General features: G+C 42.7%; 4 protein-coding genes across 6 annotated transcripts in view; 2 read left to right on the top strand and 2 right to left on the bottom strand.

Moving 5' to 3' along the window:
* LOC132566400 (acidic mammalian chitinase-like) overlaps positions 1-20,370 on the top strand; it is a 25,671-nt gene extending 5,301 nt beyond the window's left edge. The window contains exons 4-11 of the mRNA XM_060231406.1: positions 3,312-3,368; positions 7,205-7,370; positions 8,706-8,821; positions 13,028-13,148; positions 13,237-13,422; positions 17,302-17,424; positions 17,628-17,763; positions 19,658-20,370. Coding sequence (XP_060087389.1) covers positions 3,312-3,368; positions 7,205-7,370; positions 8,706-8,821; positions 13,028-13,148; positions 13,237-13,422; positions 17,302-17,424; positions 17,628-17,763; positions 19,658-19,977 — 1,225 coding nt within the window. The 3' untranslated portion in view covers positions 19,978-20,370. The remainder of the gene's footprint in view (positions 1-3,311; positions 3,369-7,204; positions 7,371-8,705; positions 8,822-13,027; positions 13,149-13,236; positions 13,423-17,301; positions 17,425-17,627; positions 17,764-19,657) is intronic.
* A 34,724-nt stretch (positions 20,371-55,094) lies between these two features.
* On the top strand, positions 55,095-68,647 carry LOC132567316 (acidic mammalian chitinase-like). The gene is made up of 11 exons (XM_060232998.1): positions 55,095-55,119; positions 55,681-55,710; positions 56,840-57,041; positions 58,549-58,605; positions 58,847-59,012; positions 60,888-61,012; positions 61,517-61,640; positions 62,163-62,345; positions 63,508-63,624; positions 65,572-65,707; positions 68,592-68,647. The coding sequence occupies exons 1-11, from the start codon at positions 55,095-55,097 to the stop codon at positions 68,600-68,602; spliced, it is 1,176 nt and encodes a 391-aa protein (XP_060088981.1). The 3' UTR covers positions 68,603-68,647.
* An 11,021-nt stretch (positions 68,648-79,668) lies between these two features.
* On the bottom strand, positions 79,669-127,271 carry CIMAP3 (ciliary microtubule associated protein 3). 3 transcript variants are annotated; one of them, XM_060233271.1, is made up of 6 exons: positions 127,236-127,271; positions 89,193-89,335; positions 85,424-85,522; positions 84,807-84,940; positions 81,610-81,727; positions 79,669-80,678 (listed from the first exon to the last, which is right to left on the bottom strand). In XM_060233271.1, exons 1-6 carry the CDS (start codon positions 127,264-127,266, stop codon positions 80,607-80,609), a joined length of 597 nt encoding a protein of 198 aa, XP_060089254.1. In that variant the 5' UTR covers positions 127,267-127,271; the 3' UTR covers positions 79,669-80,606. The 3 variants fall into 3 exon arrangements, with proteins under 3 accessions (XP_060089254.1, XP_060089253.1, XP_060089255.1); XM_060233270.1 differs by lacking the exon at positions 127,236-127,271 and adding an exon at positions 110,692-110,831; XM_060233272.1 differs by lacking the exon at positions 127,236-127,271 and adding an exon at positions 109,823-110,654.
* A 2,064-nt stretch (positions 127,272-129,335) lies between these two features.
* The window catches only part of LOC132566405 (acidic mammalian chitinase-like), a 26,853-nt gene continuing 12,009 nt past the window's right edge, over positions 129,336-144,179 (bottom strand). The window contains exons 4-11 of the mRNA XM_060231414.1: positions 141,637-141,693; positions 140,923-141,088; positions 137,731-137,855; positions 134,961-135,084; positions 134,615-134,800; positions 133,935-134,054; positions 133,677-133,818; positions 129,336-129,676 (exon numbers count right to left, since the gene is read on the bottom strand). Of these exons, the coding sequence (XP_060087397.1) occupies positions 129,414-129,676; positions 133,677-133,818; positions 133,935-134,054; positions 134,615-134,800; positions 134,961-135,084; positions 137,731-137,855; positions 140,923-141,088; positions 141,637-141,693 (1,183 nt within the window). The 3' untranslated portion in view covers positions 129,336-129,413. The remainder of the gene's footprint in view (positions 129,677-133,676; positions 133,819-133,934; positions 134,055-134,614; positions 134,801-134,960; positions 135,085-137,730; positions 137,856-140,922; positions 141,089-141,636; positions 141,694-144,179) is intronic.

Genomic DNA, 144,179 nt, shown 5'->3' with positions numbered 1-144,179 from the left:
TGATGGTTTTGAGGCCATTTTGTGATAATAGTGAAGGCTGCAGAAAGGAGTAGAAGAGAGTCACTTTTAAAACAAAGACCTTTTCCATTCAGGTTATTTGCCCTGATTAGAAAACAAGGGTCCCCCCCAGCCCCGTTTCCCAACAACATTGTAAGCATACAAAAGCTTATGTTCTGAATAAAACTTAGTTGGTCTTAAAGGTGCAGCTTGTCTACTGCTTTGTTCTATTGCTTCAGACCAACACGGCTGCCTACTGGGATCTATCAGCACTGTAGTGCATTCATGTACCTACTGGATTTTCCTTATCTTTCCTGTGATCTTTCCCAAACTTGCTTAGTTGTAGAATTTTGGGAAAGATTGCAGAAAATCTTGGATGGTTGTCATATGGGCAGGAAAGTCTGGGTTCTCCTGGTTCTGATTGTATGGCAGCCATTTACACTCCTCCAGTCCCTGCAGTGGCCTCACCACCATCACCAGGGGAATTCTTGCGGGATTCCTCCACCCCGGTAATTGACCTATTGATATAATGGAATATTGTAATGTCAATTACTGGCAAAAATATCCTCAAAAATGTTCCTGGTGGTGCAGGGAATATTGTAATGTCAATTACTGGCAAAAATATCCTCAAAAATGTTCCTGGTGGTGCAGGGGTGGAGGGGAATGGCTGCCTCAAGGACTGGAGCCAGGAAACAGGCTATTTGCAAGCCCTGTTGCCGCTATAATGCATTGGCAGCCAGAGCAACAATGTGTGGCTGTCATAGGAAAGCACTGCCTTGTGGAAGTCATCAAGGCTGCATCTCCAAATTTCATATGTCCAAAAAGCAAAAAGTCCTTTTAGACTTATGTATAAAGAAACCCTCTAAAAATGCAATGTGCAAGTATACATAAATGACAGGTTTTTGCAACATAAATGCTAGCTGATCAACTCTAGTTTTCCATTATCTTTGGAATATCAGGACTGAAAACAATGGCTACATGGTCTGTAATTCCTCAATCACCTGTAGATTTCAGCATAACCCAAAATACATTTTAGCTAGTACTTTGGTCTTGCTGATTTCTAGTTTTGAAAAAAAATTGCATGGAATAATTACTTTTTGCAGTGGTACTTTGGAGTGAAGCAGGATTATTGCCAACTTGTTATGCCACATATGCCACATATGTCTGCTAGTACTAGTACTTTGCCATCTGCTCCTGGTGGTGCAGGACCTTGTAGTGTGTATGGGAGGTACAAACCGGAAAAAACCATGATGTGTAGAATCAGACTTATAATCAAATTATGCTTCAGCTGATTGTAGAAGAGCAATGACTGTGAAGGACATAACGCCTCTTGTATGGAGGTACCTAATAGTGTTGGTGCAAACCGTAATATTTCTTATCCCCATACCTGTAGAATGGCATAATTTGGTACCTACTGCATCTTATCCGTGACACTCTTAATCAGTTAAATACTGGGTTTGATGCATTGATGTTCAAAACAGGAACATGCTTTATTGATAACTTCAGAACAAGACAAAATTTTGGGGCCACGACCCCGCTTATATGCATGCAAAGGAACACCCCCCCCCCCGGGCCCCAATATCAAATCACAACAGTTCAGCTTTGCACCAAACCCACTGATTGACCCCTGAAGAGTCCAGGTTTCTATTGTATCACGAGTCTCTGCCCCGCTTGCCAGGCACACACGAATGCTAGACCAAACGTGAAGTCCAGTACACAACACCGCCCCCCCCCCCCCAAGTTCCAAAGTACCTACACACATAGTCCTCTAAGTACTTTGGCCAGCGATGTTCCCTCTGTGAGTGTCGAGGCTCTGCTTGGAGAGGAGCTGCATCTGGAACTGGGCTCAGCGCAGCTGGAACTGTGGTTGGCTGTGATGGGAGAACAAGAACAAGAACACATGCCCTTGGAAATGTTACAAAATGAGAGTTTATGAATTTCTCTTGTGGTCACATCTTTGATCTTTAATGTTGCACACCTCACACATTGCTTGTTCCTGTGCATGCCAACCACTGATGTGAACCAATAATCACAAGTGCTGGTGTGCCTCTCACCTTTCCTTTCAAAAAGATGTCAGCTCTTTTATGACAGGTCTCTCACTCAGTGGTAGGAGCAATGCTGTTCTTGTTGAAGGACCCAGTTTCTCCCTGGCAGTTAAAAATTGTTAAATAGGAGATCTAGGAAAGACCTTTCTTAGCCTGTGATCCTAGAGAGAACTACCAGTCAGCATAGAGAATACTATGCTGATCTAACTCTGTATAAGCAATGGTCTAACTCTGTAGGAGCAGTGTCCTGTTATAACAGCCCCATTCACTTCCCTCCCTCAGAGGCAAGATTTTTCTTCCATTTTTCTTCCCTTTTAATGACTGAGCCACCTTAGTAATCTTCTTTGCCTAAGATCTCTGGCCTTTTCCACCCTGTCACAGTATGATATTTTGGCTGTTGTCTCAACCCAGGAACTGGAGAGAAGGACCAGGAGCCCGCTTTAACTTAAATAACTTAAATGGCATTTGAGGTGTTTTGAAATTTAAAACCCCCCAAAATATTTTATATAACATAGAGGAGAAAGGTCAGGTGAAATCAGGGGTTGAAAATTTCTGAGGTAACTCAATATAGATAACTCTAAGGTAAGGTCAGTACATGCAGAGACTTTAGTTCTTATGTTTCAGGCTAATGAGAGTTTCTTAAATATTTTATGTTGAGAGGCTTTTGTTCTAGTGTTTCCCCAAACACTCCAGTATACTTCCCTTGAGTATTCTCTGACTTTTTTTGGTTTCCAGAAGGCTGGTACACTCTTTCCAGTACCCAGATCCCTTCTCTTGAAACACCAGTACTTGTCTTGAGTTTTTAACTGACTCTTAAGGTCTCCAAAGGCAGTTTCAGAGCTAATTCCCTGTTTGACTCTGTCTAGATCTATCCCCTTTCCTTGGCCTGAATGGGAGTCTCTAACTACCTATTTTTCCTTGCCAACATTCACCAATTCTAGTGTCTGTGTTAAACTGCTCTCAATCAGGGCTGAATTCTAAATTAAAATCTCCTTCTCAGCATACAGCACTAGTGACTCTCTCTGCTCAGCTGATGCTAACTGATCAGATCTCTTGGAGCAGCCTGTCACTCAAGGCTCTTTGTTTCTGTGAAGAATTAACCCTTCACAGTCCTTTACCTGTTTGTATAGTACTTCTAAGCTTTCAAAAATGCAGTTCTTCACATCTGTATATTCTTTTCATTTCTATTTAACATTAAGAGACAAGTTCAGGAGGGGGAGGGAAGTGACTGTACTGTTTGTTCTATTAAGCATTTCTTTTTTCTTGCAGCAATCCCCACCTGGTTACCTTGCTGGCTATCGGAGGATGGAACTTTGGCACTGAAATGTGAGATTCTTTCTGTATATTTTATGTAGATGTTACAGATGGTGAGAATACTTTTGTTAACTACATGCAACCCAGTTCCATATGACTGATCATAACACGAGTTTTATTTTTGCTAAGTATCCAAGTGCTGTTGAATTCTAATGAAAGATGGAAACCTCACTACCCTAGATTTAGGAAGTTTCTCAGGTCTCTTTTACACTATGACCTTATCCTGATTTGTATCTGTTTCTGCCCCACTTGTTTTTGAAGCAAGGTGTGTATGCTTATGTTCAGACACCAAGGAAATGCCCTTAAAACACAGCATCTATTTTAGATGGTACTGCATTTTTCTATGGCGTCTGCCCTTTTGTTTGTTTTGTTAAAGTTTTGTACTATGTTTTAAGTGGAATATTTCTGCTGCACATCCTTTTCACCTTGTTGTCCCTGAGTACTGTCACAATGTGGTTAAAACAAAACAACACATGAAAGAGTGATCCAATTTAAAGGAAACTACAAGAGTTAAATAAACAAGCAGTAGTCATTCAATGACAAATTGTTTTATTTAAAACTTTCTATGCTGCTTTTCCACTGTACTTAGGGTCCCCAAGGCAGGGAACATTAAAACAAAATATTAAAACTATTGGAGGAATTACTGGAAGGCAAATCAGGAACTCAAATCAGTGTGTGGAGGATTGTTAAAGTGTAAGACTATTTCATCCTAATATAAACACAAAGATAATTAGTATAACAATGTTCTGAAGAGAAGGTATGGAAAGAAATTACTTCAGTGTTCCAAAAGCCAGGACTGCAGAGTTGCTAGAAAGCACAGGAAAAAACACAAGGCAGTGCATATCTCAAAATAGTAACATATCAGGGGTTTTTTTTTAAGGTGAAAGGAGGAAAGTGAGAAGAAGAAAAGCACCTTCTTGAAAAGCACAGCAGACCTTTCAAATGACAGGAATGAGTCAAAACATAAAAAACACCAACAGCTATGGCATTATTGTCTTCTTTTGTGACTCAGAGGCACATTCACATATCCCTTAGATCAAAACAGGCTTTATAAAATGTGAGTTATGGCTCAATTAACAGTAGGAGGTCAGCCCTTTAGTGTTCAGGTGTGTGAAACAACAAAAAACAAAAACAAAATCCTTTTGGTTTCAGATGCCAAAGCAGGTAAAAGAGCCTGTATGAAGGAGCTCCCAGTGATCATTAGCAGAAGGTTAATCATGAGGCTAAGAGTGAGAGAAGACGCTTCTGTTCAGATAATTAAAGACAAATGTAGTGGGATGCTGAGCTCAGCATTTCAGAAAAAAGGAACAGAACAGTTTTTATTCCATGAGAAATATTTTCATTTTACAGCTGTTTAACGTTATTATGTTAATGTTCAAAATATTTGAAAGCTCAACAATAGCGGCTGCATCAGATGATTGATGAGATACATCATCCACCCATATCTCATTATGAAGGGATACCTTGATGGAGCCAACAAAAGTAGTCAAAGTCTTTTATTAGAATCTAAAGAAATAATACTGGCCTGGGCATTGATAGTTTATGAAAAAAAATCTAAATTTTTAGATTCAGGGGTTGGCTTTACAGTGGCTTTCCTCTTTCCTTGAAGGTCGGGGACAAAGGGTCGCAGTTGGGGGGGAGCTGTCCCGGAGGTGCACACTTGACTGTGGTGTGCCCCAAGGGGCGGTTCTCTCCCCGATGTTATTTAACATCTATATGCGACCTCTTGCCCAGATTGCCCGAAGGTACGGGCTAGGGTGTCATCAGTATGCTGATGACACCCAGCTCTATCTACTGATGGACGGCCAGCCGACCTGCGTCCCGGAAAATCTAGATCGGGCACTATATGCCGTGGCTGAATGGCTCAGACTGAGCGGGCTGAAGCTTAACCCTGCGAAGACAGAGGTCCTTTGCTTGGGTCGCCGCAGTCCGGAAAGGGGAATCCCCCTACCAGCCTTTGACGGTGCGCCGTTGATAGCGGCGGACAGGGTCAGGAGCTTGGGGGTGCTGTTGGAGCCTTCCTTAAAGATGGAGGCTCAGATAGCAGCCGCTGCCAAGTCCGCGTTTTTTCATCTTAGGCGGGCAAGGCAGTTGGCCCCCTTTTTGGAGCGCGACGACCTAGCAACAGTGATCCATGCCACGGTCACCTCGAGGTTAGACTACTGTAATGCCCTCTACATGGGGCTGCCCCTGTCCCGAACTCAGAAATTGCAGCTGGTGCAGAATGCCGCGGCCCGGCTGTTATTGGGTCTCCCAAAGTGGGAACACATTCAGCCGGGTCTTCGGACCCTGCACTGGCTTCCAGTAATATACCGAGTCCGGTACAAGGTGCTGGTTATCACCTTTAAAGCCCTATATGGCTTGGGACCTGTCTACCTGAAGGACCGTCTTTCCCCGCACGTTCCCCAGAGAGTACTGAGGTCGGGAACACAAAATCTCCTTACTATCCCTGGGCCGAAGGAAGCCCGTTTGAAATCCACCAGAGAAAGGGCTTTCTCTGTTATGGCCCCTACATGGTGGAATCAGCTGCCGGAGGAGGTGAGGGCCCTGCGGGACCTTGTACAGTTCCGCAGGGCCTGTAAGACGACCCTCTTCCGGCTAGCCTATACCTAGCTTGAGAATTTTAATGTAACTTGCCGGACTTCTTTTATATATAGTTGAAATATTTATTAATATTTATTGATAACCATGGTTTTATCTGTTTTTATCTGTTTTAAATGCTGATCCCTTTATATGTTTAAATACTGTAATTTTGTTGGATCTATCACTGGAAGCCGCCCTGAGCCACTTGTGGGAAGGGCAGGATATAAATCCCAAATAAATAAATAAATAAATAAATAAATAAATAAATAAATAAATAAATAAATAAATAAAATAAATACTATCTTCCACTAATCTGCATTAAACCAAGCTAATCTGCATGGAAGATTTTGCATGCACTAATGGAAGCAACCTTTGCCAGAATCTATATTCAACAGAGTACAAAGGTGTTGGTGTCTTGTGAGACCCAGAATCACTGTATAGCTGTAATAGCATGAAAAAATAGGTTTTTGATCATGTTCTAAGACAATTATAGCATTTAATGACTGCTCACATCAAGGAGAAAAGTCCTATGACACAAGTCCTTGAAGAAAAAGATGGGAATTTTATAAGGAAAGCAGTGTTAGTAAACAGAAACAAGACAGATATGAGACTGCCAGTACTAGTCTGAAGCAATGGCAGAATTAGGATGGCAAAAGGAAAAAAGGACAGATATGATAGTGTTAATAAATTGAATGCACAGTATTAGTAGAATCTCTACCTTCTGTTTAATATATGTTTAATTATAGTCGGAATATCTATCTGAGTATAACATTTGAATATATAGACATGGAAACCAGATGCTCTACCACTGAGCCATAGCCTCTTCCCAAGGTCACTAAATTTTTGATCTAAGATGTTTGTGGCTGATGATGGAAGATGCAGTAACAGAGTAAGCAGTAATAATAGGATACACAGTTAAGTGGAAAGGGGGCACAGATAGTAACAACTGGCCTCACTTACTTGATATCATGAAACATGATAATATTTAGGAAACAGAAAGTCTCTCCAGACATGATTTAGTGACCAAGAAGCATTTTAAAGTCCCACTTTATTTAAAAAAAACACATTTTATAAAAAAATTTAATGCATGTCTACTTAGACACTGTGTTCATGGCTATTCCTAGGTAAGTATGCATAGAATTGCAACCTACTGAAAAAAGTGAGATTAAAACAAATAAACAAAAAAACTTTCCCCTGGATTGTGTCCTAAAGGCTGTCGTAAGTACTGACTGTAAAATCATATTTAAAGGCGGGGCTTTCCACAGGTTCACTGCTATGGTCTCCACAGAAGCTAATCGCAAGATCTTCATTGATTCAGTGATTGCATACCTCCGTAAATTTGGCTTTGATGGAATTGACCTGGACTTTGAATACCCTGGGTCAAGGGGCAGTCCCCCTGAGGATAAGCACCGATTTACTCTCCTGATTCAGGTAGGAACCTAATAGATGATGCACTAATTTATTTTATTTTAAAGGAATATACTCTGCCTTTCAATCAAATTATCCTCAAAGTAATTTATAAATAACAGATTATATACAACCTTTTAAAAACCAAACAAACAGCAGCCTTTGCAGTTCTGGCTGGTGGTAGAATTGTCTCCATATCTGGGATCCCTGGGAACCTGGTATTTGAAATGAGTGATCTTGTAATCTGCTAAAAGGGAAGCTCAGTTCTTGAAATTTCTTCTTGCTGTAGCTCATAACTGAGGTCCGGCTGATCTTGTGAAGTTGGCATTCTTCCTAAGGAGAGAATGCAACCTTCACAAATGTACTTTATATCAACTAGATAGCCCAATTGCTCCAATTATCTGCAAATATTATTGAAATCTGGGATCACTACACAAGTGCTCTTTCTGCTAGAAGGATGGCTAGGAGTAGAATAAAAGTTTATATCCTTGTATGCTGGCATTTGTTCAGATTTCACAAATACATAATTTGAGTCCAGGAGCACCTTAGATTTTCAGGATATACGCTTTCAAGAGTGAAAACTCTCTTTATCTGATATTGTCAGGGAGCTTTGGTTCTTGAAAGCTTACACCCTGTAGTGTATTGCGTTAGTACACTATCACGTTATTGCGTTATTACGCCATGTGGTATCACAAGCACCGCGCAGCCATGCAGCGGAGGCGATTGGGGGGGGGCAGTCCCCAGGCGACTCTGCGCAGCGCGCGAAAGGCTCTGCCTATGACCATCAGTGGCAGGAAGTTTGACTGGCCAGGATTGGACTGGCCAGCCTGGGAGGTTGTTCCGGGTTATGTATATAAGCGGGACCCGGCCCACGTGTTGGCTCTCTTGTGATGTGCCTCAATTAAAGCATGTTGCCCTATCATCGTCTCCAGTCTCGGTATATTACACACCCCAAAAATCTCCTTGGTCTCAAAGGTGCTACTGGACTTGAACTAGATCTTCCACTACAGACCAACACAGCTATCCTCTGAAATATATTTTGCAATATATCCACAACTGGTAACCTGTATGATTCCTATAATATTTTCTGTTTATATGTACTTGAGGAAAACAAATTAATTAAAAATAGATTAAACTTGCCTTGCCACAGAATATTCTAAGAAAAGAAAGCTGAAAAACAATCCAGTGTTTCTAATGATGGTTTTGAAGTAAAGGATTACAGAGACTATTAACAACAGTTCCACTGAAACCTTTCAATCCACAGTTAATCCATTAATTAGCCTTTCAGCTCTTGCTCATAGTTTAAATATAAATAGTTTCCTTATAAGTATTGCTCATTATTCTTATTTTACACAATAGGAAATGCTCACTGCCTTTGAAAAGGAGTCTGCGGAGTCTAGACTACTGGTTACAGCTGCAGTATCTGCTGGTGTAGAAACTATTAATGCTGGATATGAAATTGCTGAGATAGGGAAGTAAGTAGAATTCTCAAAACACTGCAAGTCTGATATACCCTGGCTTTTCAGCAGCATCACTTACTGGGTGTGTGTCCATTCCAAGCTCAGCAAAACCATGAGAAATTTATAGGCTTTAACAATACAGAAACAACTTTCAGTCATGGCAGTCAGGGTTTACAAAACATACCAAGGGCACCTCTATGCTACAGATTTAGTGCCAAAGTGGATAAGATTCTGGAAGGCTTGTGATCAGGTCTCCCCAATGGTTTTTATTGGGTGATTCAAATTTAGAATTTAGCTGCAGAGTAAGAGAAGGGTGCATTTAATCTTCCTCCTCAGTCTGCTAGTTTCTTGATCTTGAATGATCTTGCAGAGCAGCTATTTCTCCACTGCATAAAACATATAAGTATATATCTGAACATATATTTGCCCTAAGCAAAGACAAAATAATAATAATAATAATAATAATAATAATAATTTTTTATTTCTATCCCGCCCTCCCCGCCGGAGCAGGCTCAGGGCGGCTCACAACAGAAAACACACATTACATCAGTTATAATTATAAAACACGGTTAAAACAATTACAAAGTATTAAAATTCACATAACAGTATGGCGTTATAACAGGTTTCAATAATTTCAGAGTAAAAACATTTCAAGAATAAAAGCATTTCTAGCAGCATATCTAGTTTTGTCACAGTTTTTCCACTAATTTTTTCGCTAGCTGAAGGCCATCTTGAAAAGGTGGGTCTTACAGGCCCTACGGAATCCCTCTAAACATCGTATGGCCCTCACCTCCTCAGGGAGTTGGTTCCACAGTAGTGGAGCAGTAATAGAGAAGGCCCGGTCCCGGGTGGCTTTCAGTCTGGCCTCCCTTGGCCCAGGGATATTCAGCTGGTTTTTCCCAGATGACCTCAGTGCCCTCTGGGGCTCATATGGGGAGAGACGGTCCCTTAGGTAGGTAGGTCCTCGGCCATATAGGGCTTTAAAGGTAATAACCAGCACCTTGTAGCGAACTCGGTATGCCACTGGCAACCAGTGCAGTCCGCGCAGCCCCGGCTGTATGTGCTCCCACCTTGGGAGCCCCAGCAACAGCCTAGCCGCCGCGTTCTGCACCAGCTGCAGCCGCCGAATTCGGCACAAGGGCAGCCCCATGTAGAGGGCGTTGCGGTAGTCCAGTCTCGAGGTGACCGTAGCATGGATCACTGTTGCTAGGTCACGGCGCTCTAGGAAGGGGGCCAACTGCTTCGCCCGACGAAGATGAAAGAACGCGGACTTGGCAGCGGCTGCTATCTGTGCCTCCATTGATAATGAAGGCTCCAGAAGAACCCCCAGGCTCTTGACCCTGTGTGCCGCTTTAAGCTGCACACCGTCAAGGACTGGCAAGGGGATTTCCCCTCCCAAGGCACCGCGACCCAAGCACAGGACCTCTGTCTTCGTTGGATTCAACTTCAGCCCACTCAGTCTGAGCCAGCCTGCCACGGCTTGCAATGCTAGGTCCAGGCTTTCTGGGGCGGAGCCAGGCCGGCCATCCATTAGCAGATAGAGTTGGGTGTCATCAGCATATTGATGGCACCCAAGTCCAAACCTCCGGGCAATCTGGGCAAGGGGGCGCATATAGATGTTAAATAACATCGGGGAGAGAACTGCCCCTTGTGGGACCCCACATACTAGTGGGTGCCTCCGGGACCGTTCCCCCCCAATGGCCACCCTTTGTCCCCGTCCTTCGAGGAAGGAGGAAAGCCACTGTAAGGCCAATCCCCCAATCCCCGTGTCGGCGAGCCGGCGGGCCAGTAGCTGATGATCAACCGTATCAAATGCGGCCGACAGATCTAACAATATCAGCACCGCCACGCCGCCTCGATCCAGATGCCGCTGGAGGTCATCCACCAAGGCGACCAGCACTGTCTCCGTCCCATAACCCGGACGGAAGCCGGACTGGTGAGGGTCTAAGGCGGAAGTGTCATCCAAAAAACTCTGCAGCTGTAACGCCACTGCCCTCTCTATAACCTTACCTAAAAATGGTAGGTTCGAGACCGGCCGGTAATTTGCCAATTCGGCCGGGTCTGCTGTACTCTTTTTTAGGAGAGGGCGGACCATGGCCTCTTTCAAAGATGTTGGAAATTGCCCTTCCAAGAGGGATCTATTTATGATATCCCGTATAGGATATCTAAGCTCCCTCTGGCAGGATTTGATTAGCCAGGAGGGGCATGGGTCAAGGTCGCAAGTTGTAGGGCGTACAGTTGAGAGGACTTCGTCGACTTCCCCAAGACTAAGCGCTTCGAAGTGATCCAAGATAACACCAGAAGACAGGCACGGAGCCCCGGGTTCATCTACTGCATTCAATGTGGCAGGAAAGTCCTGGCGGAGTGACGAGATTTTATCTGCAAAAAATTTCGCAAAAGCCTCACAGCCTATTTCCAATTCTTTCATGTTTGGTCTGCCTTGGGGCAGAGTGGTCAGATTCTCAATTATCTTAAATAATTGTGCCTAATTAAACTAAATTGCTTCTGCCTCAGTCCTTATTACAATTATAAGGCTTTATACTTATGTTACACTCTTTTAAATGCATTTTACTTGTAGTTTGAAGGGTGTAACTCTGTTTAGGACTGCATTTTTAGCTTCCTAGAGATTGCATGTTTATTGTACATACACGTGTTTTATGGGTACACTTACCACATTCAGTAAAAGTATGGAGTGTCCAGTTACTGGGATATTTGGTTAATATAGTAGAGTTTTTGCCTAGTCATCAGGGCCAGATCTACATTTTTTTTGAGTGGGAGCAAGAATAAAAAAATGCACCTCCATGAGTGGTGTGGGGGGGGGGCAGCACCAGCGCTAGAGAGCTGCCTCCCCCAAGGGGGAGGAGGAACCTCGAAGCTGTTTTTTGCCTCTCCCTGTTGTGGATGGGAGGTGAAAGCAGCTGATCTGCCTTCCTCCCCATTTAAAGATCTTGCCGGCCAGCTGTCTGGCAGGGTCTTTAAATGGGGGGAAGGCAGATTAGAGGTGCAGGGCTGCTTTTGCTGCTTCTCCACCTTGCAGAGAGGGGGTGAAAGCAGCTGATCTGTCTCCCTCCCCATTTAAATGGGAGGGGAGGCAGATCGAGGGGTGTGGGGCTGCTTTTGCCACTTCTCAGCAAGAGAGAGAGATGGCAAAAGCCGCCAATCTGCGGGATTGCTGGCTTGCTCCCCCCACCTGCCCCCAAAGAATGCCCAATTTGGTGTCCCCCAGGTGGTACCTGAGGCCAATGCCCCCTCTGCCCCCCTTAGATCTGGCCCTGCTAGTCCTAGAAACATGATACTGGGTGCAGTAAATAAATCTCCCAAGCGATATACTGCAAAAAATGTAAACTTACATTTATTCAAGTAGATTCAGTTCACATTCAGGTTGCAGCCTAATCTGAAGAGTACTTTTCTTATTAGAAATTGCCAGCTTGGCCAGCATTATGTGTATGGGAGTATGAGGGCACTATATCTACAGTAGAGACCTACAGAGACATGTGTCTCCTTGGAAGACCATGTGTGAGAGAGTGAGAGAACAAAGGAAGAGAGGAAGGGTCAGAGGACTACTCCTATGTTAAGACAAAGAGAGGCATCCCATTCAAGGAGATCACCTATATGCAGCATGTCTAGGCTTGCTGGGTCACTCACTCCAACACCAGTGTCCCTAAAATTGTCTTCCTGGAACTGAACAGGCCTGGGTTTAGGGTAAAGCCAATGCTCCACATTTATCCCCAGTTTTGTAGTGGCTGAGGAATACATGTGTTTATTAATTGTGGATTTCAAGGTCTTTCTCCCTCACCCCTCCTTTCTATAGTATGCCAAGACTGAAATCTTTGACTAAGTGTAATTAGCCAAATATTGGCTCCTTACTTAAGGCTAATTTCTTTCTTAACCATAGTTTAATCCCAATTAAATTACTAGAGGGGGGGAAACTTACCTTAATTTATTAAGGGTTCTTATTAAGGTACTCCACAATTGTATGTCATGGTTAATTAAAGACAGTGGTGAGACTTCTTGCTTGAAACTTGGCGTGCAATTGAAAATCGTTAAAGGGGAGGTCAAGGAGTGTTTGAGCATTAAAGTTAATCAGTTTTGTGTCTGTCATGAATGACTTTTGGTTTGTTTATAATGTCTGATTTTAGCCATCAATCATTGACAAAATGGTTGAATTTAGAGTCTGGTACCTTAGTGCTTTCTAATTGATGTTTACTGTATTGTTGTCAGACTACTGGATTACATTAGTGTGATGACATATGACTTCCACGGTGACTGGGATAGTGTCACAGGATGCAACAGCCCTTTAAACTCAGGTTCTCAGTGGTGTGAAGATGAGTGTTTCAACTGTGTGAGTAAGCGCCTCTTTAATTACTATTCTTGTTCTTTCAGGAAGCTAAAAATATGTTGTAGAATTATTTTTCTTTTTGTTTTGGCAGAAATGTGCTATGGAGTATTGGAGGGACCAAGGTGCCCCTGCAGAGAAACTTCTGATGGGATTTCCCACCTATGGACGGTCTTTCAGACTTAGTAGCAGTAGTAGCACAGGCCTCTGTGCATCAGTGTCTGGGGCTGGTACTTCAGGGCCATATACGGAAGAAGCAGGATATTGGGCTTACTTTGAGGTATGAATCCTGAGAACATGGCAATTCATAATGGTACATTTGATAATTACTTATGCTTCCTTAGATTCTAATAATTTTTTTAGATTAATATTAGCTATTACTGATATGAAATAAAGCAATCAAGAGCTAACATATCAAATTTATTTATTTATAGTCTATTTTAAGATTAAAAACTCTTATAAGCCGAATCTCCTGTCATTCAAGAAAAGAGCCAACCACTAAGCAACTATTCAAGGCTTATTAACATTCCAGTGATAGGCTTCAAAGTCTTGTTAACAGAACAGCCACTCACCAAGCCCAGTCAGGTGGATAAGCAAGTAATACATTAAATCATCTAAAAGGGAGTTAAAAACTAGTGAGGGAAGAACCATCAAGCAAAATTGCACAGGCTCCCAAAAGGAGCCAGGGAAAAATAAATTAAAATAGAGACAATAGAGACAAATAAGGAATGATTTCCCGACTCCTCTAAGTACAGATAGCTCAGCTTCCTCAGAAGAAGACAAGAGGTAAAGGCTATCTAGGCTATCTAAATTAGTCAAGGTCAACCTTATACTAACCATAATGTATAATTCAGAAATACCAAAACAAAGAAAAGAAAAGGACCAATAGACTTAACAGCTGATGAGTGAAAACAAATTGACAGAATTAAAACAAATCTCCTCTGAGTGGAGCTACACCACCATCCTGCCACCCCAACCAGCACAAGCTAAAACTGTCAAAAATTTTAAAAGGAAAACAACAAAACAGATAAGACTAAGCTAAAGATTAAACAGTTTCCACAGAGAGCAACTATGCACACTGGAACGCCACCCAGACCAACTGGGAGTCTGATAAAATACATAAAATAAACACTCTAGAACTGTTGAACCAATGGGAAGAAAAGTTTGAAAGATTTGCAAGCCACTAAAAACATAAAAGAGATCACAAGCAATTTAAAACTCAATAAAAGTACACTCTGTGGAGCAGAGCACAATCAGAACACTATTCCCCTGCTTGGCTAGAACCAAAACTGACTGATTCATTTTGTTGTGTTAGCTGTTGCCTTTATGGATCTCAGAGTAGCTTTTGACTCAGTGCCTAGGCAAAGATTATGGGGCAAGCGGAATAAATAATCTATTGAATAAAGTGTCTACATTTTCTGATCTGACAACCATATGAACAACCTATTGCCCAGATGAGATGTGGTCCACCTGGTGAACTGACCAAGCTATTCCATTGAGTAAAGGAGTCAAGCAAGAATGGTTTCTAACTCTGTTGCTTTTCTCAATGATTTAAATTCTCAAATTTCTGGAGATGAATTTCACAAACATTGCCTGGCTTATGTTAAATTACCCTGTCTCTTAACATGTGGACAATACTGCTCTTTTTTCAAAATCTTTTGTTGGCCTACATAAGTTTATAGGTTCTTTTTTGGAGTATTGTTCCAATGAGGGCTTAGGTATTTATGTTACTAAGACAAAGGTTCTTCTTTTCATGAAAAAAAAAAAACTAATGACAAAGAAGTACTAGTGCTCAGTAGCAGGTCAACCCATGGAACAAATGGAACACTTCAAATATCTAGGAGTTATTTTTCAAGCAAGGCTTTCTTGGAAGGAGCACTTGAACTCTGTTATAAGAGTTGCCATGAATAACGGGAGGGCCATCTCAAGATTTTATTTCTTCTCTGGTGGCCGATATGTAGCAGTTGAAACATTTAATGCTAAAGTCATCGGGCAGGTGCTATATGCTGCCAGGATTTGAATGAGAGCAGTAACAGACAACACCAATAGACTACTATTAAGATTCCTATATAATATTTTGGGGATCCCTCAATGTGTGTCAGGAATAGCTCTGAGAGATGAAGTTGGGGATATGTCCTTTGAAGTGAAGGCCTGGGACAGAGCACTCAGTCTGAAAATCAGGATTCTAAAATCAAATCCAGAATCAAGTCTCCTCAGACTAGTCAAGCTGGACCATCACACACGTGACTGGGATAGGCTACTGGATTACAAATTATCACATTTGGGCATTACCCATGATGTAACAGCACAATGAGTAAACAAGAATTGATGTGGTTCATTAGAAGACATTTGAAGGGCTTTGATTATGAGACTATGGTGATTAGAGTTTACAGAGTGTGTTCATCTTTCTCAGTAGTCATTCTCCCTCCAACAAAAATGCCATACTATCTAACAGAGCTAACCTTCCCAAAGTATAGAAGGGCATTTATGCTTGCATGCCTGAATGCCCTACCTTCAGCAGTGATGCTAGAAAAAGTCAATGGAATTCCATATTCAGATAGACTCTGTAGTTGTGGCAACAACAGAATCAATTCTGTGGACCATTTTTTTGCCCCAGATTTTCTGATATGAGCTGAATTGATCTGTCCATCAAACCAGTCCTCCAATCTGGGGTGACAATGCATCATGACGTTTTCGCGGCAGACTTTTTACAGGGTGGTTTGCCATTGCCTTCCCTAGTCATCTACACTTTCCTCCCAGCAAGCTGGGTACTCATTTTACCAACCTCGGAAGGATGAAAGGCTGAGTCAACCCCGAGCCGGCTACCTGAACCCCGCTTCTGCCAGGATTGAATTCAGGTCGTGAGCAGAGTTTAGGACTGCAGTACTGCAGCTTTACCACTCTGTGCCATGGGGCTCATAATCTTTTTCTTACACTCAGACAAAGTTAGATTCAGGTGGGTAGCCATGTTGGTCTGAAGCAACAGAACAAAGTTTGAATCCAGTGGTACCTTTAAGACCAACTAAATTTAATCCTGAGAATAAGCTTTCATCCAGTCCAGTCCAATCACACCTTTATTGGCATAACACAAAGAGATATACAGAGACTTGTCAACCAAACAACAATCAGATATGTCTGTTCAAAACATAAAAGGCTAAAATAAGATTAAGATCACAATAAAACCTGCTTAGAATAATTTTTGACAATTTCAGCTTTAATGTGCATGCACACTTCTTCAGATACATAAAAACAGTTCCCCTCAAACCTTACACATAGGTAGGGAAGTGGGGGGAGGGGGAGTTAGTTGCCAGGATGGGCTAGTAGAGTCATGATGTATAAGTAACTGAGCAATAAGTGGCTAAGACTGAATTAAGACAGTTGGTAAAACCTGTGGATAGCAGCAAATTAGCATACAAATAAAAGAGTTAAGAGAAGTGAGATTAAGATTGAGTTCAGTGGGGTCTTGCTGATGAACTCAAACTTAATTCTCACATCTGTTTGTTAACACTTGTATTTGTATGCTAATTTGCTGCTATTCACAGGTTTTGGGAAAGGAAAGATCCCCTGTGCAAGCACCAGTAGTTTCTGACTCTGGGCTGACCATTGCTTTCACAACGTTTTCACGGCAGACTTTTTAATGCTTTAATCCAATTTTAGCTATGTTTATCTCTCAGTTACTTATGCATTTTGACTTTAACTAGCCCTTCCCAGCAGCTACCCCCCCACCTGTGTGTAAGGCTTGAGGAAGTCTGTTTCAATCTATCTGAAGAAGTGTGCACACACATGAAAGCGTATACCCAGAATTAAACTTTGTTGGTCTTAAAGGTGCCACTGGACTCAAACTTTGTTCACTCAGATAAAGTGGAAGGGTTCTTGCAGCATCCATGGATATCATCATGGGGAACATTCCTGTCTGTTAGGAGAGGAAGGTTTGTAGCAATGCTTGCCTCCCCTAACCCACACTGTGATCAATAATCATTCATGCCCTACTCGAGAATTTCTGAGTCTTTTCCATTGTTCTGTCTCTAAGAGGGAATGGAAGCCCCACTGCCAGTCTGAATCAGGGACAGGAGGAAATGTGGGCACTGCACTGTATTCTGGCAGCTTGTTCATATGTCAACCACTTACTTGTTTTAAGACAAATCTACTCTTTTGGCAGGTCTGCACTTTTCTAAAGGAAGAGGGCACTCAAGTGAAATGGCTGGATGAACAAAAAGTTCCATATGCCTATAAAGGAGATATTTGGGTAACTTATGATGACATTTGCAGCTACAGATACAAAGTAAGACTGCTTTTTGCTTTTTTGGCTTAAAAAAAATCTTTAATCTTTGTTTAAAAAGCTTGTTGTACCTTGGCCAACTCTAAATAGTGGTCAGTTTTCTTGATGATGATTTTTTTGGAGGTAATTGTTCTATGATTTATTTTTTAAATGGACGATTTCATGTTCCAAGGAACTGGAAGATATTAAACGTCTTTCTTTCTTAGGTCAAATACTTGAAAGAGAAGAACTATGGAGGTGCCATGGTATGGGCTATCGATTTGGATGACTATCTTGGTACTTTCTGCAATAAAGGAACAAATCCTTTAATAAGTGAACTGAAAAGATTGCTTGAAACAAATGGTAAGAGAGTGCAACGGAGAACCTATACCTTAAATACTTAGGAGAATCAGTAACCTGATAGCTCCTCTAGGATCTGGATGGGAAACAGTTGTAGGTGTAGAAAGTTACATCCCAAATAGGTGACGGGACTGATGTCCCTCTTGCTAGCTGTCTCCTCCCAGTTCTCATGAGATGGACTAGCTATATCACTGCACTAAAACAGCAGAGCCTTTCCAGTCTTTTCTAAAATTTCTTTTTTGGGGAAGTTTCCCTTTCATCTAGAGTCACTGGAGAGAAACTTCATATCTTTTGAGAGTGGTATCAATTTCTGAAGCTGGACATGAATTTGGAAATGGGTCTAGAGAACAGAAGGAGTCTGGAATGGAGCTTCCATTTCCCTCTCAGTTACATTATCCATGCTAGCATAGTGGGGAGTGTGTGTGTCTGCCTATAGCTCCTTCCAGATCCTCTTGATACATGCATTTTGGTGAATTGAGTCAACACACATATTCTCCTTTAATTTACAACTTCAATGTCCCCATATTCCCTCAAAAAGCTGGGATTCTGTTAGTGTGTACTGAAGTTGTACATACATAGGAAATACACACGCTGTCTCATTCATGCAGAATTGCAGCCATGTTTCCATTAAATGCAGTTGGAGATCCAAAACTGAACATCTGAAGAGGGCTTAGAAATGCAGGACATCATCTGTATATTATCATTTATTCCTGCACACACACACAAAAACTAATCAAATTCACCTTAGCCTGGCATTTTAGACAGATTGGGTGATTACAAACCGGCACTTTGGGCCGACTCAGAGTCACCTCTGAAATCGACCAAAAAAATCCCTCCAGATGGCAACATCTGCTGCCCATCCTCACCCTGTCCTCCAGGCTCCACAGAGCAGCTCAAAAAGCTACCACTTTCAAAGTGGTAGCAAATCTGTTTGGAAGCGGCAAGGCGGATGCGAGGTGACTTGACTGTGTGAAAGCGCTAAGCTGCCCCAAGCTGTTTCCACCTTTTTTCCCCTTAAAAACTGTCAGGAGCAATTGAGTGTGTGAGTGCTTGAGCATTTAACTTGTTGGGGGAAGAAAGAGTGGTATAGCTTCTGAGGCAGGTCTGCATCTAGAGGCGCCCAGCTGCCTGGCAGACGGGATGCAGGAGCTTTGCTGGGGAGCGTCTGGAAGCTTTGGGATGGCTCTTTTTGAACTGGCCCAATTTGGAACACCTCCTAACCACCCCAAACTGCCTATCTATTAGTAGCCATTGTTTCCCTTTCTAAATCCCCTCTGGCCCTGTCTCCTCAGCTAGGTTCTAATAGTACCTTGTGCTATTCTATATTTGTTAATTACAATATGTATTAGCATGATATGTATGATCTCTACTACTCCTTACTTCTCTTGTAAACATCACTGCAGAAAAGAGGAGATGAGGTGGGTGAAGATAGGAAGGTCAGATGGATAGCTGCCCTAGCAGTGTTCCAAGCTGGTAAAAGTGAGAATAATGAACACTTAAAGGGTTTAAAATGCCATTTTAAGGATATACTTCATTTTTTCAAATTGCTTAATGATTAACTTTTCAGGTTGTTTGGCTCCTTTTCAGTGAAGGCCAGTGAAAACTGAATCTTAATTACAGATAGTGTTTGTTTTGGAAGGATGAAAACTGTTGAGTAGAAATTATAATGTTATGCATTTACATATACACACACATATGCACAAACTAAAGTTCCCACTCCCAAATTAATTGCCTTAATTTTGAGGCAATTGTTTCAGTCTTAAATTAAAGGAAGAATAGAACTAGCAAGTTTCCAAGGCTATGATCTCCTTGATGGTAGCCTTTGCAGTTTAGGTGACTAGATTAGAATGACACAGCTGTTATGTTGTTTTGACACAATTCTATTTGCCTGTTTCAGATCCTATTGTGCCAAACTGCCCTCCAGTTGATCCTCCAGTGACACCTCCAGTCGATCCCTCTACTCCCCCTCCAGTTGGTCCCACTACTCCCCCTCCAGTTGGTCCCACTACTCCCCCTCCAGTTGATCCCACCACTACCTCTCCAGGGAATCCAGGAGATGAAAACTTTTGTACTGAGAAAGTGGATGGCATGTATGCTGACCCAAAAGACAAATCAAAATTCTACATTTGTGCAGGAAACCGCACATACCAACTCAGTTGTCCAGCTGGTCTGATCTTTAATATTGGCTGCATGTGCTGTGACTATCCAAAAAATTAACACTGCTCAGATCAAACCCACTGTCAAATTCTTTTATCCTTCTATAATACTGAGAAGTAGCCAACTTCTGGAATTCTATTAGAAAACTAATACATTATTTGTCTTACCTGCCAATATTACTGTATAAAACCTAGCTTGGGGAGCAGCTTATAAATGATAAATGTTATTAAGTATTGTTATTGTGTCACTAAGAGGCTATATGTGGTCAAAATCAGGTCACTATAAAGTTGTTCTGTGGTTGCTTTCATGCTTTGTGCTTTCGCTGGTCACATGGTAGTCAAGTATGAGTGGTTCCATCTTTAAAATCTTGAGTGATTATGTACACTGAACAACCATGACTGCTGTACATCAAGTTTAAAACAATCCACAATTAAAATGACCAATTTAATACAATTTGATATTTTTGTATCTTTGCAACTGTTTTCCCCTTTTACCTGCCTTGAAGAGATAAGGTGGTTCAGGATGGGTGCTAACAGGGAAAATGCAGTCCATTTCAATTTGTGTTTCATGGTGTGCCCAGTTTGTGAGCCACAAACCATTACAAACTTTCAAGAGCTAAATGAACATGTTTGGTTTGTGATGCAGCATATTAGAGATACCAAACTCACAGAAGATCTCCAGTTGACTTTCTGCCATCTAAGTTTGGTGAGGATTAGATTTGCAGGTCTGAGTTATGGTCCCCCGAAGAATGTGCCCCATCGTCCATTGTTTCCAATGGAGGGGGAAGCAAAAAAAAAAAAAGCAAGAGCAATAGAAGCCCCACAGAACAGAATCAAAGTCTCCAAGAATCTCTGCAGTAGAAACTGAAGGTAGGAGGCATTTTTGCAAGCCCAGCAGAACCAGTTCAATGCTTTAGTGCCTAGTAGAGCCCAGTACCATTGTGGCAATGCCAGATGAACAGGACTGATGTCTAGGAAAGAATCACACTCCAAGCAGGGAGGGGGGGCAGGGTTGAAGCCAAGAGGAACCAGTGCAACGTGCTAGTGCCCAGCAGAACCTAGTGTCAATGTGGCAATGCCAGCTCAATCACACTCCAAACAAGTGGGCGCCCAACAGAACCAGTACAATGTACAGAGTATACAGCAGTATCAATGCAATCACAGAGTGCTTAGCAGAACCCAGTACTACTGGCACTGCAAGCTTAAAATGACTGATCTCAAAGCACAGAGTCACAAATCCAAGCAAGCTCTGTGCATGAAAATGGAAAGTGAACACCAAGGAACACTGGCAAAGGCGGGGGAGGGGGGGCGGCTCTTGAAACTGCCTGACTATTTTTGAAATTGACAACAGCATTTCCAAGGCTGGAGAATTCTGTGCTTTCTGTTGCTTTGAAGTTTGGTAAACATTTTGTTTGAGTAGAGACTGTCTGGAAATGTATCTATTCATGAACCAGCATGAACTGCTTGAAAGTGTGTGGAAAATTCATGATGGTTGACTTGCCATGAACTTCAGTTAGCAAACCATGAACAGATCAAAATTCATCATGAACTTTAGTTCGTGAGCTGGTTTGTGCCCATCTCTAAAAGTGAGGCACAACTATTTTAAACATAATCTCTTCCCATTTACTAGTTGAACATGTAGCCTGAAGAGGAGTTTTGTGATTTTTAAATTGGTCCTCATAAAAGGTATTATGCTAGGGTTGCTTAAAGATTTCTTTTGCAAATGAATCTGTACAGAATTTCTAGAGTTTCCAAAGCATGTTAAGAGTTGTTCTCAGGATTCTCACAACTGGGTTGGATCCAATACAGCCATTTCAATGGAATTGAGAGTTGTGTTGAATTGTTGATTATTTCATGTTTCTGGACTCCTTAATTTCAGGATATTTGTTGTATGCCCCCCCCCTCCTTTCAGTGCTGAGAGCAGACTGTATCAAAAGAGGACTTGGATCCTATTACATTGTTTTCCCTTCACACTTCCCTCAGGCCTCTGTATATGCTTTCATCTGCTGTAGCACGTGCTTCCTTCACTGCTAGCACTTCCCAGTATGGAAGACCCATTTTTTCAAGGAGCACTTATTCCTACAGAAGTGCTAGTGGCAGAGGAAGTGAGTGCTACAGCAGAGGAAAGCCTCTGCAACAGCTGGAGAGAATTCTGAGTGGAGCAATGTCACAGTGCTCAAGCTAAAATCTATTGTGTTGAAAGTGTTAGAGAATTTGCATGCAGCAGAAGACACTGAAGAAGAGGGGCAGGCAAACACAGGAATTAATAGACAAGAGAGACAACTGTATTCAACAGTGGAATATATTTACCAGGGCATTATCCAATATTCAAAGTCGTTGCCAGGCCAAGGTCATACACAGTAATCAGTACACACAACAGTAGATAACAGTATACACCAGTAAGTATACACAGAACGGTCCAAGCACAGTAGCACAGGATCAACACGAGCAGTGTTCGCTGCCACCCAGACGGTAAGTTACACAGTACCCACAATCCTTACAGGCAGGAAGAGCAAGCTCACTGAGCTTCCCTAAATACACACATCAATCATGCAAGCTCACCAGAGGTTGCATCAGCTCTGTGAGTCAGCACAAAGCCTAATTACAGGTGAGGTCATTCCACCTTACCTCAGTAACAAGAAACAGCTGAGCCATAATGCAGCATGACTCAGCATGACATTTGCAGAAACAACATTACTATTACTAAGATGGAGTCAGTCAGCCATTTTAGGACTGATTTCCAACAGAAAGTATACTGTTGCTATTGTAGCAATTACTGGGAAAGCATCAAGCATATCTATATACAGATTCAGAATATAAGTGGAAACATTTTTGACTGATATGTCACTTAATTCATTTATGCAGAGCTACCAGTATATTTTAGGGTTGTCAGGCCCCCTCTGTCCACCAATGGTGGAATGGAGGTTGGGGTTGCAAGATCAAAGCTGTGAAACTTCTAGAGAGCCTAGGCAGGACAGGGACCACAGTGGGGTACAATGCCATAGAGTCCACAGTAGTAGATAGGGGTGCACTATCTTCATCAAGCTGCATTCCAAAGTGACAGCTGCTCCTCCAACACATGCCCGCGCACACAAAAATGAATGCCGTATGTTTTCCTATGGGGGAGTGATGCAACAGTCCCCCGATGGGAGGCTAGGAATCCGCCCATTCAAGGAATGCCAGATGTTTCCTAAGGGGGAAAAAGGGGGGTCAGCCTATGCTTCTGGTATAGCAGGGGGGTCAGTCTATGCTTCTGGTGTAGCAGGGTTCATATTGTTTGGGGAAAGCGTGTTTTGCAACACAGACATTATTTAAAGAATTGTGGAGATGGAACAGTTCTAAGCGGACATAGTTTGGAGAGGAGACATACCCAACAGATAAAATGATGGCTTTAAAACTGAACATGGCTAACCTTATACGTGTAACACGTCCCTTTAACAGCACGTTGCATCAGGTTGCGTGTCGATACAGCTCATGCTCTTTAACTTGTTCATTAATGATCTGGAGTTGGGAGTAAGCAGCAAAGTGGCCAAGTTTGCAGATGACACTAAATTGTTCAGGGTGGTGAGAACCAGAGAGGATTGTGAGGCACTCCAAAGGGATCTGTTGAGGCTGGGTGAGTGGGTGTCAATGTGGCAGATGAGGTTCAATGTGGCCAAGTGCAAAGTAATGCACATCGGGGCCAAAAATCCCAGCTACAAATGCAAGTTGATGTGGTGTGAACTGGCAAAGACTGACCAAAAGAGAGATCTTGGGGTCGTGGTAGATAACTCACTGAAAAAATGTCAAGACAGTGTGTGATTGCAATATAAAAGGCCAACAACATGCTGGGAATTATTAGGAAGGGGATTGAAAAACAAAGCAGCCAGTATCATAATGCCCCCCCCCCCATATAAATCGATGGTGCGGGCTCATTTGGAATACTGTGTACAATTCTGGTCACCGCACCTCAAAAAGAGTATTATAGCATTGGAAAAAAGTGCAGAAAAGGGCAACTAGAATGATTAAAGGTTTGGAACACTTTCCCTATGAAGAAAGAAGAAGATATTGGATTTATATCCTGCCCTCCACTTTGAAGAGTCTCAGATCGGCTCACAATCTCCTTTACCTTCCTCCCCCACAACAGACACCCTGTGAGGTGGGTGGGGCTGGAGACGGCTCTCACAGCAGCAACCCTTTCAAGGACAACCTCAGCCAGAGCTATGGCTGACCCATGCTAGAAGGAAGAAGTGGAGGAGTGGGGAGTCAAACCCGGTTCTCCCAGATAAGAGTCTGCACACTTAACCACTACACCAAACTGGCTTAAAACACTTGGGGCTCTTTAGCTTGGAGAAACGTCAACTGCGGGTGACATGATAGAGGTTTACAAGGTTATGCATGGGATGGAGAAAGTAGAGAAAGAAGCACTTTTCTCCCTTTCTCACAATACAAGAACTCATGGGCATGCAATGAAATTGCTGAGCAGTCAGGTTAAAACGAATAAAAGGAAGTACTTTTTCATCCAAAGGGTGATTAACATGGGGAATTCACTGCCACAGGAGGTGGTGGCAGCTACAAGCATAGCCAGCTTTAAGAGGGGATTGGATAAAAATATGGAGCAGAGGTCCATCAGTGACTATTAGCCACAGTTTATATATATATATGTGTGTGTGTGTGTGTGTGTGTGTGTATGTATACACACACATATATTGGCCACTGTGTGACACAGAGTGTTGGACTGGATGGGCCATAGGCCTGATCCAACATGGCTTCTCTTATGCTTTTATGTTCTCTGCGTGTTTTACAGGGAAACTGTTGCAAAGACATGCATGACTAGTTCTGCAACCCATTCTAATAACACTGTCCCATTAATTATTAATTGCAAACACCTATAGTTTCTTATTAACATTAAAGCCTATTTTTCTAGCATCTTCAGCAACCTGTTCTCAGACAATCATGAAAACTGTCTCTTGTTCTCTGCAAGCACCCAGGGAGGTTGCCAGTCTCCAGACTGGAGAATCTAACTATGGATGTCAAAACAAAAAAGCACGACCTTGCAAAAGAGTTCTCACAGAACTGTGTCTGGGAAAGTGGTTTCTTCCAAGGTAGAGGTTTTCAGTTTCATGATGTTTTGATAAATGCCTTCTAAGTTGATTGATCTTATGTATTGCTAATTGTGAGACAAAAGTATTTGACCCACAAATGGTCCTAAAAGGTCAGGTGCTCTAGGTCGGTGGTTTTATGGTGGGAAGTGCAGAAATGTATATATCTCAGATGTAGGAGGGCACTCACCTTTGAGACTTCCACCAACAAGAATCTTAACAAATTATGGATATTATTAAAGCTGTCACAGCTTAGACTGGACAAGATAAACAGAGAGAACTGGGGAAAATAGATCTCATGACGCGGTCAAGTTGCCATATATTTTCTGAGCGCCCCCCCCCCCCCCCCGAACAGATATATTAAGGAGGGTGAAGAACCATTTTTAATGCAACAAAGCTTTTAAGATCCACTGTTAGCATACAACTCAACAACTTTCATCATCATAGCATCCCAGCTCAATGATTATCAAGGTGAGAAATTTTGATGAGGGGTTGCGTGGATATAGAACTACCATCAGATAGACATTTAACAAGTACCTTATTCTGGTTTCAGATTACTTCAATGATGATTTGTGTACGGAATCGCAGGAGTTAGAATCAGTAGCCATTAGCAGCATGATTAAATTGAATCAATACACTATTAACGACATAGGTAAATAAAAAATTTACAGGTTCTTTTTTTATGAGACAAACAAGCTGTAAAGATGTAAATGTAAAGTTTTCTGAATTAATTCGATCTGGGTTTTTTTGACAGAGGTTATTTCGGATGAGGAAGATCAAACAGCACAACCGCGCCCCCAGGCAGCCACTGTGTTTAAGGAGCCTAGTAAGAATATTAATTAATCAGCTCTATGTTATTTAATGGTTGGTTTTTTAGAAATGCCTTGTTTGCCAAACAGATCTCACTCTGTGTGTGTGCGTGTGTGTGTGTGAGAGAGTGAGAGAGAGAGAGAGAGAGAGAGAGAGAGAGAGTCACTTTTACAGTATATGGGTTTCAAAATCAATATTGCACATCTCTGTAATGTGGCAGCTTTTGCATTTTAAATGAAACTAATGAGAGCTGTATAGGTTTTTTTAGGGGATTACTAGAATTTGAAAGTTACAGTAAAGGTTTGTGTATAAAAGATTTTAGCACTTAAAGATGCTTAGTTTTTATAACGTTGTTATGCTGGCATGAGACTTGTAGGTTTTATCAACAGATTTTAGGGGTTTTTTGAATAACATTTTGACACACCTTAATACTCTGTGAAAAAGGTCCATTCATAGAAAGGAGCCCAACTCTCCACTTCCTGCATAGGTTCAACATTTAGAACCACTGTCATGATGTCTATTTCAGCCATTTCAGGTATTTTCTATAGTTGGGGCTTCCAACTTTTCCCACTGTTTGGCAAAATTATCCCAGCATTAGTTACCATGTGTATTATCAACTGGTTACAATTCTTGTTGTTGTTGTTTTTGTGGAGTCATATTTAACAAAAATAATTTAGTTTTAAACGGTATAATCATCTTTTAAAACTTTCTGTACAAGTTTAATGTACTTTTGTTCAATATAATTGCAGTTTTACATGATCACAGCATGTTTTTTGATCTATATCTATGTATGTTTATTTTCTAGAAGCTGTACCTGGAACATCACAAGCTGCAATGCCATTGCAGGGTGATGGTGCACCTCAAAAGAAACGTTCTGTGTCTACCAACAGCCAGAAGGGGCCTAAGCCTAAAAACAGAAAAAACGACAGTGCAAGTACCAACAAAGGGGGCTTAATAAGCAATGGTGATCAACCTAAAAAGCGGATGGAATTCACTGAATCTCTTTTCAAACTCACTCAACAATTGAAAGAGAAAGATAATCTTATTAAGAAAGCCAAGGAGGCTTGTGATGTTGTCTCCAACAAGATCTCCAAGCTGTTTGGCAACTATGAGACCGAATTGATTAAAAATTATGCAAAGTACCCAGCTTGTGCTGATTGCGCTATACAGTATGGGGGGGCTCTGCCCACCAATGTCTCTGAAGGGGTAAGGGGCTCTCCAGACCTGATTTCTGTTCAAGCTGATGAGGTGGGGGGAGAGGAGGATGGGGAAGCATGCTCTTCTATCACCAATGGGGTTGGGGAGGGAACAGCAGAGAGATGTGCAATCTCTCCATCACCTCCCGAAGTCTCCGACAGCCCCGATGGTGTGGAGGAGGTTTGGTACAACGTACAAGCCTGTTCCAGAATGTTCACATCTTGCTGGCAATAAAAAGCTAGTTCTTTTTGAAGATCAAAAGTTCTAGATTTGTTCTCCTTGTGCCATTTTAAGAAACCTCCCTTTCTTCAGGCATCATCAGGTCTACCCCGTAGTATTTGGGCTCATGGGTGTAATTAAAAGAGTGGGGGATCCTTTGATGCAATCCTGTTAGAGGCAGCTAGAAAATTACACAGCGAATTAGGATGGTCTGATCAGAAATATCCTGAGATCCATGTTATGCTTTTACAGAGTGATCATTTTTATGGCATTCTTCACATTAAGAGATTTTTTGGGTCTAGGAATTATTGCAGGTATTGTCACACCCTATACAGCCATCACCATAATTGTTCTCAATTTTGTGGAATGTGTTCCACTGCAGAATGTAGAACGATCCTAGGGGCACCTAAGAAATGTCCCAACTGCTGCATGTATTGTAGCAGCGACTTTTGTTTTAAGAAGCATGGTGAGCTGGTGGCCCAAGATAAAACAGCATGTCCCTCCAGGGTATGGTGTACAAAATGCCGTTCTTACAAGGATGTTATGCACCTGTTTGAAGAGTGTCGTGGAAGGGCCTGTAGACAATATAGTGGGAAGCTGGAGGTTGGTGAAGATTTCCACAGGCTGTGTTATTTAGAACCTCTGAAACAGCCCAACGTTTCATCAAAATACATATTTTATGATTTTGAATGCACACAAGACAATGTAGGTGGGGTGCACCGGCCCAATTATGTTTTTGCTAAAGCCTTGTGGGAAGATAAAAAATGGTGAGCCAGTGGTAAATCTTGGGAATTCAGGGGTGAAACGTGTGTGTATCAGTTTGTTAACACAATTACCACACAAAAGCAGTTTAAGCATACTACCTTCTTGCCCATAACTCCAAGGCTTACTATTCTTACTTTATTATTAAGCAGCTGATTGAGGAGAGGTTGGATCCGAACTGGTAGCCTTAGGGGGAAAGCTAATGTGCGTGAACATAAAAAGTCTCAACATAAAATTCATTGATTCATTGAACCATCTTCCCATGGCCCTCTCTAACCTGCCAAAAGCTCTAGGATTTTCCCAGAGTAAGGGCTATTTTCCTCATTTTTTCAACACTGAGGAAAATCAGTCTTATGTGGGTCTTTTACCAGAGCCCAAATATTACGGGGTAGACCTGATGATGCCTGAAGAAAGGGAGGCTTTCCTAAAATGGCACGAGGAGAACAAATCTAGAACTTTTGATCTCCAAAAAGAACTAGCTTTTTATTGCCAGCAAGATGTGAACATGCTGGAACAGGCTTGTACGTTGTACCGAACCGAAATCATGAGCATGACAGCCCAGGACAGTCTCAGTATAGACCCCCTACAATATCTCATGTTGGCTGGGGGGGGTCTGTTTAGCCATGTACAGGTTTCATTTTCTGACACCGCTCTCAGTGGCCATTCCTCCTCCAGACCATTATCACAGGGAAACAAAGAGGTTTTCAACTTCTTCTATTAAGTGGCTCTGCTACTTGGAGCACTCTGAAAAGGTCCAAATCCAACATGCATTAAAGGGGAGGGAACGTAAGATTGGGAAGTATTTCCTAGATGGGTTTGTGGTGCTGAATGGGAAGAAAACAGCTTTTGAGTTTAACAGCGGCTATTGGCACTGCTGTCCACAATGTTATGAACCTAACAAAATCAATAGATAAGCAGGGAAAACAATTGACCAGCTTTACTGTGCTACAAGGCAGAAGTATGATGACCTTAAAAGGATGGGGTTTCAAGTTGAGAGCATATGGGAGCATGAGTGGAACCGTCTTAAGAACGCTGACGAGGCTGTGAAAGCTTTTCTTAAAGCAGCAGACTTTCCTGATCCTTTGATTCCTAGAGATGCACTTTTTGGGGGGTGGACTAATGCCATTACCCTGTACTACAAAGCTGGAGAAGGAGAGCAAATACACTACTACGATTTCATCAGTCTGTACCCGTTTGTGAATGCGACAAAGGTGTACCCTCTAGGCCACCCGAGATCATTCAAAATAATTTTGCGCCTCTCACAGAATATTTTGGGTTGGCTAAGGTTAAAGTCTATCCTCTAAGAGGACTTTTCCCCCCTGTGTTGCCATCCTAGGTGAGTGGGAAGCTGTTTTTTACACTATGCAGGACCTGTGCTGAAACAAAACAACAGGAAACATGTCGGCATTCCGATGGGAAGGGGGCTCTCAGGCACGTGGGTCACCGTGGAGTTGCATGAGGCTCTGGCCAAAGGCTACAGGGTTGTGAAAATCTTTGAAGTTTGGCATTTTGAGGGGAAAAGCAGGCAGATCTTTGCAAAATACATTAAAAGACATCTCAGGCAGAAGCAGGAATCTTCTGGCTACCCATATTGGTGTGTGACACAGGCTAAGAGAAATACGTCGCTGATTTTTACAAAAAGGAAGGTGTCCTTCTCCGCCCCGAGCATATCTGCCCCAACCCCGCAAAGAGCCAGATTGCTAAGCTTTTCCTCAATTCTCTGTGAGGTAAATTTGCTCAGAGAACAAACTTGCCAAACACTGACATTGTGAGAGATCCAAACCGCTTTTTGGAGCTGGTATTTTCAGAGAATTATGAGCCCACAGCCTGCAGTTTCATCAGCGAGGATGTAGCCTGGGTGTCTTGGAAGCACGCTGAGGAACGTTTGACAGCTCCCAGATACACAAATGTTTTCTTAGCGGCTTTCATCACCGCTTATGTGTGCTTGGAACTCCACGATCTCACTGAAAGTTTAGGAGAGAGGTGCTTGTACTCAGATACTGATTCCATGATCTTTGTGAGCCGACCCTGTGACTCTTATCCCCCCCTAGAAGACTATCTAGGTCAGCTGATGAGTGAGGTTCCCGCGGGGCAGTATATAATGGAGTTTGTTTCTGCGGGTCCTAAGACTTATGGATACAAGCTGTCAGGAGGGGAAGCGTGTCTGAAAGTTAAGGGTGTTACTCTGAATGCCTCTAATAGTGGAAAGATCCATTTTGAAAGTTTGAGATCACGGTGAGTCACCCAGGCATAATCAGAGACAAAAAGAATTTTGTTATTAAAACAAAACTTCTTTAAAAAACTCAGAAGGTGGTTTATGACAAACGAGTGCTCAGGGAGGGGTTTAAGAGTCTGCCCTACGGTTATTAAAATGAATACAAGGTGGTGTCACCCTTTCTCGGCCATCCTGGCAGGATCCAGCAATTGCGAGAAAAGTTATTTTATAAAAAATTTACTTGTGAACGCAAAGTCTATGCTTTCTGTCATGCCTGAAAATATTGTGTGGTTTTATGCATGCTGGCAACCATTGTATGAAGAATTGCTCAGACACTATTCTTTTATAAAGTTTGCAGAGGGCTTGCCCTCCAATTTGAATGATGATGAATTGTTACCTCAATAAAATAAACATTGTCGTGGATGATCTGATGGCGTGTGCCTCCGATAGTGGCGAAATTGAAAACGCTTTCACCAAATACATTCATCACAAAAATCTGAGTATTATTTACATTGTGCAGAATCTGTTCTGCCAGGGGAAGAGTAAGTAAGTAAATTTATTTTTATATCCTGCCCTCCCCCGCCAAAGGCAGGCTCAGGGCGGCTCACAGACATGGGACAACCATGATTTCGATAAAATACAATCAAGACAAAGGCAGATTAAAATACAATTAAGTTACCGTTATAGATTAAATTAAAATAGATAAAACAGCTGTTATAAGTTAATAGTTAAGGTGCTACAGTTTCACAGTCATGTATAAGATGGCTAGGTGGCTACAAGTCAATTTAGCCGGGTTCTATCTTAAAAGCAAACTGAAAGAGGATGGTTTTGCAAGCCCTGCAAAACTGATTCAAGTCCCGCAGGGCTTGCACCACCTCTGGGAGTTGATTCCACCATCGGGGGGCCATTGCTGAAAAGGCTTGCTCCCTCGTTGTTTTCAGTCTAGCCTCTCTTGGCCCAGGGATTTTTAAAAGGTTTTGAGAACTAGATCTCAGTGCTCTCTGGGGAACATATGGGGAGAGGCGGTCCTTAAGGTAGGCAGGTCCTCGGCCATATAGGGCTTTAAAGGTAATAACCAGCACCTTATAGCGGACATGGTACACAACCGGCAGCCAGTGCAGGTCCCGCAGCCCAGGCTGCACGTGTTCCCACCGAGGTAGTCCCACCAACAGCCTGGCTGCCGTGTTCTGCACTACCTGAAGTTTCTGTGTTCGGTATAAGGGCAGACCCATGTAGAGGGCATTACAGGAGTCTAATCTCGAGGTGACCGTTGCGTGGATCACAGTTGCTAGGTCGCTGCGCTCCAAGAAGGGAGCCAACTGCTTCGCCCTCCTAAGGTGGAAAAAGGCAGATTTAGCAGTGGCAGCTATCTGGGCCTCCATTGATAAGGAGGATTCCAGTAGCACTCCCAGGCTCTTGACCCTGCGCACTGATATCAGTGACGCACCGTCAAAAGTCGGTAGGGTGATCTCCCCTCCTGGCCCGCCGTGGCCCACGCAAAGGACCTCAGTCTTCGCCGGGTTCAGCTTCAGCCCACTCAGCCTGAGCCAGCCAGCCATGGCTTGTAACGCCTGGTCCAGATTTATGGGGACATCGCCAGTCCGGCCGTCCATCAATAGATAGAGCTGGGTATCATCAGCGTACTGATGACAACCGAGCCCATACCTCCGTGCAATCTGGGCAAGGGGGCGCATATAGATGTTCAACAACATCGGGGAGAGAACTGCCCCCTGAGGCACCCCACAATGAAGTGGGTGTCTCTGAGACAGCTCCCCCCCAATTGACACCCTTTGTCCCCGACCTTCAAGGAAGGAGGAAAGCCACTGTAAGGCTAGCCCCCGAATTCCTGCATCGGCGAGATGGCGGGTCAGCAGTCAATGATCGACCATATCGAATGCAGTCGATAGGTCTAGCAGCAGCAATACTGCCGAGCCGCCTCGATCCAGTTGCCGCCGGAGGTCATCCATGAGGGCGACCAAGACTGTCTCTGTCCCATGGCCCAGGCGGAAGCCGGACTGGCATGGGTCCAGGGTGGAAGCGTCATCCAAAAAGTCCTGTAACTGCAACGCCACAGCCCTCTCAATAATTTTGCCCAAAAAGGGCAGGTTTGAGACTGGTCAGTAGTGTGCCAATTCGGCCGGGTCTGATGTAGCCTTTTTCAGGAGGGGGCGGACCACTGCCTCTTTCAGGGGTGTTGGAAAAACACCCTCTGAAAAAGATCTATTTATGATGTCCCGTATAGGACATCTTAGCTCCTCCTGGCAAGCCTTAATTAGCCAGGAGGGACATGGGTCCATATCGCAACTTGTGGGTCGTGCAGTGCCAAGAACCTTGTCGACTTCCTCCAAGCTGAGCGGGTCGAAGCAGTCCAGGATCAAATCAGAAGACACGCATTGGGCCTCGAGTTCACTTACTGTATCTAAATTGGCAGGGCAGTCGCGGCGGAGCGATTGTACCTTGTCTGCAAAAAATTTCGCAAAAGCCTCGCAGCCTATCTCCAATTCCTTAGCGTTTGAATTGCCCTGTGGCAATGTAATGAGATTCCGAATTATTCTAAATAATTGAGCCGGGCGCAAATTTGCAGATGCAATCTTAGCCGCAAAGTATGTTTTCTTTGCGGTCTTGATTGCCATCTCATAGGACTTCATAAACTTCCTATAAGATGTTCTAGTCGCTTCGTCGCGGGTACGCCGCCATTGCCTCTCTAGTCATCTAAGACCTTGTTTCAGCTGGCGTAATTCCGGGGTATACCACGGGGCCAGCCTAGTCCGAGGTCATAGAGGGCATCGGGGTGCAATCTCTTCTATGGCCCTAGAGAGCCAGCTATTCCAGGTCTCAACCAGGCCATCGAGAGAATCGCCAGAGGGCCAGGGATCCCTCAGGGCCATTTGGAACCGTTCTGGGTCCATTTGGCTCTGCGGGCGAGCCATAATAGGCTCCTCGCCTAAACAGGTTTGGAGAGGCATATCTACACGGGCCTTAAGGGCGAAGTGGTCCGACCATGGCACCGCCTCCGCGGTTATATCGGCCACTGTAACCCCGGCTGCAAGGAGCAGGTCCAACATGTGCCCCGCCTGGTGAGTGGGAGTTGCAACAAATTGAGAGAGTCCTAGCGTCGCCATGGAAGACACTAGGTCCGTCGCCTGACTGGAGGACGGGTCATCAGCATGGACGTTGAAGTCACCCAGGATTATCAACCTTGGGTGCTCCAGCACCCAGCCTGTCGCCGCCTTGAGCAGGGGCGGTAAGGTGCTGGCTGGTGTGTTAGGCGTACGGTACACCAGCCAGATCGCCAACTCCTCTCCGGCCTCCCACGCCAGACCGGCACATTCAATACCCTCGATCCTTGGGGCCGGGAGTGCCCTAAAGGAGTTAGCCTCCCGTAGAAATAATGCCACTCCTCCCCCCCCGCCCGCTAGTCCACAATTGGTGGAAGACTGAATAGCCCAGGGGAGCTGTTTGTGAGAGGGCTACTATATCACCCTCCCGGATCCAGGTTTCAGTCACGCAAGCCAGGTCCATGTCCTGTTCGAGCAGAAACTCCCGAAGGACTGAGGTCTTATTATTAATGGACCTGGCGTTGCATAACACCAATGATGGAGGCGGGTTATTCAGCCTGACCCTACTACCTGTCACCCTTGGGTTGGGACGCAGATTGGAGGAGGATAGAGCACTGTCCTGTCTCTGTCCTCCTCCCTTATAACATATGCTCCCACCGCCATACCTCCCCCTCCCCAGGAGCACTGGAATCCCTGAGCCAGCCATTCCCCGTTGGCAGCAGTTGCTATGATTAACCACTATCAAGGACTGCTATCCGAGATACTCTCACACTACTCCATCCCACTAGGTCCTAGTATTCCAATCAACCCAGAAAACCCCCCACCCTAAATTTCCCTTTTATATAATTGGTAAAATTAATTCAAATAGCAAATCAATTATAGTCCCCCCTTTTTGACCATTCTTAAATTAATTAGCTAAAAGTTTAAGCAATCCAAATCCAATATATACAGTAAAGTGATCAGAGTGAGTCAATTAGTAAACAATTTTTTAAAAAACTAGTGGATTACGGGTAAGTGGAGGTAGAAGTTGTTAAAGTGCGAATGAGTGCAGTCTAAGTTCTTCTAATGAGGCAAGTAAAGGCACCAGCAGCGTATAGGTGGAGTATTGCAAATAGGATGTTAAAGCAACGACGTGGAATAAAGTGCGAGGTGCAAAGTCAAGTTCAGACGCTGGCGACAAGGGGGTGCGATATAAATGTACTGGGTGGCTCTGAGAGCCGCAGACTCCAGGATCTAGCGGCTGAGGGTCTTGTCCGGTGTTTCCTGCATAGCCTGGCGAGCCCGCGGAGGGTAAAGACCTCCTTCGTGCTCCCCCGTCACATAGTGGAGCCCCTCCCGCTTTGTCTATGGGGGCAGTCAGTTCGTTTAAAGCCCTATTTCGCCTGTGCATCCAGTTGTTATACTTAGCCGCACAGGTCGCCTGCATCGGCTCCCTGGCGTTGTCGGTCGCCACCTTCAAGCTTCCACGGGCGGCTCGGCCCCCCTGGCACTCCTCTTGTTGCACCCGCCAAGTGGGCGTCGTAGTCCTCTTGCCGTGCCTGCTGCTCCTCGCCGCACTCGCCAAGCAAGCAACTCCGGCCTCAGCCAGCAGCCAAGCAGCAGAACCATCAATCTGAACACCAAGTACATGGTGTTATTGTAAACCCCCAGAGATAAATTACAAATAGCAACTCTAGCCAGACAGATATACCCCGGGAAAGCGGCCTTTTTTATGGAGGCTTATGAAGATGCCATGGGAAAGCCCTTCGACTACCCGATGGTGGATTTAAACGCAACCACGCCGGAATCTTACAGACTTCATACAGGGATGTTCCCCCCAGACCTCCTGGTCTGCTAAGTTAGTAAAAAAACCAGTTGGGGGGATTAAAAGGCGCTGACGCTCAACTCTGCGGGGCTTTTAAGGAGAGTCAGCCTGGCACGGAGGAAGCATGTCAGCCTGCTTAAAAAGAAATGGAAGTCTCCTGAGACTCATCTTCAAATCACCCCCTCATCTAAGAAATGCTATTCTGTGCACGGCTCCAAACGATTTAATAAAGACTATCGGGGAGATAGCTTTAAACACGCTAAAAGGCGTCATCCCCCTTTCACAGTGGCAGAAGACTGTCCTGCGAAAAAAATGGTCCTTGATTAAAACCCTGAGCAACTCTAAGACTACCCTTACAAAGAGGAAGAAACTGATGAGACAGCAGGGGGGCTTTATAGGGTCCTTGCTGGGTTTTTTTCTGCCCTTGCTCATCAGCTTTTTAACACCCTCCTGATGGATCATGTGGAGAAGATGTACCTGGTTCCTAGCCAGCAGTTAGATCGTCTAACTATTCAGTGGCCCTCTGAGAGTGAACCCATCAGGCACGCTGTTGTGCACTCTCTAGACAAGGAGAAAAAACCGATTCTAGAGAGGGGGGATTTGTCTGAATACCAGAAGGCCAAGGTCTACGCCTCTCTCCTTCAGAAATATCTCACGCACATCAGAATGGGTGAGGAAGAGAAAACTAAGCTGGATCTGTATCCCCCGCAACCTGAGTTAACATCTGACGTCGATAAAAAAAATGCAACGGTTTTTGAAGAGGTGATAGAGAATCTACCACATCGAAACAGGAAGAATGCCCGTGTGCTGCTAAAGAAAATGGATCAAAACAAAGAAATTGCCTCTTGGGATGAAAGAGGAATTTTTTCTTTACAGAGGGGCCCCAGTTGCTGGAAGCCATCTGCTTGACTTGGTCAAGGCTATTACTCAGACTCGCCTTCCCTCTTCTGCCGCCTCACCTAAAGGCATGGACATGTTTATGAGGGCTCTGGCTGAACTCAACGTCCCCTCTTCAGTGGTGGGCACCCCAGCTGCTAGAAAAATGCTTGAAAACCTGAAAAGCCCACAGCCTCCGGCTTTAAAGTGCACACCTGTAATTTCTTCTAAAAACCAAAACATTTCACCCCTCCTTATTTCTTCTAAAATAAAAAAAAAAGACGGCCTGCATGGTTGACTATGAAAGAATAATTTTTTTGTAAATGCAAACCTTTCGGCTCTGTGTATTTTATGGATAAAAGACACATGCTTACTCCATTTTAATATTCCAGCAGATTTTTCTAGGGGGACCACAAGAAACACAGGTTTGTAAAGTCCGTGAATTCTTCAGGGTGCTTTTTGCAAAACTCACAACCATCCTGTCATTCATTTTGGGGGTGGGAGAATACATCTTCACAATCTCGTGAAAGGGGGCACCTTTGCAGCAGTGGTGGAGAAAAAACATAAGAGAAGCCGTGTTAGATCAGGCCAATGGCCCATCCAGTCCAACATTCTGTGTCACACAGTGTATATGTATGTATATATGTATATATATACACACACACTGTGGCTAATAGCCTGTCATGGGTGCTGGGGACCCTGCAGAGGAAGTTGAGCCTGCAGAAGAAACTGTGCCCCTGCCACCTGCACCAGTGCCCCTGCCTCCTGCTGGAGAAGATCCCAGCCCCCCTGCCTCACCCTCTCGGGTGGCACGTGTGCGTGACCGCCTCCGTCAGGACCTCAGGGATCGGAGGAGGGCGGCACACTCACAAGCAAGACGCTCCCTGAGCCCTGAGTTTTGAGAGGATTCTGGCCCTTCTAAGAGCAAGGATGCTTGAGTTGCAACAGGATCCTGGCTGCCTCTCTGAGCCAGCAATTAGCCCAAATGGGCAACAGCCAGCAGAGGGCTATATAGCTGTAGGCTTTGGGAGGAGGCTTTGTGGAAGCAACTAGTCATCTCCCTGATGTTCTAGCATCCACTCCGGCTTGACTTTGGTTTCTGGACTCCTTGACTTTGGCTTGTGACTTCTGGACTCCCTGACCTCGGCTTCTGGACCTCGGACCTGTGATACTTGTACAGTGATTCGGATTTGGCACCTCGGACCCTCCTGCTTACTGGCTACAGACCTCGGACTGCCCCTGGACTTTGCCTGACCGGCCCCAGCCATGACATAGCCACTGATGGACCTCTGCTCCATATTTTTATCTAAACCCCTCTTGAAGGTGGCTATGCTTGTGGCCACCACCACCTCCTGTGGCAGTGAATTCCACATGTTAATCACCCTTTGGGTGAAGAAGTACTTCCTTTTATCCGTTACATCGAATGCCCATGAGTTCTTGTATTGTGAGAAAGGGAGAAAAGTACTTCTTTCTCTACTTTCTCCATTCCATGCATTATCTTGCAAACCTCTATCATGTCGCCCCGCAGTTGACGTTTCCCCAAGCTAAAGAGTCCCAAGCGTTTCAACCTTTCCTCATAGGGAAAGTGTTCCAGCCGTTTAATCATTCTAGTTGCTCTTTTCTGGACTTTCTCCAATTCTATAATATCCTTTTTGAGGTGCGGCGACCAGAACTGCATACAGTACTCCAAATGAGACCGCACCATCGATTTATACAGGGGCATTATGATACTGGCTGATTTGTTTTCAGTTCCCTTCCTAATAATTCCCAGCATGGCGTTGGCCTTTTTTATTGCAATCGCACACTGTCTTGACATTTTCAGTGAGTTATCTACCACGACCCCAAGATCTCTCTCTTGGTCAGTCTCTGCCAGTTCACACCCCATCAACTTGTATTTGTAGCTGGGATTCTTGGCCCCAATGTGCATTACTTTGCACTTGGCCACATTGAACCGCATCTGCCATGTTGACGCCCACTCACCCAGCCTCAACAGATCCCTTTGGAGTTCTTCACAATCCTCTCTGGTTCTCACCACCCTGAACAATTTAGTGTCATCCGCAAACTTGGCCACTTCACTGATCACTTCCAACTCTAAATCATTTATGAACAAGTTAAAAAGCATGGGACCCAGTACCGAGCCCTGCGGCACCCCACTGCTTACCGTCCTCCACTGCGAAGACTGCCCATTTATACTCACTCTCTGCTTCCTATTACTCAGCCAGTTTTTGATCCACAAGAGGACCTGTCCTTTTACTCCATGACTCTCAAGCTTTCTAAGGAGCCTTTGATGAGGAACTTTATCAAAAGCTTTCTGGAAGTCAAGGTAAACAACATCTATTGGGTCTCCTTTGTCCACATGTTTGTTCACTCCCTCACAGAAATGTAACAGGTTAGTGAGGCAAGATCTTCCCTTACAGAACCCATGCTGAGTCTTCCTCAATAACCGTGTTCATCAATGTGCCTACTCATTCTGTCCGTGATAATGGTTTCTACCAACTTTCCCGGTATTGAAGTCAGACAGACTGGCCTGTAATTTCCCAGATCTCCTCTGGAACCCTTTTTAAAGATGGGGGTGACATTTGCTACCTTCCAGTCCTCAGGAACGGAGGCAGATTTCAATGAAAGATTACAGATTTTTGTTAGAAGATCCACAAGTTCAACTTTGAGTTCTTTCAGAACTCTCGGATGTATGCCATCCGGACCCGGTGACTTATTAGTTTTTAATTTGTCTATTAGTTGTAGGACCTCCTCTTTTGTCACCTCAATCTGACTCAGGTCTTTCAACACCCCTTCCAAAATTAGTGGTTCTGGGGTGGGCAAAAAGTTCTCATCTTCCACAGTGAAGACGGAGGCAAAAAATTCATTCAGCTTCTCAGCCATTTCCCTATCTTCCTTCAGTAATCCTTTTACTCCATGGTCATCCAAGGGCCCCACTGCTTCCCTGGCTGGTTTCCTACTTCTAATATATTTGAAGAATTTTGTATTGTTGGTCTTTATGTTTTTTGCAATATGCTCCTCATAGTCCCTTTTTGCCTGCCTGATCACAGTCTTGCATTTGATTTGCCACTGCCTGTGTTCCTTTTACTAATCTCACTTGGACTGGTTTTCCACCGCTTAAAGGAGTCCTTCTTACCTTTTACAGCTTCCATTACTTTGTTTGTTAACCATGCAGGCCTTTTCTTATGCCTGTTTGTGCCTTTCCTAACTTGTGGTATGTATTTTATCTGAGCTTCTAGGATTATAGTTTTAAATAGTCTCCAAGCTTCCCCAAGGGTTTTGACCGTATTTACCTTTCCTTTCAGTTTCCTCCTCACATGCCTCCTCATCTCAGTGTATTTACCCCTTTTAAAGTTAAACGTGGTTGTGGCTGTCTTTTTGGGCAACTTCCTATTTATACAAACGGTGAAATCAATAACATTATGGTCACTGCTCCCAAGCGGCGCAATCACTTTTACATCTCTCACCAAGTCTTGGGCATTACTTAGGACCAAATCAGGGTCACTCCACCCTTGGTAGGTTCTGTGACCATCTGTTCCATAGCACAGTCATTGAGAGCATCATTGAGGCAGTGTTGTCCACATGTGTTAGATGTTGATCCTTGGAGACGGTTCCTCTGGAAACACACCTTGTTAGAATTCTTGTTTTAAAAGTCCATAATGGCGGGTGGAAAGAGGGGGCTAGAGGGTGGGTTGCTGAATGAGTAAAAAAACTTGAAGGTCCCGGGGTTGCTGAGATAAATCGCCAGCCAGTGTTCTCTTGGGAGGTAGTGGAGATGAGTGTTCACCACTAAAGAGACGGGCCTCTGGGACAGCCTTTCAACAGGTAGCTGATCGCTGGGGAAGACGTTCAAGAAGCTTTTTCAGGTGTGAGGATTGTCTAGTAAGACGCATGTTAGCTGGACAGTATCCATGTTACCTATAGTCAAAGAGCACATTGCGGTTTTTGTTGATCTCGATGACGTTGTCAAACACCCCGTACATGACCAAATTCACCGTTTGGGGGAGTGCAGCTGCAAAGTGTATTTCAGCTCTCAGGTTCCCCATTTTGATCAGGGAGTAATGGTCTGCACATTCCTGATCGAGAGAGACGTCAAAGGCAAACAGAGTGTACCCGTTCTGATACTTGTCACGATCTATTAGGAGCGGTCTATCCTGAAGATGCTTCCCCGCCATTTGCACCAAACTCATGTATTCTTTCACGTTGTTCCCTGTGGCAAAGTCGGGCTGGAAGGGTTTGGGGGGGATCTGCTCCCCATCCACATATACGGCTGCAAAGTTAATGTTGTAATCTTTAAAGTGGAAAGGGTTTTTGGTGAAGCCACCACTGAATGCGTCTTGTCCACCAGAGCCAAGACCACCATTTTGGGAAGCTGTCCCCAAAACAAGTTGTCTTGGTTGCTTACACGGGCTCCTGCTGAGATACTGAACACTTTCATGCTGACACGGTCCACAGGGCATTTTGCTGAGGAGGTCATTCGGAAAATCCTCCGAAAAATCCTCCAACTCCTGACCCATACATAACAGGTGCACCATGAAATCCAGTGAGAGCGTAATCGGTCTGTGAACGTTAATAGCCCCTAAACATCGTGGGGTCCCCATAATCTTTCACAATCACCATTTTTCCCACAGTCGTAAGTGCAACCTTACGATGACCTTGCCATAACGGAATTACATGGGTTGATTCTGATCCGTCTTTATTTCTATGCGGAATGTTTCGATATGCTGTTTGTTGATGGGGACATAGTGGGACTCATCATAGATGACTGTGACAAAATTGTGAGTTTTCCCTCTTATTGGAACACAGCGCAGAAGGGGCATGGCTGTATCCCCTACCAGCTGGTGTTCTATGATATCCGTATATAGGTACAGAGAATTAAACCCTTTGGTAATATCCATTGCGTGTTGAATGTTTTTGAATGGTGTGTTAGGTGGAGTCCCCAGCAGCAGCGCTAATTCGTCCCCCACGATGAATTGTGTAACGCTCGAACTGACAAATCTAGTTTTCCCTGTTGTTTGGTCATAAAGGAAACACATCGGGGAGTGTGTCAGTGTGTTTCCGTACAGCCGTCTGCATGGCATCTAATATATGGCGAACGTCTTCGTAATAGCCCTGCTTCACCTGGAATTCATTTCTAGTAGTCTCGGTACAGATTTGGAACATCTGTGGCTTACTGATTGTGTACCAAGTGCGGGGGTACTGAATTTCCACCAATCCCACTTCCCACTCCCCCCTCAAATCCAGAGGCTTAAGCAAGCGCACCGTGAAAGCAAAACTGGTGTTTTCAGGAAATAGGTTCTTAGAAGCGTTGCTGGGGAGTGTGATGTAAAAACCATCAACTTCCATCCTGTTCAACGATGTCTTCAGCCGGGACCCAACTGTTAAATTTGGGTGGCCACCCCCTCCACTTCACTAAGATCTGCTTCTGTTTCTTGTTTGTCCAGGTTTTTATAATTTTCTCTATCTTGTATGTTCTGTCTTTCCAACTAGTCACTTTCTGCAACTCCTCCGTGTAAAACCCTCCTAGGATCGGTTCACTGTCAAAATCTACCAGGTGGTACACAGGCCTCTCGCCCCTTCCCCCCACCTCTTATATAAGAAAAATTTCTTTTGTGAAATTTTGTTCATAACCCTTCTCAAATGTCCCCTTTGTTCTAGAGACCCTCACACGGTCCCCTTTTCTAAACAGAACTTGTGTTTCTTTTTTGGGAGACCCCAGGACCGTACCATACACGCGCTTCCACACTGTAAGCGCGTTAGAGGGTTTGATATCTACCGGCCACTTCTGAATAGTTCTATGGTGACTATGGTTATAACTTTTGACTAGGTCTTGTAACACATCCGTATACTTAAAAGTGTTATTGTGCGTAAAATATCTCCACATCCTGGTCTTTAAAGTTCTATTAAACGTCTCCACTACGGCCGCCTTCACTTCATTGTTGGTGACAAAATGGCAAACTCCATGTTGCTTTAACAGAGCACCCACTTTTTTATTGAGAAACTCCTTGCCCCTGTCTGTTTGCAGCTTCTGAGGGACCCTCCCTGATCCTCTGAAAATGCTTTTAAAAGCAGTTGCCATCTCGGTCCCACCCTTGTCTTTCAGAGGCACCACCCACGCATATTCAGACAGGATGTCTATCACTGTCAGAATATATTTATAGCCCCCGTTGTAATTGAAATATTGTTGCATATCTACCAAATCCGCCTGCCACTGTTCATCAATATTCCCCACGATTACCTTGTTCCTTTTGAAGCACACCCTGACCGGTTTATGCATACTGTATGTGCCCTGATCATCCGACCACTCTTTCACCTCATTTCTGCTCAGCTTATACCCCTTCTTAGATGCTGCCTGAAATAGTGGTTCAATACCCCCAAAACTAGAAACCTCCCATGGATTATAATAAATCCCTTTTAACACATCCCCGTGGTGCGTCATGACACTTCACTCTCTTTTTTGCCACAATGAAAGTATTTTTTATTAGGCTGCATATATACAGAAAAACTGGATCTTCACTCTGACTCGTTTTGATTCTCATCTTTTTCTCCGAGTTGTTTCTGCTTCTCAGCACGCTCCATCACTTTCGTTTGCAGAAATTTACACAGGTCTGCCCCCTTTACTTCAAACACCGTAAACTTTGGAACATCTACAGATGCACTTTGGGCACCGTATCCCTCCTTTTGAAACAGGGCAACCAGTCCGTAGCGGTAGCAACAACCTGGGTTTATCTCCTCGCTAACGCATCTGGCCAGTAGTTCAAAATCAACGGGTCTGTCCCACACCTATGTTCAAAGAAGAAAACACATTTTTAGTTCAAATATTGCTTTGTTACATTCGCACAGTTGGTGCCATTTTATTATACTTACATCAGGGAATAAAGCCTCAATGCATGGGCGGTTGTCTTCTTCTTCCCCCTCCTTGGCCGGATCAGCCTCCGTTGGTGGTTCAGGTTTCTGTGCTTCATAAGCCAGGGGTTCCCTCATCTTTTCCACGGCTTCAGGCTCCATATCAGAATCACCGGTGGTACCGGCTTCAGAATCACCGGTGGTACCGTGCTCAGCATCTGCTAGGGAATCTTTCTTATCATCCTTCTTTACAGATTGAATGTTATATGCAATCATGTCATATACAGTCATGCATTCCCAGCAGCAACTTGGTTCTGGCTTCACAGGGACGACATCCACCACCTCCAAATATGGGCGAGTTTTCCCTACCTTGTCAGGGAAAAAAAAAGTGTCTAAGTCTTTCTATTTCCCTTCTAGACAGCCCCATCCCCCACCCCTTTAAAATAAAAAACTTACACCTGGATAGAAATCTCGCACGCAGGGAGGTTGCGGGCGTTTCATTTTCTTTCTCACCCAGCTGTGTTCTTGAAACCATGCTATTTCTTCACAATAACCACAACATGAAGGATTCACTTTCTCATGTGCAACTTCCACAATTTGTGTAAACTGTTCCCACTCCACATCGTCATATTGGTTCTGCAAGAGAAAAACAATTATGTTTATTCAGTCCCCCACACCACTCTGGATCTTTCCCACGTCCCATTCCACGTGCTACTTACCATCTCTAGGTAATATTCCGCACACACTATACTTTCTTCTTCTTCTTCCTCCACCTCCTCTTTCTCATCCTGTCCAGTCTTCTTGTGTGTTGCGTTTTTCACACAACTACTTTCTTGACAATATGTTATCATTCTATAGAATTTACAACAGTTTTTTTCCCACTCTACTATGCGCCAATTCCAGAATTCGATCAATCAATCTCCAATACAGTCCTTCATCCTCCATCTGCAAGAGAAAAAACACAATTCTAAATATTTCTTGCCCCCCCCCCCACTATCAACAACATCCCCCTTTTCCTTTGTGCTACTTACATCCTCTTTCCAATTCTGAACAAACTGCACCCATTCCTCTTCATCCTCTGCTTCATCTTTTCCCTCATCATGTCCACACTCCTTGCCATTGCTTTTGGGTGAAAGATGCTTCATCTCCTCATAAACAGGTTCCTCACCAGCATCAGCTTTTCCCCCATCGGTCCCAACTGGGTTAATATCTTCATGAACAGCCTGTTCCAAAGTCAGAACTCCATCAGCCTCCACAGCATTCATTTCTTCATAAAATGATGGTTCAATAGAGTTGGGAAACCAAAAGCAACAAACACATGCCATGGAGTGTGTGTGGGGGGTCTCCTCTATTTTAAAGAGTTCCATGGGAAAGCACCACTGACACTCATTGGTGTGTTTAAATGTCGCAGGGGACACGCCCTGTGACAACCAGGGGTGGCCGGCAACATTTCAAATATATTGTACCACAACGTTTCTGGCGCCTGCACTTCTCCCCTGTAAACTATTGACTTAGGGGGTCCAAAAGCAAAGCGTCTCTTTTTGAAAAGCTCACCCGTTGCAAACACAAACCAGCGAAATAGCTACCATTAGGGTTTGTAGAATCTTTCGGGCTCAAGTGCCATGTTCTACTGGAGAAAGTTTTTCTTCCAGATGTTTCGTTCTCAGCTGCAGAGAACATCCTCAGTGGTGTTGCAGCTGGAGCAGGCGCTCTGACCTTCTTGGCTGCTGTGCATTGAGTGATGCTACCATTTTACACACACAACAGCATCCTCTCAACAAATAACTGTGGGGGATGGCAAACCAAGGATCTAGAATTCAGGCAAAACTCTATGGCTTTACTGAGTCCCAGAGAGTGTATCGACACGCAACCCGATGTTAAAGGGACATGTTACTGGTATAAGGTTAGCTGTGTTCAGTTTAAATCCATCATTTTATCCATCGGGTATGTCTCCTCTCCAAACCATGTCAGCTAAGAACAGTTGCTTCTCCACAATTCTCTAAATAACGTCTGTGTTGCAAAGCATGCTTTCCCCAAACAATATGAAGCAGGCTACACCAAAAAGCATAGGCTGTCCCCTCTTTCCCCCCCACTGGAAATATCTGGCATTCGTTGGATGGATGGATCGGGAGATCACTAGCCTCCCATCAGGGACAGTTGCCTCAGTCCCCCATAGGAAACATCTGGTATTCATTTTGTGGGGGCGGGGCGGGACAGCTGTCACTTTGGTATGCGGCTTGATTATGATAGGGTACCCTTATCTACTACTGTCCACCTTCCAAAGTATCCATTTTATCCAAGAGAACCAATTTCTGTAGTCTGGAGATGAGTTGTAATTCCAGGGAATCCCCAGGTCCCACCTAGAGGTCGGAATTCCTAGCATATCTGCATTATACTGATATCTGAAAGGTGGTCTCTTCACCAGATTCATTTGACCCTTAATGAACACATAGCATCCTCCCTATATCAGTGATTTAATGCGAGGCATACAGCCCCCCTGAGGATGATCAACAAATCTCAGGGGGCATATATAACCTTGGGACAAAAGGGAGGTGTTGAGAATTTTATTTGTTTGTTTTACAAAATCCTTATAACAGGCACCAAGGCAACTAACAAAAACATACATAATAAAATCACATCTTAAAAACTATTAAAACCCACAAAATATCAGAATGATTAAAGCAAGAACTAAAATACACACACAAAAAGATAAAAACAACAATTAAAACATTGGAAAGGAGGGAGGAATCATTGAGGGAATGCCAGATTAAACAAAAAATACTTAACCTGTTGGTAGAAAGGTTATAAAAGAAGGAGACAGCTGTGTATCTCTGGGGAGAGAGTTCTAGAGTTTTGGTGTCGCAACTGAAAAGACTGTTTCTTGAGTTGCCAGCTGCCTACTTTCAGAAGGTACACAAAGCAGGGCCTCAGAACATACTGACAGTGGTAGGTTCCTAAGAATTAGGCAGTCCTTCAGATTTGTTGATTTCAAACTGCACAGTACTCCAAAAGCTAACGTAAGAACTTTGAATTGTGCCCAGAAACAGATGGGAGCAAATGGAGATGGGCCAAGATTGCAGATTATCTGGCAGCCTAAAACTCTCTTTTTGTGGCAAGCTAGAGTTTGTTTTTTGTTTTTTTAAATTGGAGGTGGATAGCTGTGACTGACCCAAGTTCACTCAGCTGGCTCCAAGTGGAGGAGTGGAGAACTGAACCCGGTTCTCTTGATTAGAGTCTGCTGCTCTTATCCACTACACCAAGCTGGCTCACATCTTCCCTATAATATAATTCTCCAGACAGATTGGTCATGGTTCACCTATTCTCCCACTGGCTGAGCTGCCTGTTGCTCAATCTCAATGGAGAGTGCCCCCCATCCTCCAGCCCCAGGACAGACAAGGATTGAGCCACTGCTTCACAGAGGAGAAAAGGAAAGACTTCTCTCAATTGACTGAGGGAGGGGGGAGGAAGGAGAGAGTCAGAGAAAGCTTTCCCTTGCTTGGCTGTGGGAGGGCAAGGGAAAGAGCCAGAGAAAGCCTTCCTTGATTGGCTGAGGGCTCCTCCTTTTCCTCCTCTGGAAGGGAAACAGCTAGAGACAGTGGGAAAATTGCATCCTTTGGCAGCAGACCAGATACAGGGGGGGGAGGGCAGGGAAAGCAAGAGAGAAAGAGAATGAAGTCCTGTGCTTAAGACCAACAATGTTATCAGAGAGACAGTGTTGGTCTGAAAGGTATCACTAAAGGCCTTTGTGGGAGAACTCATTGGGGCCAGTCCTGAACCCTCCAGTTATTTTCTCCAAGGAGAGAGAAGTCTGGAGTTCAGTTGTGATACCAGAAGACCTTCAGGCTCCACCTGGAGGTTGGCTACTCTAGGCCTGGCAGCACTCTCTGGGTGACCTGATGTCACTTGACTGGCATGACTTAACTAGGCCTGGCTACTTGTTCCTGTTCAGCAGCAGTCCCCCTATGACAGCCAGTATGGCATAGGAGTTAGGGCTTCAGAGCAGGGTCTACAAGACTCAGGTTCTTGCTGTGGAAGCTGACTAGGTGATTTTTGATTACCACAGACTTTCATCCTAACCTACCTTACAGGGTTGTTGTGCAGATCAAAGGGGGGAGTGGAGAATGATCTAAGCTGCTTTGGTTCCCCCCCCGCACTATGCAGAAAGACTGTGCTTTTCCTAGGTAAAGGCTGCAGGGAGGGAGGGAGGTGATGGAAAGCTGAAGTTAGGGGGCAGATAAATGGAAGGAGATACGGTTGCCAACTCCAGGTTGGGAAATTCCTGGAGATTTAAAGGAAGGAGCCTGGAGAGGGTAGGGTTTCAGGAGGGTGGGACCTCAGACAGGTACAATGCCACAGATTCCACCTCCAAACCAGCCATTTTCTTCAGAGGAACCATTGTTGCCATTCTCCAGGTGGTGGCTGGAAATCACTCAGAATTGCAACCGCTGTCTAGATGGCAGAGATCACATCCCCTGGAGAAACTGACTGTTTTTCAGGGTGGACTCTGTGTCATTATACCTTGCTGAGGTTACTTTCCTCCTGCTTTGGTCCACACTGTGATTTCAGATCAGTCACAGACTTTCAGCTTAACCTAACAATCTGTTGTGCAGATCAAAAGGGGGAGAAGAGAATGATGTAAGCTGCTTTGGTCCTCACTGCAGAGAAAGACTATACTTTTCCTAGGTAGAGGCTGTAGGGAGTGGGGAGGAGATGGAAAGCTGAAAGATCAATTCCCTTACCTTGAGAGGGTGGAAAGACAGCAAGGATGGGGGGGCACTTGCTCAGAACCTCTTTCTAGAGCTCATTGTATTTTTCTTCACAATGGTCCTTATTCCTAGTAAAGCCATCAAGTTGCATGCTTGGTTGGCAGCAGTGGGTTAAAGATTAAGAAACTGGGCCTTTTCGCACTTACCTTAAGCCGGAGCGACGTCCCTCTTCACCGCGCAGCGTCTGCATGGTTTTTGCACTAATTGCTGCGGAGCACCTGGAAGAGCCGCAAAGTCCCGCGGCTTTTGCGGCGCAAATGTAAACCGGTTTTTGGTGGTTTACATTTGCGCTGCAAAAGCCGCAGGACTTTGCGGCTCTTCCAGGTGCTCCGCAGCAATTAGTGCGAAAACCGTGTAGATGCTGCGCGGTGAAGAGGGACGTCACTCCGGCTTAAGGTAGGTGCGAAAACGCCCACTGTGTTCTACATGGAGATACTCCAGTTTTTTATACACATTGTGCAGAATACATGGAAATGAAGCAGTGTAACATGTTCTGGTCTTGATCCACACCCACACCTGTGTGTGCTTGTTCCAGATCTTTCTCTCAGCATCTCTCAGCTTGACTTCGCGAACGAAGATTTAAGAAGGGTGCAGTAGTCCACGTCTGCTGCAGGCTCGCTGGTGGCTGACAAGACCAATGCGGGACAGGCAGATCCGGCCACAGTGGCTGCAGGGAAAAGTCTAATTTGGGGTTGGTGCTGTAGCAGTGCGATTCTTCCTCAATCTCCTTTTGTCCTCAAGACCAGCTATGCGTGCGTTCTCAAAGGAAGAGACAGCCTGGTGGATGGTGTGCCTCCATGCTTTGCGATCTGAGGCTAGGTCAGACCACTGGTGATGGTTGATGCGACAGGTGCCAAGGGATTTCTTCAAGGAGTCCTTGTACCTCTTCTTTGGTGCCCCTCTATTTCGATGGCCGGTGGAAAGTTCGCCATACAGAGCAATCTTGGGAAGGCGGTGGTTTTCCATCCTAGAAATATGCCCTGCCCAGCGCAGCTGCGTCTTCAACAGCAGTGCTTCGATGCTTGTAACCTCCGCCCTCTTGAGGACTTCAGTGTTGGTCACAAAGTCACTCCAGTGGATGTTGAGGATGGTGCGAAGGCAGCGCTGATGAAAGCGCTCAAGGAGTCGCAGGTGATGATGGTATAAAACCCACGATTCGGAGCCGTAGATGAGGGTTGTCATCACAACCGCTTTGTAAACATTGATCTTTGTGCCTTTTTTCAGATGCTTGTTGCTCCACACTCTTTTGTGCAGTCGGCCAAAGGCACGGTTTGCCTTTGCCAGCCTGTTGTCAATCTCCTTGTCAATCTTGGCATCTGAGGAGATGATGCACCCTAGGTAGCTGAACTGCTGGACTGTCTTCAGAACTGATTCACCCACAGTGATGCAGGGAGGGTGATAATCTTCCTGGGGTGCAGGCTGGTGGAGAACTTCTGTCTTCTTCAGACTAACTTCTAGGCCGAATAGCTTGGCAGCCTCTGCAAAGCAGGACGTCATATGCTGCAGAGCTGATACCGAGTGGGAGACGAGTGCAGCATCATCAGCAAACAGTAGCTCTCGGATGAGTTTTTCCATTGTCTTGAAGTGAGCCTTTAGTCGCCTCAGGTTGAACAGGCTGCCATCAGTGCGGATGTAGACACCATCGTCATCATCTAGATCTACTGCGGCTCTTTTAAGCATCATGCTAAAGAAGATCGTAAAGAGAGTTGGCGCGAGAACGCAGCCTTGCTTTACACCTGTGCCTATTGGGAAGGGCTCCGAGAGGTCGTTGCAGTGTCTGACTTGGCCTCGCTGGTCTTCATGTAGCTGGATGATCATGCTGAGGAACCTTGGGGGACATCCTAAACGTTCCAAGATTTGCCACAGGCCTTTCCTGCTAACAGTATCGAAAGCTTTGGTAAGGTCGACAAAAGTCACCTATAGACCCTTGTTCTGTTCCCTGCATTTCTCTTGGAGCTGCCTGAGAACAAATACCATGTCGGTGGTGCTCCTGTTAGCTCTGAAGCCGCACTGGCTCTCTGGGAGGAGTTCTTCTGCAATGGTGGGCACCAGTCTGTTCAGGAGTATTCTGGCAAGGATTTTGCCTGCGATGGAGAGCAAGGTTATCCCCCGGTAGTTGGAGCAGTCTGACTTTTCTCCTTTGTTCTTGTGTAGAGTGATGATGATTGCATCGCGAAAGTCCTGTGGTAGTTTGCCTTGTTCCCAGCAGGTGACAAGTACTTTGTGAAGTGTGCTATGTAGTACTGTGCCCCCATGCTTCCAGATCTCTGGTGGGATTCCATCAACTCCCGCTGCCTTGCCACTTTTCAGTTGCTTGATGGCTTTAACAGTCTCTTCTAGGGTGGGGATCTCATCCAACTCTGTTTTCACTGGTTGAAGTGGGGTGAGGTGGATTGCTGAATCTTGAACTACGTGGTTGGCACTGATGAGAGCCTGAAAATATTCCGACCACCGATTCAGTATGGATGCCTTGTCTGTGAGGAGTACTTGGCCGTCTGCACTACGTAGGGGACTCTGAGCCTGATATGATGGGCCATATACTGCCTTCAGGGCTTCATAGAACCCTCTTAAATCACCAGTGTCTGCACACAGCTGGGTTCTCTCTGCAAGCTTGGTCCACCACTCGTTCTGAATGTCTCGAAGCTTGCGCTGGAGGATGCTACATGCAGCGCAAAAGATTGCTTTTTTCTCGGGACAGGAGGGCTGAGCAAGATGTGCTTGGTAGGCAGATCTCTTTTTCGCTAGTAATTCTTGGATCTCTTGATTGTTCTCGTCAAACCAGTCCTTGTTCTTCCTTGTGGAGAACCCGAGGACTTCTTCAGAGATCAACAGGATGGTAGTTTTTAGGTGTTCCCAGAGTGCTTCTGGAGAAGGGTCTATGGGGCAACTGGGGTCCTCAATTCTTGACTGGAGTTTTGCCTGGAAGGAAGCTTTAACTTCGGCTGACTGAAGGCTGCCAACCTGAAGCTTCCTCCGAGGGATACCTCCTCTCCTGGGTGTGGGTTTAAAGTGAAGACGGAGATTGCAGCGTACAAGACGATGATCCGTATGACATTCCGCACTGGGCATTACACGGGTGTGTAAGACATCTCGAAGGTCTCTCTGGCGCACCAGAATGTAGTCGATAAGGTGCCAGTGCTTGGACCGTGGGTGCATCCAGGTTGTCTTCAGACTGTTCTTCTGCTGGAAGATAGTGTTGGTAATGGTGAACTGATGCTCCATGCAGAATTCTAGCAGGAGGCGCCCGTTATCATTGCAGTTGCCAATGCCGTGTTTGCCAAGTACTCCTTTCCAGGCTTCCGAGTCTTTACCTACTCTGGCATTGAAGTCGCCAAGGATGATCACCTTGTCCTCTGTAGGGGTCTTCCGTATGAGGTTGCGTAGATCAGCATAGAACTTGTTCTTTTCTGCCGGATCTGCTTGAAGGGTTGGGGCATACACACTGAAGAGTGTTGCATGCTGCTTGTTTTGAAGTGGGAGGCGCATGGACATGATGCGATCTGAGTGACCTGTTGGCAGGTTTTCAAGTTTGGAGGCAATGGAGTTCCTGACCATGAAGCCAACGCCAGAAAGGCGGCTCTCAGCCTTTGACTTACCCGACCAGTAGAGGGTATAGCCAGCACCATGTTCTTGAAGACTACCTTCCTCAGGGAAACGGACCTCACTGAGAGCTGCTATGTCAATATTCAACCTGAGAAGTTCGTGGGCAACTAGAGCAGAGCGTTGTTCAGGGCGACCACTGTCTACTGTGTCAAGCATGGTTCTGATGTTCCAACACGCAAGCTTAAGTCTTTGCACACTTTGTGAGGCAGGTGCATGCCTTTTCTTTGTTGTTATTTTTTGACCGCAAGTAAGGATGCCCGTTGATCGCGGCTAGCCAACTGGGGTGGGGGAGACGAGCTTTGTTTAGGCCACCTTTTCTAGGCCCCTCTCCGTGTGGAGCAAGCAGTGCTGTCCCTAGATAAGGCTGCTTGGTCGTTCAGGGTGCTGCCGAAAGATGCTTTCATCTCCGGGTCAGCATCAGGCGACCAATACCCTGAACCGCCTACATGCAGGATTGGGACTGCGGCTTCTAGTGGCATCTTCCACCTGCCGTTTCGCTCCTTGCTCATTGCTGCAGGACTTGGTGTGTTGTGGGTTGTGTATGTGGATATGCCTTTCAGGCCTGCGCAGAGGAATTTTTAGGTGAAGCACAGTGTGCGCAGTACTGGCTCCACCCTTTCACCTTGGGGTCATCTGCCATGGCCCAGTAAGCCGGGACGCCGGCAGCGAGTCCTCCAGGTGGTAGGTGTTACATTAACGAGCTCTATCTGCCTGGGTTTGATGTTAGAGTTTTCCTTCTCTTGGCTGGCGAGGTTGGTGAGCCCAGCCTGCCCATCCGGTTATACCGCCGGACATTCGGTCGCACCATGACGTGGCAAACTTTGTGAGAAACGGGGCGGACCAGCGGGAACGTGTTGCCACGGATGCAGTAATGCAGGAGAGGCCATTGCAGTGACCATCTGCCAGGCATAGCCAGACAGTGACCACATGGCGTTTACTACACTGGGAAGGAGAGGCTATGTATTGCGCATACACTTTCCCTGGGGGGGCAGGATACCCAAGAGGGAGCCCACCCCTCCTCCCCCTCTCTCAGCATAGGCATGGTGCATATGTACATAGCCTGCATCATTTTCTGAACTTGTCAGGGAAAACACCATATACAAAGCAGCTCTTTTATTACCAGAGAATCAATTTGTAGTTGGTTACTACATGTTAAGTAAGCAAAATGGTGGTAATTTCTGTAACAAACTTGTTCTGAAGTAGGGCTGCTTGGAAACTGATGGAAGCTCAGGAGGTGGGGACATGAAAGGAACCCAGAAGTGATATCACACATCCCTAGGAATCACTAGAAACACTATAGTACATGGGTGGGCAAAGGTAGCTCTCCAGATGTTTTTTGCCTACAACTCCCAACAGCCCCAGTCATTTGCCATGATGACAGGGGCTGATGCGAGTTGTAGGCAAAAAAACATCTGGAGAGCTACCATTGCCCACCCCTGCTATAGTATAATCTAGATCTTTAGTTTCTCTCACAGACTTTTTAAAAGTGGCACACAGCAAACAGAAATGAAACTTTATGTTAGGGAGTTGGTGGAAGGCCATCAGCCGCAGGATCCAGGGTGGAAACCCAGGAACCCTAAGAATAGGAACCTATTATGAAGGAGGACTTGGTTGTGTTTCTGGAAAGCCATGGAAGTGGGTATCAGCCACATAATCTGTAACAATGTGCCAGACAAAGAAATGTGGCTGTTTTATTGTATTCTAACAGAGCATGAGTAAATGGAAAGCATGTTAGTACATGGCTGTCTAGACTCAAATAATATTTGAACGTATCTGAATAGTATTATATTGTGGAACATGATTACATCTATAAATGCAAAGAATTGCAGCTTACTTTGTAAATAAAGTTTAAGGAAAACTGGAGAAAAGCATATGGGCAAGTGCTCTCTTTCTGGACAATTTATATAATAGATAGGAAGAGGTATCAATGTCTGTATTGACAGCTCTTATCTGATACATTTTGTCACATGTTTTCCTGTCAACTTTTTTAAAAGTTCCAGTTAGTACTTCAGAGGTGTTCCTGAAGAAGAAAAATGTAGGGCGTGGAGAATTAGTAAGCAGGTGGAGACTGGACGAGATGCCTTCTGCTTTATGACAGGCAGACAGACAACACCAGAGAAAGCTGTACCTTTTGAAGTTGAATAACTTTGTCAGGTTTGTGGCAAATTATTTAAATTGAGTTTTTTGGAGCAGAGCTATTTAAGGTTTTTGTGTACTGACTGATATGCTGAATTGTTGTATGGTGTAGGGAAGAAAATATGTGTGTGTTGTGCTGTTGAGTCACTTCCAACTTATGGGGACCCTATGACTTCCAAAAGCAGAAAATAATGATTGCTTAAAAAGTGTGAACTATTGAATAAAGGGCTGCAAAGTATTTGGAAGGAGCATTTGTACTTTCTCATGCTATATTTTAAATTATCAAAATAAACTCTGTGGACTTTTACAATTTGAAGGGCTTTGCTGTCTGGAGGAAATAACTCTTCTGGGTTCAGCTCATTCGGTTATTTTAAGTTAATAAATGTGTTCATTCTATTTTAAAGACTGTAAAGCTGTCTTGTTTTAATCATTGTAAGATTTTAGTGCTTTAAACATGCTTAGAAATTTTTACTTATATTTTAATAATTGCTTAATATTCTAATATTGAGACCTATTTAAGCAAAACAGCAGGGCAAGCAAGGGTTACAATCAGTGTTCCCTCTAAGATGAGTTAGCATGAGCTAGCTCACAGATTTTTAGCTTGCAGCTCACACATTTTTTTCTTAGCTCAGGAAGGATGACCCCAGGGCACAATAATTTATGCAGTAGCTCACAATTTTAATGCCGGTAGCTTACAGAGTAGAATTTTTGCTCATAAGACTCTGCAGCTTAGAAGGAACATTGGTTACAATGTCTATCTCCCCCCACACCATTCTCCTTGATATATCAGACCTGGAAGCTGCATTTGCAGAATAAGAAAAACCATTTGAAACAAACACAAACAACCCTCTTCCCCCTAAAATGTCTAGTTGAGCCTTCAGACTCTTGTGCCTTCTATCATATTCTGGCATCTTGGGGGCCATGTCTGTACTGGGAAAAGTAATTGAAGCAACACTCGCTTGTACCATCCAAATTAATTAACTGAAATATTGATTTGAGAGCCAGTTTGATTAAGTATGCAGACTTTTATCTGGGAGAACTGGATTTGATTCTCCACTCCTCCACATGCACCTGGTGATGTGACCTTGAGTCAGTCACAAGGTCTCACAGAGCTGTTCTTCGCAAGAGCAGTTCTCTCAGTGCTCTCTCAGCTACACCTACCTTACAGGGTGTCTGTTGTGGGGAGGGGAAGGGAAAGGAGATAGTAAGCCATGCTGAGATTCCTTCAGGTAATGAAGGGTCGGGTATAAATCCAATCTCTTCTTCTTCTTTACATTGTATTACATTTTTCCCTAGATTAGATCTTAAGCAGCTGGATGTCAAAGCAGACGTCGCTTCTCACCAGCCTCTCTTGAGTTTTTAAAGGGAAAAAATATTTCACACAAACAGGCTCATGTATTTGCAGTTCCCCTTTCTTCTTCTGACTGCAAAAAGCAGAATTTGCTTCATAGAATAAGGGTGGAAAGATTATTAACTAACTTGGTGCCATGCAAGAACTCTCTAATTGGTTGGAATACTGGTTCCCTTCACTAAGTTTTTCTGTTTAGTAAGAACAACAAGGCAGCAAGTTAACAGTATTCAACTCCTCATACTCAGGAGTTGATAACACTCAAAACTTTTTGTATATATTCAGGTCCATTCATTACAGCAGTGGCTCCATCTCAGAACTATACCTCAAAATTAGGCAAAAAGGCTACTAAAACATTAATATTTCCTGGAACCTAGACTTCTACAAAATTTTATTTCATTGCCAATTCTTATTTTGAATCTTTACTTTTCCCATCTCTAACTAGGTCTGAGCATCAATATGGGAAACTTACTTCTGTGGGCAGGTGAGTGAACTGAATTATTTTCTGCATTTGTTTCTGAGCTGTTGGGCATTGAGTGTGTGGCAGACATGGGAAGGTAGAGGAGATCCTTCTTAAATGTTACTCTGCTCAGCTATTTTTCTTTCCAAAAGATAAAATGTATAGGTATTTTTTTCAGCCGGGAGAAAGGGGTTGATGGCTGCCTGGAATTAAACAGTCCCCTACTGGATCTTAAGCCAGCTCCATATGTGGGAGTGAGGCCAGCAGCCACATCCATATTTACATGCTATATAGAAGAACACTGATGTAGGCATTGGTCTTGGAGAACAGGACGGTTTCTGTTTGTGTAGAATTTTAGAATTGATGAATTCTACATGGAAATGAGTAGTTCCTATCTTCCAGGGTCATGATTTTGATTTAAAATCATAAATTTTAAATCATTTTAGATCAAAATCAGTATTTTGATCTAAAATCATGAATTTTGTCAGGCTTCACTGAATTGGTTTACCACGATCCCATTCTGAGAAGCACAGATGATAGCTATATCTTCTTAACATCCTTTACGAACACCCTTCTGTTTTCCAGGTTTTACCCTTTTGCTGAATCTGCAACTTGGTATGAACATCTTCACTTCTGCTTGTGCTTTTGGACCAGTGCTGAAAGTCTAATCTTCCAGTGCACTCTAATCATTCCTCCTAATTTACATGGCATTAATGGGTACTGAGTAAAAAAATATTGAACCAATAAAGAGAATAACTCTGTTGTCACTCAGATATCATCCTGCTGTTTTCAACTGAGCTATTCCTAGAGAAGGAAGAGGATGAAAGAAGTGGCCAAACATATATGCCCGTCTTGTGGCATTTTAAGCCAACTGTTTCCATCTTTTCCTGTACCATCTGACAGGCAGTAGGTGAAATTGGGGCTCCAGAGAAAGATCAGGGAACTGTCTAAGACATGGTAGATCATTATAGGAAAGAATGAGGAAAATATAGTATTATGAAGCACTGAGAAGTAGGGATCCCCGGAAGCAGAGTTTATGAAGACATTACATGAATGCACTGTAATTGCTTTCTACACGGTACTCATTTTCACATGAATCCTTTTTGTTGGCAGCTATAGCTATAAATGGCCCTGATTTTTGAGGAAAGTTTCTTGTTCAGTAATAATATAAAATAAGACTTATTTATTACAGAATTTTATAGACCTTTTAATCTGGCATGCTGATTTTCAATTGAGCCAGTTGGTTGGCTTTAAGCCTTTTGTATTATGTCATATGCTGTAAACTTCTCCAAACCTTATTTACATTCTATGGCCCATTTCAGACATTGTGATTTTGGAGGGCAATTACACATACAGAGAAATCACTGCATGCAATACTCTCAGTATGCACAATCACCATTTTGTCTGAATAGGGCAACACACTTATATTCAAGATTCAATACACATGAACATACACATTCGGCAATCCAGTGTTTCATATGCAAAACTGAAGCCAGAAAATATGTGCATTGCCCTCGTTAGACAAAATGGGGACTGTTCACATTGAGAGTACAAATGGTTGTCCCACCAAAATCATAATCTTTGAAAAGAGCTGATACCTTTAGGCTTGTGTTGAGTTGCCACTACTGCCCAGGAAGGAAGCAAGGTTTGTTGTGAAACTTTGAGGTATACAGAGCAGAAGGTAGTGTATTGAAAACTGCATGAAGTGCTTTCCATTCTGTCACCTTCTGCCTTTTTTCATCAGGTTGTGCCTACAAACTTGTGTGTTATGTCACTAACTGGGCTCAGCACAGGAAAGGAGCTGCCAGGTTTACACCACATGATATAGACCCATTCTTGTGTACCCACTTGATATATGCTTTTGCTGGTATAACCAACAACCAAATTACCACTACAGAATGGAATGATAAAATGCTTTACAGAGAACTCAACGACTTAAAGGAGATGTAAGTAATCTTCAACACTGAACACATTCTCTTAATGATGTTTAGTGGTTATTGCTACTAAATATTATTTATTTACTTATTATTTTCAATTTATAGCCCGCCTTATTCCAAATGGGCTCTGGGTGGGTAACAACCATCAATAATACAAGGTTAAAATCAAATACATATAATAAAACAATATACAATCTAAAAGCAATATAACAGTTTGAAAACAAACTCCAATTTTGCAGTTGGTGATATCAGTTGCCTCTACTCCTTCCGTTGTTCCATATTGTTCTTTTGACGGCAGCACTGAACCCAAAGTGAAAGTGCCTCATTGAATCTCATCACACACATTTTTAAAGGTTATGTTTGACTTTTAAAGGGTCCTTTTAAAAGTATAAAACATGACAAAGAAATGTTGGAGAACTTGGAATGGCTGTGGCTCCTTGTTAAGTAAACACCTGAAAGCAAGTGCAAGGTTGGTGCTGTCTAATGGGTAAAGGTACTTTGGAAATATCTTATAATTTTGCCAGGAGTTGGAATGCTAATAATTAGCCAGAGTGTTAAGTAAAGCACACACCGTAGAGCAGTGCACATATCATGTTTTCATTAATGTGAATGATGCCGGTGGAGATTCTGCTCAGAATGCATGTGCCTTTCAAGCGTAGAATGTACTAAGTGCTGATATCCCATTCCTGAAAAGGCCCTGCATGTGGCCATCATGTCCCTGCTGTCTACTTGGCATGAAACTGAAGGATCAGAGATAGAGTTCAAGCATTACAACCAATGTTACTCTTTTAAAAAGAAGAGTGTATATGACAGTGATGAAGAACTACAGGCATGTTTATTTTATTGCAAACACATGTCCTTGGACAAGGATGTTCTCCTGAGTATGTGGCATTTTGCAGCAAGAGACATTTATCTGACCAAAGAGACTCCAGATGCATATGAGGAAAAAAACGGTGCTAGAAAAATCCCTAATGAAGAATCAGAATTTTTCTCCCTCAGTTTGGTGTAGTGGTTAAGTGTGTGGACTCTTATCTGGGAGAACCGGGTTTGATTCCCCACTCCTCCACTTGCACCTGCTGGCATGGCCTTGGGTCAGCCATAGCCCTGGCAGAGGTTGTCCTTGAAAGGGCAGCTGCTGTAAGAGCTCTCTTAGCCCCACCCACCTCACAGGGTGTCTGTTGTGGGGGAGGAAGGTAAAGGAGATTGTGAACCGCTCTGAGACTCTTCGGAGTGGAGGGCGGGATATAAATCCAATATCTTCTACTAGCAGGGGAAAATGCTATGACAGTCTGGCATATTTCTCTGTTTACTCTTTCCCTTGGGCTTGTTTTCTTTCCTCTGTAGCACAAACAGAATTTGAGGATGTCCCAAATGTCCTCTAGGTTCCAAAGGTTGTCTTGTATAGCTGCAGCAGAGACTTGTGACAAGAACCTTACATTTTCTAATCAGAGAGCATGTCATTAAATAGCTTTTGATATTGTTTCATGTATTCCTTGCATATTTTATTGTTTTCTAGAAATAACAAGCTGCACACACTGGTATCTGTTGGCGGAGGAGGCTTTGATACCCAGAAGTGAGATCTTTCTTCTTATTCTATGTATTGCAAAATGCCGTTTATGGTGATTATATTTAGGATACCCAGTTTCAGGCATATAGAAGAAGCTTGTGTTTCACATGGTATACATTTATTGCTAGAAAACAGCATCTATCAGACTGTTGCAAAGATTTTACAGGGTTAATTTTGCAACAAAAAAACAGATGTGATCATTTTTTAAAAAACAACAAAACAATAAATGTGTCCCCCCCCCCTCCAGGTTTTCTACTATGGCTTCTTCTCAGGCCAATCGCCAGATATTCATTCACTCAGCAATAGATTTTCTTCGCAAGTATGAATTTGATGGACTAGACATTGACTGGGAATATCCAGGTTCTCGTGATAGTCCCCAACAGGATAAACATAACTTTACCATCTTGGTACAGGTGAGAAATTGATTTTCAGCTGAGATTTTGCTAATGGGCATGGAATCGTATTAAGACTTTGAGGACTATGCATGTTTTCAGATTTGAATGATAAAAGGCCTTGGGGAAAACATGATGGATTGTGGTAGAATTGTGGTAGAAACATTGGAATAATCAGAATATCAATGTACATCTTGGATGCAGTGATTGTAAAATGTATGGAAATGATTTTATTGTATATCCAGTTTTAAAATTTTATGTTTGTTTTAATTATTGTGAGCTGCCCTGAGCCCGTTAGGGGAGGGCAGGATATAAATTTGATAAAATAAATAAATAAAATAAATAGAAGTGTTTAAAGTTAGCATACTATGCAGATCTTAATATGAACCAGGTCCTCACTGCATTTCCAGGATAGCACTTATCCCTGGAATATGTGGACTGTATTAGAAAGGAAGCACAAAGAACTTGTGTTTGGGAAGGTTTTTGAGTTCCAGCACCATTAATGTAGAAGAACTGGATTTATGTGAATAAGATAATGATAGGGTTGCCAAGTCTAACTCAGAAAATATCTGGGGACTTTGGGATGGCGCCAGGAGACTTTCCCAATCCCTAAAATAAATAAATAAAAAACAGCACTGCAGTTCCCCTGAATACAGTCTTCATTTCTTCATCTCCAGCAGCTGCACATCCCCTTGAACTCTCTCTCTCTCTCTCTCTCACACACACATACACAGAGCAGCCAAAATAAACAGTTTGCTACTTCACGCTTTTGTGGTCTCACTGAAGCAATTGGAAAGCAGGATCCAAATCTCTGCTTCCCCAGACCAAGCAACAAAAAACAAAAGCTCACAGTCAAAGCAAGTTGTATACTACTGAAGCAAGGAAAAATAAATAGTTACATGAAAATCAGCGTAAAGTATATATTCATATATGTGGCATGAGTAATAGCCCTTAGAGTTCTCACACCTATAGTAATGCATTGCAGACTCGAGATAAACAAAAGTCCAATTCAAAGTCCCAAGTTGAGCTTAATATTGTAAACATGGAGCTTCACTCCTTTCCATATGCTCACGTGGGAATACAAAGTCAGAGTCTTGTCGTCCCCACACAGAAAAAAATGGCTGTGATGGAATGTTAGCATTTATCAAACCATTTCCCAGAAAATGCCTCGTCAGGAAGATATGCTCCAGGGACATATAAACATTCATATAGAGTTTAAATACTTTCGAGTCATGCAATGAAATTGGCGTCAAGCCGACTGCTCCTCAGACCAATTGCCAGCCCCCTGCTGGTTTGAATGACCCAATGACGTATTGAACCCACTGTTTAACAGAAACCAAAGGTTCTAGTTTACTTTTTATTCTGTGCAAATGCCTTCTGAAAGGACTAAAATCAACAGCTGCTCTCCTTTCCCTTCTCACAAACACGTTGTTCTGCTGGCTCTCCCCCGCCCCCCCGTTCAGCCTGTCTCCTATAGATTTAAAGGCACACACACTCCTTCAAAAAGGCAAGCTGTTCCTACATGCTTTCTTAAGTCTTCCCAGGTGGAAAGGCACATGGAGGTTTTTGGGGTGGGGCTTGTAAAAGTAGGGGAACCCCCCCCACACACACTGGGACCTGGGGATTGGCAAGCCTAGCTACTGACTAAGGAACAAAACTGATTGGTTAGCAAGAAGAATTATGAGGCTGTATGGGAGTAAAATGATCATTATGCTAAATAAAGTTATATAAGCTTAGGACTGTGGTCCATAATGATCACATGGACATTTCCTTTATGGAATTGCTCCTGTGGACAATTTCCTGTGAAAACTTCAAAGTGAAAAAGGCCAGCTTTCTTTTGACTGTGTTCTATTGCACATGAGCAACATTCACTGCTACTGCTATTTACCTTTGAAGGAACTCGTGGCTGCTTTTGTGGAAGAAGGCAAAAGGACGGGACGCCCACGGCTTCTGCTTTCTGCAGCAGTGTCTGCCAACAAGCATACCATTGATGCTGGGTATGAAATTCCAGCCCTAGGGAAGTAAGTCATATGATTTCTGCCAAATGACCCACATGAGAGCAATGTCTTGATGTTTAAAGACTATCTCCTGATGGATCTGCTGACTTTGAGTTATGATTTGCTAACAAGCTATGTAGAAAGGTGTTCAAATGGAATGCTTGTTTTCATCCATAACTATTCCATGAAATAATCAGACTCTCCAAACAGGGGAAAGTTTAAGTTCAGTTTTCATATTATTGAACCAAACACAGTCTGCATGGCAGCCTTTAAAGGACTCCATTTAGGCACCGCTGTAGACTATTTCTGAAAATGTTTGAGAAGGCCTTTTGAAGGCTGCCAATTCCAATGAAACCAAATTCCTTCTATACCTGAAAATTGCAACTGTCCATGAGCCAAAGTGTTGTATGACAGATTTTATAACTAAGCCCCTCTTGTCCATCATTAGTGAATATGGCTGTTCCACCTTAGAGTTTGCAATATTTGAAAAAAATCCTTACTTCTGCTTTTCCTTGTTTTTGTATTCAGGAGCCTTGATTTTATCAGTGTGATGACCTATGACTTCCATGGAAAGTGGGAATCTGTAACGGGACATAACAGCCCCCTTCATAAGGGTTTAGCCTCCTATGACAAAAATCCCTTCTACAACTGTGTAAGGACAAAAAGCAACATAGGGTCAGATAATAGAAATATGTGTAAATTCTAGTTCAGACCATTTCACTGCATGTAGTGACAACTGGTTTAAGTTCAGATATATTCAGACTCAATCTCTACATTAGGAGGAATTCCATGGTTATGTTTTCTTCATTTTTAACCAAAAAAGAGCTTTGGTTGGCTGTGTCTAAATGGAAAAGATGCAAGCAAGTTTCACAGCCTTTCTCCAGCTAACAGTGAATCCTCCCAGCCTAATGTTTAGATCCAGAGATGGGATGTTATGGGGAACATATGGGGACCTTGTATTTTCCCCCACTATGAGTGAAAGAGCAGTTTGGGCTCTTTTTACAAAATGAAACAGAACTAGTGAAAAAAAGGACTAACTTCTTCCCAGCCTTCTTTCCTTCATCTTGACTTGCTCCCTATCAAAACTCCCTTAGGTTAAAAAAAAATAGTGAAAGAATAATGGAAATCTTTATAATGTGTCACAGTCATGTATTTTGATCACTGTCTGCTACAGGAATATGCCATGAAATACTGGAAGGACAATGGAGCCCCAGCTACAAAACTTATTATGGGTTTTCCAGCATATGGACGAACTTTCAGACTTTCTACTGAAAAAACTGGAGTTGGTGCTCCAGTATCTGGTGCAGGCTCTCCTGGAGCCTACACTCATGAAGCTGGTGTTTTGGCATATTTTGAGGTAAATATTTCCATGTGTTGCAAACATATATAAAAATACTGGGAACCAACTGTAGTAGAGCGAATAATGTTGGGCTGGGGAGCCTTGCGTTTAAATCCTCATAGACTAAAGCCTCCCTCAGACCCATCTTCCTCAAAAGGATATTGTGATGGCACAACAGGTAACATCTTTTGTTCTTGGAGGAAGGGTAGGATCAGAGTGGACCCAGGTACTTCTGTCACTGCTTCCAGATGCCTTATAACAGAGACACCAGATCTGCTTCTCCTTTCAGTAGCTAGAAAGCCCCTTCATAAACCTTCACACAAGCTGTGAAGGATTTTTTTGAAGATAGGCTGTTATCCCTATGTACTTTAACTTTGGAGTAGGTGTCAGTAGCTCACAAAGTAGAATTTTTGCACACAAGACTTCAAGGCTTAGAGGGAACATTGGGTGCCACTTTATCCAGTGGTTCTTACTGAAGGTTATACATCTGCAATCCTAAACACAATTTCTAGAGAATAAGTTATTGAACTGTTACTGTAAATCAGGACAATTTTCCCTTTTAAAATCTATACAATAAAACTTTGTTCTTAATAATGGGAGCCAGAACCCAGAAAACATAGTACTCTGAGCAGCTGCTGATCAATTCTTTGGAACATTAATTCTTTGTCTGTGTGCCTTCCCAATGGGCAGCCATGGGAGTTAGAGTATGTTCTATGATGGCAAATTCACTCTGAGAACTCCCTTCTGGTAGAGATTTGTTTGGTGCCTAGCCTGCACAATTTTTGGCACCACATGAATACATGCCTATTTTTCCCTTTAGATTTAGATTTTCAAATTATGCTGTCATTTTATCAGTGTTGGGTTGGTGGATTTTAGATTCTTCAATTGTTGCTTTTAGTTGCTATTTCATGTGATTTTATGGCTGCCACCATTATACTATGTTTATTTAATGGGCTTTAACCAATTTTATGTCTTCTTTGGAAGCTATTTTTGGAAGCCTTCTCATGTGAGAATATGGACTATCAATTATAACATTTTATTACATTTCAGCATGAAAACTTGGAGCAAAATGCATTTAGATTTATGGTCTTCTTTCAGAGTTAATTTCCAGTCTTTGTTTTGTCAGGTCCTTAATGTTTGACAGGTTCTTTGTTTTGACAAATCCTTATTGTTTTGACAGGTGTGTACATTTTTGCAAAAAGCTACGGAGTCCTGGATTACAGAACAGAAAGTTCCCTATGCTGTCAAAAATAAAGAATGGGTTGGATATGATAACAAAAGGAGTTTTCAGCTCAAAGTATGCCCTTGATAATTTCCCTTCTTATACCCTATGACTGTATTGATCTCCCTTACACTTGGAGCAGGCAAACTTCCAACCAGAAAGTCATATGTTAGTAGCCTAAACTGAGTGAATGGTGGATTTGACTCAGCTGAGGGCCAGAGCTTTTGAGTCCTCATTGGCTTCCAGACAGGAGTGTGAAAATGTGCTCTTGCCACAGCACTAGAAGCAAGCAGTGTGGGAGCTGAAGGAAACTGTATCTGCAAGCCCCTATTGTTGTGCCACTCACTACTCCCCCCAACCCAATTTTTCCTCCTTCCATGCCATCATCCCTGTGCAAAAGTACAGAAACAATGGTGATTTCATCAGAACCCATTGCTCACCAGCCCTCCCTTTCCCTCATTTTCTTTTTTCCTGTAGAGCAGTGCTGTAATGCTGCAGAGTGATGCAGCAGGGATTAAAGAATATTGGGGGGAGGTGGGAGATGGTGAGCTGCAGCATGCTATTTTGAAAGTGAAGCCAAAGTTCCACCTCCCCCATACTGACTATGGGGGAGCAGCCAGATGGATGCTCCACCTGCAGACACCCATTAGTTTCCCCTTTAAACCAGAGAAAATGAGGTGGTTGTTCGTTTGTTTTTTGCTTTGCAGGTTTCCTGCTATCCATGCAGGGAAAATCCCTATGTTGAAGGAGCCTTTCTAAATTGCCCTCTTCAGAAGCATAATGTGAAAGGTTGCAAGCAGTTTGTTTTGTCCCTGGGAAGAAACTGAAATAAAGTTCTACAGTTGTTTAGCCAATCACAAGGATCCTTCAAAGGAAAAGTTTTTATTTATTTCGCTAGGGAATGTTGCATTCTAGATTTAGGTTTACATTTTATTCTTAAAAGTAAATAGGATGTCTGTTATAATGGTGTTGCTTAGCAAATACAATGGTTACATTCTTGTAATTACGAACAACTCTTATTTTGTTCAATATGAAAATCAGTTGCTATAGTTCTCATACTTTCCCTCTATCTGTTGCTTGCCTACATGGCACAGACTGAAAAATTCCTAGTGTAATTCTAATCCTGTCCTAGGGTTGCCAAATCCTCTTCATCCCCCGGTTGCGGGACATTTACGCACGTGACGAAATGACGTCACCTGGAAGTGACATCATCAAAATGGCAGTACCTGTGCGAGGCCGCTCTAAGCAGTTCCGGGGAAACTCTATGGTTTCCCCGGATGCTCTAGCCATTTGGGAGGTTAAAATTCTATGGCACCTATTGTACCATAGACTTTTACCTCCCAAATGGCTACATTGTCTGGGAAAACCATAGAGTTTTCCCAGAACTGCCTAGAGAGGCCCCACACAGGCGCCACCATTTTGATGACATCACTTCCAGATGATGTTGTCGCACCAGTGACACAGGTGGAGGTTCCCCCTGCCAGCTCAATGTGGGTTGGTGGGTTGAGAACCTCCCAGGTGGGAGATTCCCTGCCAGGACTGGGGGCTTGGCAGCCTTAACCTGTCCCCCCCCCCCTTTTTACTGTGACTTCCAGACTAGGCCAAAAGAGAAACGGTGGTGTGTTTCGATCCTGGTTTAAAGCCCCAGTTTGTATGGAAGAAACAAATAGTTTGTTATTTTGGGAGATTCAGACATCACAATTAACTGTGGCACATATTAAACCAAAAAGTCTTCACTTTACATTGAAGTCTACATCTCAGGCACGAGGGAAGGGAGAGGAAGCATTTAGCTCAAGGACTTCAGAGGCTCATTCTTGTCCTAAACAAACTGAGGTTTGCTTGTAATCTTTGAATGTAGGCAAGACCTGAGAGTATTTTGCAATTTCCTGTCAATGAAAAATAAATAAATAAGAGGGATATATTATATAACTCGTATTATATGCTGAGATTTTGTACCCAGGAAGAGCTGTTCTGAACAGTTCACATTACTATATAATATATAAACACATATTTCCTTTACAGGCAGAGTTCCTGAAAAAGGAGCGCTATGGAGGAGCCATGGTTTGGACTCTTTGCTTGGATGACTTCTTTGGCATGTTTTGTGGTCAGGGAGCCAATGTCCTCGTCAATACACTCAAAAGTTCCCTGGAACAGCAAGGTACTTAGGTTCATAACATTAGACCAAGTGTATCATTAACAGTGCAGTCCTAGATCAAGATGGGTAGCTGTGTTGGTCTGTCTGTAGAATCCAGTAGAAACTTAAAGACTAACAAAATTTGTGGCAGGGTATGTTCTGTGATGGTGAGCCCTGTGGCACAGAGTGGTAAGCTGCAGTATTGCAGTCCAAGCTCTGCTCACAATCTGAATTTGATCCCAGTGGAAGCTGGGTTCAGCTAGCTGGCTCAAGGTTTACTCAGCCTTCCATCCTTCCAAGATTGGTAAAATGAGTACCTAGCTTGCTGGGGGGAAAGTGTAGATGACTGGGGAAGGCAATGGCAAACCACCCTGTAAAAAGTCTGCCATGAAAACATCATGATGCAATGTCACCCCAGAGATGGAAATGACTGGTGCTTGCACAGGGGACTATCTTTACCCTTTTATGAGCTTTCATGAGTCACTACTTATACCCAGCCACAAATTTTGTTAGTGCTGTCCTAAGCGGAGTTACACCCTTGTAAGCCCATTGAATCTAGGGGACTTAGAGGGTGTAGCTCATTTTAGGATGACACTGGTTATGCACCAATGCCTAGTGACGTTAGAATTAGACCAAGACTGATTGTATAAGAATGAATCTTCCTATCCTATAAACTCTCCGTTTAGATTCAAAGTCTGGGAAAAGTAACAAATGAATTTATATGATATGCTGTGGGACATAACAGCATAAACTGCATTTTAAAATAAAACTGCATTTTAAAATAAACTGGACTGATTTTTTAAAAAATAGGTTTGAATTTTCAAAATATCTTTAATTTTGAACTTTCCTACCTGGAAGGAAAGGTAGGATACGAATATTTTAATAAATACAACAATTAATACCTATTTATCCCTTCCTCAACTCCCCCCACATCATTCCCTTGCAAACTTTTAAAATTTATTCAATACAACACTAAACTTTAAAATAAGAAAGATAAAGACAGAAAGAAGGAAAGGGGAGGAGAAAGGAAAAGGGGACAGCACTGGCCTATCCCATCCTTTATTCATATTAAAAATCTGTATTAAAAATTATATCATGGATAGGTGTCCTTTGCTCAAAACTTTTGAGGTGACTTACCTGACAATTAAGAATGAAAAACAATTAATAAGATTTAAAACAACAATAAATCAATTAATGACCACCACCTGCACTAGCCAGCAGCATGGATCCAGCAGCAACCAAGAAAACAAAACTGGAAATGACACACAAAGAAGCAAAAGTTTCTACCTGGCAACTGAAGGTACAGTGTATAGGTGCCAGGTGAGGTACTATGGGCAGGGAGTTTCTTAAATGAAGTGCTGTTGTACAGAAGTGGTGGAGACTATCCACTTGGGGGTGGGGGAAACAAACAGATAAAGTCTTCTGCAGATGACAGGGTGGGCTCTTATGGGTCTAAGCAACCCTTCAAGTGCTATGATCTCAAACTATTTACAGCTTTAAACAGAATAAGCAGGACTCTGATATGAGCTCAAAATTGAACAGCTTTAAACAGAATAACCAGGACTCTGATATGAGAACAAAGTTGAATGTAGGCTGCCTATTGCAACTACTGCTCAATACTGACCAGATCTGTTCTCAGTGTCTTGTATTAGTTAGCAGCATCACTGCTTTTGTTGTTGTTCAGTCGCACAGTCGAGTCCGACTCTTTGCGACCCCAAGGACAAAGTCATGCCACACCCTCCTGTCTTCCACCATCCTCCGAAGTCTGCTCAAATTCGTGTTTGTTACATCCATCTTTTGCTGTCCCCTTCTTCTTTTGCCTTCTGTCTTTCCTAGCATCAGGATCTTCTCCAGTGAATGCTCCCTTCTCATTTGGTGGCCAAAGTATTTGAGCTTCAGCATCTGACCTTCCAGTGAACAGTCTGGGTTGATTTCCCTTAGGACTGGCTGATTTGATCTTCTTGCAGTCCAAGGGACTCGCAAGAGTTTTCTTTAGCACTACATCTCAAAAGCATCTATTCTTCTGTGCTCGGCCTTCCTTATGGTCCAGCTCTCACAGCCATACATTATTACTGGGAATATCATCGCTTTAACTATACGGACTTTTGTTGGCAGGGTAATGTCTCTACTTTTTATTATACTGCTCAGGTTCGCCATAGCTGTCCTCCCAAGGAGCAAATGTCTTTTAATTTCATGGCTACAGTCACCATCTGCAGTGATCTTGGATCCCAGAAATGTGAAGTCTGTCACTACTTCCATGTCTTCCCCTTCTATTTGCCAAGGTGTGATGGGGCCAGATGCCATGATCTTAGTTTTTTTGATGTTGAGTTTCCAGCCTACTTTTGTGCTCTCCTCTTTCACCCTCAACAAGAGGTTCTTTAGGTCCTCCTCATTTTCTGCCATTAGAGTAGTGTCATCTGCATATCTGAGGTTGTTGATGTTTTTCCTGGCAATCTTAATTCTGGCTTGTGCTTCTTCCGCATGATGTACTCTTTATATAAATTAAATAAGCAGGGTGACAATATACATTCTTGTTGAACTCCTTTTCCTATACTAAACCAATCAGTTGTTCCATATCCCATTCTGGCAAATGCTTCTTGACCCTTATACAGGTTTCTCAGGAGACATGTGAGGTGGTCTGGTACTCCCATCTCTTTAAGGACTTGAATCTTCTGGGCAGACTTCAAAGGCAGCTCCCCACAGATCATGTTGCAATAGTCAGAACATGGATACACGTGGCACATCATGTTTGCCAGTGCCTTAGTCCTCACAGGATATGAGGAAGTGTTGTCATGCAGTACTAAAAGCTTCATGGTTGCCTTTTCTGTATCATGTTGCATTCTTTACAAATAGAAAATCTATCACACATTTTCTCTGCTTCTCATATGAATTCCTTCTCTCACTACAGCATTCAATTAAGTCCTTCAGGTGAATTTTAGATCTGAATTCAAGACATACGAATATATATGAACATATGAAGCTGCCTTATATTGAATCAAACCACAAGTCCATCAAGGTCAGTATTGTCTACTCAGACTGACATTGGCTCTCCAGGGACTTTCACATCACCTCCTACCTGGTCCTTTCAACTGGAGATGCTGGGGATTGAACCTGGGACCTTCTTCATACAAAGCAGATGCTCTTCCACTGAGCCATTGCCTGCCTCCCCTATATACATGGGGGGACATGGTATCACTTACACTCATCAACCAAATATATGAAGAGGGATTCCTATAGCCAGTTGTTATCATCTGTACCTGTGCTCTGCATCATTAGTCCAAATGTAGAGTCTAATCCAGCTACATACTCTGGTTTCTGTTTACCTGATTGTCAAAGCTGTGAAGTGTATGTAGAGTTTGGAATGTACCTCTTTTTAAACAAGCACTCTGGTTTATTGAATCAATGTAATAAGTGGTATTTCATTTACTCCCACTATAAATAAATTCAAGCTATAACACTATGAAGATATATATTCAGTTAATTTATTTGAAAGAAAAGCTGATGAACACAACTAGATGGCTGCTCTTTACGCTTTTGTTTCTGCCTGTTGTTATAAATTAACTTTGTAAAAAACAAGGACAGGGAGCTTCAGCTAAGAAGAAAAATTGTTGGATTTATACCACGCCCTTCACTCGAAGTTTCAAAGTGGCTTTCAATCTCCTTCCCTTCCTCTCCCCACAACAGATACACTGTGAGGTAGATAGGGCTGAATCCAACATCTTCTTCTCTGAGAGAACTGCTCTTGAGAGAACAGCTCTGAGAGAACTGTGGCTGGATGAAGGTCACCCAGAAGCTACAAGTGGTGGAGTGGGGAGTCAAACCCAATTCTCCAGATTAGAGTCTGCCACTCTTAACCGCTACACCAAACTAGTGCTCTAACTGTACCTTTCAGCTAAATGTTGTGACCAATGGCACTGTGGACTGGGTAGGGAGAGGGTGGCTAAACAAGACAACTGTCTAGTGCATTCACCAATGCACCAGATGCTCCTGGAGCTTCCAGCAGCTCAGAATTATGATGATACTTCAGGTGATGCAGCATGCCACAAAGTGGGAAGTATCTCACCATCTTCCTTCTCTTCTTCATAAGGTAATCTGAGAACTGGGGATTTTATTTCAGGCAGAGGTGCTCCTGCACAGTAGAAAGCCAGTTAGTTAGCATGTCATACTAGATCTGGGAGACTTGGATTAAATTCTCCAGTTAGATATAAGGAGAACATAACAAGTGCTCTGCTGGACCAGACCAGGAGTCCTTCATCTGGTATCACACAGTAGCCAACAAGTTACTATGGAGAGTCAATAAAGCATAAAGGCCAAGGTCTTCCCATGATGTTGCCTCCTGGCACTGGTTAAGGTTGTCAAGTCCAATTCAAGAAATATCTGGGGACTTTGGGGGTGGAGCCAGGAGACATCGAGGCGGAGCCAGGAACAAGCGTGTGACAAGCATAATTGAACTCCAAGGGAGTTCTGGCCATCACATTTAAAGGAACCACACACCTTTTTAAATGTCTTCCTTCCATAGGAAATAATGAAGGATAGGGGTACCTTCTTTTGGGGCTCATAGAATGGGACCCCCTGGTCCAATCATTTTGAAACTTGGGAGATACTTTGGGGAGAGTCACTAGATATTATACTGAAAATTTGGTGCCTCTACCTCAAAAAACAGCTCCCCCAGAGCCCCCAAAACCTCCAGATCAATTCCCCATTATACCCTATGAGAATCAATCTCCACATAGAGAATAATGCTCAGCAGATGTGTCCCGCCCCCCATTTCCGACTCTGAAGGGGATGGGCCTTTCTACTCATGAGTTGCTGCCAACTTCTTCAAAGTAACACAGACACATCATCCCAAGAGGAAGCCTTTCAATCAGCGACTGGGCCTCCAGAGGTAGAAACGCACATGGTCCAGACTCCCCGAGGAGACGCCACCCGGCAGCCGGAGAGGATGCAAGGACTACAAGTCCCAGCATGCACCTCGCGAAGGGAGGCCGGACTGGAGCGAATAGCAGGCCAGCGGTGGGCGGGTCTTTGTGACTCGGAGGAAGGGAGAAGCCTGAAGCCAGGCAGGGAAAGAGACACTGCGCCGTTCCACCCCCCCACCCCCGCTATCAGATTTTTAGAGAGCAGGGGATTAGGCTGCTAATCCAGGGGTCCCCCGGCAGGGCGGGGGGGGGGGGTTGGGAAGCCTAGCACTGGTATCCAGTGGTTTAAGGCCTCAAAATGTGGAGGTTCCCTTTAGTCACGTGGCTAGTAGTAGCCACTGATTGCTGTTTGACCTTGGGTCAATAATACTCTCTCAGCCTAACTTACCTAAAAGGTTTGTTATGAGGATCAAATGGAGTGATCCCTGTTTTCTGAGCTCCTTGGAGAAATGGAAGGATAAAATGCACTACATATACAGTTGCCTTCTTGTAGGACTGATGGGGTAGAGACGCTGCCTTTGGCTATGAGAGGTCTACTGAAATAGTGGGATCAGAGACCCAGTGGGTTCCATTTTACCTTCCTGCTCACAATACAGGATGTCGTCCTCAGCAAAGTAGAAATTCTTCAAACCCATTTTTAATCTCCCATCCAGTCATTGTCCAGCCCCAAATCCCCCTTCGTATATGAGTGCTACAGAAAGAAACTCAGACCAACAGCCTGGGAAGCGGGCATAGTGGTGCCACTAAAGGTGCTACTGGGACTGTGAATACCATTATATTAAGTGGAATTCTGAAATCAGGACAACAACCTGTTCCCTTCTCACACATCACAATATAACATTTAGTTCTCTGCTGCATTATTTAAAACCAGCATTTGTTTTCATTCTTTAGGTTAATCTGCTTTCTATCTCTGGAGTTTTCAGTTATTGTACTTTGGCTGGAAGTATATGTACCCTATGCAGGTATGTGGTTTCTATGCTGACAACCTAACTTTTATAAATCCATGATGTTTCAGCAGAAGAAGTAGCCCTCAGCTGGGCTACTTCTTCTGCAGAAAAGATGGATTTGAAAGTGATTCCACCTTCAGTTTAATGATATTGCTTGGAAATTAAATTTATCCTGCTTGTAGTGCCCCATTGCTCTTGAGTACTTCATATTCTCAAATGGATTTGTTTGCCTCTTAAAATGAGCAGTATTGTGAATATATTTGATCTGTCTAGTTGGTGGCATTTATCATCACATTGGCAGTTGTCTGGTAGTCACACTTGACACCTGCTTAGAATTGGCTGGATTGTGATAGTTGGTGGTAACCGCAGTTTTCTAAGCCTTCCAATTTAGCTGGGGAACTATGAAACAGTATTTCCTATTAACCTCCCAAAACAGTCATGCTGGGGAAGAGGCCTATCATTCTGTTTTAATAGCTATAGCATGTTAGTCCTCCACTTCAGCATGGGTCTCTTCTGCTTTCTGGTTTGCATTAACAACATCCACACAATGTGCACCCCGATTGAAAAGTTAAAGTTGCTCGCATAATTTGTTAAACAACCTCTAAGATCAAGGAAATAGATGTACAGATTCATTCATTCACATGATGTACCCTGGGGCCCAAAACAGGAGTTTCATGATCAGAACTCTCGAAGTATTTTTCTCTTTTAAAATAACAGGCACATTGATCCCTGATGTGCATTGAGATTGCTGGGGATCAGTGCAAGAGGGATTCCCTCCATAGCACTTTCTCAGCCTGATAGTTTCACAGATCTGCTGTTTGCTCCATTTGGTATATTTGTCCCAATGGTCATATGCAAGGTCTGCAGGGTTGTTATGGTTCAAAAGAATGCTGCAAGGGCAAAGGGTTATAATCTCCCTCCCCAACCCCACACCACAATCCAAATCTGAATCAGGATGCTGCATGCCTCATGTTCATTAATGATTTGGAGTTAGCAGTGAAGTGGCTAAGTTTGTGGATGACACTAAATTGTTCATGATGGTGAGAACCAGAGTGGATTGAGAGGCACTCCAAAGGGATCTGTTGAGGCTGGGTGAGTGGGTGTCAACGTGGCAAATGAGGTTCAATGTAGCCAAGTGCAAAGTAATGCACATTGAGGCCAAAAATACTAACTATAAATACAAGTTGATGGGGTGTGGAGGAGACTGACCAAGATCTTAGGGTTGGTCATGGTAGATAACTAACTGAAAATGTCAAGACAGTGTGAGACTGCAATAAAAAAGGACAACGCTCTGCTGAGAATTATTAGGAAGGGAACTGAAAACAAATCAGCCAGTATCATAATGCCCCTGTATAAATCAATGGTGCAGCCTCATTTGGAGTACTGTGTACAATTCTGGTCACTGCATCTCAAAAAAGATATAGCATTGGAAAAAGTGCAGAGAAGGGCAAACAGAATGATTAAGGGGTTGGAACACTTTCCCTATGAAGAAAAGTTAAAATGCTTGGGGCTCTTTAGCCTGGAGAAATGTCGATTGCAGAGTGACGTGATGGAGGTTTACAAGATTATGCATGGGATAGAGAAGGTAGAGAAATAAGTACTTTTCTCCCTTTCTCACAATACAAGAACTCGTGAGCACTCAATGAAATTGATGAGCATTAGAATGGATAAAAGGAAGTACTTCTTCACCCAAAGGGTGATTAACATGTGAAATTCACTGCCACAGGAGGTGGTGGTGGCTACAAGCAGACAGCTTCAAGAGGGGATTGGATAAACATATGGAGCAGAGGTCCATCAGTGGCTATTAGCCACAGCATATTGTTGGAACTCCAGTTCATTGTGTTGCATTTATGGTATTTATGACCTGACCCAACAAACTGATATTTATGTCAGATCCAGCCCTCATAACAAATGAATGATACCTCTGGGTTAGAGTCTGAGAGGATTCAAGGGACCAAGGTCCAAGTCTCCATTCAGCCATTGGGCTAGGGTTCCCAGGTTCCTGTGACTCACTGGTGGGGGGTGAGAGGGAGCATTCCAGGAGTGAGGCAACGTTCTGCCCCCAAACAGCAACATACTCAAGCAGCATCCCCAACATGATGACATCACCACAGTGTTACCAGAAATGCCTTAAGTCTCTATTTTTAATGGGGAAATTAGCTAAGGGACTTGGTAGAGCGAATTAGGAGTGAGGGATCTTTACTTCAATGATATGGAGTTTGGGTTTTCAGCAAGAATACTCCAAGCAAATATATTTTATAATGTTTTACTCAAAATATGTCATAAAATGGATTCACACACATACAAATGAACAATACAGACAATCAAGAAGCTAGGAATGATAGAGGTTATCGCTAGAGACTTTAGCGATTGTTGAGGAGGGTAATAGTCACCCGATCCAGAAGAGGAGAAGACCTTTTCAGCAGAAAAGTTGGAGAGAGAGGGACAAGCATGACCAGCATAGGAAGCCCTATAGACCCAATTACAGGAGTAACGGGGGTACAGACTGCAAATGGCGCCCTACAGAATGCACACTGAAATGGATTTCTAGCCCATCTTATATAGAGTCTTAAGGGGTGGGGGACCTTCTAGTTATTAAGGAGTCCTTAATGGACCTTTTGAATAGGTTTTCAGTTAGAAAAATAGATTATGATCTCAAGGTATTCACTAGAATGATGGGCTAGGGTGAGGCTGGATGGTTTGGTACCGGCTTGGGTTGACACTCAGGAAGAAACCTCCTACGATAGACAAAGACTTTGAGAGACAGGGTGGATCCAATCAGGGAGAAAAATAGAAGTGGCTGGGTGGGGAGGATGTGTAGAAGGGATACGCTATTAATCAGTATTGGAAGATTAAGGTGTGAGCAATACTTACCAGCTGTCCCCATTGTTATTATGCATCCTGTTTGGGTGGAGGTGGAGGAACTAGGAGGGGTTGCACTGAGAGGAAGCCTTCAGGGGATGACCAGAACAAACTCTCTGCTGGGTCCACTCCATTTTAGATGGAGTGTTTTCTTGGCCTGTTTCTGGTCAAACTCCATTTTGTTTTTCAGAAATAGGAGTCCCACTCTCTCTCTCTAGGTATTGGGATGCTCAGTGTTAACAGGCAGCGCCTCTCAGTATCAACAGCATAATTGATGGAACTCTCTGTCTGGAGCAGTGATGCTCTGTAATCTTGGGCAACAGTGGGAGGGCTTCTAGTGTCCTGGCCCCACTGATGGACCTCCTGATAGCACCTGGAATTTTTGCCACTGTGTAATACAGAGTGTTGGACTGGATGGGCCATTGGCCTGATCTGACATGGCTTCTCTTATGTTCTTATGCCTCCTTGCTTGGGAAGAAAAATGCTTGAGAGCTCTCATCACTTAACTCTTAGCATTACATGTGCTATGACTAATCACAGGGCTGAAATGACACATATTACAAGTGACTGCCATGGGACTTGCAGCCGTATGGAAGCTGCTAGTTCAGGGATGGCCAAACTTACTTAATGCAAGACCCATATAGATGTAAGATGTTTGAGAGCCGCAAGACAGGAACAAGTATTATACATACATCTTTATTAAAACTTTTAATACTTTCCTTGCACAGAAAGATAAAATACATATGCATGCACTTTACAACATGACCATGCTAGAAGGCGACCTTTTTAAAAACCAGAAGCTGGGAACAAGAGTCCCCATAAAACCAGCACAGGGAAAAGTTAGGGAATTATTTTTGGCATCAGTGGGAGAAGGAAATACACAAGTACCATATAATTGTACCATATGATTGTGTGGATCACAACAAACTATGGCAAGTCCTTAAAGAGATGGGAGCACCAGACCACCTCACATGTCTCCTGAGAAACCTGTATAAGGGTCAAGAAGCAACTGTCAGAACGTGATATGGAACAACTGATTGGTTTAGAATAGGAAAAGGAGCTCAACAAGGATGTATATTGTCACCCTGCTTATTTAATTTATATGCAGAGTTCATCATGCGGAATGCAGGCCTGGAAGAAGCACAAGCCGGAATTAAGATTGCCGGGAAAAACATCAACAACCTCAGGTATGCAGATGACACTACTCTAATGGCAGAAAGTGAGGAGGACCTAAAGAACCTCTTGTTGAGGGTGAAAGAGGAGAGCACAAAAGTAGGCTTGAAACTCAACATAAAAAAAACTAAGATCATGGCATCTAGCCCCATCACACCTTGGCAAATAGAAGGGGAAGACATGGAAGTAGTGACAGACTTCACATTTCTGGGATCCAAGATCACTGCAGATGGTGACTGTAGCCATGAAATTAAAAGACATTTGCTCCTTGGGAGGACAGCTATGGCGAACCTGGGCAGTATAATAAAAAGTAGAGACATTACCCTGCCAACAAAAGTCTGTATAGTTAAAGCGATGGTATTCCCAGTAGTAATGTATGGCTGTGAGAGCTGGACCAGCACAGGCCGAGCGCAGAAAAATAGATGCTTTTGAGCTGTGGTGCTGGAGAAGAATCTTGAGTCCCTTGGACTGCAAGATCAAATCAGTCAGTCCTAAGGGAAATCAACCTAGACTGTTCACTGGAAGGTCAGATGCTGAAGCTGAAGCTCAAATACTTTGGCCACCAAATGAGAAGGGAGCATTCACTGGAGAAGATCCTGATGCTAGGAAAGAAAGAAGGCAAAAGAAGGGGACGGCAAAAGATGGGATGGCTGAACAGTGTTACTGATGTAACAAACACGGATTTGAGCAGACTTCAGAGGATGGTAGAAGACAGGAGGGCCTGGTGTGATTTTGTCCATGGGGTCGCAAACAGTCAGACTCGACTGTGCGACTGAACAACAACAAAATAGATGACTTTGTGCATTTTCTGCTATGCAAGTTCTACCCCTCTTTAAATTATATAGCAATTCCTGGGGAAAACATTGACTCTTACAGTGTTGCCTACACTGATCTCAAGATGCATTTTTTGCATGTCAGCTGCTGCTTGAATCAATTTTTAGCCAGCAATGACTTTGGGCATGCAGCAAGCTCTTAGAAACATTCATTTATCCCAGCATCTCTGCTTCCCAGGCCCAATGAACCAGAAGCACAGCACCACAGTATTCACAAATCCCATTTGACTGTTAGAGCATACCTTAAATCTGGTGGGAATGACTTGTACCTGTTTTCATCACTGGTCAAAGTTTTGTGAGGACCCTGCCCCCTTCTCCATCTAAGACCCCCCTGGACAGTAGGTTCCTCCTTTTATTTTGGATTTAGTTGTTTTAGTAGGCACTTTTAGAAGAACAGATTAGTGATGTCTATGGTGTTTGTAGTCTTGTCTCTAAGACTACAAACACCATAGAGCAAGCTACATAGCTAGGACAATGTCAGTCTCTTTCCTGTCTGCTCTGCTTTCACTCACCCTCTCAAACCAGTAGAATGTAATCTCAGGGAACTTCCTTCTTCCTTGTTCTCTTCCTCTTCTTGCTTTTTCCCTGCATGCATCAGGAGGAACAGCATGGTGTCTCTCCTGCTGATCTGATCTAAGCAGATGGCCTACTATCAATCCAATGCCATCCAAAGTTTGCTAGAATAGTCACTCTTTCTCTCCACTATGCTTATATGTTTCTTTCAATAAATCCACCAGTATTGGTTTCTTAAATTAAAGCAAATTCTCTGTGCAGTTTGTGAGGTAGTGTGGTAACCATTAGACTAGGCTACACTACAGTGCTGAAGCTCAGAAAGAGCACTCTGCTAAGTGAAGGTAAGGATGTGATGGGGCCAGATGCCATGATCTTAGTTTTTTTGATGTTGAGTTTCAAGCCTACTTTTGTGCTCTCCTCTTTCACCCTCAACAAGAGGTTCTTTAGGTCCTCCTCACTTTCTGCCATTAGAGTAGTGTCATCTGCATACCTGAGGTTGTTGATGTTTTTCCCGGCAATCTTAATTCCGGCTTGTGCTTCTTCCAGGCCTGCATTCCGCATGATGTACTCTGCATATAAATTAAATAAGCAGGGTGACAATATACATCCTTGTTGAGCCCATCCAAAGTTTGCTAGAATAGTCACTCTTTCTCTCCACTATGCTTATATGTTTCTTTCAATAAATCCACCAGTATTGGTTTCTTAAATTAAAGCAAATTCTCTGTGCAGTTTGTGAGGTAGTGTGGTAACCATTAGACTAGGCTACACTACAGTGCTGAAGCTCAGAAAGAGCACTCTGCTAAGTGAAGGTAAGGATGGCTGAACAGTCCTGCCATCCTATACCAGACCCAACAGGCACCCCCTTTTAGAGCCTGTCAGGGGATCTGAAACTTGGGGAGTCTCATAAAAGCATCTGGGTTCAGCCACGACACTGTAAAGTCCCAAGAATGAAGAGGAAGAGTATGCTGGAATTAAAAACTGATTTAAGTGCCATGCCGCTGCCAGCTCTGTGGTATATCTTGCTTAAGAACAAAAAACCTCTCAGTGCTAAGAACATAACCTGACACCCTGGAGGTGTCTGTCCAGCTCGAAAGCATGTCTAATATAATCATATCCCTTGCTAAAAAGGGTACTTCATTAAGGCCATGTGAATGATTTCTAGCTATAGACAGTTGGGCAACAGTTAAATAGTGCCCATCCAATCCAGTCATTAATACAGGCAGTATAACTTCTGATCCACCCAGGATGAGACATTACGATGACATTTAAACCCATTATTCACACCCAGTTCTAGGGGATTCCTAGCATGCCCAGTGCTAGGGGATTCCTGCTCTACCCCAAGCCCCTTGACCTGTGGGTTTCCACAGGGTTCAAGCTTAACCTGCATGCTTTTTAATATTTACAAGTTCTCTGGGTAAGCAGATAGACCAAGGATCTGAGATCTCCCATCTTGAAGGGGTTATACTGTACTTGAAAAAATCAGGTTCATGGCATGGAAGTGCTACTTGACACAGTGGTCACCTTAGAAAACAAGTGGCTGTGATGCCTAGTTTCAGCTGGTGTGTCAGTTGCATCCATTCCTACGTTAGTCAGATCTAGCCCCAGTGATCAATGCCTTAGAGATAACTAGAGTGGACCACTGCAATGTGCTCTTCTTGGGGTTACCCGAAGAGTGTTTGGAAGCTGCAGCTAGTGAAGAATGCTGCAGCTAGACTGCTGGTTGGGGCCAGCTATCAGGAGCACCTGACCCTTGTATTACAGCAATAACACTGGCTACTGATCATCTCCCAAGCCCAATTAAAGGTGTTGGTTTTAACCCTTAAAGCCCTATATGGCTCGGGACCAGGGTAATTGAAGGATTGTCTTCCCCCATATGCTCTGCCTGGGAATTAAGATCACAGGGAGAGGCCCTTCTGACTGTCTCATCAACCAAAGATGCTCAGCTGGAAGATACAAGAGTGAGTGTCTTTTCAGTGGCAGCCTCATGGTAATGGAATAATCTCCCCAGAGAGATGCATGTGGCCTCCTCACTTCAGCTTGTTTTGCTTGGGCTTACATTTTGTTAATGCAGTCCTCAATTGTGATTTTTTAAATGTTGGTTTTATGTTCTTTAATTTTTAATGCATTTTATTGAAATTGTAAGTCCTATTAAGCTTTGTAGGAAGTAAGGTGGATAAATAAATATTTTAAGTAAGTAAGGGAAAACGACACAGGAACCAAGGATGAAACATCTTTCCCTATGCTTAGTCACATGTTCTTTGCTTTTGTCCTGTGCAATTCCAAACAAACTGGTCCTGACAGAAAGGGGAATTGTGAGAGGATGAAGAGAGATTGTATGTGTGTGTGGAGGTCACACATGAGCTTTGGGTATGGCCCACTTGTCAGATTTGCATTTTTTAAAAAAGCATCCCACACTTTTGGAATCAAGGTTTCATTATTCCATCATTAAGTTTCCACCAAATAGTTACAGATTCTCCCTAAAATATAGCAGTTACATAGGAGGTAGGAAGACAATTCCTGTTCTCCTTCTGAGCAGAAAATGCCCCGAAAACTTGAAAGGGAAAGGTTTGTCTACGATTACTCCTATTTGACTAGGAGCAATGTATCTTGGGGTGCCATCTGGGGATACAAATATGAGTGGAACTGCGATAGCATTACATGTTTAAAAATCAGATTAACTGCCCACATTAAACTCCTGCTAATTAAGCAATATCATCACTTAAAAATAAGAGTGCAGACACGTTTTTCTGAATTTTATTAGTTCAATGAAGTTTTCTCATGAGACAAATAATTACACATGGCTATTAGCACTAATAAACTATTAATTACAATAATAAGCATGGGATTGAATGGATAGAATAAAATATGGAGATGCGGGGTTTGCATTGAAAGGCCCAGCACTTATTTGGGTTTGCAGGTTTCTTTTGTCAATTGAAAAAAAATACTTCTACTCTGTTGTGGGACTAATTAATCAGAATCCATGAGCTCACAAGAGATATAGGGGAAGTCATATTTAGGGAACATAGATAATGCAACCAGCATGTTGCTCTAATCTTCCACGTGAAATCATGAAGTGGAAACCAAATATTTGGAGATATCAACAGTACCCAAAGAAAATTGTTAGAGATGTTTATAGAGTGGAGTGTACAGAAATATTAAATGCCACAAAGGTGGTGGAAGAGGCAGCTAGCAGAAAGGACTGCTTTGAAATAGGAAGGACATTGCTTGTAAACATGTTCCATGATACCTGTGTGCTTCCTGCCATGTTGCAGAACAGAACAAGAAACATGTTGCATGGATGAGCCTAAGGTAAAATCTTTGTATTTTTGAGTTTATGGCACAGGTGGAAGAGAAACAAAAGATGGATTGTTCCAGTGGTTGCAATATATAAAAGAAACACTATTAATTAGCCAAGACCCTACAGCTGAAACTGTCTTTAAATCTACATGATTACAAACATTTCTTGCAAAATTTCTTGAGAATTCTGAACCAGACAATCTAGAATTAGAAAGGTAAGAAGCATTAGAAGAAATAAATCCAAAGCTAAACAATGACAACAGTTTGGTTATCAAATCACCCAACACTATCACATTAGTGTAACAATGTGTTTCAGTTCTATATAACAACAGCGAGACAAAGTAGTAATCTTAGGGGAAAAATACTCCAATCAGCAGAATTATGCATGGTAATACATGCTCAGGTAGGCCAATAGGTTCCGTTGCTTCCTGAATGCTTTGTCTGTAATCAGCTAAAACAAATAAACATATTGAATCAATAGTGTTGAAAACCACTGCAGAATAAACAAGCAAATAGAAACCAATGCAGAATAAACAGCTCAGTCTACTATCTGCATATCTATCCACAATACAACCAAAGGAGTCCCTCAGAAAGGATAAAGAGTAGTAGGCCATTACCTTCCAAAAGGTTTGATGTACTAGGTTTCTTCACTCAACACACTAAGTTATTTCAAAATTACCTAGGTCCTCCCAGAAGTTTCTGCGGTCAGTGCCCTCCACCCACTGTTTCGACATTATTGGCAAAGTATCATGCTATCACTAGTTTTATGGAACAGTCTTGACATTTTGCCTCAAGGGTGTTAGCTTGTTATATCTGTGCTGATTTTACTATGTAAGCAACCTTGAATGTTAGAGAAAGCATGGCACAAATGTTTAAGATATAAATAAAACAAATGCTGTTAATTTTTCTATCACACCCAGGTAAAACTACACTATAATTCCACTTCCTTTCCATTACCACTGCAGATCCAAGATTATCCTGCAGAAAACAGAAAGCCAGCATAACCTGTACTTAGATGTTGCAGACCTGGACAGGTTGCTCAGCAAATGTTAGTTAAATGTTTAATTTTGACTCTCAAGTACTATGAGGCTTCATTTTACTTTGTGACTTGATGGCATCATAATGCCAGGAGGCAGCACAATGAATTCATATATTGTTGCTCAAGAACCTAAGGATGTAATTCATCTGTCTCAACAATGGAATGATTTCTCACAGCTTCATCACCACATCAGGGCTATAAGCTAGAAAACCTTTGGTTCCTCTTGCTGAAATCATGGTTAGTTCCTCTTGCTGAAATCATGCTTAGATGAGATTACATCTGAAATAACAATAGATCTTGATATCACAATGCGTATTTGGATTACTGAATCTGAAGTTCATACCTCAGTCTTTAGAGTTCTTTTTGCTGGTGCTGGTACCAAAGACCAGTCTGGTGACCCAAATTTCCCTGGCCAGGTGACATGCCTGTGTGGCAATTTGTAAGGGTCATAAGTTCCAGGTCTACAGAGACAGAAAGAGATAGAAGCGCTTTAAATTGTGTCATGAGTGCAGTGAACAAATATAGCCTACATGTAGTATAGTTTGCCATATTAATCCAATGAGAAAGGTACAGATTCTCATGTAGCATTTTTTTATTCTGGTCCTTTTCAGGCAGCCTATGTATTCTGTTTCAGGAACTGGTTTTTTTCTGTCCTTTCAGACAGACCCATTTCAGTAACTGGTTGCTAAAGGAATTACAATCCCAGTTATGTCCTGTTTGGAAACCCTCCTTCTACTTCTGAATCGCTGTGAGAAGCTGTGTGAAATGCCCCATTGTGCTTCCTGCGATGCTGCTTTCTTTCCCCACCCCTTTTCACACAGCTCACATGCTGTCTTCTTTGGCCACTTTTTTAAAGTGCTGAAATGCTAAACAAATATAGCAACTCAGTGTAATAGCATCTCTATGGTGCCACTGTAACACTGAATTGCTGTATTTGTTTAGCATTTCAGTGCTCACATTGCAACCTTTAAAAAAAAACAGCCAAGGAAGATCGTTTGTGAGCAGGGTGAAAAGGTGAGGGAAAAGAAAGTGGCACTATTTGAAATGGCCAGATCACTTCAGGGATGGCTCCTTAATGGAAGGAAATTTGATGTGTGAAAGTGCTGTCCCTGTATTGCTTTACTGGGAACTGGGCCAATGATGGATACCATCCAGAATAGAATGGTAATGTGAAAAGGGCCATCTATTACAGTAACATCAGTGCTTTTGTGTTTTAAAAAATGGCCACTATTTATGTGTAAGGTTAAACCGATTCCCATCAATTCCCTCATCCTTTCGCAGATCCCCACTCTGGGGTCTCTCTCTGGGGTCAAGAGCTAGTTTGGTGTAGTGGTTAAGTGTGTGGACTCTTATCTGGGAGAACTGGGTTTGATTCCCCACTCCTCCACTTGCACCTGCTGGAATGGCCTTGGGTCAGCCATAGCTCTAGCAGAGGTTGTTCCTGAAAGGGCAGCTGCTGTGAGAGCCCTCTCAGCCCCACCCACCTCACAGGGTGTCTGTTGTGGGGGGAAGAAGATATAGGAGATTATAAGCTGTTCTGAGTCTCTGATTCAAGGAGAAGGGCGGAGTATAAATCCACAGTCGTCTTCTTCTCTCTCCCTTTCTCTGCTAACAGCTAACAGCAGTGGACTGGCACAAAAAGGTGCTGGTACTCAATACTAGTGAGTAATGCCTCCCTCCCCAAAGCCCTAAGTAGCATAATAAATGTGAGATACTTTCCCAGAATTTCAAGATTTGGAAGAATTTTGCTACATTCCTTCAATTCAAAAACAGGTAACATAGAAAACAACAAAGAACAGGTCTGGGGCTAGGGGTGCCTGTGCCCCTAGGCCAAAGGCCTATCCTCCACCCCCTTGTGTCAATTTCACATGTGTGGAGCGCGTGCGCACACCCGATGACGTCATAATGATGTCACTGTCATACTCCCCTGGACAGCTTAGCCGGGCTCGGACGGCAGTGGGGGTGAGTGCTGGGGAGGTGAATGGCAGTGGGGGCGGATGGGGAGGCAAGTGGAGAGCTGGCACTGGGGAGGCGAATGGCAGTGGGGCAGGGGGCAGATGGGGGGGAGGCGAGCAGGAGCTGGGAGGCGAATGGGAGCGGGTGGCTGCGGGGAGAGGGAGCACCCAAGGCAGCTGCCTACTTGGCTTACACCCATGTGCCAGCCCTGACAAAGAATATAGAAGAGAAAGTGAAGACTGTGGTATTTGTAATTTCACAAAGCAAGATCACACATTAACAGGAAAGATTAGCAAAACTGACTGCTTGCATTTGATTTTGCTGTCTCTGTTAAAATATTTAGTTACGGTAACTTATTCTGTGTTCAAATGAAAAAAATCCTCACATTTAAGCAAGAATTAGGGGCAGTCAAGCAGGAAGACATTCATGATGAGGTTTTGTCAGCACAGCTATACTGACACTAAATTGTTCAGGATGGTGAGAACCAGAGAGGATTGTGAGGAACTCCAAAGGGATTTGTTGAGGCTGGGTGAGTGGGCGTCAACATGGCAGATGAGGTTCAATGTGGCCAAGTGCAAAGTAATGCACATTGGGGCCAAGAATCCCAGCTACAAATACAAGTTGATGGGGTGTGAACTGGCAGAGACTGACCAAGAGAGAGATCTTGGGGTCGTGATAGATAACTCACTGAAAATGTCAAGACAGTGTGCGATTGCAATAAAAAAGGCCAATGCCATGCTGGGAATTATTAGGAAGGGAACTGATAACAAATCAGTCAGTATCATAATGCCCCTGTATAAATCGATGGTGCGGTCTTATTTGGAGTACTGTGTGCAGTTCTGGTTGCCGCACCTCAAAAAGGATATTATAGCATTGCAGAAAGTCCAGAAAAGGGCAACTAGAATGATTAAAGGGTTGGAACACTTTCCCTATAAAGAAAGGTTGAAACGCTTGGGGCTCTTTAGCTTGGAGAAACGTCGCCTGCGGGGTGACATGATAGAGGTTTACAAGATAATGCATGGGATGGAGAAAGTAGAGAAAGAAGTCCTTTTCTCCCTTTCCCACAATACAAGAACTCGTGGGCATTCGATGAAATTGCTGAGCAGTCAGGTTAAAACGGATAAAAGGAAGTACTTCTTCACCCAAAGGGTGATCAACATGTGGAATTCACTGCCATAGGAGGTGGTGGCGGCTACAAGCATAGCCAGCTTCAAGAGGGGATTGGATAAAAATATGGAGCACAGGTCCATCAGTGGCTATTAGCCACAGTGTGTGTGTGTGTGTGTGTGTATATATATATATAATTTTTTTTTTGGCCACTGTGTGACACACAGTGTTGGACTGGATGGGCCATTGGCCTGATCTAACATGGCTTATCTTATGTTCTTATGAGTGATGTCCATCCACTGCTGAGTCAGGACTAATCTTACACAAAGACTAAGCCTTGAGAAATTGGCCATGCTTTTCATATACCCATCTGCACCAGATTGGTCTGGTGGACTTAACAGCATCAGAACTTGTAAAAGACCACTGTCTACTTTTCAGTAATTTATCAGCTTTGCAATTTAAGAAATTAAAAAGTACCCTGGGAAAAGCTCTGTATCCAGAACCTTCTGTGAAAATCGTGGTGACTTGCTGGAAAATACAGCATACTTAGGATGAATCATCTGGTCTTTGGGCAGTATAGTCTGGTATGATGTAGGGCCAGGTGTCACACACTATGAATTGAACAAAGTTCATACAAGGTTAAGATGAGATAAACTATTTCTAGGAAATATCTAAATGCCCCAATATGACTCCAGTCAAAATTTGTGGAAGGGTATGAGCCTTCAAGAGTCACTGACAATGTAGTATAGTGATCAGGGCACTGGACTAGGATCTCAGAGATTTGGGTCAGATTCTACACACCCCTCCCCCCCCACACCCCGCCATGAAATTTGTTGGGTGAATTTTGGGTGAGTCACTCTTTTGGAGTCTAAACAACTTCATGAGATTGTTCTGAGGATAAAATGGAGGAAGGAAGAACTAAATAGATAGATAAATACATAGCATGTACTGTTATTGAAAATGTTACCATGCAGTCATAATTTTGTTTCTCATGAGTATATGTCTACAAGCTGGTCTCATGTATTAGCATATTTAGAATTAAAGCACATTTTTTACAATTCATAGAAGCTGGGGTTACTGATGGCTGCCTTTACCTTGTCAATTACTGCAAAACGCGGGGTTGTTCTTGCTCCCATGGTGTAACCCCTAATGCTTTCTGGTCTGTGAGCAAGGTGGTATATGATGTTGTTCCTCTGTGTATTAAAAACAAATCATTGAGATCACAGCAATGTTTAAAATAATACTGGCAGAGATGCTAGGGCTCAAGCCCGTATGGCTTTCATGCTTTAGCACAGGGGCATATGAACTGGTTGAGATTACCTAAGCGTTCATAAAGCGTATCACTCATGGATAAAGATTCAGGTGGGTAGCCATGTTGGTCAGAAACAACAGAACAAAGTTTGAGAACAGTGGTATCTTGCTTGGTCTTAAAGTATAATTCTGGTTATAAGCTTTCATGCGCACAAAAGTTTATACCCAGAATGAAACTTAAGAATGGTCTTAAAGGTGCTACTGGACTCAAACTTGCTCTACACCCTTTTTCAGGGTGGAAATTTCCATACACAGAATTCCATGCTTGGCCCCAAAGGACTTTATTTTGCAGTGCCTGGCAGCTATGGGGGGCTTCAGATTGTGTGGTGGGCTGGGTGGAGAGGGGAAGGGTCTGTTTAGCCCTTTCTGTGCTAGCTTTTGGACAAGTTAACATGGCCTCGGTACTTTCTCCTCCATGGGAGAAACAGGGTCCTTTTACCCTTCAAAACCAACTGTGAGACAAAGAGATAAGCAGTTCCTTCCTTCTCCTCTTGCTGATCTTCCATTTAGGTCTGAACTAGGCTTACAATGTGCCTGCCTGTGGTGAGTAAACTCACACCTCTATCCTCAATGTAGATAGATCCAAGTGGGCAGCCTGTTGGTCTGAAGTAGTTGAACAAAGCAGGAATCAAGTTACTTGCACCTTTAAGACCAACCAAGTTTTATTCAGAACGTTAGCTTTCATGTGCTCTCTAAGCACACTTCATCAGATGATCACCTAATCCCCTTGACTGATGAAGTGTGCTTAGAGAGCACACGAAAGCTTACATTCTGAATAAAACTTGGTTGGTCTTAAAGGTGCAACTTGACTCTATCCTCAATGGTCCATGCTTAATTAATTGAGCAGCAGGAAAAAACTGAGGGGGACCATGTTGCAAACTCTGGTCGTTTTCGCACTTAGCGTTTGCTCCCCTTATTCCACGGCGCAATTATGTCCGGCTCATTTTCCTCGTTTTCGCACATGGACTCATTTGCGGAGTCGCTTTCCATGAAGCCCCGGCTCAAATCGTTTTCCCACTGGCATCGACTTGAGTTCGATGCCCTGTCAATCATTTTTTTTTTAAGCGCAAGTCTGGTTGCGTAAGGATGTAATAACGTAACATCGAGCAGCCACAGCTGTTCCCTCCCCTTCTTTTCGTGGACAAACCGCATCACGTGTGCTGCTGCTGCTTATGGATTGGCTGCAGCTGTAGTATCCTCCACAGCCCTTTATGTATTAACAGAAGCATTCACAATGGAGAATCCTAGCACTAGATTCCCCCCCCCAAATTCTGAAGTTGCGAAATATCGCAATAACGAAGAGAGAGAAATCGAGGGGTTTGTGTGTGTGTGTGTGTGTGGCAGCTTCTTCCTTTCCCAGCCTCGCTCCCTCCCGGGTGGCGAAGCTGGGATTTCCTCCGCGCTCTTTCCCCTCCCCGGCTGGCGCTTGCAACGGGGACCTGATTCCTGCTGCCAGAGCTCCCCCCCCGCCCCATCCTCTCCTTCCCCTTCTGTGGCGCGTGTGAAGAGCGAGCTCGCATCTATTTTCTAACCGAGCGGAATGTAGCCAGGGAGAAGAATTCAGGACTCCAACTTCCCATTTTATACATGGCGATTTTGTGCAGGTCCAGAAATCCTGGTGGCACAGCTGAGGGAGGCATTGCCTTTTTAAAACACACACACATGAACGCTTTGGCCCGCGCCGGCACTAGATTTCCCCCCCCAACAATGTATAATGTAGTTGCGAGATAACACAACAGCGAAATAACGCAACTAAAGTCAATAATAATAATAAAAAATTCTAACGAAACCAATTGAAGTGGCAATTGAGGCTATTCCAGGAGGGTTTTTTTTTTCTATTTGTTAATTTCGAAATATCGCTATTACGCAAGAAAGATGAAGTTTAAAAAAAAAAATGGCCCTGCGGGCACTTTTGGGAAGCGCCGCGAACGGCTGATGATTGGCCAAGGGGGTGGATGGGGTGGGAGGATGGAAAGGGAGAGGGTGACGCCCACAAAGCAGTCGATCCGGCGTGGATGGATTTCCCACAGCAAACTCCGCAGAGTGGATCCGGTGTGGATCCGGAGGTTTTCAAAAACTCTGGAAGGAGGTGGATCTAGATACTCCGGCGTGAAACCCCTGCAGCACCGGAGCAAGACGCAGCGCCGGAGCAACAGGTGCGAAAACCAGGAAAAGATCCGGAGGTAAATGGGGTGCTACGCCGGAGTAAACGCTAGTGCGAAAACGGCCACTGTGACATTATTTTTTGGTAATTATCCAGAGGTGATGTCATAGGATCTACACAACTCTAGGAATTTCTCCTAATTTTCTCTCCGAATTTTCTAATTTCTCTCTTTGCCATAGAGTGCTGGGGGGATGGGAAACTTTGACATCACTTCTGGGTGTCTGGAACTGGTGTCACAGTCTCCCTACTCTCTAGGCTCCACCATGCAAAAGTTCCTAGGATTCACAGGTGCAGGACTGGTAACCCTATCTGAACCCACAGTTACTTAGCAGTGCAAAAAGAATGGGTTCAGGAAAAGCAGTCATGGATCTACATGTAACATGCAATTTCAGCCCTTTTCTGACTGAGGGATGCCACCAAATTTTGTAGGCTTGCTAAGTTCAGTTCAAATATCCCCCCATTTCAATTTGCTTTACCCTGGTGCAAACTGAACTCACAAGTTTTTATTTTCATATTATGCTCTGTTCCTTTGCATGTGACACATTTGTGCATCAGTAATATACACTATATCGACAGTCATGTAAATATATTGATATATTAACAGCATAAGTTGTTATGCATAAACACAACATAAATTGAGTAAAAATATGTAAAAAAAATGCATGATGGTCAAATCATCAATACCCACAACAAAAATGGGCAACAGAAACTGTTCACATTGACAATGTCAGGAAACAAAGAGAAGCCAAGAAGATATATATTTGCCCATCCCTGTATGTAACTGTGCTTGAGCCTTGCATTTAAAATGGGTTCCAGGTTCTGTATTTGCAGGATAATAATGTATAAGGTGGTGATTTTCTTCTGCTTCTCATTTTACTTTTTAATTATAAGACTGTAGGCAACTGCTTACTTTCTAGTTTTTTAATCTCACAGAAATTACTATTTATGAACTGTCATCCCAATACATTTATGGATAATGATTGATACCCAGATACTCAAACTACCAATTTTCCAAGGTATTGGTGGTTGCTTATAGTTAAAATACAATATAATGAAGACTACATTTGAGGGGAAATGGACTGGTAACACTCAATTACTTTAATGGTCAACATCTCCCCACCCCCAAAATATAATTTTTATTTTATAACAAAATACATTATAAAACAGAGATAAATATGGATAATACTATAACTATAAAACCTTAAAAAATTCACAAACATTACAACAACCAAATACTTATATATTTACAAGTACAATTATATATTTATATATAGGAGTGCCACAAAAAATGTTTACCAATCACCAAAGATGCAAAATTGAGATTATTTCTGGAATTTCCATTTGTTGTTGTAAATATTCAAAGTTAACTCAAAGGCTATGCAACTCACCTCTGCATAGTCATAAGATCCAGGACCACGGCTAGGATCCCCGGTAATCGGAACAAACTCATTTCCTAATCGGTCAGGTGCATGAAAAAAAGGGAAAATTCTTCTTTCTTGACATGATCCAAATGAATTTCGTGCCTGTGCAGCTGTAAAGCCAAGAAACTGTGATTAGACAATACGTATGTTTACTCTTATGACTGGATCTTGTTTTAATCTGTGTTCTGCAATATGCTGTAGCACACCTGTCTTGGAATGCTGAGCCCCTTATGGATTCTCTGAAATCCCCTCATTCATTGGCAACAATTATTTTGTTTGTTTGTGCCTATATTCCAAGAGAATGTAATCTTTCATGCATCTGATGAAGTAGGTTCCAACTCACACAAGCTTAAACCATTATAAATTGATTTCTTTTTGGCTTGCCAGCCCCTATGTCCAGGCAGGGGATCCCCCAGTTTTGCAGATTCCTTTCCCCATGCTTTGCCTTTAGAACTTGGAAGGTTTAGAAGAAGCTTGCAAACTTGTTGTGTTTTGGAATGTGTGTGTGTGTCTTTAAATCTCAGCAGGACAAAAGCTGCATGGGCAGGGAGCGAGCAGGCAGACTCATGTGGCTCTTCCCAGTGTGTGTGTGAGAGAGGAAGCAAGCACAGTCCCTCTATTTGTTTTGAATTCATGTCAGAAGTCATTTGCATACTAAAATGGATAGTAAAGAGTAAACTAGAATCTGATTATGGAATGGAAGAAAACTCCACCCCCTACTTTGATTTTCCTATGTTAGTCTGAAGAAGTTGGTTGACATACTGGAGACTGTTACATTCAGCAACTCCCGTGAGCAAATCCCCACTGAGATCACAAAAATGTGGGCTTGCAAACTGTTTATCTTGGCTGCTTTGTGAGTGTGTGTGTGTTCACTTACATTTAATGGAAGTGCAACTGCTAGGGACCCCTTTAAAGGCAAAAAAAGAAGATGAGGAAATGAAGACTGTATACAGGGGAACTGCACTGCAGTATTTTATTTATTTATTTTAGGTCTCCAGACTCCACCCACAAAGTCTCCTAGCTCCACCCCAAAGTCACCAGGTATTTTTTGTGTTAGACTTGGCAACCCTATTTCTTTTTAATGCACCAAAAGACTCTTCAGCTGCATTCAAAGCACAGTTTCATTTTGGTTTACAGGCAACAACTAAACCATACTTTGTGGCTCAGGCAAAACAATCAATGATCATTTGCTGCAAACCAGAAGGATGCTGAGTCTGTGGACCTGAGGACTTCTGCAGATCATTCTTAACAACTAATATGGTTTGCTATTAAATCTGAATTTAGCCTGCATAATAATATCTTCACAGCATTTACTGCAAAAATTATGGATATAGAAAGTATTGTAAGATTTTCTGCAGCTTATTATTCCTCTCTGCAGCATGAAAGGTCACTGGCATGCACTCTTGAAGGTATGCTGGGATTGAGAAATGCCTTTTCAATCATTATCATCTTGTAGTCTAGATCTGTACAGTGCTTCCGGTCAATGCCAATGGGGGGGTGTAGAAAGGCAATTTGGCCTGGATCCAAGCTCAGCAGGGTCCCTCCAATTTAGACACATAATTGGGGGGCATTTAATAAGTTTCACAATTTGTTTTTTATGTACCTCATGTGCATAATGTTTTTATTACTGCAACCTAACTTGGATAGACAAGGCTAGCCCAATCTTAACAGACCTCAGAAGCTAAGCAGAGTGAGACTTCCTGTTTGGGTTTTGGACAGTGCTGCAGCTCCCTAGTAAGGGGGATTTTTTTTTCTCTGTTCAGGGTATAAAGGACCCCTCGGGGGGGGGGGTCTATGCCCATTAGTCTTAGTTAAAGCCTAATCCAAGATGACGTCAAGCACCTTTTGCTGTTGATTTCGGTTTGGGGAAGGTGGGGAACTGCCTTCTTCAGATCTTGAAGTCCGGCTACAGGGGGATACGTCTGCCATTGTCTGCGGAGGATTAAAAGTCATTAATTTGACTTAAGCCTGTCGGAATCCAGACACTTAAGAACTGACTTATGATTGCAAGACAACAGATAACAGAAAGCCGGAGTGACGAGAGAATTTCTGTTTAAGGTACTTTGGTCTGTATTTCTACTCCAAGAGTCCTTGAACTTTATCTAAACGTTGTGTGGATTATAAACAGTTGGAGTTGAAGCGTAATTGAATAAAGATAATTACCTGTCGGGTTTGAACTTTGAAAATAAAAAGGCTTTAGCAGAACTTGAAAGAAAAAGGAATCTGTTATAACTGTCTGTGGTTTGCGGTTGATGACGTGGAATGTAGATTGCTTCTTGCTGTGTTTTCACTCCTACAAGCTGGAATTTATAAATAAACTGAGCTGAATTAAGGCATAATTGAAAGAAAATTCAGCCTGCAAAAATTGGACGTTGTTAGTTCAATAGCCTCAAAAGAAACCAGAGAAAAGGAAAAGTTGTTTTGAATTCTTGTGGCTTGTGGGTTGTGGCTGAGGAAGAAGACTATTTCCATACTTTCCCACAAATCTCAAAGGCTGCGAGACTAGACGCGAGAACGGAGCAACCTGCACCAGGAAGTAAAAGGGACTGACCAATCAAACAAGTCTGTAAGGATTACAAAAGCTGTGACATTTGAACCAGGAAGGAATTAAGACCAAGATCAAGAAGGACCCATCTAGGAACTGAATTTAACCATAGAGAAACAACGATTGCCATTTTAAAAGGGAGAAAAACTGTTAAATTTGTTAAAAATCAATATCTCTGCCTAGGAAGCTAGGAGGAAAGCGAAATTAGTCTTATTTGAAAAAGCATGTTCTAAGCTATTGGACTGGGTGGTGAACTTTAATTGGAAAACTTTTTAAGAGTTGGTGACTTTTTTATGTCAGAAGGGAGAGTAACACGGGCAAGGGCTCACTCATTTGACAAAAATGCAATCTCAATTTGACGCTCTGGAAGCGAGAATGTTAAAAGCTATGGACAAAATGCAACTGGCAATGAAAAAAGAATTTAAAAAGGAAGTTGGAGATCTTAGAAAAGACATTGAGGGTTTCAAAGAGGAGGTTAAAAACAGAGTGAAAGAGGTAGAGGAAAAAGTGGATACACATGCCTCTATCTTGTTAAAACTCCAAGAGAAGGTCACAATACATGATTGTAAGTTGATGGAAACACAAGTTCGTCTGAGAGGAATACCTGAAAAGGAGGAGGCAGATTTAATGGGATATATGGTGAATACTATCACTGAATATTTAGAGGAAGACCCTGACAAATTTCGAAGCATGTTGGATGGTGCCTATAGAGTCAACTCAGCATATGCAAAGGATAAAAGCCTGCCAAGAGACATTGTTATAAGACTAAGATCAAAAGACCTGGCAGGAAAAAATTTTGAACAAAGGTTTCAAAAAAGCTTGGATCATAGAAGGGAGCAAAATTAAAATAATGAAAGAGTTACCAAGACAAGTGATCAATGACAGAAAGAAATACAAGAAGTTAACGAACCAGCTGCGTGCAGAGGGCACAAGATATAGATGGATAATACCCAAAGGTCTTGGTTTTGAACAACATGGAAAAAGGATTACAATAAGGAGTGAACAAGAGATGCATAGCTTTTTTGAAGAGAACAAAGAATCAGCATCATAATGGAGTACAAACTATTATCTTGGAATATAAATGGACTAAATTCACCACAGAAAAGAACAACAACATTTCATTGGATTAAAAAACAAAAATGTAACATAATTTGTCTACAGGAAGTTCATATACAACGCAAAGATTGTAAATTTTTATGGAACAGAAATTTGGGGTTGGAATTTTTTTCATTAGCAGAACAAAAGAAAAGGGGGGTAGTCTTTTATATTAAAGAACAACTTGAACCAAAACTAATATTTAAAGATAAAGAAGGAAGATATATTGCTGTAGAAGTGACAATTGAGGCGAAAAAAACGTTGTTACTAGGATTATATGCGCCCAATGGAGCGAAGGATAATTTTTTAAAAGATATTAATCAGCAATTAGAGGAAAAGTCATATGAGCAGATTTTGTTGATGGGCGATTTTAATGAGACAATACAAAATAATATTGACAGATCAAGCCAAAAGAAGAATGATAAAGAAGGAAAATTACCAAATTCTTTCTTTGAGTTGGTTAAACAAGAAAATTTGGAAGATATCTGGAGAAAATTCAACCCTGAAGTAAGAGACTATACCTTTTTCTCAGCGAGACACAATTCTTTCTCTAGAATAGACATGTTATGGGGTTCCAAGAGTCTGGGCCTCATAACAAAAAAAAAATTGATATTCTACCAAAGGTCTGGGCGGACCATAAGCCAATATGCTGGTCTACAAAATTGCAAAAGAAAACGAGAAGATGGAGAATTAATGAAGACTTGCTACAAGATAAAGACATTGTGACATTTTTAGAAAAGGAAACTGCAGCTTTTTTCCAAATAAATGAAACTGACGATATGGAATTCCAAACAGTATGGAACACTTACAAAGCAGTAATGAGAGGACTATTAATCACACTGAACAATAAAGATAAGAGGGCCAAAGAAGAAAGGCTGTTAGCATTACAAAATGAAATAAATAAAAAAGAAAGGGATTTGAAAAAAAGGCCAGGAAAAAAGAAGTTAATAAAAGAAATTACGATATTACAATCCCAAGTTAAACACCTGTTGAAAAAAGAATTAGAATGGAATTTAAAAAGTTTGAAACAGAAATCGTTTGAAAGTGCGAATAAACCTGGAAAATATTTGGCCTGGCAATTGAAAAAAAAGAGAGAAAATAAAACCATTAATAAAATTATGGTAAATGGAAAAGCAATAGTAGATCAAGAAGGAATCAAAAGAGAATTTTTTAAATATTATGCAAATTTATTTAAAGGTGTGAATATTAGGAAAGAAAGAATGGAAGAGTATCTATGGAACATCCAAGTGGCACCTTTGACTGAGTATATGAAAAAGACTTTAAATGACCCAATAGAAAAAATTGAAGTAGAAGCAGCAATAAAAGCAATGAAAGAAGGTAAGGCCCCTGGGCCAGATGGATTTACATCTAAATTTTACAAAACTCTTAAAGATGAGATAACACCCAAACTGATGAAATTGTTAAATACGATAAGAGAAAAAGGGAAAATTCCAAATACTTGGAGGGAAGCGGTAATTTCTTTGATTCCTAAAGAAGATAAAGATGCCACAAACGTAAAGAACTATAGACCAATTTCATTGTTGAATAATGACTATAAGATCTATACAAGAATTTTGGCAGAACAATTGAAGCAATATTCGATTAACTTTATAAAAAAAAGACCAAGCCGGATTTCTTCCTAAAAGACAAATAAGAGACAATGTAAGAGCTGTTATTAATGTTGTGGAATACTATGAGAAACATCCAGAAAAGGAAGTGGCCTTATTCTTTGTAGATGCAGAAAAAGCCTTTGACAATTTGAATTGGGACTTTATGTTTGCGGTAATGGAAAAAATTAACTTAAGGGAACATTTTATAAAAACGACGAGAGCAATATATATGGAACAACAAGCAAAATTGTGCATAAATGCAGATCTTACCAAAGAATTGAAGGTAAGCAAAGGTACAAGACAAGGGTGTCCGTTATCACCATTGCTGTTTATAATGACTCTTGAAATTTTATTACAACAAATACAACATGATAAAGAAATAGAGGGATTAAAAATCAGAGGATTCTCTTACAAATATAAAGCATTTGCAGATGATATTGTGTTCATAATAGAGAATCCGATCCAAGTGTCCCCATTGCTGTTAGCCAAGATAAAAGAATATGGAGAGTTAGCAGGACTATATATAAATAAAGAGAAATCGAAATTTCTATGTAAATATATGCAACCAAATAAAATTAAAGAATTGCAAAGGATGACGGGCTGTGAGGTTACTACTAAAGTTAAGTACCTTGGAATAGAGATAACCATGAAGAATATTGATCTATTCAAAAATAATTATGAAAAATTGTGGTGTAAGATGGACAAAGACTTGATGAAATAGAATAGACTTAACCTGTCCTTATTGGGTAGGATAGCTGCAATTAAGATGAATATCTTGCCAAGAATAATGTATTTGTTCCAAACTATTCTGATTGTAAAAGATACCAAACAATTTAACAAATGGCAAAGGAAGATTTCTGATTTTGTATGGGCCAGAAAGAAACCAAGGATTAAGATGAAGATTTTAATAGATGCTAAAGAGAGAGGTGGTCTTCAACTCCCGGATTTAAGATTGTATCATGATGCGGTTTGTTTGACATGGATTAAAGATTGGATAATGCTGTTAGACAAAAAACCTTTATGGTTAGAAGCTCATGGGAATAAATTCGGCTGGCACGCGTATTTATGTTATTGGAAGAATAAAATGGACGGATTTTTCTCTCCCTATTATATTAGAAATAGTTTATTAAATACTTGGATAAAATATAAAAAATATGGAGACGAGAGAAAACCGCTGTGGATAGTGCCAGCAGAAGTAATAAAAATAACAGCTGAATCCGATGAAGAAAGAGCGATGTCATATAATCAACTGCTCAAGATTCAAGGAGACAAAATTGAATTAAAATCTTCAGAAGAGTTAAATAATAAGTATGACTGGTTTCAAATGCAACAAATTAAAAGCTTGATGGAAAATGATATTAAATCGGATGGAATTAGACGTGAGCAAACAGAATTAGAAAGAATCCTGCTTGGAAATAATGAAAAATTGATATCGAAAGTATATAAATTATTATTGAAATGGTCTACAGAAGAAGAAGTAGTAAAGTCTCAAATGGGCAATCAATGTGAATAGAGAAATACAAATGGATACGTGGGAGCACCTTTGGAAGAACTCGATGAAAATTTCAACTTGTCAGAGAATCAAAGAGAACTGTTTTAAGATGATGTATGGGTGGTATATGACTCCGAAAAAACTGTCTAGGATGAGTAAGAAAATGTCGGATAGATGTTGGAAATGTAAAAAACAGGAAGGTTCTTTTTTTCACATGTGGTGGACTTGTGAAAAAGCGAAAGAATTTTGGATGATGATACAACAAGAAATCTCCAAAATTTTGGGTTATGACTTTAAAAAAACTGCAGAGACTTTCTTGCTTGGATTACAATTAGAAAATTTTCCAAAGGAAGACAGGACATTAATTTGGTACTTTCTCTCAGCTGCTAGGACATTTTATGCGCAGCTGTGGAAACAAGAAAAAATACCAGAGTAATGGGACTGGATTATGAAAGTTTTATCGTGGAGTGAGATGGACAAACTAACTAGAACTCTAAGAGACTATGATCTAGATATATCCAAAAAGGAGTGGAAGAAATTTAAAGGATATATGGAGAAAGAGTGGAATGTAAAAAGGCATTGGACAATTTTTTAGTATTGATGAGGGAAAAAAAATATTGAACTTTGATCAGTTAGTGGTACCTTTAGTATTGAACTTAAATATATAACTTTGGGGAAGTCAAACAAGGGAGGGAGGGGGGATTGAAATATCATATGGGTTAGTACAGGAAATTTATAATTAAGTTTTGTAACCATATGTTATCAATAAATTGTTAAAACACAAAAGAAGCTAAGCAGAATGAGACCTGGCTAGTATTTGGATGGGAGACCTCCAGGGAATACCAGGGTCATGACATGGAGGCAGGCAATGGCAATGTTGTTTGCCTTGAAAATCCTATGGGGCTGCTGTAGTGTATTGGCCTCCTGCCAGTGTTGCCAGTGATTACATTCCACGCCTTGTTCTTTTAGCTTCATCTTTTTCTTGCCACCAGCTGCAGCTGTGTGAAGGACGTTGTATTTTATGGAATGATAATAAAGCTGCCATTTTGTCTCCTTGGAGGGTCTCTCTTTTCAGATAACTTATCACTGGCGGCAGGGCTTTTTTTTTTTGAGCAGGAACGCAGTTCCGGCTGGTTCAGCACTAGGGGGTGTGGCTTAATATGCAAATGAGTTCCTGGTGGACTTTTTCAACAAAAAGCCCTATACGAACCAATGATGATGTTGGGATGTTGTTAGGGAAACTGCTCTCAAAATGAGATTGGGGAATTAGATTGAGAGACAGTTGTCCCAATAGGAATCTTTTATTATCTGTGTATACGAGGCTCAACCGATCAGAGAGTCAATGCTCAATAAAAGACTCTAATTTAATAAAAACCAATTGTAATTTATTTAGAATAATAGTTCTTTCATACAAGGTAAAAATACAAAACATTCACACATTCATACAGGTCTAGGAAAAATAGATAGATTGATAGGGACACATATCAGGGTAGACATACAGGGCGATATTTACCATCGTAGTTCTTCCAGGAAGGTTCCAATGGCGACATGAGAGGACAGGGGAAATGGACCCAAAACTGTGGCCAGAATTGGGGATGGATCTAGACAGCGGAAGGTGGGTTGCTGAATAGAAGCACCCATGAGTGGAGTTGGGTCAGAGGTTAAATAGACTCTCTTAGACCCCTTAGGTGCTGGGAGGAGCAGGGGGAGGCTCTATGATGACCAAGGAGGCTGGACATCCCTTGCTGACACCTAATTGGATGCCAGTTTTGACCAATGAACTTCACCTTAGTCTGGTGAAGCTGGAAATTTCCAAGCTGCAATGCTGCCTGGGGCGGCTCCAAGGTATTAGACTAGGGTGAGAATGGAAATGGCTGGATACTTAAGATTAAATGGGATTAACTAGGAGGGTGACAATAGGTAATCAAATGCTGGCCTAGGTACCACCCGGGTTAGACAAAAGACTTGATGGAGACAGGAGATGTCCTTCCTCTTTCTCATCTTCTGCTGGGCAAGGTTTATTGTTCTGGTATTGCTGAGCAATTAGGATCAACAGTGGAGCTATTAATCCATTCATAAAACAGATGGGTTGCTTGCAGGCTCAGGGTGTGTACGTGTGACTTTCCCACTAAGAAGGAATGAGTTCAGCCTGGCAGGGTATGCTTGGATCAGGAAAGCAAGATGGATTCTGCTGTTGTTAGCTTTAGGTCCATGGAGCCAGGCTGAAAACATGGTGGCCTGGCTTCTTCCACTGCAGTGGCCAAAACTGGGCACACAAGGAGCAGCTGGAGCATGTCTGTAGTTCTGGCTCACACCCTTCAGAGATGTAGAATGCAAAGCTGCCACATAAGCCTTAGAAACTGTAAGCAAAGTCCACTTCTTAAGCAGATGTGTGAGAGTCAAATCTCCAGGCACCCTGGCAACCATGCTGGTGGTCATGATGTTCACATGTATGAAAAGTAGGGGGCTTTTCCTCACAGTTCCCCCCCTCAAGACCTACGTCACCATCTGGTGGCGAGGTCTTGCAATAACACAATGTCCATATCTGTAGTTGACAGGCGGCGAGTCCACGTAGCTTCAGGTGTCTATCGGGGTGTACCGTCTATCTAAAAGGGTTGGAGCCACTATCTAAACTACTCAAAAATTAATTTGGAAAATATTCCAATAGGCCAAAGGTTCCTTCCTTTGAATACTACGATGCAGGGATAATAGGTATTGGCAACATTGTAGGGCATACAGTATTAAAACACAGGGTTACAATCATTGAAATAAAAGTTGAGTTCATAAAATCATTACTGCTATTTAAACCAGATAAGTAACAAGAATTGATCTATAAATCACACACAATCATGACAATAATTGATTAGGAAAACACACAGGTACATTAGAGTTTTTGGTTACAAGTGAATCCATATCTTAACCTTGAGTCTTCTTTTCTTCTTCTCCCCCCCTTGATAAAAGGGAATTCTTCCTGTAACCCATCATGGAATTGGCAATGGTGCTTTTCTGCCTGTATCACTGATGGTCCATAGAGCAACAGTGGGCTTTGAGGAAAGAACCAAAAAGGAACCAAAAACATTCACACATGACAACAAGGAGATGATTCTGTACCATTGTAGGGAGCAGTGAAAGCTGATCAAAAATGCATACATTCAACCATGAAGAAAGGAGTCTTAAAAAGCTATTAGTGAAGTGTCCTCCTGTCCAGAGTGTGGTGACCAGTGAGCTTTTACGTCACAAGCTTACATATGTCATGTTAGGGGCCTGCATTGGGCAGGTTTGCCTATTACACTAATCATTCAGGACTTTAGGAGGCTTTTTCCTTGTCAAGGAAGGAAAGTAATATACACAATTCAGAAAACACAACCCCAAATATACTTTGTTGCAACATAAAACTTAAAATAAAACATTGTGCGCAAGGTTGGAGCTCCAGGAAACTGACCATAGTTTGGGGCGTCCCCCATATGATAAAAATAGTTCCACAAAGAAGAGATAAAAGAAAACTTTTGCTATAGCCTTGGAATATAATAAATTGTCAAAACAATAGAAAAACTGCAAAAAACAAAAACTGAGGCCTCAATAGAACAATGCTAGCTAGCTTTATATGAGAGGGATCATACCCAAAATGACAGGTGAGCTAGAGCAGAGAAATTAAAACCTGGACATTAGTGAGCTGATCAGGTCCCACTAAATCCAGTTTTTCTCTGGGCTAGTTCAGCTAAAACGATCTTGGTATGGGGGTCTCACATGTGAGCATAGATTTCAACAAAAACTTAACAAAACAAGAATTCTGAAAAGCAACATAATGGTTACACATACATAAAACAATTCTTAACAGGACTATCAACAACTCTTAGAACTACTGAGCATGCATTAGACTTGACTTGCAGGTCCAGATTCCCTGCACATCTATATTGAAAGAAAAGATGAGCAAACTTAACAAAACAGTTACAACATCCTAGAAATCAAATTATGGTTAATTCACCTTGACAAACAAATTAAGCAATTCATAAAAAGAGAAAAGATGGGGCAAGGCATCTGTGGTACCAAGAGAAAATGCTTAGTTGTTGCAAGGACAAGTCAAAAGAAAGACTTGAAGCACGAAAGCATATCCCCTGAAGAAGAAGCCTTTCATGGAGTAAAAGGCGGAACGAGGATGATGGCACAATGCTCCAGGTTTAAGGCTTGTGCCAGAGAACGATTTTCCTCTGTGCATACACAGAGTGCAAAGAATGTGTTGCTGGAAGGCAACATGCTGTCAGAAATACCAAGTAGACCAACATTTGAACATGATACAACAAGACTTGAATTGGGGAGCATTAATAGGCTCAGCCAACTGGTTATAGATGCAAAAATAACACAAAAGGACATTTAGTAGCAAGTAGAAAATCATGATTAGAAATGAACCCTGAGGAATCTACATTAAGAATCTAACAAGTTATTGCTCATTTCCTTGAGAACATGGAAAATAGAAAAGGGTTTTCGCTCAGAGAAAGTCTAGCTCTAACAAGATATATATTATAGGTGGAGGCAGAACCATCCATTTGTCATTATATTACTTAAGACCAAACAAAGATACTGAGCCCACAAGTTGGGGCCTCTTAAGATCATGTGGATACCTCTTTCCACAGGCAGACTGGATTAAACTAAAATTAAAACTCAAGATTCACCAAATAGCAAAAAGGGAAGATTGATGATGCAAATGGTATTCAGAGAGAAAATGAAGATATCAATAGTTGAAGTACATTTGAGGAATCCAGATTTCTAATGGAAACCAAGAGCTTGCAGGAATTCTGCCAACAACCAGAGTATTAGTCCTTGAGGCTTAAGAGAGAAAAAGCACAGGGAGAGGGTAATTTTACCCCCAAGGAAGTGTACAGATGTCCTTCACTTCTTGTAGGAACCAAAATTTGTGAGATAAAATTTTCTGAGCTCCAATGCCCAGCAAAGGGCCCACAGATTGCAAAGCAAAGCACTGGGAATGCCCAATAGACTTTGAGGAGCAATTTCTTAAAAGTGTTTCCCTTAAAATCAAAGCTACAAAATCTAAGTATAGGAGAGATTGGTACCAGTCACTAGAAAAATATTTTTAAGACTTAAAAGGTACAGCAAAAATAACAGAAAGAAAGCTTCTAATCTAGGAGAACTCCTAGTATTAGGGCAGTTTACAGGCAGAGGATTTTCTCTAGCAGAGAAGGATTGGCTGTAAGTAGAGCTGTGGGATGCCAGCTCCAGGCTGGAGATTTCTAGAAATTTGGGTCAAATTTGAAAATCACAAGGCATGCAGTCCATTTCCTTGGACACTTATTTCCTCCAGAGGCTTAGCCTCAATGTACTGGGGAAAAGGCTATGATTTTGGGAGAGACCTCCAGGTCCCACCTGGAGACTGGCGACCTTACAAAAACACAGTAGTATGCACATCTTCCACCCAGGTATTCTCTGGCTGGGAAGAGGCTGTCTCTGTGAGAGACTGCAATATAAAAAAAGTTTGGTAATGAAAAACTTTTGAAATTATATCTTTTTAGACCCAAAATCAGAAGATGAGAATTCAAAATAGCACAAAAAAAAAAAATACCTCAACTGTATTTCCACCCCCCCTAGATGAAGAAGGCGGGGAGGGTTTTAACAGACAAACCAAAATTCCTTCCCTCTTGGGTAAAGTGAGGGCTTAGCTTTAACAAAAGGCTAAAACAGACACAATGGATTTGGCCAGTACTCTTATCTAATCCTGATAAATTTTTACAAAGAAAGGTGGAGGAGGAGAATAATGAGCTTTCTGCCTGGGTGGGGCTCAAAATTGTAACTCTTTTCCAGTTTCTTTGACTCAAGCTGAATTTGGCTGATTTTATTTTCAAGAGGGTCTGCAGGAGATTTGCCAATCAGTACTACATTAGTTGATGCTGCTCTTGCAGCTGGAGGTTCTCCTTTCTGTACTTTCAGATTTAAATGACAGACTTGCCCATTTGAGGTTAGCTGTCTTGTGTTGCTGTGACCTTTGAGAAGGAGAGGCAACACTTCTTACAAGACAATGAGGCTCTCTCTCTCAAAGACACTGAGTTGCTTGTACCTTAAGGAGACCTGAGATAAACAAAAATTTAATTTCTCAGGGCAATGCATTTAAAATTCTATTCCTTTGCCTTAGTTACTTATCAAATCTTTACTGCTACAGATTTCCATTGAGCAAGAGGGAGAACAATTAGCATTTCTTCCTGATAGCAAGAGTGCTGAGCATTTGCAATACTTTAGCCAGCTCTATTCGGGCTAATCTGCAGGCACTCTGTACAAGCTCAGAGGCTATACCATTTAAAATTCATAGAACTGAGGCAATAAATATTTTCTGACTTTATAAGCAAGAGAGAGAAAGATGAACTTGTGAGTTTCACAGATTTTCATTCAGCCAATTTGAAAGTTAAAACAGTCAGTTTCTTACATTTTGCTCTAATTGTTTTGAATTAACAAAAACTAGTGCAGTCTCTCTTTCTCAGGTACTTGATGCTGGCATCTTTAAAGGGTTAAACTAAATATATATTACATCAAGCTCCCATTACCCTGCAGAGAAAACTAACTCTGCAGGCTGGAACCCTTGCTGGGATTCCAGGAGATCTCCAGGCCTCACCTGGAGAAATGGCCTGGTCTAATTGTAGTCCAAGTCATTGCTTGTATGTTTTCTTATTTAGTCAAGGGAAAAGGGTGCCCTTGTTACCTTTAAACCTAATAAAGCCAGACCTCTCTGTTTTAAGAGACATTCAAGTCTAGATGATAGATTTTCCTTTGGGTGGGGGGAGGTTCAGAGACAAAGGAACCTTGCCTGCCCATGTGGGACTACTATTCTCTGAAGTTCCACAGAATTCTGGCTTTCAAATTCCCCAAATGGGATGAGACAAAGACAGTAAATTTCTGGCGTAAAGGGCTGAGGCTTGCTCATGTAGGAGTGTCTGGAGCAAGTCCTTGCTAAAAGGAATACCTTGTGCCATGATTGTGGAACTCTGCATAGGCTCAGAGACCACATTTCCTTCATAATTCTGGGGTAAGAGAACTGAAATAGGGACTGTTTTCTCATTTTCATGGGGGAAAGAAGTCTGGGGCTGCACAGCTGGGTTTGCCCTGCCATGTTTCCTCTTATCCTGCACTTCCAGAATTTCCAGTCTCCTCTCTGTGGCCCTGCAAGACTCCAGGACATGTTGCAGGAGACTGGCAGTTTCCTTTTCTTTCCTACTACTAGCTTCTAACTTTTGCTGAAATTCCTGGTTTTTCTCAGCAAGCTGTTGGATTTCTAAATCTTTTTCATGAGTAGGATTTGTAAGTTTCCCTACCCTTTCCTTATTAGGGAAGTCTTCCAAAGCAGTAGCTTTGGGGAAGCTAGCTCCATTTTCTGCAAACCCTGGGGCTTTGGGAACCATGTGCCCTGGTGGCTTCATGGCATCTGAAAGGGCAGCAAGTAGCACATGTGTGGGCTGCTTATCAAACTGCCTCATGTCTGCTCCAGTGGCTCTAAGCTGGGACCAAGCTACCATTCTGACTTTGTCTCGAGGGGTCCGCTGAGCTGAGTGAGGACAGCGTCGCCTAGGAGCATAAGCCTGCTTGTAGAGGGGAACCCTTGGGGCAAGCTGGGGATGGCAAGAAGAGCTGGAACCAAGGCCATTGTTTTGGAACTTCCAGTTCTGGCTCTCTTTTCCATGCCCACCCTGCTCTTGATTATATTGTGCCTGAGTGAGCTGTGTTTCTAAAACAGCAACTCTTTGTTCAGAGACTTGGGCATGCTTTAAAGCATTCTCCAGTCTCCATTTGACCTCATGGAGAGAGTGGGTTAAATTTGCTATCTCCTTCTCATGAGCACTTAATCTAGCTGTGTAGTCTTCATGAACTATTTCCCTTTTTGCATAGTCAGCTTTCATTCTACTCTCTCTTTCCATAAAATTGCCAACTCTGTCAAGATTAGCCTCTAGATCTTTCCAGGTGGTGTTTACCAGGGCTGTTATGCCATAGCACCTCAAGGTGGGTATATTGAGACCTCTGATCACATCGGATATGAAATTTTGATTCTCATAATCTGGTTCCCCATTGTCTTTGGGTAATACTACCTTAGCTGCTTCTGCTAGGAATTTCTTCCTTATTAGATAGTTCACTGGATGCTCATCATGACCTTGTAAGGTCTGATGGTAGAAATCTTTTATATCCTCTCCATCCCAGGTGGCAGATAGTACCTCAGCCATCCATTCTAAGATGGTGGCATTAGACAGGTTCAGGCGATACATTACATTTCTTACTTTGTCTAGTTCAGGGCCTGAGGCGCATAATCTCAGCACATGGTTTAATTCAGTTAAGGAGGCTTCTTTGTAGTGAATTCTAGCGCTGGCCATCCACAACACTGAGGTGTCTATGTTATAGGGGCCAAGGAAGCTGGCAGTCATTTTAATGTCCTCTGCTCCCCAAGATCTGGTTTCCTTCACTACTTTTACAGATTCAGCTTCATTCTGTTTTCTGGCTGTGGTCTTTTTAGTGACCACAGGACGGACTGGGGCTGAGCTGTTTTTATTTCCTTCTACCACCTGTACTGTCTCCTTGCCGTTCCCATGTCTGGTGGTGGTCTGTCGAGTGATTACCGGACATACCAGGGCGGGGGCAGTTCCACTAACTTTGGTTGCCTCCTCATCCTCACTTTCCTCATCTGATGAAAAAGCATAGAGGCTGGATGGAGAAACAGCCGCTATAAGAGCATTTTTGCGGTCTATCTTATTCTGCAGGAGAGCGATCTCCTTTTTGCATGCCTCATGATTGGCTGCTTCTTTGTTTTTTCTCACCGCTTCTGTGGCGATCTCAACGGCATGTTGCAACTTATTATTTCGGTCTTTTGTTTGCTCCAGCTCTTTGCTCAACGCCTTTACCTGCGATTGAGCCTTATTTAGAGCGGACATGGTGCTTTGGTAGGCTAGATTTAAGGTGTGTTTCTCTGCTTTAGTCTCCTCTAGGCTTCGATTTGCATGCTGCAAGTCGAGGTCCAAGCTATTGCTTTCCGCCGCCAGTCTATTTATCTCTGCGGCGTATTTTCTATGCAATCCTGCTTTTTCGGCCTCATGGTCTTGCCGAATTGTGTCTATCTCTGTTGCATGGGTTTGGAGTAAGAGTTCCCTTTCCGCTGTATGCTTCCGGAACTCATCCTCCAGCACCTCTGCATGTCTCTTAAGGCTTGCCTCCAATTCTTGTTCCTTCTTTTCTGTCTGCACCTCTTGCTGTTCTATTTGCTTGTCCCTTTGGGTAAGCTGTTCCCTGAGTTGTTTATTCAGGGCTGAGCTATCCCGCAGGGCCTCAAACAAACCCCATGTTACCAAGAGGTCTTTTTTTCCAGAGCTGATCTTTTTATCTTTACTTAATTCATCTAAGGTCTCTCGGAGGGTCTGAAGGGGGTCTGGGCCTTCGCCAAAGGCTCCCTTCTTCCAAGGGTTATCTCCTTTTTTTATCAACCACTTCTCTAGCTTGGGGAGTTCTTCCTTCGTGGCCAAGAGGTCCATGGTATTACAAGGGTTGGATTCTTTCTTAAGTTCTAACTTTACTTGCAGGGCTGGTTTTCCTGCACTGTTAGGCGCCTAACCACAGGCCACCAAAATTAACTGATGCAGGAGCTTTCCCTGGCACTTTTCCTGCTTATTGGGGAGCAAAGAACTTGCAGGACACCTCTGTGTGTCTCACAAGTAAAGGAGGGAGTTGCAGGACCTTCCTTAGTTCTCTGCAACACTAACAAATGTTTGTGGCACGGGCTTATGGCCTTGCACACCTTGTTGAGCTCCTCAGGAGGCTTTTCTCTAGCCTCTGCCTCCAAACCATCAAAAGTCACTGGCCCTACACCTTTCCTTAGTGGGGCAGTTCTGAGTTTACCAAAAAGTTTTAAAAGTCTCAGAGCCTGAGTTTTTCCTCAGTTGGCCCTAAGCAAAAGGGAAATTTTTCGGCTGAGAAGAGTTCCTATCTCCTCAGACCCGGGACAAATTTTAAACCCTAAGGGAGAGCTTCTTGCTCCTTCCCCTAAATTCTCTTAAAGGCACAGCCAAGTGAAAGAACTAGCAGCATATTTCCAGATGCTTCCTGGCTCCTATGTGCTATTTTACACTTGGGCTGGCAACTTTACTTATGTTTCCTTTTTTTGTTTTGCCTACTGCCAATCTCTGATTGCGCTTCGGCTACAAAAAAACTAAGATCATCGAGTTCGCCAATGGCAGGGTCTCGGCCAAACCCTAAAGTCCTAGAGTCAGCTTAAGGCTGCACTCGGCCACAACTAAGTTCATCGAGTTCGCCAACGGCAGGGTCTCGGCCAAACCCTAAAATCCTCTCCGACAATCTGATCACACTGGTTTTGTCACCCCTGCGTTCTCAGGCTTGTCGGGTGCCTTATACTCGCCTTGGCCTAGGCTCGTGTAAGGACTTAAAATGTGTGTGTGTGTGTAGGTGTCTGAGTGTGTATGTAGTGTGTGTGCGTGTGTGCACTAAGCTCTAAAGAAAAGGGAGAAGGGAAGGGCGCTCTTTCCAGGTCTTAAACAATCCTAGCCTGTCCTGACATTCCCTCCCATGATAGACGCGTTTAGAAGGCCTCGGGACGGCGGCCAGACTTCACGGGACTTCCCCCTTGCGTTCTATCGGGCTCAGTCCTCTTTCGAGGTGTCTGGCCTCCTAGGTGCGGCTGAGAAGTCCAGTTGAATGATAGAAATGGGAGCAGCCCAACCCACAATTTATAGAAATGCTCGCTAGAGCCGTTCACACAGAACTCATTCACTCAATCACTCACGCAATAGCCTCGCTAGCAAGACTTTCTGAACGGTGCAACCTTACGTCTGTCTGTATGAAGACACGCGTGTGTTCACACAAACAGGATAATGCCAACGCTTTCTCCACCAATTTCTGTTAGGGAAACTGCTCTCAAAATGAGATTGGGGAATTAGATTGAGAGACAGTTGTCCCAATAGGAATCTTTTATTATCTGTGTATACGAGGCTCAACCGATCAGAGAGTCAATGCTCAATAAAAGACTCTAATTTAATAAAAACCAATTGTAATTTATTTAGAATAATAGTTCTTTCATACAAGGTAAAAATACAAAACATTCACACATTCATACAGGTCTAGGAAAAATAGATAGATTGATAGGGACACATATCAGGGTAGACATACAGGGCGATATTTACCATCGTAGTTCTTCCAGGAAGGTTCCAATGGCGACATGAGAGGACAGGGGAAATGGACCCAAAACTGTGGCCAGAATTGGGGATGGATCTAGACAGTGGAAGGTGGGTTGCTGAATAGAAGCACCCATGAGTGGAGTTGGGTCAGAGGTTAAATAGACTCTCTTAGACCCCTTAGGTGCTGGGAGGAGCAGGGGGAGGCTCTATGATGACCAAGGAGGCTGGACATCCCTTGCTGACACCTAATTGGATGCCAGTTTTGACCAATGAACTTCACCTTAGTCTGGTGAAGCTGGAAATTTCCAAGCTGCAATGCTGCCTGGGGCGGCTCCAAGGTATTAGACTAGGGTGAGAATGGAAATGGCTGGATACTTAAGATTAAATGGGATTAACTAGGAGGGTGACAATAGGTAATCAAATGCTGGCCTAGGTACCACCCGGGTTAGACAAAAGACTTGATGGAGACAGGAGATGTCCTTCCTCTTTCTCATCTTCTGCTGGGCAAGGTTTATTGTTCTGGTATTGCTGAGCAATTAGGATCAACAGTGGAGCTATTAATCCATTCATAAAACAGATGGGTTGCTTGCAGGCTCAGGGTGTGTACGTGTGACTTTCCCACTAAGAAGGAATGAGTTCAGCCTGGCAGGGTATGCTTGGATCAGGAAAGCAAGATGGATTCTGCTGTTGTTAGCTTTAGGTCCATGGAGCCAGGCTGAAAACATGGTGGCCTGGCTTCTTCCACTGCAGTGGCCAAAACTGGGCACACAAGGAGCAGCTGGAGCATGTCTGTAGTTCTGGCTCACACCCTTCAGAGATGTAGAATGCAAAGCTGCCACATAAGCCTTAGAAACTGTAAGCAAAGTCCACTTCTTAAGCAGATGTGTGAGAGTCAAATCTCCAGGCACCCTGGCAACCATGCTGGTGGTCATGATGTTCACATGTATGAAAAGTAGGGGGCTTTTCCTCACAATGTGGCCTAATATGCAAATAAGATCCTGCTGGGCTTTTTCTACCAAAAAAGCCGACTGGCGGTGAAGATGGGATGAGCCTGAGGTATGTAGAAAGGACATGTAGATATGGAGTCTGGACTTCAAAATAAGTTTGAAACTACAGAAACATCAGAGGTTACATCAGCCCCAGTGCAGAGTCATGGTCACCCACAGTGTGACAGGGTACGACCAAGATATCTGCAGGATTACGTCAGCTAGTGGAAGGGATGTAACGTACTGGCCTCTTTGGCTTGCTGTACTATTGGAGCTCAGTTCTTAATTATGCTAATTACATTCCATTCCTTGCCTTGTTGTTTTAGCTTTGGCTTTGCCAGCTGCAAAGATACTGTATTTTATGGAACTACAATAAAGTTGTTTTATCTCCTTGAAGTGGTCTCTCTTTTCATAAACCATGTCAGCTGTGACTTGACAGCACTTTCCACCACCACTGGCCTCAAATTCTGGAGTTAGCCAGGATCTCTCTGGACCTTTGGTGCCTTCTGACCTACAAAACTGGCAGAAGCCTGTACATAACTTGCATGTGAATACGTGATCTGCTTGGCTGACTTCCAGCACAGTGGACAGGGATGTCCTGGAGAAAAAAAGTGGTCAGCTCTACTGCAAAGTCTTTGAACACAATCATGTATTAATATGCTTTATATGGAGGCACACCATTGGTCTATCAAAGTCAGCATTATCTACTATGATTGGCAGTGGCTTAGAAAAAAGCACTGATGATACCAGGGACTAAACCTGGGACATTCAGCATGCAAAGCATCTGCCACTGACATCCCCACTCCCCCAAATTTATACTTCAGACTTTGTGGTACAAGATCCAGCATCGAGGGCATGAAATCAAGCTGGAGGCAAATAATCTTATAATAAAAGATTCAATAAGAGACATAATAATTTACAATTAATGAAATTAATCAACTGTGCAAGGTGGTGACAATACTTACTAGAACTAATAACTCGTAAGTATTAGAATGTCACGAGCCCTGTGGTGCAGAGTGGTAAAGCTTCAGTACTGCAGTCAGAGCCCTCTGCTCACAACCTGAGTTTGATCCCAGCGGAAGCTGGTTCAGGTAGCTGGCTCCAGGTTGACTCAACCTTCCATTCTTCCGAGGTTGGTAAAATTAGTACCCAGCTTGCTGGGGGGGGGGTGGAAAGTGTAGATGACTGGGGAAGGCAATGGCAAACCACCCCATAAAAAGTCTGCCATGAAAACGTTGTGAAAGCAACGTCACCCCAGAGCCGAAAATGACTGGTTCTTGCACCTTTACCTTTTTTATTTGGAATGTCTGCTCCAGGGGGATTTGTGAGGTTGGGAGCTATGCTTTCTACACAACAGAAATACCAAAATTTGAATTCAGCACTGTAGGAATGAAGTTTTTTTCCCATCACCCATCATTCATTGTGGCAAAATAAATTTATGCAACATTGGTAGAAACCTCATGTTTGCCTGGATATAACTTGGGGATAGGGGATGGGAAGACAACCCATGAAACATTCACTACTTACTGCACTTTTTAGTGAGATAACCAGATTTGTATTCAGTTGAATTCTGACAGTTCTTCTGTTACTTATTAAGACACTTCAGCATTAAGAGCTACATAGCATCTTGAAACTATTGCATAATATAGCTATACCAGCCTTTGTTATGTTTCCCTGGGAAACTATGGGGAACCAAGTACCTACCATTCAAGAACATTCCTACCCTGCAACGATCACATGCAGGCCTCTGACCATATCCTTGGATCTGGAAGTCCTGCCACTCAATCCCAGATGTATGCGGTGCTCATTGTAGAGTGATTTGATTAATGCCTTGTTTAATGGATGGCCCAGGGTAGCCCAATCTCATCAGATCTCAGAAGGTAAATGGGGTCTGCTCTTGTTTGCACTACTTGGATGTGAAACCACCAAGCAAGTCCAGGATTTTCGCACACAAGACATGCAATGGCAAAAGTAACTCTCTGCTCATGTCTTGCCTTGAAAATCTAGGAGGGGTCGCCATGCGTTGACTTGTTTGCATCGTGAAGGCACTTCCCACCATGATTCTGATTAATGAGAGGCACTCCTTACTCCTTCATGTGGTCCCACCAGGGCTACATCTCAGCGTTTGAAAAGCTAGGCCTATATCTAGAAAAGCTGGATTAAGTGCTATCTGCTGTTCTCAAGGGGAAAAGAGATGGGCTACTTTTCAAGAATTAAAAAAAAATGCTTCGTCAGGATTTTCCAACTGTTATACCCGAATTTTAACCATAGCTCTGTACCTGTCAAGTGCCGCCCGGCTTCAGAACTGCAGCAAGAACTAATTCTGTCCCTGAATCGCAGCACTCTACACCTTCCAGCCACATCTGTGCCCTCAGGAGCCAGCCTGCCTGCTCTGTACACAAAAGCAAGGGGAAATGGGTAGCAGGAGCGGCTGCCCCGCAGGGTCTCAGGGCAACCTCACAGCACAAGTGGGTCTCAATGCCAGCGTGTGCTTAGCGGTCAGGAAAGGGCTGGCGAACAGCTCGCTCAGCGTGACCTAGAGAGCCGCTCCCCCCTCGCCCGTTCCGTCCCACCTTCTGTGAGATTCCAAGTCAGGTGGCGACGACCCGGTAACATCCTGCCGCTCTCGCAGTTGGCGGCTGCCGTTACAACGGCGACGGGAGTGGGCGGGTCGCAAGCGCCATAGGCCCGGAGGACAAACAGGGCGTCTTCTGTTTCGAAGAGGGGAGGGCGAGAAAGGCGTCAGGAGTGGCCGTTGAGCTATTGGGTAAAGGTGGGGCGTCATATGGACAAAGAGCGTCACTTCATCATGCTCTTAATGAGATGCCCCCAATTAAGCTGTAGCGGCCCGGTGGCGCAGAGTGGTAAAGCAGCAGTACTGTGATCTGAACTCTCTGCTCACCGCCTGAGCTCGATTGTGGCGGAAGCTGGATTCAGATAGCCGGCCCAAGGTTGACTCAGCCTTCCATCCTTCCGAGGTCGTAAAATGAGCTTGCTGGGGGGAAAGTGTAGATGGCTGGGGAAGGCAATGGCAAACCACCCTATAAAACGTTGTGAAAGCAACGAGCAAGAGTCCAGGAGCACCTTAAAGACTAACCAGCATAGTAGCACTCTGTAAGGACTAAATATCCTCTGTATTTTTATGCATCCTCTCCTTTCTCTTTTCTATAATCCTCTGTAAGGTTTAGAGATCCTATGTATTTTTTTGCATTCTTATCTCTCTTTTTTCTCTTTTGAATAATATAATTGAATACTGTTTGCAATATAATGAATATATAGGTATAGATTTTTTTTCAGACACAACGCCTCTAAGAACAACATATTCGTATAGTATTTAGATACAGGGGTGTTGAACTGATTTGTTATGAGGGCCAGATCTAACATAAATGAGACCTTGTCAGGCTAGGTCATGTTGGGCTGGGCCATATGTGACCCTATTAGATTAATTTGCAGAGATATAAACTTTATAAAGGACACAGGCAAACATAATTATTTTTTTTTAAAAAAAAAACCTTAAAACATGCTTAAAACATTAGCACTCATTCTGTTTTAAAGGTGGTTTCTTTGTATTTCTCCCATGGGATCTAGGGAACTGGGCAAAGGAAGCTCTGACTCTTTACAACCTTCCCCAGGGGACCAGGGGGAGGGGAGCCTCAGCCAATAGAAGGAAGAGAGGCTTGGCTCAGTAGCTCTGCTGTGTGATTGTGATAGCATGGCAAAGCAGGCTATCCTTCCCCCCTTCCTCCTCAAGCCTCAGCCAATGGAGAAAATAGTTTTGCTCTGTGGCTCCTGTGTGATTGAGCAATCCTTGCAAAGCAAGCTGTTTCACAGAAGGAAGCAAGAGAAAGGGATAAGGAAGCAGATGACATCCAGTTGCTCAAGGTCCTGATAGAGCCCTCTGGGGTCCTGATTTGGCCCCAAGCCAGATGTTTGACACCCCTGATTTAGAAGAACATATAGTAATTGTTACCTGTACACTTAAGGGAGAGGTAGATGAGTGTCATAAAGTTAACTTTCTCACAATTAGAAACAATTATCTTACACACATCTCCTAATTTGATGTATTTATTGCTTCAAATATTGTTTCCCCTTAATTGGATCCATACAGCTGTTGACCCTGTGCACTTTGCTTGTTGTCCCTGCTTTGTCTTCAGAATGTCTACATGTTATATGCTAATTTGTCCCCCCCCCCAATGCTGTCTATAAGTCTAAATGATTTTCTCCCATTCCATTGTATCTGAAGAAGTGTGCATGTACACACACAAACACTTATACTTTGAATAAAACTTAATTGGTCTGAAAGGTGCTACTGGACTCTTAACTTTATTTTGCAACTTTGTGGCAAGGCATGAGCTTTTGGGAGTCACTGCTCAATTCAGATCAGAAGTGAGCAGTGACTCCCAAAAGCTCATGCCCTGCTGCAAAGTTGGTTAGTCTTTCAGAACAAAATAAGTGAGCATGAACTATCATGAATTTTCAGGTTAGTCTTTAAGACACTATTACTAATAAAGGGGAAGAACTGGGACAGTGTGCTCCTATGCAGCATCTGTAGCTAAATTCCGTGCATCTGGGGTTGAGAGAAAGTTTTTCCAGTGGATTGGGTGTGACATTTGTTGCAGCTGTGGGCGCTTGGCTTTTTATATAAAGCTTATTGACTGTCCTTTTGAGCACAAGGAAAAAATCACCAGACCCAGTGGTGCTTCCCTAACAGAGAACCCTATTGAACCTGAACCAAATTCTTCCACTGTCAGAAGCACAGTCATGGCTATTTTCAAAGTATGCTATACAAGAGAATTAGTGTTTCCTATTTCTAGAGAACAGAAATAATTCTGATTAACATCCCTAAGTGGGTGGGTTTTTTTTGGGGGGGGGGGGGTTGTACTCTAGTAGGGTTTTCACATTTCCTCCCCTCTAGCAGGGCGGTTTTAATAACAAAAAGTAATTCAGTATGCCTAGCTTCTAACCAATACACAGTATTGAGGAAAAGAGACCCTTAATAAATTCATGCCCATCCTGCAACTAGGGTTCCTGCCAAGTCTGGGTTGGAAAATTCTTGGAGATGGAAGCAATAATAATAATAATAATAATAATAATAAATTATTTATATCCCGCCCTCCCCGCCGAGGGGAGGCAGAGTTTTGGAAGAGAGGGAGCTCAGCAGGGATGTGATACCATAGAACCCAGGGGAACTGATCGCTAGTTTGGAGATCCACTATAATTTTGGGAGAGCTCCAGGCCTTGCCTGGAGATTGGAAACAGTTCTTGAACTGTTAAGGACATAGTGGTCTGATGATGGAGGGAGGTAAGTTTGCAGATGACATTAAATTACTCAGGGTGGTGAAAACCAGAGAGGATTGTGAGGCACTCCAAAGGGATCTGTTGAGGCTGGGTTAGTGGGCGTCAACGTGGCAAATGAGGTTCATCGTGGCCAAGTGCAAAGTAATGCACATTGGGGCCAAAAATCCTAGCTATAAATACAAGTTGATGGGGTGTGAACTGGCAGAGACTGACCAAGAAAAAGATCTTGGGGTCGTGGTAGATATCTCACTGAAAATGTCAAGACAGTGTGTGATTGCAATAAAAAAGGCCAGTGCCATGCTGGGAATTATTAGGAAGGGAATTGAAAACAAATCAGCCAGTATCATAATGCCCCTGTATAAATTGATGATGCAGCCTCATTTGGAGTACTGTACAATTCTGGTCACCACACCTCAAAAAAGATATTATAGCATTGGAAAAAGTGCAGAAAAGGGCAACTAGAATGATTAAAGGGTTGGAACACTTTCCCTATGAAGAAATGTTAAAACGCTTGGTGCTCTTTAGCTTGGAGAAATATCAGCTGTGGGTTGACATGATAAAGTTTTACGAGATTATGCATGGGATAGAGAAGGTAGAGAAAGAAGTCCTTTTCTCCCTTTCTCAGAATACAAGAACTCGTGGGCATTCAATGAAATTGTTGAGCAGTTGGGTTAAAACTGATAAAAGGAAGTACTTCTTCACCCAAAGGGTGAGTAACGTGGAATTCACTGCCACAGGAGGTGGTGGTGGCTACAAGCATAGACAGCTTCCAGAGGGGACTGGATAAGCATATGGAGCAGAGGTCCATCAGTGGCTATTAGCCACAGCTTATTGTTGGAACTCTTCTGTCTGGGGCAGTGATGCTCTGTATTCTTGTGCTTGGTGGGGGGGGGGCACAGTGGGAAGGCTTCTAGCCCCACTGGTTGACCTCCTGATGGCAATTGGGTTTTTTTGGCCACTGTGTGACACAGAGTGTTGGACTGGATAGGCCATTGGCCTGATCCAATATGACTTCTCTTCTGTTCTTAAGCAGTGAAGTTCCACAAAGACTGGTATTGGGGCTGGTACTATTTATTCATAAATGATCTGGAACTAGGGGCTGAGTGGTATAGTGGCCAAGTTTGCAGATGACACAAATTTATTCAAGGATGCTGAAAACAGAGGCTGACCATGAAGATCCCCAAGAGGACCTCCACAAATTGGGTGTGTGGGCAACAATGTGGCAGATGAAATTCATTGTTGGGAAGTGTAAGTTGATGTACACGAATAAAAAAATCCCTGCTTCAAGTATAGGCTAATGGGGTCTGAACTCGCTGAGACTGAGAGGGGAAAAGATCTTGGCATCACAGTGGATATACCTCAGTGACAATGTCTTTTTTTGTTTTAAACAATTTATTGGTAGCATATGGTTACAAAGCTTATCTATTTCTTAATTTTTTCTTTTTTTTTCACATTAACCCATATGACATTTCCATCCCCCCTCCCTCCAATGTTGACTTCCCCGAGGTTATAAGTTCAAATCCATACTAAAGGCACTTCTGATTGCTCAAAGTTCCGTATATATATTCTTACAACTAAAAAAATGTCCAATATTTCTTTACTTTCCAAGTTTTCTCCATATATCCTTTAAATTTTCTCCACTCCCTTTTGAATATCTCTAAATCATAGTCTCTTAGTGTTCTGGTTAATTTGTCCATTTCACACCACGATAAAACTTTCATGGTCCATTCCCATTTCTCTGGTATTTTTTCTTGCTTCCAAAGCTGCGCGTACAAAGTCCTAGCAGCTGATAACAGGTACCAAATTAAAGTCCTGTCTTCTTTTGGGTATTTTTCTAATTGTAATCCAAGTAAAAACGTCTCTGCAATTTTCTTAAAATCATAGCCCAAAATTTTGGTGATTTCTTGTTGTATCATCTTCCAGAATTCTTTCGCTCTTTCACATGTCCACCACATATGGAAGAAAGAACCTTCATGTTTTTTACATTTCCAACATCTATCCGACATTTTCTTACTTATCTTAGCCAATTTTTTCGGAGTCATATACCACCTATACATCATTTTAAAACAGTTCTCCTTAATGCTTTGACAAGTTGATATCTTCATTGAGTTCTTCCAGAGGTGCTCCCATGTTTCCATTTGTATTTCTCTATTCACATTAATTGCCCATTTGACCATTTGAGACTTTACTACTTCTTCTTCTGTAGACCATTTCAATAATAACTTATATACTTTTGATATCAATTTTTCATTGTCACCTAACAGGACTCTTTCCAGTTCTGTTTGTTCTCGTCTAATCCCCTCTGATTTTATGTCATTTTCCATCAAACTTTTAATTTGTTGCATTTGAAACCAATCATAATTGTTATTTAGCTCTTCTGAGGTTTTTAATTCAATTTTGTCTCCTTGAATCTTAAGCAGTTGGTTATATGACATTTCTCTTTTTTCTTCAGAATCAGCTGTTATTTTTATTACTTCTGCTGGCACTATCCATAATGGTTTTCTCTCGTCCCCGTATTTCTTGTATTTTATCCAAGTATTTAGTAATGTATTTCTGACATAGTGGTGAGAGAAAAAACCATCCATTTTATTCTTCCCATAGTACATGTATGCATGCCAGCCGAATCTATTTCCGTGAGCTTCTAACCACAAAGGTTTTTTATCTAACAGCATTATCCAATCTTTTATCCATGTCAAACAAACTGCATCGTGGTATAGTCTTAGATCGGGAAGTTGAAAACCTCCTCTCTCTTTGGCATCCGTTAAGATCTTCATCTTTATCCTTGGTTTCTTTCCGGCCCAAATGAAATCAGAGATTTTCCTTTGCCATTTGTTGAATTGTTTTGCTTCTTTTACAATCGGGATGGTTTGAAACAAATACATTATCCTTGGCAAAATATTCATTTTGATTGCAGCTATCCTGCCCAGTAAGGACAAGTTGAGTTTATTCCATTTCATCAAATCTTTGTCCATCTTACACCACAGTTTTTCATAATTGTTTTTGTATAAATCAATGTTCTTCATTGTTATCTCTATTCCAAGGTACCTAACTTTGGTTGTGACTTCACAACCTGTCACCTTTTGTAGTTCGTTTGTTTTATTTGGTTGCATGTTTTTACAGAGGAATTTCGATTTCTCCTTATTTATGTATAATCCTGCTAGTTCTCCGTATTCTTTTATCTTAGCTAACAGCAGTGGTGACACTTGAACCGGATTTTCCATTATGAACACTATATCATCTGCAAAAGCTTTATATTTATAAGAGAATCTTCTAATTTTTAGACCTTCTATTTTTTCATCTTTTTGAATTTGTTGTAACAAAATTTCAAGAGTCATTATAAACAACAATGGTGATAGCGGACATCCTTGCCTTGTTCCTTTACTCACTTTCAATTCTTTGGTAAGGTCTGCATTTATACACAATTTTGCATGCTGATCTGTATATATTGCTCTTGTCATTTTTATAAATTGTTCCCCTAAATTAATTTTTTCCATTACCGCAAACATAAAGTCCCAATTTAAGTTGTCGAAGGCTTTCTCTGCGTCAACAAAAAATAAGGCCACTTCTTTTTCCGGGTGCTTTTCATAGTATTCCACAACATTAATAACAGCTCTTACATTGTCCCTTATTTGTCTTTTAGGAAGAAATCCCGCTTGGTCTTTGTTTATAAAGTTGGTCAGGTATTGTTTCAGTCGCTCTGCTAAAATTCTTGTATAGATCTTATAGTCATTATTCAACAATGAGATTGGTCTATAATTTTTTACGTTTGTGCTATCTTTATCTTCCTTAGGAATCAGAGAGATTACAGCTTCCCTCCAGGTCTTTGGGATTTTCCCTTCTTCTCTTATCGTGTTTAACAACTTCAACAGTTTGGGTGTTAATTCATCCTTGAGAGATTTGTAAAATTTTGACGTGAATCCATCTGGCCCTGGAGCTTTACCCTCTTGCATTGCTTTTATTGCTGCTTCTATTTCAATTTTCTCTATTGGGTCATTTAATATCTTTTTCATATGTTCCGTCAAAGGTGCCACCTGAATGTTTCGTAGATACTCTTCCACTTTTTCTTTACTTACATTCACACCCTTGAATAAATTTGCATAGTATTTAAAGAATTCTCTTTTAATTCCTTCTTGATCCACTACTGTTTTCCCATTTGCCATGATTTTATTTATAGTCTTATTTTCTTTCCTTTTTTTTAATTGCCAGGCCAGGTATTTACCAGGTTTGTTTGCACTTTCAAACGATTTCTGTTTCAAATTTTTTAAATTCCATTCTAATTCTTTATTCAGCAAATGTTTAACTTGGGATTGTAATATCGTAATTTCTTTTATTAATTTTTTCTTCCCTGGTCTTTTTTTTAAGTCCTTTTCTTTTTTATCTATTTCATTTTGCAGTGCTGACAGCCTTTCTTCTCTTGCTCTTTTGTCTTTATTATTCAATGTAATTAATATACCCCTCATTACTGCTTTATAAGTGTCCCATACTGTTGGATATTCCATATCATCCGTTTCATTTATTTGGAAGAATGCTGCAGTCTCCTTTTCTAAGAATGATACAGTGTCTTTATTTTGTAGTAAATCCTCATTAATTCTCCATCTTCTTGATTTTCTTTGCAATTTTGTTGACCAGCATATTGGATTATGGTCCGCCCAAACCTTTGGAAGAATCTCAATTTTTTTTGTTATGAGGCCCAAGCCTTGGGAACCCCACAACATGTCAATTCTGGAAAAAGAATTATGCCTTGCTGAGAAAAATGTATAGTCTCTTACCTCAGGGTTGAACTTTCTCCAAATGTCTTCTAGATTTTCCTGTTTAATCAACTCAAAGAAAGAATTGGGCAGCTTCCCTTCTTTATCATTCTTCTTTGGACTTGATCTGTCAAGGTTATTTTGTATTGTCCCATTAAAATCGCCCATCATCAATACCTGGTCATAAGTCTCTTCGTCCATTTGTCTATTTATGTCTTTAAAGAATTTGTCTTTCGCTCCATTGGGTGCATAGAGTCCTAGTAGTAACGTTTTTTTCGCCTCTATCGTCACCTCAACAGCAATGTATCTTCCTTCTTTGTCTTTAAAGATTAATTTTGGGTCAAGTTGTTCTTTAATGTAAAAAACCACCCCTCTTTTCTTTTGCTCTGCTAGTGAAAAAAATTCCAACCCCAAATTTCTATTCCACAAAAATTTACTGTCCTTGCGTTGTATATGAACTTCCTGTAAACAAATTATATTACATTTTTGCTTTTTAATCCAATGAAATGTTCTCCTTCTTTTCTGTGGTGAATTTAGTCCATTTATATTCCAAGATAGTAATTTGTACTCCATTATGATGTTGGTTCTTTATTTTCTTCAAAAAAGCTATGCATCTCTTGTTCGCTTCTTATTGTAATCCTTTTGCCATTTTGTTCAAATCCAAGACCCTCTGGTATTATCCATCTATATCTTGTGCCCTCTGCACGCAACTGATCGGTTAGCTTCTTGTACTTTTTCCTATCGCTGATCACTTCTCTTGGTAGCTCTTTCATTATTTTAACTCTGCTCCCTTCTATTGCCCAGGCTTTTTGGTACCCTTTCCTCAAAATTTTCTCTGCCACTTCTTTTGATCTTAATCTTATGACGATGTCTCTTGGCAGACCTTTATTTTTCGCATAAACTGAGTTGACTCTGTAGGCACCCTCCAACATACTCTTAAATCTGTCAGGGTCTTCTTCTATGTACTCAGTGATGATATCCACCATATAGCCTTTTAAGTCTGTGTCTTCTTTTTCAGGTACCCCTCTTAGACGCACTTGTGACTCCAGCAACTTACAGTCGTGTATTATGACCTTTTCTTGAATTTTTAGCAAGGCAGAGGCCTGTGTATCCACTTTCATCTCTACCTCTTTCACTTTATTTTGAGTCTCTTCCTTAAAATTCTCTATCTCCTTCTTAAGGTCTCCAACTTCTTTTTTAATATCTTTTTTTATTGCCAAATGCAATTTGTCCATAGCTTTTAACATTTTTGCCTCCAGAGCGTCAAATTGAGCCTGCATCTTGTCAAATGATTGGGCTCTTGCACGTGTTGTTCTTTCTACTGACATATAAAAAATCACCAAACCTTAAAAAAATCCCCACATAAAATTTAGCATCCAATCCAATAGCTTAGAGCCAGTTCTTTCAGATGAGACTAGTTTCGTTTTTCTCCCTTCTTCCTGAGCAAAGATATTGAATTTTAACAATTTTGACAGTTTTTCTCCCTTTTAAAATGGCAATCGTTATTTCTCTATGGTACAGTTCCAGCCTAGAGAGGTCTCTCTTCGTCTTTCTTGATCTGAGTCTTGGACTCAATTCCTTCCTAGTTCAAAGGTCGGATGTCACAGCTCTTGTTGTCCTTATAGGCTCTGATTTATTGTCCAGCCCCTTTTAGTTTCACTTCCTGTCACAGCTTAGACTGATCTCGTGTCTAATCTCGCAGTTTTTTGAGCTGCATGAAGAAACCGCAACCACAAAAATTCACAACAATATGTCCTTTCTCCAAAATATCTTTGAAGGCAATTGTTTTTACGGCGTTCAGTTTTCCCAAGCTGAATTCTTTTCCTGCTGTGCCCCCACTCAGCTCAGTTCATTCTAGGTTCTGCAGTTTATGGGCATATATACACGGCAACTCTCTTTTCTTTCTTCTGCGTCACCAGCCTCCCATTGCCAACTTTCACTCTTATCTTGAAAGGTTTTTTTTTTTTTTGCTGTTGTTCACATCCAAAGCCACAGAGCTCAGCTTAACAAGGTAAAAGTTTTTTTTCATTCAATTATGCTTTGCCTTCGTCTGTTATTAATCCACTCAGTGTTTAAACTATATTCAAAGTCTCTCAGAGTGAAGATAAGAATGATGAGTCTACCTTTTAGATGTTCTCAACTCCCCCGGCTGCTATTTTCTTGCAATTAAAATCAGTCCTTCTAGCGTGCTTGGATTCCGACAGCCTTAAGTGACCGAAGTCACTTTAGAGTCACTGCAGACGATGGTTGACATTCCATTGCCGGACATCAAGAAATGAAGGAGTCAGCTCCCTGACTGCTCCAGTTCGATATCAACAGCATTAAAGGAAGATAAGTCGTCTTGGGTTAACCCTTGCCTAGGGTTAATGAGCATAGACCTTATCAGGGGTCTTTAATACCCTGAACAGTGACAATAAAATCCCCCTCTGTTAGGGAGCTGCAGACTGTCTTCCAGCCAAACAGGAAGTCTCCTCAGTGACAATGTCAACCCAGTGTGCTGTAGCCGTGAAAAAGGTAAATCTGTTGTTATGTATTGGAACTGGAGTTTGGCCTTAGGGCCAGCAGAGACTTGGCTGAGTTGGAGACCCTAAAACAATAGCCACCTGGATTCAGAAAGGAGGCCCATCAGGGATCGTTAGGCCATCTATTAACCTATCTCTTGGGCGTCCTCATGCTTTGAACTCAGCACATTTTATCTGTTTTAGGGATTATTAGGAAAGGTACTGAGAATAAAACAGCCAGTATGCCCCGGTATAGATCTATAGTGTGGTTTCATTTGGAATACTGTGTACAGTACTGGTTACCAAAAGGACAGTGTAGAGCTGGAAAAAGTACAGAGGAGGGCAAGAAGACGATTTGGGTGTTGGAGCACCTTCTCTTTGAGGAAAGGCTGAAGAGTCTGGGACTTTTCAGTTTAGACAAGAGATGACTAAGGGATGACATGATAGAGGTTTATAAAATAATGCAAGGAGTGGAGAGAGCTGACAAAGAGAAATTTTTCTCCCTCTTCCAATACTAGAACTCAAGGGCATCCAATGAAGCTGATGGGCAGGAAGTTTAGGACAGACAAAAGGACATGCTATTTTACACAGAGAGTGATCAAAATGTGGAATTCAGTGCCGGAGGATGTAGTGAGTGATAGCCACAGGAGTAAACAGCTTTAAAAGAGGATTAGATATATTCATGGAGGATCAGTCTATCAATGGCTACTCGCCTTGGTGACTGAGGGGAACCTCCACATTCAGAGGCACTAAACCTTTGAATTCCAGAGCCAGAAGGAAACTTCAGAAGATGGCCATGGCCTCTATGCTCAGTTGTTGGACTTCCTCAGAGGAACTGGCTGGCCAGTGTGTGAGACAGAATGCTGGACTAGGTGACCATTGGTTTGATGGGCTCTTATGTTCTTATTTAAAAAACTGAAGTGGCACCCTTTCCTTTTGATTAAGGAAAATCTTCAGATAAGTTAAAATATTCAAAGTCTTTTAGAGAAACTTTTTATTTTGTTGAGGCAAACCTACATAATAAAATAGACAATACTCAGATATATGTCTCTCTCTCGGCTTGGCTTCACGAACGAAGATTTAAGAAGGGTGCAATAGTCCACGTCTGCTACAGGCTCGCTGGTGGCTGACAAGACCAATGCGGGACAGGCAGGTCTGGCCACAGTGGCTGCAGGGAAAAGTCTGATTTAGGGTTGGTGCTGTAGCAGTGCGATTCTTCCTCAATCTCCTTTTGTCCTCAAGACCAGTTATGTGTGCGTTCTCAAAAGAAGAGACAGCCTGGTGGATGGTGTGCCTCCATGCTTTGCGATCTGAGGCTAGGTCAGACCACTGGTGATGGTTGATGCGACAGGTGCCAAGGGATTTCTTCAAGGAGTCCTTGTACCTCTTCTTTGGTGCCCCTCTATTTCGATGGCCGGTGGAGAGTTCGCCATACAGGGCAATCTTGGGAAGGCGGTGGTTTTCCATCCTAGAAATATGCCCTGCCCAGCGCAGCTGCGTCTTCAACAGCAGTGCCTCGATGCTGGTAACCTCCGCCCACTTGAGAACTTCAGTGTTGGTCACAAAGTCACTCCAGTGGATGTTGAGGATGGTGCGAAGGCAGCGCTGATGAAAGCGCTCAAGGAGTCGCAGGTGATGACGGTATAAAACCCACGACTCGGAGCCGTAGATGAGGGTTGTCATCACAACCGCTTTGTAAACATTGATCTTTGTGCCTTTTTTCAGATGCTTGTTGCTCCACACTCTTTTGTGCAGTCGGCCAAAGGCACGGTTTGCCTTTGCCAGCCTGTTGTCGATCTCCTTGTCGATCTTAGCATCTGAGGAGATGATGCACCCCAGGTAGCTGAACTGCTGGACTGTCTTCAGAACTGATTCACCCACAGTGATGCAGGGAGGGTGATAATCTTCCTGGGGTGCAGGCTGGTGGAGAACTTCTGTCTTCTTCAGACTAACTTCTAGGCCGAATAGCTTGGCAGCCTCTGCAAAGCAGGACGTCATATGCTGCAGAGCTGATACCGAGTGGGAGACGAATGCAGCATCATCAGCAAACAGTAGCTCTCGGATGAGTTTTTCCATTGTCTTGGAGTGGGCCTTTAGTCGCCTCAGGTTGAACAGGCTGCCATCGGTGCGATAGCAGATGTAGACACCATCGTTATAATCTAGATCTACTGCGGCTCTTTGAAGCATCATGCTAAAGAAGATCGTAAAGAGAGTTGGCGCGAGAACGCAGCCTTGCTTTACATCTGTGCCTATTGGGAAGGTCTCCGAGAGGTCGTTGCAGTGTCTGACTTGGCCTCGCTGGTCTTCGTGTAGCTGGATGATCATGCTGAGGAACCTTGGGGGACATCCTAAACGTTCCAAGATTTGCCACAGGCCTTTCCTGCTAACGGTATCGAAAGCTTTGGTAAGGTCGACAAAAGTCACATACAGAGCCTTGTTTTGTTCCCTGCATTTCTCTTGGAGCTGCCTGAGAACAAATACCATGTCGGTGGTGCTCCTGTTAGCTCTGAAGCCGCACTGGCTCTCTGGGAGGAGTTCTTCTGCAATAGCGAGCACCAGTCTGTTCAGGAGTATTCTGGCAAGGATTTTGCCTGTGATGGAGAGCAGGGTTATCCCCCGGTAGTTGGAGCAGTCTGACTTTTCCCCTTTGTTCTTGTATAGGGTGATGATGATTGCATCGCGAAAGTCCTGTGGTAATTTGCCTTGTTCCCAGCAGGTGACAAGTACTTTGTAAAGTGAGCTATGTAGTACTGTGCCCCCATGCTTCCAGATCTCTGGTGGAATTCCATCAACTCCTGCTGCCTTGCCACTTTTCAGTTGCTTGATGGCTTTAACAGTCTCTTCTAGAGTGGGGATCTCATCCAACTCTGTTTTCACTGGTTGAAGTGGGGTGAGGTGAATTGCTGAATCTTGAACTACGCGGTTGGCACTGAAGAGAACCTGAAAATACTCCGACCACCGGTTCAATATGGATGCCTTGTCTGTGAGGAGCACTTGGCCGTCTGCACTGCGCAAGGGACTCTGAGTCTGATATGATGGACCATATACTGCCTTCAGGGCTTTGTAGAACCCTCTTAAATCACCAGTGTCTGCACACAGCTGGGTTCTCTCAGCAAGCTTGGTCCACCACTCGTTCTGAATGTCTCGAAGCTTGCACTGGAGGTTGCTACATACAGCGCGAAAGGTTGCTTTTTTCCCAGGACAGGAGGGCTGAGCAAGATGTGCTTGGTAGGCAGATCTCTTTTTTGCCAGTAAATCTTGGATCTTTTGATCGTTCTCCTCAACCAGTCCTTGTTCTTCCTTGTGGGGAACCCAAGGACTTCTTCAGAGATCTGCAGGACGGTAGTTTTTAGGTGTTCCCAGAGTGCTTCTGGAGAAGGGTCTGTGGGGCAACTGGGGTCCTCAATTCTTGACTGGAGTTTTGCCTGGAAGGCAGCTTTAACTTCGGCTGACTGAAGGCTGCCAACCTGAAACTTCCTCCGAGGGATACCTCCTCTCCTGGGTGTGGGTTTAAAGTGAAGACGGAGATTGCAGCGTACAAGACGATGATCCGTATGACATTCTGCACTGGGCATTACTCGGGTGTGTAAGACATCTCGAAGGTCTCTCTGGTGCACCAGAATGTAGTCGATAAGGTGCCAGTGCTTGGACCGTGGGTGCATCCAGGTTGTCTTCAGACTGTTCTTCTGCTGGAAGATAGTGTTGGTGATGGTGAGCTGGTGCTCCATGCAGAATTCTAGCAGGAGGCGCCCGTTGTCATTGCAGTTGCCAATGCCGTGTTTGCCAAGTACTCCTTTCCAGGCTTCCGAGTCTTTACCTACTCTGGCATTGAAGTCGCCAAGGATGATCACCTTGTCCTCTGTAGGGGTCTTCCGTACGAGGTTGTGTAGATCAGCATAGAACTTGTTCTTTTCTGCAGGATCTGCTTGAAGGGTTGGGGCATACACACTGAAGAGTGTTGCATGCTGCTTGTTTTGAAGTGGGAGGCGCATGGACATGATGCGATCTGAGTGACCTGTTGGCAGGTTTTCGAGTTTGGAGGCAATGGAGTTCCTGACCATGAAGCCAACGCCAGAAAGGTGGCTCTCAGCCTTTGACTTACCTGACCAGTAGAGGGTATAGCCAGCACCGTGTTCTTGAAGACTACCTTCCTCAGGGAAACGGACCTCACTGAGAGCTGCTATGTCGATATTCAACCTGAGAAGTTCGTGGGCAACTAGAGCAGAGCGTCGTTCAGGGCGACCACTGTCTACTGTGTCAAGCATGGTTCTGATGTTCCAACACGCAAGCTTTAGTCTTTGCACACTTTGTGAGGCAGGTGCATGCCTTTTCTTTGTTGTTATTTTTTGACCGCAAGTAAGGATGCCCTTTGACCGCGGCTAGCCAACTGGGGTGGGGGAGACGAGCTTTGTTTAGGCCACCTTTTCTAGGCCCCTTTCCGTGTGGAGCAAGCAGTGCTGTCCCTAGATAAGGCTGCTTGGTCGTTCAGGGTGCTGCCGAAAAATGCTTTCGTCTCTGGGTTAGCATCAGGCGACCAATACCCTGAACCGCCTACATGCAGGATCGGGACTGCGGCTTCCAGTGGCACCTTCCACCTGCCGTTTCGCCCCTTGCCCATCGTTGCAGGACTTGATGCGTTGTGGGTTGTGTATGTGGATATGCCCTTCAGGCCTGCGCAGAGGAATTTTTTAGGTGAAGCCCAGTGTGCGTGGTACTGGCTCCACCCTTTCACCTGGGGGTCATCTGCCATGGCCCAGTAAGCCGGGACGCCGGCAGCGAGTCCTCCAGGTGGTAGGTGTTACATTAACGAGCTCTATCTGCCCGGGTTTGATGTTAGAGTTTTCCTTCTCTTAGGCTGACAAGGTTGGTGGGCCCAGCCTGCCCATCCGGTTATACCGCCGGACAATTCGGTCGCACCATGACGTAGCAAACTCTGTGAAAAACGGGGGGGACCAACGAGAAGGTGTTGCTACGGATGCAGTAATGCAGGAGAGGCCATTGCAGTGACCATCTGCCAGGCATAGCCAGACAGTGACCACGCGGCATTCACTACACCGGGAGAGGAGAGGCTATGTATTGCGCATACACTTTCCCTGGGGGGGTAGGATACCCAGAGGGAGCCCACCCCCCCACCCCCCCTCAGATATATGTAAACCATCTCTATAAGAACAATCGCCTACCTACTTATTTACTTTATTGTATTCCACTTTTCTCTCTATTGGTGATCCAAAGTAGCTCACAGCATTCTCGTCTCCATTTTATCCTCATGACAACTCTGAGAAGTACTAAGTTAGGCTAATAGTGTGTGACTGGCCAAGGGTCACTTGATAATGGGGAACTCCAGGGATAACATGCAGAAGCCCTCCCTCCCTTTAGTTCTGCAAGTTTTAGTGTAAATCACATCTTTTGAAATTGGGAAAAGAGAGGAATGCCTGTTTTATCTTTAAATACAAAACTAAGGAGTCAAACTTATTAGTGAACATCACATTCCGCATACTCTCATATTTTTCTGTAGCTAATACAAAGTGCTATGTGCACCATAACTCAACTGATACAGGTTTGTAAGTGATTTATTGAATACTTAAGGTGCTTACATTGGTCCTTTTGTTTAAATACAGACAAGTCTTTATGGGAAGTATGTTGGTTGCTCTATGCCTGTAAAATGCCTTGTCCTGTTGCAGGAAATAGGCCAGCAGTATGACTTCAGCCCCTGAAGTTAACCTGAATTCTATCTTCAGTCCTTATGTTAATGATGGCAGGAGATAACAATGCCAACACACAATACAGATACATGTGTAGGCATCTCTTCAGTACCCCTTAAGAACTACTGTCTTAGCTACTGCTCTGTTCCTCCACCCTTTCCTGCTTTGTTAATGCCTTTCTTTAATCATCCTTAGACTCAATGGTGCCCTTTGCTATTTGTTGTAGTGGTTAAGTGTATGGGCTCTTATTTAGGAGAACTAGGTTTGATTCCCCATTCCTCCACTTGCAGCTGCTGGAATGGCCTTGGGTCAGCCATAGCTCTCACAGAACTATTCTTGAAATGGCAGCTTCTGTGAGAGCTCTCTCAGCCTCACCCACCTCACAGGGTGTTTCTTGTAGAGGAGGGAGGTAAAGGAGATTGTAAGCCTCTCTGAGATTCAGAGAGGTATAAATCCAATTTCTTCTTCTTTTTCCTCCTCCCCCCTCCTCCTCCTCCTCTTCTTCCTTTGCAGACCCCCACAAAAAGATACAAACATCCCTTCAAGGAAGCTTTTCCTGAGCCACCCAAGTCTGACCTTATTTTGTTTGCGCTCCTGTTGGCACCTGACTCTCTTGCTGCAACAGATTTTTGGTCAGTTTCTAATTTTTCTTTTACTCTTTCTTGGACTGTAATCTCTTTGGCCAAGATCTTTATAAGCTTTATTCTATGTACAGCATCTGGCATACTGCTGGTATCCAGATGAATGTTGCCTTGCAGTAGGTGGACCTGATAATAACCAGTTGAAATGCTAGCAGTTTTGAAATCAATCACATGAGAAGCTGAATGCTTCATGTGTTCTAATGAGTAACAGATATTATCATGCTTACCTGACCAAAACTCATAGGACATAGCAAACATGTTGGTGCTTCCTGGCATAACATTGATAAGAACAGCAACTCATTTTTTCTAGGTCATTTAGCATCTCAGGCCTGACATCACAAAGGCTACAGAACTGTTGCTTCAGACTCTCTTGATTGTGATGTATTACTTTCCTAAAACAGCACAGGCTTCTGTTTAAACTGTGCAAACGTTTGAACTCAGTCTAGTTAAACTTATTTGAAGAAGTAGTGTTTTAGAGGTTGTGAGGAAATACTGTTAGAAAGATTCTTAATTTGGTTTTCTAGAGCACTGATCTTCAACTGGTGGATCAGGACACTTGAAAACATCCCATCCTGACATAAGGGGTGGGTTGTGTTGAGCTAACCTGGATCTCAGAAGTCTGTTTTTGGTGATACTTTTGAGGTGAGTAGAGAATAATAAGCTTGTATCAGTGGGTATATATTGTGTCCTGTAAGAAAGGGGATATTGTGATGGATTGTTATGAAGAATAGCTGCCCCCCAAAGAGTTCCATTGACGCAGCTTTAAAAATAAATATAAGGGGGAATCACAGTCTCCACAAGTAAAACGAATGAACAGACCTTTGTTTATCTAATGTAGGGTGCCAGATATCTGGAATAAGGGATTCCTCTATCTGGTTTAGCATAGGTGCACTGTCATTGAACCTGAGACCTCTAGAGCTACAGTGTTTCTCAAATTTGTCCCTCTCTACACTCTCTTTGGAAGGAAATGTGACATGGTATAGCTCAGTCTCATCAGATCTCAGAAGCGAAGTAGGTTCATTACTAGCCAGGGTGTCCACCAAGGAAGATTCTGCAGAGGAAGGCAATGGCAAACCATCTCTGCTTCTCACTTGCCTTGAAAGCCCGTTGCTGGGGTTGTCATAAATTGGCTGTGGCTTGATGGAATTTTACACCACTGTCTTCTGGAGCCCTCCAATCAATGTTGATTTCCACAGGTGAGCATGGTGGGAAATAGCAAAGTTGTATGCATATAGCCTACTGTTCTATGAGAGGATCCGGAAATCGGTGAAATTACTTTACATAAAAAGGACTAGAAAACATCTCTTTGACTCCCCCCCTCCAAAGACTTAGCACAAGGAACCATTAGAATAAGTAAGTAGTTGGTCTTTCTTATCTCCTTTCTGCACAGACCAGTTTAACCATTATGAAGCTTCAGGCACATGTGTGTATGCATGCAAGTTCCTATTTACACATGCACATGCATGTCTGATCCTTTGTGGATCAGACTATTACGGGACACTCAACCCAACAGATTGTGGCTAACTTGTGAGTAAATATTTCCCCTGCTTCACGATTCTACCCCACCCTAAAGCTTTGCAATCCCTTCAGTTGCTCCCTTGGGCAACATTGTATGGTTTGAGAACCATGACTCCTAGTATTATGGATGGTTGCATTGAGGAGGTTGGTTTTGAGGAGGGATGGGTATACATCCAGCATACCAGTTAACTGCACAGTGGTTCCCTTCCTGTCCCTGCCAATTCACACCAATATGTATTTTATTGTATAATTTTAATCGTATTTAAATCGACCTCTGTTAGCTTTTATTGTTGTAAGCCGCCCTGAGCCCACCTCGGTGGGGTAGGGCGGGATATAAATCGAATAAAGTAAAGTAAAGTAAGTAAAGGTGGCTAGGAAGTAGGTGACCAATGCAATAGGCCAGGGGTGGCCAACGGTAGCTCTCCAGAAGTTTTTTGCCTACAACTCCCATCAGCCCCAGCCATTTACAATGCTGGCTGGGGCTGATGGGAGTTGTAGGCAAAAACATCTGGAGAGCTACCGTTGGCCACCCCTGCAATAGGCAATACACAACAGGGAAGTCATCTTATTAGCCTACCCCTGCCAAGTACCTATTTTCACTTGGTCTGCTTATCTACACTACTGAACTAAGAATATAGGAATATACCATCAGGTTATAACTTTGATGTCTTTGTGGGCCATCTATAACTAATTAAATGTACTCAAACATAGAATGAACAGTTTGTTTGAAATGAAGTTTAAAGAAAAACTAACAAATCAGTATAATGAAGCAGAGCAACAAACTATAGTTTATCTTGCAAATTTTTATTTTCTTAATGTGCTGTCATGTGTTTCACCTGAAGAAAAATTTTGCATCTGGCTTTTGCAGGAGCGGGAGAATCTGAAATTTATGCCCAGTTACAACAGCTGCAACTTGGATCAAAGACCAGGCCTGACTGGCAATACTGCTCATAAGTGTTTCCATTCTGACAATGCCAGAAAGCATTTTTGTTGTTGGCCACAGGGTATAGACCATTAGCCTTGCCAGCACAAAATCCACTGCCGCCGCCAGAGCTGCTGCCACCACCAGAGCTGCTGCCACTGCCAGAGCTTCCACCTCCACTTCCTCCACCACTGATTGGGGGAAGGGGCTGGGCAGGAGGGGTGCAGCCTGAAACAGAAAAGAGCATCATACAAACACATACAAATAACAGTGTACTCATTAATTATCTTTACCTAATTACTTGTTCTTTAGTGGTTTATGAAATTTATATACTGCCTGTCTATAATCAAAAACTAAATACAGTAGTAAAAGTTTAAAAACATTATGACGCCAAAAACCTACTGAAATGTAGCAGCTTGATAGAAGCTGAAAATGAAAGCATGAAAAATATTGCAATCCTCATAGAAAGGATAATTTTAAATATCCACAAAGGGAATGGTCTGCAGGCACATGAGATAGGAGCTATGTCAAGGCTAAACAGGTTTACGTGTGGTCACTACCTAAATAGGAGACCAGCTAGAAAACCTCTGTATGTGGCCTTGAGGTTCATAGAAAGGTATGAAATGTAACACACAAACACTAGCAAGAAATTGGAAAACTTTGTTGCCTAGATAACCGGTCCTGTGTATAGATCATGAAAACCTGCAAAACAAACAATATTTTTCAAAATAATCTGAATGATCTAATTATAACTTTTCCAGTTGTCTAGCCCTTTCAGTATGCAAAATGGTTTAAATTTTTTAGCACATTTGTCTCCACTCCAATCCTCTGAAGTTGAGAGAAAGAGAGAGCTGCTTGAACAGGGTCATCATAGAATCATAGAGTTGGAACGGACCTCCAGGGTCATCTAGTCCAACCCCCTACACAATGCAGTAAACTCACAAATACCTCTCCCTAAATTCACAGGATCTGCATTGCTGTCAGATGGCCATCTAGCCTCTGTTTAAGGAGAGTCCACCACCTCCCGATGAAGCCTGTTCCACCGAGGAATCGCTGTAACGGCCAGGAAGTTCTTCCTAATGTTGAGCTGGAAACTCTTGATTTAATTTCAACCCTTTGGTTCTGGTCCTACCTTCTGGGGCCACAGAAAACAATTCCATACCATCCTCTATATGACAGCCCTTCGAGTACTTGAAGATGGTGATCATATCACCTCTCAGCCGCCTCCTCTCCAGGCTAAACATGCCCAGCTCCTTCAACTTTTCTTCATAGGACTTGGTCTCCAGACCCCTCACCATCTTCGTCACCCTCCTCTGGACTCGTTCCAGCTTGTCTATATCCTTCTTAAAATGTGGTGCCCAAAACTGAACACAATACTCCAGGTGAGGTCTTACCACAGCAGAGTAAAGCGATACCATCACTTCACGTGATCTGTACACTATACTTCTGTTGATAAAGCCCCAAATTGCATTTTCCTTTTTTAGCCACCGCATCACACTGTTGACTCATGTTCAGCGTATGATCCACTAAGACCCCTAGATCCTTTTTGCACATACTACTGCTAAAACAAGTCTCCCCCATCCTATAACCATGCAGTGGATTTTCCTACCTAAATGCAGAACTTCACATTTATCCCTGCTAAAATTCATTTTATTGGTTTTAGCCCAGTTTTCCAGCTTGTCATGGTCATCCTGTATCCTGTTTCTGTATACTGTATTTGCAACCCATCCCAATTTAGTATCATCGGCAAATTTAATAAGTATCCCCTCTATTCCTTCATCCAAATCATGAAGATGGTGAACAAAACAGGTCCCAGGACAGATCCTTGAGGCACCCCACTTGTCACTCCTCTCCAAGTGGATGAGAAACCATTCACAAGCATTCTTTGAGTGCGATCTTTCAACCAGTTACAGATCCACCTAATGGTAACAGGATCCAAACCACATTTTACCAACTTGTCAACAAGGATAGTATGTGGAACAATGTCTACAGCATTCCCCTGAACCAGCAAAGTAGTCTCTTTCTCAAAAAAAGAGATCAGGTTAGTCTGACATGACTTGTTTTTAAGAAACCCATGCTGTCTCTTAGTAATCACAGCCATCCTTTCTAAATGTTTTCAGGACTGACTGATGATTTGTTCTAAAACTTTTCCAGGTATAGACGTCAAGCTGATGGGTCGGTAGTTACCTGGATCCTCCTTTTCCCTCTTCTTGAAGATGGGGACAACATTCACCTGCCTCCAATCTTTCAGCACCTCTCCTGTTCTCCAAGAATTCTCAAAAATAATAGCCAGAGGCTCAGAAATTACATCCGCAAGCTCTTTTAGAACCCTTGGATGCAGTTCAGGGCCAGGACTGCACCCAGTGAGCATTGAGGGCCAAGCCAAAGGTTTGAATATATGATAAAGGCAACTGGAACCGGTGTATATAGAAAACTATGTGAAAAACCACCACAATGAAACTTTCACACCAATTGTGTGTAAATGCATTCTATTTAGTGCAAACTAAATTAAGACAAAACAAAGGAACACTTAGTACTAGGAACCCCCACAGAATCTCTACATCAATCTTTTAAAGGCAACTGCCTCTTCAAAGTAATCATAGTGTAGATGTGGGTGGAGTCTTTAGGTCTCTTAGTGTTCCACTCGTGAAGGTACGGAGAGAACAAGGAACTGCTTTTGAAAGGAATTCTCATTACTTATGAGTTCTTCAGCCTTTTCCTCCTGACATTACATGGAGCCACAGCTCTATTTTCTACAGCATGGATCAACACATGCTCTTATCTGCTGCTGAAAAAAAAATCAGCCAGTATCATAATGCCCCTGTATAAATTGATGGTGCGGTCTCATTTGGAGTACTGTGTGCAGTTCTGGTCGCCGCACCTCAAAAAGGATATTATAGCATTGGAGAAAGTCCATAAAAGGGCAACTAGAATGATTAAAGGGCTGGAACACTTCCCCTATGAAGAAAGGTTGAAACGCTTGGGACTCTTTAGCTTGGAGAAACGTCGACTGTGGGGTGACATGATAGAGGTTTACAAGATAATGCATGGGATGGAGAAAGTAGAGAAAGAAGTACTTTTCTCCCTTTCTCACAATACGAGAACTCGTGGGCATTTGATGAAATTGCTGAGCAGACAGGTTAAAACGGATAAAAGGAAGTACTTCTTCACCCAAAGGGTGATTAACACGTGGAATTCACTGCCACACAAGGTGGTGGTGGCCACAAGCATAGCCACCTTCAAGAGGGGTTTAGATAAAAATATGGAGCAGAGGTCCATTAGTGGCTATTAGCCACAGTGTGTGTGTATATATATATATATATATATATATATATATATATATATATATATATATATAAATTTTGCCACTGTGTGACACAGAGTGTTGGAGTGTTGGACTGGATGGGCCATTGACCTGATCTAACATGGCTTCTTTTATGTTACCGGCTTGATGAGAGCATGTGTTGATCCATGTTGTAGAAAACAGCTGTGGCTCCGTATAACATTTGAATTACTCCATGTAACGTTTGATTACTTTGAAGAGGCAGTTGCCCTTAAAAGACTGTAGAGATTCTGTGGAGGTTTCCTAGTACTAAGTGTTCCTTTGTTTTTTTCTTAATTTAGTTTTGCACTAAATAGAACACATTTACACACGACTGGTGTGAAAGTTTCATTGCTTTCGGTGGTTTTTCACAAAGGTTTGAATATAGGCTTTCATATCCAGGTTTCATATTCTAGTCACTCTACCATAGAAGATTTCAACAATTTATTGAAAAATCAGAAAATTTGTGAGAAATATGCACTGTATGAAACAGGTTGTAGACTAGATGGACCCCTGGACTAATCTATTGTGGCACTCTTTATGTTCTTATAAGTGCTTTTTTTTGTAGAAAAAGCCCAGCAGGAGCTCATTTGCATGTTAGGCCACACTGCCTGGCCTGGGATCACATGGCTGCCAAATGACGGGTCTGGCCAGGGCTCTGGCTGGCCAGACCAGGTGGAGCTGTGCTCCTGTGGGCTCAAGCAGAAAAAAAGCCCTGGTTTTTATCTTTCCAATATGGGTGACACTGCTAACATGTCTGAGGTATTTGTGGTTCTTCCATGGTTGCTTCTTCTAGGACTGCTATGGCTATGTCATAAGTCTGGGTTATACCGGTCATTTGGAATATGTAAATGTCCACCTTCTTTTGGAAAATGACTGTTAAATCCATTTATTACTGCTACTTACTAGTGCTTTGCAATCCAAGGGCATTCTTCAGAGTGGTGATCAAGGGGAATTTGCCTTGATTGCAGAAAGTTCCAGTAAAATCATCCAGATCGATCGCCCATACCATGGCACCTCCAAAATTGTTCTGTTTTAGCCATTCAGCCTTTTAAGAAGGAAGGGTTTTTTTTTTAATTAAATCAGCCTGAAACCTACAGAAATTGAGAGATTCTGATATACCAGAATGAATATACATGTTTGTGAAACTAGGCCCTGTCATACCTTGATGTTGAAACTCTTGATGTTGTCATATCCAAGCCACTCATTGCCTTGGTAAGCATAGGGGACATCCTGAGGAGCATCCCAAGCTTGAGTGGCTCCATTCTTCAGGAAGGTGCAGATCTGGAAGAGGAGAGATGCACATTTTTAGTCATTGACTTCAGTGGTTTTAGAAGGCTGTAACTCTGCGTAGGATTGCAGGTCAAGACTAAAAGAGAGAGAGAGAGAGAGAGAGAGAGAGACTAAAACCTATGTTTTTTTGGGGGGGGGGGTTGGATTCTTCTGTGGATCAACATGTCTACCTACAATGTTCAAATAGAGTTAGAGGTTTTGTTTTCACTAAAGCAATATATTTGTGTCTGGGCTGTGCCATTTTAGACTAAAGGTAGGATTCTTGAAAGTTGTTTCATACAAAACCCCCTCTCCCTTCACATAAAAGAACTACCATCTCACAGAGGTGGGCTGTTGTCTATGCAAGGATTTAAATTTTTTAGTACAGAGGAACACTCAAGTGTGTGACCCCTCTTCTGAATTCTGAAGGGATGCAGCATGAACAGAGGTTTACTACATCTGTGGAAAGAAGACCGTAACTATACTGAACATTCCATCAAAATTCCCATGCATTGTACTGGAAGATTAGATGCTTGCCACATGATGATTATATCTGTGTTTGTTACACATACCTCATAGTAAGCCCAGAACCCAGATTGCCTTGTATATGGACCAGCAGGCCCTGGTCCAGAAGTTGGAGCACCAACAGCAGTGTTTGATGGGCTGCTGAGGATGAAGGTGTGTCCATATGTTGGAAATCCAACAATGAGCTTCTCTGCTGGGGCACCGTTGTTCTTCCAGTAGTTCATGGCATAGTCCTGCAGGGAAAACAAAAGATCTAGGGTTTCTCCAAGGAATTATGGATGAAAGTTTAATTGCCCCGTGTTAATTAATTATTTTTTCAGGCTGTCTTGGGTCAATTTAATCTGCTTTGCTGAGGTAATGCAGTAAGTGACCAATTTTTCAAAGCATACTTACAACATTGAAGTAGATGTTGCCTCCAGTGTCAGCAGGACCTTTATACAGGGGGCTATTTTCTCCAGTGTAACCTTCCCAAGAGCCATGGAAGTCATATGTCATCACATGGAAATAGTCTAGATACCTGTAGGATAGGGGATAGCACAATGGCATCTGGTTTTTGTGTGACTACTAGTTTTCTATACTGCTGAAATAACCACTGTAACAGTGATGCAAGTAATTTATTTGTAGCATGTAGTTTAAATTCTGTTTACCCAATGTATATATATACACATAAGCACACACATATTGGGCATACATTCCTTAAATCTATGGGCTATCTTTGACCTGGATCTCATCAGATCTCAGAAGCTGAGTAGGGTCGACTGTGGCAACTATTTGGATGGGAGACCTTTAAGGAATATCAGGTTGTGGCATGAAAGTAGGCAAGTGGCAAACCACCTCTGAATGTCTCTTGCCTTGAAAATGATATGGGGTTGCTGTAAGTCAGCTGTGAATTGGTGGCAAAAATAAAAAATCCTTAGGGAATGCAAGGAAAATTGAAATGCTTTAGCATATACCAGGGGTGGCCAACGGTAGCTCTCCAGATGTTTTTTGACTACAACTCTCATCAGCCCCAGCGAATTAGGCATGCTGGCTGGGGCTTATGGGAGTTGTAGGCAAAAACTTCTGGAGAGCTACCGTTGGCCACCCCTGGCATATACTGTAAGGGAAGTTTGCAGCTTTAAAAAAAAAACCAGCTCAGGTGTTTTGTCCAAACCTGCATCTGGATCGAGGCGGCTCGGCGGTGCTGATGTTGTTGGACCTATTGGCTGCGTTCGATACGGTTACTGACCTGCCGCCTTGCCGACGCGGGGATCCAGGGGTTAGCCTTACAGTGGCTTTCCTCTTTCCTTGAAGGTCGGGAACAAAGGGTCGCGATTGGGGGTGAGCTATCCCGGAGGCGCACGCTTGATTGCGGAGTGCCTCGGGGCGGCTCTCTCCCCGATGTTATTCAACATCTATATGCATCCCCTTGCCCAGATCGCCTGAAGGTATGGGCTGGGCTGCCACCAGTATGCTGATGACACCCAGCTCTATCTGCTTATGGACGGCCGACTGGTCTCCGCCCCAGAAAATCTAGACCAAGCGCTACAGGAAGTGGCTGGGTGGCTCAGACTGAGTGGGCTGAGGCTAAATCCAGCGAAGACAGAGGTCCTTTGCTTGGGTCGTCGGGGTCCGGGGAGGGAAATCCCCCTGCCAGCTTTTGACGGTGCGCCGCTGATAGCGGCGAACAGGGTACTATTGGAGTCCTCCTTAACGATGGAGGCTCAGATAGCAGCCACTGCCAAGTCCGCATTTTTTCATCTTAGGCGGGCAAGGCAGTTGGCCCCCTTCCTAGAGTGCGACGATCTAGCAACAGTGATCCACGCCACGGTCACCTCGAGGTTGGACTACTGCAATGGTCTCTACATGGGGCTGCCTTTGTGTCGAACTCGAAAGCTGCAGCTAGTGCAGAATGCCGCGGCCCGGCTGTTGCTAGGGCTCCCAAGAAGGGAGCACATCCAGCCGGGGCTCCGGGATCTGCACTGGCTGCCAATAACTTACCGAGTCCGGTACAAGGTGCTGGTTATTACCTCTAAAGCCCTATATGGTCTAGGACCTGCCTACCTGAAGGACCGTCTCTCCCCACATGTTCCCCAGAGAGTACTAAGATCGGGAACTCAAAACCTCCTGGTTATTCCCGGGCCAAAAGAAGTCCGTTTAAAATCTACCAGGGATCGGGCCTTTTCTGTTATGGCCCCTTCCTGGTGGAACCAGCTGCCGGAAGAGGTGAGGGCCCTGCGGGACCTTGCTCAGTTCTGCAGGGCCTGTAAGACAACCCTCTTCCGGCTGGCCTATGACTAACTGGCACAAGAAACTAAGTGTAGTTTTACTAGACTTCTGCTGTCCTTAATGTTTTAAATGTTTTAATTATTTTAATTGTTTAAATGTTTAAACCCTATTTATGTGAGATTCTATGTTGTAAGCCTGTGTTGAACCACTTGCTGGGAAGGGCGGGATATAAATCATAAAATAAATAAATAAAATAAATAAATGCTGTAATAGGCCATGTTCTTGTCCAATAAGGGAGCTTGCACTTGCTTTAAACCTTATGCAGTTGTTTGACCTAGGCAGTAAAATAATTTGAGTTCTTTTGTGGCTTCTTAATCATATTAACACAACTGTAAATGCAGTGAGATGTGAAATGCCCTTGGCTAGTCTCATACCTCAGGTAACACTACCTTTTTAACATTTCTAAGAGAAATCGCTTGTTAGATATTCTGTTTCTAGGGGGTGGGGTTTTGCAGTACCTTATCTTCCCTTCTCTCCTTGTGTTCTATGCATCTTCTCCCTAAAATATCCAGACACTGAGAGGGTCCAGCTAGCTGGGAGATTTGTAATAGGAAGGACAGGCTCAGCATTGTTTGCATCTCCATTGTGCTGCCATCTGCCATGGCTGGTAATGAGGTCTCAGGCATTATGTGCCCCTTCCTGGCTTTTAGCAAACCCAGTTGCTCAACAGCCTAGCTCATATTTAGTTTCTGGATTCCTTCTCCACCATTATTTGTTTCCTGCCATTGCCTGTTGGCAGTCCTTTCCTTTCTTCCCCAGTATCAATTTCTTCACCAGTTCTATATGGAGAAGCAGAAGCATACAACAGAGGAAGTCCCACAATCTATTGCTAGAACAAAAGTGCTGTTTGAACTATTGCTTCAAGCATCAGCCTATCTGATATTGTAATACTCACTGGCCGAGCTCAGGAATCTGGTAGCCTGATTCAATGTTGGAAAGTCCAGCAGCCACAGCAGCAGTGACCATGAGCCTGGGTCTGTTTGTTTGACTGGCCTCCTGCTCAAAGGCTTCACGCATTTCCTATAAAATAGAAGCAGCATTGCAAACAATTACTTCTATACCACAGAATGTTTCCCCTTGCTTTTTACACAAAAAAGAAATTTCTATGATAGTAAATCTACCAATATTTTCCAGTATTAACATGCTAGAGTTCAGACTTCTCCCTAATGCTCTCAAAATCCTGATCCACAAGTAAACGTCACTTACTTTAGTATTTATATATAATTCCAAAATAAATGTTTAAAACACTATGAGACATTGCCATACTTTATGACGAAACAATGGATAGAATCAAAAAAGGATGCCTGGGGGGAATTTTTGATTTCACGCACCAGACCCCTGTGCCTTATTAGAAGGTGCTTTAGAAAGCATGCAAGGGGAAAGGGAAGTGTAGTTTTTGAAATACAAACCCAAATACCCCTTGGACATAGGTGAACTAGTGCAGATTTTAGCATCCTATCCAACATGTATTAAGGGTTTTTTCTCTGTTAATGTTTTTTTTAAACACACACAAACACAATGGACTAGTTTATTTTGTTTTCATTAATGAACTTACAGAGGAGCTGATCCTTTGCAGGAGGATCCAAAGATCCATAGATGAATATTGTAAAAGATCATACTACATCCAGGAGGCTCAAAGACAACTCTCAAATACTGCTTTTTACAAACAACTGGACTCAGACGCCACACAGGAATGCAGAAAAGAACAAAATAAGATTGGAAAGGAATTACCCCCAAATATTCAGGAACAAATCCTTTTAGACACACCACAGGAACCTTGACCAGGTACCATTTATCTTCTACCCAAAATGCACAAACCTGGAAACCCAGGATGCCCTATTGTCTCAGGCATAGACACTATCACCATGAGGATATCTGGATATATGGACACTGTTCTAAGACCCTATGCTGTCAATGCTCCTAGCTATGTTCATGCCACCACAGACTTTCTGAAAAAAATACAATATTTGAACAACCTTCCAAAGAATACTATTTTAGTGACCATGGATGCGGAATCTCTGTAAACCAATATTCCACAAAAAAAATGGATGACAAGCCATAAGGACTATGATCTCTGACAACAACACATCTGACTTTGCCACTAAACTGTGTCATTTTGTTCTCACCCATAACTACTTCAGATTGGTGACAACGTGTTCCTCCAGATCAATGGTGCAGCCATGGGCACCCACATGATTGCACAGTATATTAATATCTTTATGGATGACTTGGAGGAGCAACACTTCCAAAACTCCCACTCGCTCCCTCCTGCCTTATACCTGTGTTACGTTGATGATATTTTTGTTGTCTGGACATATGGTAAAGAAGCCCTGAACATATTCCTCTACACATTCAATAACTTTCACCCCCCCCCCCCATTAACCTGACAATGTCTATGCAAGGAATACATTTTCTGGACACTATTGTAAAAATACACAGTGGACACATAGACACCACTTATCCCGGAAACCCACTGACTGACAAACATATCTATATGCCTCCAGCTGCCATCCTAAGCATATAAAATGATCCATTATATACAGCCATGCTCTGCGCTACAGTCATGTCTGCTCCAATCCTACAGACACAGATTCTCAGCTGAGGGATCTACAACACACCGTTTTGGGACTAAAGTATCCACCAGATGAAGTCAGGAAACAGATGAACAAAGCCATAATGTTACCCAGAGTAAGCCTGTTGCAAGACAGGCCCAAAAGAGACAATAACAGAACACCACTAGAGGTCACATAGAGCTCTCAACTCAAAATCGTTCAACACATCATCAGTGACTTACAACCTCTACTAGATAATGAGAGTTCTCTTTCGCAAGTATGGAGGCGGGGGGCAGAAGGAAACCTTTTCTTGTGCATAGACAGCCCCCAGATCTCAAACAACTACTCACCCACAATAATGCAACATCTAATTTGAACATGGACACTGGTACCAGAGCTTGCAATAAACCCAGATGCCAACTTTGCTGCCACATAACCCAGACAACACAATCACTGGACCTAACAACATCAATTTCATCATCTCAGGCTTATTCACATGATCATCTTCTAATACTGAATATGCCATTAAATGTCAACAATGCCCTTCGGTTCTCTACATAGGGCAAACAGGTCAAACCCTACAGCAAGGGATATATGGACACAAATCTGACATCAAGAATCACAAAACTGAGAAACCTGTAGGAGAACACTTCCTTCCAGGACATTCAGTGGGTGACCTCAAAAAAGCTGCTTTATTGCAAAGGAACTTCAGGAACAGACTAAAAACGGAAATTGCTAAATTACAACACTCAGAACAAACACCCCCCAGGACTCAACAAGATGGTTTCTTATCTCACTACATATGCTAAATTCATTCATCTGTATTCTCACCAAGAAAAGATATATCTCCTCTTTATTTTAGTGTATTTATTTTTTGGAATAGTAGATTAGAATAATGATTGTAATGTAATACAATGAATATTAGAATGATATATTGGAATGCATTTCTGTGGCCTGGTAACAGAGGAGACATAACACTGCACCACAAATCACCCCCCTTCAAAGAAAAATAATGCTATGAGTTATCTCCAGAGGAGACAGATGGAGTATAACAAAAAAGTTTCCATTAATTACTCTTAACGCTCCACAAGTAAGAAGGATACATTTACACTTCTCTCTCCAGTTTTGACATATTTATTTGCTTCACTGTTTTCCATGATGACCTTATACACTTAGCTTGTTATTCCTGTTTGCATCTGTTAAAACATCTTCATTATGTTATATGATAATTTGCTGTTCAACCACTGACTTACATGTATGGACCGGTAAATTCCATTTAATTGTATTTGTGGAAGTCTGCATACACACAAAAGCTCACACCTTGAATATAACTTTGTTGGTCTTAAAAGTGCTGCTGGACTCAAACTTTGTTCTGCTGCTTCACACCAATATGGGTTACCCACCAGGAGGTAGCTGATTCATGTCACTGATGGTTATTATTAGCTGCTGCATGTGTTTTGCCAGCTAACCAAAGTTATGTAGGACTTAGCTCATCATAGATATTGCTGCTTGATGAAATTATGATGCCACCATACCTTAACCAGAACAGTAAAGAGGGCCTTATCCTGAGCAGTGCTGCCTCGGGAACCAGGGTACTCCCAGTCAAAATCCAGGCCATCAAATTCATACTGACGTAGAAATTTGATGACTGAGCTGATGAAAGTCTGGCGGGTCTGAGCAGTGGAAACCATTGCATTAAATCTAATCAAGAACCAAAGAAGACAAAAGTTAGAAGCAGTTCCAGTATCCAAAATTTATTCCTCTCTATTATAGAATGTAACTTGTTGTTAAATTAGGGTTGCCAATATCCAGGTGGGGTTTGGAGATTTCCCACTGTTGTAGCTGATCTTCAGACAACCGAGGTCAGTTCCCCTGGAGAAAATGGCTGTTTTGGAGGGTGGAGATTATTACATTGTACCCTGCTGATGACCCTCCTCTCCCCAAACCCTGCCCTCCTCAGGCTCCACCCCCAAAATCTCCAGTATGATAACCCTATGTAAAATATATCAAGAGAAAATATATCAAACTTCATTATAAAAAGGTCAAAGAATAATCTGTTCACCCACCCCTTACAGAGATCAGTCCATACAATTTTAAACACAGTCGTATAGCAGAGGCTTTGTAGACTGTTGCCAAAGATCAAAAAAGCCCAAGAAAGCTGAAGTCAGTAAACCAATACACAGAAGTAAGGAGGGGGGGGGGGGGAGGACCTTCGCTGTACTGTACAAGAAAAATGGTTTAAGCCTTACGGTGCAGTTCCAAAATTCCAACCTCCAATAGCCAGGAGAGTCTTCAATTGGGAATTCCTGTGAAAAGACAATGAAGAGAAGTTCAGCTTGTTGATTCAGCACTCTTTATCATAGTAGCTACTTTCCTGGGGCAGAAGGTATGCTGTTGTTCTTGTGAGTGCTGAGGTAAAGGGGAAAATACCAGATGATTAGGTACAAAGCTTTTAATGACAATAAAACAGTCATCTATCACCTCGCATTCCCCCCCCCCTTTTTGTTCAGCTGGCATGTTGCTAGGGGTAGACCAGTTTTTCTTCATTCTTGTGAGAACATAAAATGCCATATCTTATATAATACATTTTTACTTTAGATGGTTGAGTCCAATAAGCTATTTCATTTTCTGCTATTTCAGTTTTGTACTCTTTTGCTGCTATTTTAGTTTTGCACTCCTTTCCTGGAACAATGTGTAGTTCAAAGTATTTCCTTTATAGGAAAGAGAAGTGGAGTGGTTTGGGTTTTTTTTTTTTTTGGCAATGATATGCAGCAGTTGAGCAGCTAGTACATAAATATCACAGCAAGCACAAGATTACTCTCAGGATAATATAACTCTAACTCCCTCTGTTAGCACAGCTGGCCCAAAGTGTTTCTCTAACCTTTTTGAAGCAACTAAAATAATGGACTAATTTTTTCACCCTGCCATTATGCTCTATCTATGCATGGAGGCTTGAGAGGAGATGGATGGAGCATAATGGCATAATGGATGGAGTGTAATGGCAGGGTCTCAGTCAATTACTCTCAGCATTCCACAATTAAGGATGCATCTGCCCATAGATCCCTAATTTTGACATATTCTTTCACTGTGCGCCCCCCCCCCCCCGCCCCCAGAATGAAACCCAAACAAATGGTAACCCTATAAACTAAGCCTGATAATCCTGTTTGGTTCTTGAGTCTGTTAAACATCTTCATTATGCTTTATGCTAATTTACTGCTCTCATCCTCTACCTATATGTATGGACAGGTCATTTCCATTCATTGTATCTGAAGAAATGTGCTTGCACATGAAAGCTTATACCCTGAACAAAACTTTGTTGGTCTTAAAGATGCCACTGGGCTCAAACTCTGTTCTGCTGCTTCAGACTAATATGGCTACCCCACCTGAATCTATCTTCACAGTTGGTTATTAATTATAGTAAATAAAATATTTTAGTTTTTCAGAAAGCTTAGTTAAGTCAGTCTTGGATAATTAAAGGGCATCAGACTGAGCAAATGGACTCATCTTGTTATCTTGAATTTCATTTTACAGCTTCAAATACTGGTCCATTCATTGTGTTTTGGAAGGAATAAAAGCTTATTTACAGTATAAATAATTTTATTGGTAACATATGGTAGCAAATCTATATCAATATCTTACAACTTAAAAAGAAAAATTTACCCCATATCTTACTTTTCCCCCACTCCTCCCCCCATTATTTGACCCCCGCCAGTGTTATTTACTTTAAAAACCCACAAATATTAAAGGTACCCTTAACTATTAAGAAAACCAAAAGTTATATTCTTCTTTTAAAACTTAATCATTATCAAAAATTGTCCAATGTCCTTTTATTTTCCACTCTTTTTCTATGTATCTTCTGAACTTCTTCCACTCCATCTTAAAAACTTCCAAATCATAGTCTCTTAATATTCTTGTTAATTTGTCCATTTCACTCCAGGTCATAACTTTTATAATCTAATCCCATTTTTCTGGTATTTTTTCTTGCTTCCACAACTGCGCAAACAATGTCCTAGCAGCTGAGAGCAAGTACCAGATTAAAGTTCTATCTTCTTTTGGAAATGTTTCCATTTGTAGTCCTAACAGAAAAGTCTCTGCAACTTTGTTAAACTCATATCCCAAGATCTTAGAAATCTCTTGCTGAATCATCTGCCAAAACATTTTAGCTCTTTCACAAGTCCACCACATATGGTAGAAAGAACCTTCATGCTTTTTACATTTCCAACATCTGTCTGGCATCTTATTATTCATCTTTGCCAATTTTTTAGGAGTTATATACCATCTATACATCATCTTAAAACAATTTTCTTTAATACTTTGACATGTTGCGAATTTCATAGAGTTCTTCCACAGATATGCCCAAGATTCCATGTTTATTTCTTTATTTACATTAATTGCCCATTTAATCATTTGAGATTTCACTACTTCATCTTCTGTAGACCATTGTAAAAGTAATTTGTATACTTTTGAAATTAGTTTATCATTGTCTCCAAGCAGAACTTTTCCCATTTCTGTTTGCTCTTTCCTTATTCCTTCAGTTTTAATGTCATTCTCTACCAAGCTCTTTATTTGTTGCATTTGAAACCAATCATATTTGTGGCTCAATTCTTTAGCAGTTTTCAGTTCTATTTTTCCACTTTGTATTTTTAACAATTGATTATTTGACAGCCACTTTTCTTCACCTATCTCAGCCATTATCTTTATTACTTCAGCTGGCACTATCCATAAAGATCTTCTCTCATCTCCATATTTCTTGTATTTTGTCCATGTATTTAATAAATTGCTTCTTATATAA

Source organism: Heteronotia binoei, chromosome 2 (genome assembly GCF_032191835.1).
Source record: "Heteronotia binoei isolate CCM8104 ecotype False Entrance Well chromosome 2, APGP_CSIRO_Hbin_v1, whole genome shotgun sequence".
Lineage (NCBI taxonomy): Eukaryota > Metazoa > Chordata > Lepidosauria > Squamata > Gekkonidae > Heteronotia > Heteronotia binoei.
The sequence above is the reverse complement of the archived record's forward strand: the minus strand, read 5'-3'. Positions and strand labels throughout refer to the sequence as shown.

Coding starts and splice junctions, on each gene's coding strand:
- LOC132567316 (XM_060232998.1), top strand. CDS start 55,095: ATGGGAAACTTACTTCTGTGGGCAG. Junction 58,606..58,846: donor GGAGGCTTTGATACCCAGAA/GTGAGATCTTTC, acceptor CCCCCCCTCCAG/GTTTTCTACTATGGCTTCTT. Junction 63,625..65,571: donor AAAGGAGTTTTCAGCTCAAA/GTATGCCCTTGA, acceptor TTTCCTTTACAG/GCAGAGTTCCTGAAAAAGGA.
- CIMAP3 (XM_060233270.1), bottom strand. CDS start 110,734: ATGTTACCGGGTCGTCGCCACCTGACTTGGAATCTCACAGAAG. Junction 81,728..84,806: donor GATACAGAGCTTTTCCCAGG/GTACTTTTTAAT, acceptor CTGTCTCTGTAG/ACCTGGAACTTATGACCCTT. Junction 80,679..81,609: donor AAAGAACTCTAAAGACTGAG/GTATGAACTTCA, acceptor TATTTGTTTTAG/CTGATTACAGACAAAGCATT.